General features: G+C 39.6%; 1 protein-coding gene across 1 annotated transcript; it reads right to left on the reverse strand.

The window, feature by feature from the left end:
• Positions 1-3,961: 3,961 nt before the first annotated feature.
• On the reverse strand, positions 3,962-120,495 carry RBM20 (RNA binding motif protein 20). Its single transcript, XM_033149704.1, is given in 15 exon segments — positions 3,962-4,783; positions 9,651-9,772; positions 11,425-11,544; positions 12,620-13,256; positions 16,130-16,225; positions 18,531-19,227; positions 20,624-20,703; positions 23,562-23,693; positions 25,826-25,969; positions 28,776-28,864; positions 31,438-31,529; positions 32,189-32,250; positions 34,613-35,750; positions 120,292-120,335; positions 120,338-120,495. Coding segments are annotated over 15 exon segments (3,669 nt in total). The 5' UTR covers positions 120,443-120,495; the 3' UTR covers positions 3,962-4,672.
• Between the last annotated feature and the right edge of the window lie 23,684 nt (positions 120,496-144,179).

Consider the following 144,179-nt stretch of genomic DNA (forward strand, 5'->3'; position numbering starts at 1 on the left):
ATACTGGGTCTGGGTCACCTTATCCGTTACTGAATCCGGATCAGTATGGTTTACCGATTGCGTGTCTTCTGCTTTCTGAAGGTCAGCTCTGTGGCTTAGTGGGAAAGCAGTAGAGTTGACCAGCCAAGTTTAATCAGATGTGCAATATTTGCCCTACAAACTAAGATGACTGGACAAAAAGCCACTTTGGCCTTCATGCCCACAAGGATAATTAATAAATGGAAGGGCAATGCAATGTAGACTGAAGTAGAACAATTATAGCATGCAGCCGTTTCTCCACCAGTTCCCTGTGTAGCAAGCAGGGATTTGGGCTTTATTCCACAGCAGATGGGAGCAGAGGATGAGAATAGTCTAATTGACGAACGATGTGGAAGCATGGCATCTGTATACTTTCCAATTGCCTTGCAAACTTATAGTAATTTACAGGGCTTCCACCTAGCAACCTCAACAAAAACATTCAAGGTTCAAAACTGCAGAAGTGAAATCATTCCAAAGAAGCTGTGGGTAGCAATCTGATTTTTAGAAACTTAAAAATCTTGCTATTATGGTTTGGGCTGCTGTAGAACACATGGTTTGCATTCCTCCGCAGTGCTGCTTCTGAAGTGATCCCAGTCTACACAGCAATGTAATTTCTGTCTTAAAAACACACACACAAGACTGCAATACAAAAAACAACAAACACCCTAAAATGCAAGAACGCATAAAACCTAAAAGTCTCTGCATCGCATCTGATACATAACTCCTAAACGCCACATTTGTGTATCAGTTTCAAAACCAGTGAAATGTAGCTAATAGACATTCATTCACAAATATGCATCAACTAGAATTATGAAATTCAAATTATTTATCCAAGAACTAATTGGATTGTAGAGCGGTTTGCCACTGGTATTTTGAATGTACTACAGTACTTCACACAGTGTTAGATTAAAAGCTGAATTACTGACTCATGCGATTGCTGCAATATTTAACTGTCCAGTAGGGGGAATACAATATACATATCAAATCTAAAAAAGGAAAAGCAATGTATTTTAATAAAATGGAAAAGGAAAAAAGACTTTAAAATGGAGACAAGAATGAATTTCACCTGGCTTATTTCTTTAGCACTACACCACAGGAAAGTTACAGTATTTGAGGTTCCTGTAAAACAAAGTGCATTTTAGTAAGCTTTCATCTATATCCTCTACCCCATAATGCCTGCTTAAGGCCTGTTTACACAGTTCTTTTCTTCTGACACATGAACAGTTAAATCTTCAGCCATACCCTGATGTGCCAGATTTATGATATGAACATGATTATCGTTAGGGTCAGGCTTTATTCTGGAACGACCTTCTGAATGCCTTGGCCTGGATGCAGACAAACAAAATGTTTGTCTGAGCAGTAGAGGAGCCTGTCCTGGGCTTTGGATTTGTCCATCTCAGTTGCAGAATCAGGATGAGAACACTGTGAAGTCTGGACCCTGCATGTTAACTTAAACAAATTAAGCTTAAATACTTTGGTTACATTGCGTGGAAAGGATCTGGGGGAACAGGATGTGATCTTGCAGCTTGCTCCTGACCTCCACACTGTAATTAAAAGGATCAGTAGCATTACGTCTACACAGAGGTACAGGTATGTGCCATTGAAAGAAAAGATCACCAGTTCTTGCATAGCCATTAAAATTCTCTTTATTACAATAATTTGTCCATTTTAATAAACACAGTTTGAAATCTCAGGTACACAGAGCAATTAAAACTTGTGATGCTTCCTAAATAACTTAAATTCTAATACATTCTAAATGTTTACAAGCCAATAATTAAACAAGATTGTGTGAACTCAATAAATAGTAACGTCTGGTCCAGTTCAAGTATATACCAACAAACACAGACTTAACAGAGACAGAAAAACCCTGAAAGCCTGATACTAAACTAGTGTGCAGGCCAGTAGCATAGTTGTCAAGTTTTTTTGGGGGGGGGGGCAATTCTTAGATTCTTTGGTTTTAGAATGAAAAATAATAATAATACATAGGATACTTAACACCCATTACAGTAGCAAGTAAATACAAATAAGAAAATATTACTAGTTCTATATACTTTTTAAAAAATTATCTAAGATACTTTGCAACACTTTATAAATAAGAAAGCTTTTTACATAGTAGTAAAAAATAGTCTGCATTGTGCTATACATACAACTTAATGTGTACAAATGACATTTGTGAAGAATTCAGTCAGGTATGAAAGTAGCATTTCTTAAGTTTCAGATTTTTGGTGCAAAAATTCCAAGCCAAGGTGGCCCATTGTTGCAAGAGAAGAGCTTCCCACCTCCACAGCTATGTGTGGTATCTCCCAGCAGGATATGCATCCTTCATTGAGAACTGCCCATGTCAGCATTTTCACTGATGGCAAAAGCAATATCTCCATGTTCACAGATTAATTATGTCTTTCCTGTAACAGTGTAAGAGTATTCATGTTTCTAAAAGCCAGCCGTAAACATTTATTTCTTTTATCGCTGGTTTTCATTTTTCTATTTAAGAGACTTAAAACTCTCTTATCCACCTTTGAAATTTTTATGCTGAAAGGTGGAATAAAATGTTTGAAAGAGGATGGATGCAAAGTTCAGTACACCTGATACGTGGGATTAGATGTTTGCTTGAAAGCCATGTCTGCCCCTGCCTCTTACTTACATTGCCTAGCCAAAGGTCAGGACTTCAAAGGCTCTAAAGTTTATGAATCTGAAATGTGCTGTTTGACCTCATCTCTGATGGTAATAAATGGAATGTTTCTGCCATTTAATGAAATGGAACCTAGCCTAGTGACAGCACACACTTACAAGATAACAAAGAAAGTTAACTGAAGATGCTGGTTCCCTTTCCTCCCACAAAAATACTATGAAACAGGTAATGTAAGGTTTTTATTGGGAGATCTTGGCAACTGGGCTATTTTTGTGTTAATTTACTCATAGATAAGAAAATTCTTAAAGGTGCCAATAGCAAGAAAATATAATATGGTAAAATTTATAAAGGCAGTGAATGATGGGAAGATACATTCTCCTATATTTTTCCTATAATTTCTCCAATTTTCTTTAAAAACATTAAAAAAGGAAATGCAGCAAATACACTTGCTCTGATTTTAGATATGGCTCAGCAACTCATATGGTACCTTGTGCATTTTTTAAAAGATCATCCTGTGATTAATGCTACTAACAGTTTTACAGAATCTCTGCATTTTACCACTCCAAGCCTTACTGAAACAACAAAAAAGTAAAGCAGTTTACTTTAGTGGAACTCTGGGTGATATAAACACACATATTGCTGAAACACAACTATAATAATACTATATTGGGCACCCATATCATCAACATAGAAATTAATGGAAGTGAAATTCAAAGTCTTCTCAGAGCATTAGCTGATCAATCATTAAAAACATTTTAATTAATTTAGACGGTGTGTCTGATCAACTGGGCAAATGCAGGGTATTTTTTCTTTAACTATATATCTGCCTTTCTTCCACCATGCAACTCAAAGCATACCAAATGCTCCTCAACCATTTCCCCATGCAGGCACAGACCACACCCAACCTGCTTAATTTCAGCAAGGCTGCTGCAACTTGTGTTTCCAACCATGCCCTGGGACCAAACCTCCCCACCATCATGTGCCATCACCTCCCTTCTGCATCCCTCATTGCACATTCTAAGATGGCGCAACAAGTATGTTCATCATCTGAGACAAAGAAAGATGTCCCTACTTTAGGACTTCTTTTATTCATGTGCAAATTTATGCAGACTTAATACACTTAATACACAGCGTTTCCGTGCGCTGCTCTGGTTCGCCAGAAGCGGCTTAGTCATGCTGGGCACATGACCCGGAAGCTGTCTGCGGACAAACGCCGGCTCCCTCAGCCTATAGAGCAAGATGAGCGCCGCAACCCCAGAGTCATCTGCGACTGGACCTAATGGTCAGGGGTACCTTTACCTTTACCTAATACACTTATACTGTCAGTTGACTAAGGTTTCTTAAATTGGGTGATGGCTCTGAGTGAAACAAAATTAAGTGCCTGGTTGATTTCTAAAATTAGGATGAATAAAACCTTAAGGAAAGAAGAGATGAGATAAGCAATCCTACCAGAGGCAAAACTTGGAACATATTTAGTCTTCTGAAATGTGTCAAGGCACTGAAGGGGGAAAGGGCTTCACTGCTTCTGCCCCCCACCCCAATGTGGATTGTAAGCCCTTTGAATATATGAACTGTGTGTATTTCATACAAGACATGGATATTGTTATCATCTGATTAAACCAATGTTATCAGCAGTAACACAACAATAACTTATAGATGTACTTACAAGACCTGTAGTTCACTGCTGGACTAGGTGATGTAAATAAAAGTATTTTATCCAAGGATTTTTCAGGTTATTTCTTCCTCACTCCCAGAATATTTTCACTAAACAATTTACTTGAACCAACACTGAGAGAATCCCTGAGAATTCTAGTTTAAAGAGAGCTGTTGTGCTTATTACAGGCTGAGAAAGTGGAGTTTTACTGCTATCAGATACGTCACTTTGCTTCACTGTATTTCAGGCATTGTTTTTAAATGGTGCTGTCAGTGTAAATGCATAGAACAAGCTTTTCATTATGCTTGCCTTTCAACGGTGCAAACAAAAGGTGCACAAGCAGGATCAGCAGAAAACCATTAGTGTTCACCTCATAGCTTTTTCTCCTCAAAGTGAGGGACAATCCCATTATCATCTTGTGGCAAACTGCTTTCTTTCTCATTCATCTTCAGATTCTCTTCTGCAAGCTGGGATAGGTACTTCTGTGGTGAATGAAATAATGAAAATATAAATAATTTGATTTTCAACCAGGTAACTTCATGCCTTCAAGCCACTGTCACAAATGCTTATGTCACTCTATAGGGGTGAAGATGCTTTGAGGGATAGGCTCATCTGATAGAGCATGGGACTCTTAATCTCAGAATCATGGATTTGAGCCCCATGTTGGGTGAATTCCTGAATTGCAGGGGGTTTGACTAGATGATCCTCATGGTCCCTTCCAACTCTACAATTCTATTATTCTAATGCTCACATAACTCCTAAGATGGAGGAAATACCAATAAGATATTTAGGCCCATAAACAGAAGTCAGCATAACCAGGCATTTACCAAGGCACACATGCCACCAAAGGACCCCACAGCTGAATGAAAGATCATTATTTTACACCACGTCTTATTATTGTTGATCTGCCTGCAACCTCCCCTCACCTCCTGCCCAACAGCAAGAAAACACTATTACCTTTTTTGTCACCCAAAGGAACAGGTGGGAGAACTAGCTAGGGATGAGAAGTACTGCCACAGCAGTGGCTGTGAGCTGTCCTCTTTTTCCTCACAACTAGATTGCTTTGTCAGCTTGTCCCTCTGGGCAGTGCAAGGAGGGGGAGCCACATCATTTGTGTTTAGCCAAACATTAATTCACTATTGGTTTGTTCTGTAACAATAGCTCTGTTCAGAGCTTGATTTGAACAAGGTCTAAACTTGGGAACATATGAAGTATTAAAGCAAAATACTTCTGAATACAGGTATGTGTAGAGAGCCTTCATCCGTCAAATTGAGTAATAATCCCCAGAATATACTGTCCAAATTATTTGCAGGACCAGGAAAGGAAGTGAAACACACCAGTCAATACAACATTTATAATGTTCATAACGTCCAGCCATTCTAGTGCTCAGCCATGAAGGAGAGTAGGATAGCCCATCCACGAGTTGCTTCACACAACATACATATACTCAGCAAGTGTATATGTACCAAGGAGTGTGGTGGAGTCTCCTTTGGAGGTCTTTAAGCAGAGGCTTGACAGCCATCTGTCAGGAATGCTTTGGTGGTGTTTCCTGCTTGGCAGGGGGTTGGACCAGATGGCCCTTGTGGTCTCTTCCAGCTCTATGATTCTATAAGTTTTAGATATATATTTGAGATGGAATTGTGTACACATAAATATGTTTTCCCACCACACATATCATTCATATAGAAATGCCAGGGAATTGGGATTGATGTGGTTTCATTCTGCCATGTACACCAAATAGTCAGTGTAGGGTTGTTGATATATAATGGCAGTGAGACCATTTAGAAATGGCATCCAGAATCTGGGCCAGTTTATCTATTGCGTTTGATATTAAGGGGAGGTGGTGGCTCTCCTATTAATTCCCTTACCCCTCCCCACTTTATGGCCCTGCTTTTGTATCAGGAAGGCTGCTTCACATCATTTCTGATCAGCCCCCAATTCCTACATGCCAAACTGCAACAGCAACTATGAACCACTTCTCTTCTGCTACTCATTGACATCACAGCCCTACACAGGGCAGTGCTCTTAGTATAGACCAGCTGTGCACCTAATGAGAAGCTGGATTTAGTATAAATGCACACAAGAGGTGTGGCGAAGCTGAGAACTGTCTAAGTGCTTCTTCTCCTGACTCCCTGCCAAGGAAATGCCAGTTATTTCACGCTCTTAAAAAGAGATTCATCTGTTGCTTAGGTTCACTAAAACCATTAATGTATATAGACTTTTAATGAGCAAATGCATATTTTTCCAGCTATTTAAAACTGCTTTGGTCTTGGATTAGTGGCTGCCCTAAAGGGAGAAAAAGAATCCTGAAGGCAAGCCTTTCACCTGTTGCCATCTCCCCTTTCACTTAGACTTGTGCGTGACTTGCTACCATGCTCTATACAGCATTCTGTATTAACTTGCAGCGTGCACTTCATTTTCTAGAGAAAGGCCAAGGCTGGGTGACAGTTAATCTTGTGATGTGTAACAATTTGATGCACAATTACTTTTGATACGAGCAACAAGGGAATTGAACCAAAGCTCTTTAGCTTCTAGTTGGTTTTGACAACTTGCAAGATTTAACAGAAGGCCTGAACTGTAATCGCACAAAATATAGAGGTCTGAAATGGCCAGCATTTATGATGAAAACAGCAATTGAAGTTCTTGAAAGTCAGGGCAGAGAGCTGTAGGCAAACACATATCCAAATAGAAAAGGCTTATTTATCCGAAACAGAAGTATGTAACATGGGGTTATAGTAAATCTTCAGATCTTGTTATCTATAGGTTGTTGTTCTGTACCAGAAAATCCAGTGACTTACTTTTTTATTCACTTCATTTGACACGTAAGATACTGTATATGTCTAAACCGCCCTGTGATCTTTGGATGAGGAGCGGTACAGCCATACCTCGGGTTACGTACGCTCTGGGTTACGTACTCTTCGGGTTACGAACTCCGGTAACCTGAAAGCGCAACCCGCGGATGCAGAAGCGTTCTGCGCAGTTCACACATGCACAGATGCGTTTGCGCATGCTCAAACCGCTACTTTGGGGGTTTTTGCGTGTTTGTTCACGTTGCGTACTTTTCGGGTTACGAAATGTAACCCGGAACCAATTACGTACGCAACCCGGGGTACCACTGTATATAAATTTAATACAGTGGTACCTTGGGTTACAGACGCTTCAGGTTACATACTCTGCTAACCCAGAAATAGTACCTCAGGTTAAGAACTTTGCTTCAGGATGAGAACAGAAACTGTGGCGGCCCCATTAGCTAAAGGGGTACCTCAGGTTAAGAACAGTTTCAGGTTAAGAACGGACCTCCAGAACGAATTAAGTTCTTAACCCGAAGTACCACTGTATAAATAAATACATTTTGAAAGAAGAAAGCAAAGAGAGAAAAGGTGCGCTTGAAAGTGAATTGGGTGTGCTTGCATTAAGACCTATGCTTTTTTAGTTATTAGAGATATAGGAGGAGTTCATTTGGTCTGTTTTGTTAGTAGATCAACAGAATTCTACATTCCTGAACTTGCTTGCAGATTGGAAGACAACTATTAATTGGATTATGCAATTCTCCAGATTTTGTGCTGCAGTTAGGGGAAATTAATCAAAATACATTTAAATGCATTGAAAAATGTGTACTTCACAGGCAGAGTGTACAAAATGTGTACAATTTACATTTAGGCTTAGAATGTTCACAGAATGAACGTAGACTCATACACTCATCTCTCCTCACTGCTGTCTTATACCAGGTGTTCAGTAATGAACTCAACAGCTAACAATAAATATCCCATTATTTGTACATGATATACAGCACGCATAGGGACACAGGTGGCGCTGTGGTCTAAACCACAGAGCCTAGGGCTTGCCGGTCAGACAGGGGCGTCGCTAGGGGGGGCGGTGGGGGCGCTACGCCCCGGGTGCCAGGGGAGGGGAGGGGTGACAAGCGGCGGCCCCTCCTGCCACTCCTCAATGGGAGCCCTGCTGCCTGGCACCCTGTCTGTGCAGCGCTGCTGCTCCCGGGGCGAAGGAGCGAGCGGCGGCGCATGGAGAGTGGCGGGAGTGGCCGCCGCTTGTCACCCCCACGCGCTGCTGCTCCGTTGCCCCGGGAGCAGCAGCGCATGGCCGAGAGAGCACCCCGTCCGTGCAGCGCTGCTGCTCCCGGGGTGACCAGCGGTGCGTGGGGAGTGGCAGGAGGGGCCGCCGCTTGTCACCCCCACACACCGCCGCTCCCTCAGTCATCCCGGGAGCAACAGCGCACGGCCCGACGGCGGAGTGCGCAGGCACACTCCGTTGTCGGACCGCCGCTTCCGCGGCCCCCTTTTGAGCCGCAGAACGAAAGGCGGCTCGTGGGGCTGCCGTGCGCAATCGGCGGGGAGCCGTTGATAGCACTCGGCAGCCCCACAAGCCGCCTTTTCGCTCTGCGGCCTAAAGGGGGCTGTGAAAGCGGCGGTGGCACTCCGTCGTGACGTCACAATGTGATGCCACGGCGCCCTGCCCCCAGGGCGTTTCCTTTCGCCGCCCCGGGTAGCGCGGAGGCTTCCTCCGCCACTGCTGTCAGAAGGTCGGCGGTTCGATCCCCGCAATGGGGTGCGCTCCCATTGCTCAGTCCCAGCTCCTGCCAACCTAGTAGTTCGAAAGCACGCCAAAGTGCAAGTAGATAAATAGGTACCACTGCGGCTTTCCATCCACTGCTCTGGTTCACCAGAAGTGGCTTAGTCATGCTGGCCACATGACCCGGAAGCTGTCTGCAGACAAACACCGGCTCCCTTGGCCAATAAAGCGAGATGAGCACCGCAACCCCAGAGTCGTTCGTGACTGGACTTAACTGTCAGGGGTCCCTTTACCTTTTATACAGCATGCATACTCATATACTCCCTGCTGAAAATGACTGCACTGCCTATGGATGTTCCACCAGGCACCCACCAAGCTGAGGATGTTCCAAAACACCTAGGTAACAGGTAGAAAGGAAGCCAGGCACCCCTGCAACATGCTTCTTCCCAGAGCATAGATGCCATGGCTTCAGCCACCCTTAGGAGGTGCTTTACTAGAAACAATTTCTAAGCTTTGCCATGGCTGCTATAACTCCCAAGTCTCCAGGAAAAGAAGATGAAGGGTTGATCCTAGAGGGCAAGACTGATCCATCCCCCTAATCTGTGTCATTTTTTGCCATAGTTGTATACTGCCCATAGACTATAAAATGCTGCAGTGAATGAGCAGTAGAACTGAAAAATGGGTTGAAAATAATCTAACATGGATTCACAAGTAGACAGTGTTAAGTGTTTCACATCACAAGGGTGGTGAACATGCTGGAGGTATGCAGTCCCAAGACTTGTTTCAGATACTAATTTGCATGTATAAATCAGTTGTTACCTGAAGATTTTTGTAGTGAACAGTACTTCTGCAATGACGAGTCTTTGCTGTCTCCTCATTTGTATAGAAAAGTCCACAGAGTTTGCAGTAAAAGCCAGTTCTGGGCACAACAAATTCCATGCCTATAAAACAATATTGACTTGCAATTATTACAGGGGTGGGGAGAGAATCAGATAGCATTAGAAATAAAATTCCTTTCGAAGGGGAGAAAAATGGTTTAACTTATTTTGGCGTCACCTGAATTTATAAAAGCATAGTGCTTTCACTGCTCAGGTATTTATAATTTCTCTATCAAAAATAACATAGAGTAATGTAGCATAGGAGGCTATCCTATATAGAGTCAAACCATAGGTCCATTGTTTCTCACTAGGTGGTCTTGGCTAAGTCACTTTTTCTTACCCTCTCTCCTACCTGACTGTGCCATCTGCCAGCCCTTCCTGTAACCTAGGGAATTGTGGTTTTCCTATTAGTCAGCCTTCAGGTCTGACCTGGTTGTAGATGAGGAGGCTGATCTGGTCTGTATTACCTGTGAACAGGGTGGTGTTGGTCTCACCCAGCTGTACCCACCTGGGTACTGGGTGGCACATCAGGGCAGACTTGAAGGAGAAGGAGGAGGAGGAGGAGGAGGAGGAGGAGGAGGAGGAGGAGGTTTGGATTTGATATCCCGCTTTATCACTACCCGAAGGAGTCTCAAAGCAGCTAACATTCTCCTTTCCCTTCCTCCCCCACAACAAACACTCTGTGAGGTGAGTGGGGCTGAGAGACTTCAAAGAACTGTGACTAGCCCAAGGAGCGGAGACACGAACCCGGTTCCCCCGATTACAGGTCTACCACTCTTAACCACTACACCACACTGGCTCTCTGAAGGTTGGGGAGCGGGAGTTGCTGTGGTCTATAGAAATTCTCTCTCTCCAGGCTCTCTGTCCAGTGGGGGCCTTTTAAACTCTCTCTCTCTCTCTCTCTGTGTGTGTGTTATTGTTTTTGTTTGTTATTATGGTATGTATTTTTGTGTCTCTATATAGTAAACAGCTCTGTGATCTGCAGATGAAGGGTGGTATAGAAATAATAAATAAATAAATAAATAAATAAATAAATAAATAAATAAATAGCAGACCTTGTGCTGCCAGAATGGTTGAAGGTAGCTTAAATAGATCAGGTGGCAGGTCTGATATACATTCAAGAGGTGAAGATAAGCTGTCATGAATTATTAAATAGATGGGCACCTTCTGTCAAATATTAGAAATGATGCTTATTGTAAGTATCTGCCTTTAGAGATGTACTTTTTTGTCTGGTAACAATGAGACTGATATTTATGTTAAGTTTATTTTTTATACTTGTCATGGATTATATTTTTGCAGTGTATTGTATATGCATTAATAATAAATACTGACCTACCTTGCAGGCTTCTTGTTAACAATTATATAACATAATTCATGAGAAGGGCTTTGAACACCAAGTTACTGACTAAATAGAGGCTCATCCCCTGTATTTGACATCTCTGTCCCAGTTTCAATGCTATTCAGTGCCTCTGGAGAAAATCAAAAGGTCGACTTGACTCTGTCTATTTTTAATTTATTCTTTCCCCTTATGTCACTAACCTGACTGAACACCACTATTAATATATTGCCTAATGCCAACTGAGTGAGAGCAACATAAACTTCTCTTTTCAGAAGCCAGTAACTCTTTTAAATAATCTGAAACAGATACCATGGTTTTCTTGCAAAACAAATGTATTGTAAAGAGATAAATGTGGGTCCCTTGTAATAAGACATACCTAGCGGAATGCTGAGCTCCGTAAACACATCTTCTTGTTCCCATGATGGTGAAAAGTAAGATCTTTTGGATTCCACCTCTGGGAAGTCAGTAGTTTTCATTTCCTGATACCTACAATTTGCTTTGAAAGCAAAAGGATACTGAGTAAAATCAGTTTTGTGCAATATTTATAACCCAAACCCAACATATTTTCTAGATCAATCCAGTGTTGCTTCTACACTAAATATCCCCCCAAATCAAGTTTTAAAGAGAATTCACATGACATGGTTGACATACATTGCATTCCAGTGTTTTCTGAGAGCTACAATAAATATACATATCTTCTCTTGATTCAGACCTCAATAAGGAATAGCTATAATTTTTAGGTTAACAGATGGCAACTCTAGGCTTTAGAAGTTGGCAAGCTATATGTGGATTGAAGATCTGTCAGAAGGACTCCTACAATCTGAGCCTCAGTCACTGAGAAAAGAAACATGCTGATAGTTTGCCAAGAATAACAGGTTGTTTTGTGCTGTGCCTGGATGGGTAACATTTGAATTCAAATTGTCACAAAGATCAGCTAGATAAAGATATTTAAAGTTAGCTGTGTCTTGAGGCTATACAACATCTGAACCACAATCCCACTGTCTGAATACCAGCTATAGCCATGGCCTTTGACTAGAACAACAAATTCTGAACTATTAACATAAGTCATGAACAATGAAACATATGGGTAACAAAAACAAATCAGAAAAAATAAATTACTATGCTCTGCCATGAAAAAAGAATGAAATATGGCAATCCCAAAAGCCATTTCATGCCAAATTAATCTTTTAAAGATATCTAAGGAATGTTTTTTTATTATCAACCAGACATAAATAATTTAGTTGTTGACCTGGTCTTCCCATTAACAATTCTAAGTAATTTAAGCTGGGTGCTCCAAAGGTTTAACTCAACTTGTATGAACCCAGAAGTGACCATAATGACAGATGTCTCTTCCAGAACACTTGCTTGATACATATCTAATTTCCTTGACACCAACTGAATAAGAACCTTAATTTTGACAGTCCTGTTCTTCAACTGAGTTTCTTCCTAGGAAAATCACAATACTTTGAACAATGTTTACTCTTAATGACAAAATAACTGAAAACACTGAGCAGAAAAAGGACAACAAAACTAATCTAACAAAGGGAGAAAAGGAAAAATATACTAGTTACCCGGTGCCTTTTGATGTTCCTGACTTCCACAGCTTGTTTCCTCCTGGGAGTTTTTTACCAGCATTTCCATAGCTTTTCTACTCTCACTTTCTAATGATTCCATCTCTTTATCATCATCTACGAGTGTGTCATTCTGCTGGAAGAGCTCTTCTTTTGGAGGATCAGAAGATACACACTGCTCTTCCAACCTTAAATGAATGTTAGTGCTTTCTTTTATTTTTCTTTGCTTATCATGGTAATCAGAATCCCTTAGAGGTCTGTCTTCTTGCAATTCATCTGGCTTCTGCTCAGTGTCCAGATTTAGATGTGGTGCTTTATCAGCTGCATTATCACCTTCAGAGCCAGGGAGATCCCCTGCGTTTTCCTCTTCTGACCCTAAGCTTGATTCCATTGCGTTTGATTTGTCTTTGCTTCCACTTAATAAACTGTGCTCATTCTTCACCTGTAATCCAGCAGCTAAAGAACTCACTAAAGGACATTCTTGATCTTTCTGACCTACTGTTACTATTTCTTCAAGTTCAGTTATATCCGGTTCCATTATAAGGTCATCTTCTCCCACCTCATCTACAGTTACTAGCTCTTCCATATTAGTTGGATACCAGGTCTCAGCTTCCATCTCACTTCCGCTCTCCCAATCCTGTAACAAAGATGTACATCACATTGTGAATATGTCAATAAAGAGGATATTATTGGAGGTCCAGTTCAGATGCAACAACACACCATGGTTCATTATTTTAATAATGAGTCACAGTAAGTCACAGGTTAACATGTTCCCTCTCTCCCTTATTATTATTATTATTATTATTATTATTATTATTATTATTATTCACATATGGAGATTGAAAACACCTGCTTCCCCCTTTTTAAAAATACTGTACTGTTTTTATTTATTTTCATGGTACAGAAGATAATTTTTGAGAAAACAATTGTTATAACAGTAAAGAACAAGTAATTTGTCCTGATAAAATTATGGACCTTTATCATGCCATGTGTTAAGGTATCATTTGATTACTCTAAGAGATCACACCACATTTTCCTGAGTGCTGGGAAATTTTATAGCTTGCCACTCCTGGTATATCACAACAATGAGGAATCCCTGGTGAGGCTATTCCATTAGGCCAAGTGGGGAACTGCCCCATTATTCACAGTCTGCCCCACCTGTTTGCTTATTTACAACCAGTTCAGGGGATGCACTGTGTTACCTTCTCCTTAGTGCCTCAGTGTTGCCCTTGTAGATGAAGATGGTCTGGAGAGTGGCCACACAAGAAAAGGCCTTTTCTGTGGTGACTCCCCATTTGTAGAATGCTCTCCCCAAGGAGACTCTCCTGGCATCTTCATTACATATCTTTAGGCACCAGGTGAAAACATTCTTCTTCATCTGGGCCTTTGGCTGATTAATCCATCTATGGCCTTTAAAATATGTTGGGGGTATTGTTTTTGTTTGTTTGTTTGTTTGGCTGGTTATTATGTTGTTATTATGTTATATATTTTGTGTTTTTATACTGCAAACCACTCTGTGATCTTACGTGGAAGGGTAAATTTAATAAATAACAACAAAGGGATTCAAAGTAGAATTAGTTGGCTCTGCAGCTCATTGGTTCCAGCTCTGCCCCTCATTGGCTTTGCCTACTCTCAGGCTCCCTGCTTTCTGCCCTACCAGTCCCAATGTGCATCAGCCACCACAGAAGAATAAAACGGCCAATAAAACCCAATAAAACGGCCTGGCAGAAATGCTAGGAATTTTTAGATGGACGATGATTCAAAGTTGAAAAAAGATTTTGATATCAGCCATAGGAACGTTTTGCCTAACAACCTTTGCTTCTGTTCAAAAGGCTGCATATGGCACACATCAGCTGTTAGAATCCTTATGTGTGCCCAATGCAGTGTGCCTATGGCTCTGCTGTTGTAGTCCCATTTGAACTTTTGATCTTACTATTTTTCATTGTTATGACAATTTTTGTCATATGCCCTAGGAGGAGAAATTGTAAAGGGTTGGGGGCAGGAAACTTCCAAAAATATAAAAGCTAAGCCTATTTGTTTCTCTCCTGTTTGCTCTATTAAACTTATCCTTCTAGTGTCCTAGAAAGGCACGGAGGGCAGATACTCTTGGGAGATCAGTTTCCTGCTGCTATAGATACTACTAGTTTTTGCATCTGATGATCAGCTCATGACCCTAAAGATATGATGTTGGAAAACATCCAAGGACATTGGCCTGTGTTTCTTCAGAGCTGGACTGGGGGACTAGCTTTTCACTTATGTATCATTTCAATAAGTTCTCACTTTAACTTTATTTAATTTGCTCCTGCTCAAAGTGACAAGTGGGCCTAATGCTTGGAATTAATTTTTAAAACTCTATAGCTTTTCAAAGATGCCAAATTTTTGAAAGCCAGTGCCAAGTATTCGAAGCAATCTAAGTGTGTGAAGAACAACTAAAAAAAGAGTCTGAGGATCTGTCCAAAGAAGCAAAGGTCATGATGACATAATTTGTAAAGCCTTTGGGTGAAATCCAGTAGTGTCCTTCTACAAGCAGAATACACACCATTGGAGCAATGGATCTTCACCCCTGCAGCATCCCACATACTCCCATAAAATGCTGCAGAGGTTTGGGGTACTTTCTGGAGCAGATTTGGATGTGGGGAGTTGTGGGAGGAAGAGATGAAAGGGAAGTCCTCCTCTCACAACAATGAGTGTCATCCCCACACCTAAATACTTTTGGAAGTGCCCTTCCAGACCCAATTCAAAGTGCTGCTTATTGCCTTTAAAATCCTAAACAGCTTGGGTTCTCTGTGCCATACAGAGAGCCTCCTTCTGCATTAACTTCTTTTCAGTAAAAGTTAGAATCTGCTCCCCAGACTGTAATTGCATTTCTGGCTTTTAGGGGGCACACAAAAACTTACCGGTAACTATTTACAAAAAATAATAATAATTAATTAATTAATCAATCAAATAAATCTGGTGGCTGTTTTTTAAAATTAATATAACTGTACTGGCTATTGCTATTATTAATAGACCACCCTTCCTCATGATGGAGCACAGGGCAGTCATCAACATAATAAAAAGCACAGCAATTGTACACAATAATTTAAAACATTTAAAAACAGCCTGATAAAATTATAACTTTATACAGCAGCAAAATAATGCAAGACCCATACAAAACATATGTCCCCAAAGTCTGGATGAACAAAAACATTTTCAGCTAAAATCTGAAATTTGACAGTATTAGATATGATCACACTTCCCTAGTGGGGGAAAATATCCTACTGTTGAGATGCTGCCACTGTGAAGATCCTGTTTTAAAGCAACACACCACAGGCCATGCTCATGAATGTGTTGCCTTCCTGAAGATTTGCACCTTCAATGTGCTATGTGTTTCTATCTGATTTTAGTGTTGTTTGTATTTTTCATGTTTTTGATTATATATTGAATATCTGGCAGCCAAGTGACACAAGAAATTTTCAAACAAACAAATTTTACATCAGATATCAAGGCCCATGAATGTATAAATCTCACCTTTTCTTTTCTTGAGTTTTCCATAGGTTCTTCTGCTTCTTTCATCTGCTTATTTGCAGGAAAGGGGATCTCCATATTAGAATATATATTTTTAACCTAAGACAGAGATTGTCTATGGGTGAAGACAGATGTAATATAAAAAGTGAACTTAAATTGCATCCCTTATTCATGATGTGAGCCCTCTTCCTCCCGCCTTCACAATTTGATGGATGGATGTACATACTGTACCAGAAAATCAAATGCTGATTTAGTGGAGGCCTCATCCACACTTCCACTTGTCCCGTGCCTAGAAAGCATGGGTCTTAGCAGTATTCTGCTTGACTCACGCTTTCTAGGCATGGGTCCAAGCAATTTCCCCCTTGTCCTACTGCTTTCGCAGGGAAAATCTGCTCTTGAGTTCTAAATAAGAACAAATGGGAATGTGCAGAAAACCCAATTGTCGCTTGCTCCAACTGAGTTCTAAAGAGCAGTTTACCCTGGGAGAAAGCAGTGGAACAAGAGGAAGTGTGGATAAGCTCTTATTGTTGCCCTTTCTCCCAGGTTATCAGATGGGTTACCTGGTTTAGTTTTGCTTTTTTAGAATTAGAGAGTTGCATGTGTATCTATCAATCCATTCATTGTGTTATTTGAACACAAATTATAAACTACTCTGGGGGTTTGGGAGCAGGAAGCTTTATTGATAAAATGATGAGGTGCCACTCAACCAGTGCTGGACACAGCCAGATTTTTCTGCAAGGGACCTCTGTTTTTTCAGAGCTAGACCCCTGGAGAAGATTACTATATTCAGATTTAACACAGTGAAGGTGCTTCCAAATTCAACTTGCTTGCTGCTCTAAAACTGTTTTGTCTGTCTTCGCCTATCACTGGGTGAGGGTCATAAATTTTAAAAAGCATTATCTTGTAAAGGCAGTCACATGTAAAAAACACTACCTCATTCCCCTATGCAGAAACACTTACTTTGGAACTATCAACTTCTGAATTTGAAAAAGTGGCCAGGATTCAAAGAATCCCCAAACCCACTCCTTGAACTTAAGCTAGCAGCTACCATGTTGCATAGCAAGCAATGTTGAAACTGAGGAGAATTTGAAAAGTGGTCTGTGATGCCTCATAGGAATTAATTATTCAAAGATTTCTTTATTTTTACTGCACTCTGCAAGCCTCCCCTCCCCGCCTCTTTGTGAACTTAAGCTGATCTAAGACTGAGTTTAACATCTGGAAGACATACTAGAATTAGATATTTAGATAGTATCAAACATTTGAAAAACACACATTGTAATTAGATATCAACAATCTGTTTTCAGATTTGTCAGGTTATAAGTCCTTGTGGCTCAGAACTTTGATGACTAATGTATGATAAAGAATGTATAATTGACTTGGAGATTATTGTGCGCCGCCAATGTGTTGCATATATTATACTGGATCTTTGGATCCCAGCTACAAAGAGCAAGGTAATAATGCTGAATACTGGAGTTATCAGAAGATCCAGACAATAAGTTACTAAAGTCCATTCACTGTAAAAATGTACTGTAGGGATGCACATTCTTAACTTGTACAACTTAAGGTAAGGATTTGCTATTTTGAAATGTCACAAAATCAGTGAATTACTGGGCCCTTCCACATTATGACAGTTATGAAATCAAAATGAATGTGATCCAGTTCTCAGGATAGTAATTATAACGGGAAATATTGTAAAAGTAATTAGATTATAATTAACAGTAAGTCACTTCTCAGCATAAGTAATGATACCCTGGGCAGGGATATACAGTTGTACTGAACATTACACTAAATAGCTTTATGCAAATTTTATCAAATGTGACTGCCGCTCCATAGCGATAATCTGCACCAGGAATGCATCTAAATCAAACTGTTGCAATATGTTTCTTGGGTATCTTTTTCTATTCTATTCCATTGGAAACTTAAGCTTGTATGTCCTTGTGATTTTTCTTAACAACATCATTTGCTCCTAATTTCAAATTCCTTAATTAACTAATAAACAACACACAAATTCTTAAACAGTCAGTTCCATTGAGGTTGTTCACTGGCAGAATGACAAAGTGGTGACTTATATAATCAACACAACAGTTACACATAATATAATATAATGTAATGTAATTAATATAATAATATATATAATATAATATAATATAATATAATATAATATAATATAATATAATATAATATAATATAATACAATACACGAGGGGGTGATGCCTGCAACATGGGGGGAAATTATTTAATCTGATTTGTAAAAATAAGCAAGGAGAGATAGTGTTGATGGGAGTCTAATTTACATCTGTGCATGTTCATTCTGTAAATTCACATTATATAGAAGAGGCACTTTTAATTACAAAGTGTCTCATAATTTTTTTAACTTCCAATAGTAATTTAAATCACTTATTACCTCATTTTCAGTTCCTGTCCCTGTCTTCACATTAACTCTTTCAGCCTCATCAGGTACCTCTCCCTCTGACTTTTTATCAGAATCCTTGAATTTTTCCTTATCACTTTGCTTTTGCTTGATACTGTCAGGGACCTTGTTGGGTTTCTGTTCTAATTTTTCTTCACTTGTTGGATCTTCACAGTGAGAATACTTGTGTTCTTTCAATCTTGCTTCTTCCTTCCTTTTACACTTTGGAGCGGTATCCACTGTCTGTTTTGAATACTTATCAGATTTTTGCTTTGTTGGTTTCCTATAATAGTCTTCTTCTCTGTTCTTATATCCAGGCAAACCATGAACCCCCTTTGCACTGGGTGACCCCCCTCTTAAATATTTTTCTCTGTAGCTTCTGGTTCCTTCAGAACGTTCTTCCGAGTCTATTTTATCCAAATGGCGCACATAATGTTTTCTCTCATGCACCCATGTGTCAGTCCTATCTCTTTTCTCTTCCCCATTCTCTCTCCAGGGCATTGATTCTCTTTCTTCCTCCCTTCGGGAATATGAAGACTGATCCCATGGCTCTCTTCCATTTCCCCAGTCTGTCCAGTTTGTGCTCAGCGGACTATGTGGGGAGCTGCAGGAAGTAAAGCTTGGAGTGTGTGATCTTGGGGAAAGAGAACGGCTTATAGGGCTGCGAGACCGAGGCCTTTCAGGTCCATATCTATAACACAAAGAAAAAGAAGGATGCTACTTATTATTCTTACCATTGTTTTATAATAGTTTTATAATATTTTATACAGTACCACTTTTCAATCACAAGACAGAAACACTAAAGCAGTTCATACCATCATAAAACACTATAATATCCAGTAACAATCAATAATAATCAGTAAAATACCAAAGACATTTAAGAAACCAGTACTAATGGCCATAAAACATCTGAGTAAAAGTTCTTCCGAAATAAAACAGGGATAGAACAATCCAAACCCCATCCTCTGCCTGTGGGGCTTTATGGAGTGGCAGAATCACTTCCACATCTGCAGACCAGCTTCTTACAGTGGCAGCAAAGAAACAGGGTGGGGAAGGAACAAGTGGTGTTCAGCCATATCAGGTCTTTGATGACCTTAGATGTTTCAGGGCCTTCTGTTAGAATCTGTTGGTGATGAAACTGCCAGAGGGCTTCATGCCTGATGTGAGAAGATAAGATACTTATCTCTGCTCAGTCCAACCCCTCAACCCCTCAGTCCAGCATAAGGTTCTCAGCCTTAGTCCCTAAAGTGCCACAACAACCTGCATGTCTTTCTATTTATCTCTAGAAGTATACTGTGTCTGTATAACAATATTAAGCATCTAAATTGCTTTAAAATGGTTAAAATTACACACAGCACTGCATTGTAAGTAAACATTTGTACAGTACATGTGCAAAAAAGGAGGATTTATTAATTTGTACTTCTGCTAGCGGGCGCCGAGGAGAATACTCCTATGTCTGTCTTAGATCAGGCAGTTAATTTGAACAGTATAACTATCGCATAGCAACAAGAACAAAAATAAAATTGCATGCAAACAGTAAGGATGATAATGAATACAGATTTGTTCACATAACCAAACAATTTGATGATTTTGAGCTGAATGCATATCCAGCCATCTACACATATATAATGACTAAAGTACCTTAACTACAAGTACCTTAACTACAAGCAAAAAGATCATTTATGAGTTAATCTACTAGTTTTTTGTCTTAACTTCAGACAACAATAAACAGGAAATAATAGAAAGTGAATTAATATTTTATTTAAAACTGGTATTTCACAGTGTCTGTGCATTTGGCATTTTCTTCTTGAAAATTTCAGAAACATGCTGTAGTTTGTGCTCAGCATATTTTACTGAGAATGTCAGTATTTCAGCATGCATTTTCTTAATATAGCAAACATTTTTTAAGTATCTTAACTTTTCAAAACAAACACATTTCAAATCAAAAAAGTAAAAGCTGTTGTTCCTAGCTTTAGACTTGCAGAAATGTGTCCTATCTGCCTATTTTTGTATTATCCAAAAGCATCTCTGTTCCATAAAGCAATCTCAGCCTCTTTCTGACATCAACTGTTAACACTGTGTAATACCTGTCTGTCTCCCGCAACATGTCCCGCTCCCTCTGAGAATGGATGTCTTGGATTATAGCTGCCACATTCTTACCTGGTTTCTAAGCCAAATATAAACATACAGATTAATAATTGTAAATAAGCTTCACACTTCAAGCTATTTAAAGAGAAGCACTGGTATGAATATTTTATTTATTTTATTATGCTTGCATTGCAGAATGCTATGACTTAGTTTCTTACTGTTAAATAAGAGAAAACTAATGAACTAAAAACAATTATTCAATTGGCAAGAAACCATTTGGTTAAAGAAGTTGCTAAAGACAGTACAAGACAGTACAAGTGAGAGCAGCAGCATAGTATCTGATATTCCGTCAGTCATGTTGCTGCTGCATACCAGGACTGTAACAATGAAAGGCAACACGTAGACCAATAAACAATCAAGGCACTAATTCATTAAACGTAACAAACAACCCATAATACAGGACCACATACTTTTGTAAATATGGTTCCTAACATAAAAGTCTCTGAAAGTAATATACCGGTAAGTCATATAAGTCTTTTAAGTGACCACTATGATTAATGTATGTCTGGCGATACAATGATCAGTCTCAGGATGCACGTAGATGCACGTGGAGTGGTGCCAAGGTGATCGTGAGGACAGTGATCCGGATAATCACACTGTTTCGAAATAATCTTCCTCAGCATGACTATAAAAAAGAATGATAGCAACGATGACCCGCATATGCATGAGTACTGGTAAACAAAGTCTATAGCAAAACATGTATCATAAAATTAACATAAGAATTAACAACAGAGTTAACAATAAAAGAATACATACCACAACAATAAAAGGAGTAGTCTTCTAAGGTACCACTCCACGTGCATCTACGTGCACCCTGAGATTGATCATTGTATCGCCAGACGTACATTAATCATAGTGGTCGCTTAAAGAGACTTATATAGAATCATAGAGTTGGAAGAGACCACAAGGGCCATCCAGTCCAACCCCCTGCCAAGCAGGAAACACCATCAAAGCATTCCTTACAGATGGCTGTCAAGCCTCTGCTTAAAGACCTCCAAAGAAGGAGACTCCACCACACTCCTTGGTAGCAAATTCCACTGCCGAACAGCTCTCACTGTCAGGAAGTTCTTCCTAATGTTTAGGTGGAATCTTCTTTCTTGTAGTTTGAATCCATTGCCCCGTGTCCGCTTCTCTGGAGCAGCAGAAAACAACCTTTCACCCTCCTCTATATGACATCCTTTTATATATTTGAACATGGCTATCATATCACCCCTTAACCTTCTCTTCTCCAGGCTAAACATACCCAGTTCCCTAAGCCGTTCCTCATAAGGCATTGTTTCCAGGCCTTTGACCATTTTGGTTGCCCTCTTCTGGACACGTTCCAGCTTGTCAGTATCCTTCTTGAACTGTGGTGCCCAGAACTGGACACAGTATTCCAGTATTCTTACCTGTTAGGAACCATATTTACAAATGTATGTGGTCCTGTATTATGGGTTGTTTGTTACGTTTAATGAATTAGTGCCTTGATTCTTTATTGGTCTACGTGTTGCCTTTCATTGTTACAGTCTAAGGGTTTGCAACACAGGGGTTAATTGGTTGTTGACTTGAGCTGCATACCAGGAGGCAGAGGAGAAGGAGCCAAGAGGGCACAGTGCATTTGCAGTACACCAACCTTACTCCTCCTGATAAGCAGGAATAACAGAGTTGCAGGTCAAGTGAGTCTGCTGCCCCACTATGGCATCCATTGCTGGCTAGTGACTTTACATTTCCACTCAAACTGCTGAGAAATTACAGCTATTAAGAGCCCTAATAGACACAGTATTTAGACAATATTTATATGGTATAGTATCTCATCCTGTGGTTAGTTCCAGACAAGGCTTTTTTTTCCTATAGAAAGAGGTGCTAGAACTTGTTGACTTTTTTAGGGGGAGCACCACCCCAAGTTGTTGACCTGAGTGCTGTGCCGACCTCTGCCTCTGTTGGCACTGCCACACTACAGAGGTTCTGGAACACACAGAAGAGGTGCCGGTATTCAATTCCACTGACCTCCGGCTAAAAAAAAGTCCTGGTTCAAGATTTACTATGGTCTTGAAACAGGGTGGATATGAGTAGCAGTGTGGTTGACCTAATTCCCAGATTTGTCTGTTCGCTGGAACAGATACATGGAGCCTACAGAACTGAAGCAGCCATGCAGCTGAAGCTACCATTCCACATTACAAGTACCCAACTGATCATCTTCACTTGGCAATTATTTTTACCCACCCAACATTCCATTCAGCCCACACTCACTCCTTTCACAGCAGGTTCATACTGAGCACGTGTGGGCGACATACTTATGAGAGTCACTGACTAACACTGGCTACAAAAAATGCCTTTTTAATAAAAACTACAAATATGTCACACAACTCATCAGCAATGGCACAAGCTACACGTTTCCGTTGATATATTGTTTACAGAAAAGCTCCATAGATAAAGTTTTGCTGAAATCGTCTCTACACAGGAGTTTATTACCTAGAGTGGTTAACTATCAATCCCAATTCCCAGGGAACACAAGGTCTGTGAGGGGAATAGTGGTCTTCTAACAACTCTCAGCACTCTTAAAAATCTACTGTTCCAAGGATTCTTTGCAGGAAACCATGACTGTTTAAAATACTATGATAGTGCTTTAAATGTTTAGATAGTGCAGATGGGGTCTATGGGAGAAATCAGGGGTCTTATTTGTCCAGTACTTTAGTCAAATATTCAGTCTAAGCAGAAAAGGCAGGCTTGCCCAATAAATGATACCACAGGTATATAAACAATGACATGGTGAAGGGGGAAACAGTGGGAAAGAATTTATGAAAGCTTATCTGAAAACAACATGCAGTACTAGCAATGAAAGCAGTTGAACAACTAACACCAAAATTCACAGAAAGACAGGATAATTAATTTATTTACCTTCAACTGAAGTTCTCTGTATCTTTTAGACATTCTAATGAGCAATTTGTCATCATTTATTATTGCAGGTTTTTCTTTGTAGTACTGCACCATAGCCTGAGCTGCTTCAGTGTAGGCCATTTCTAGAAAAGCCTGTTATAATACAGAAACTGTTTATAGTTCTCTTTGTATTTTAGATCATTTAGTAAAAAAAGAAGAACAACATGACAAAAACTGCATCTTCATAGTATATTAAAGTGAAGTTCATTAGAATAAATATTAAGATTATCCTAATATATTGTGATATTTATGTGTAGATAAGTAGACACACTTATATCTCTACTAATCTATACACACACAAACACAAACACACACACACACACACACACACACACAGGCATAATTTTAGTTACACAGAAAGACAGGACACCAGTATCTTCCACTGATATGTGAAAGAAAGTAGCTTGGTAGATGCATCTTGTAATCAAGGATGTTGAAAGGACAGTCTGCTAAGATTTCCATCTTGTGCAAAGCTACTAATGGTACAAGAGTCTTGCCCTCCTTTGCATCTAGCCACACAAGGAAAAATATATCCCGAGCCCTGTGAAAGATTTCAAGTAATTTTCATGGGACCGGGTACAAAAAAATTAGTAGTACAGAAACTCATAAATGTGGGTTTTAAAAAAATGATAATTGATTACTACAGTTTAACTACAAGCTATATGCAGAAGGAAAGGAACATTGGCCTCATTTACAAATCATGGTAATCCAAAAAGTGGTTTACTGAAGCTGTGCAAACTGATGCATTCTGGAGAGCAGCCTGTACCCACTTTGCTCTGCCCTGGTCCTTTGAGCACAGTGCAGCAGCTAAATCAAGCTGTGGCGTAGCATGTTATCTGAATGAACTGGGGATTGGGTTTAAAGTTTCTCTTCCTTAACCATGATAGGGGTTGGGCGAGAAATTTGGTTCACTTTGCATTTCAATATGAACCTACCTAATTGACATTCCTTAAAACAATATGCACGCTGAAACAGCCTTCCTTCAAATTTCACACTTCTGGATTTTACAATGCATTTTTCACCTGGGCATTGTTCCATCATTGCAAGTGCCAGCTTATTTAACATCTCTCTCTATTGCTAGCCACCACTTTGCTTTTATCAAAGCACGTTTTAATGTCTTCCCCTCAAACGTCCTTTTTCATAGATTTTCTAAGAGCCAAGTCTCGGATTTATGTGCCTGTGATAACCGTTTGATTGAAACCCTACATCACATAGTGTTTATCTGCCCTCTATATTGTGCTGCCCGAAAGAATTTATTGCTTCCACTAATTCAAAAACTGCCGGGGTATTTGGAAGAGTCTCATCTTGCTCTTTTGTTGCAAGATTCTGATACGATTGTAACTCTATAAATGGCAAAAAATTTAACCCCAGTAGTGACACTCAAGGGATGCAATGGATTGTTATACACAACTTGAAATTTTTAATTTCCATTATAATTTATTTAATTTGTATATCTTTTAACTTATTCTGTTCCTAGTAATTGTAAATCAGAATGTGCACATTTTCTCTGTTCTTGTTTGTTATGTCTATGGGCTTAAAGCCGAAATAAAGTAATCTGTAAACAATGCATTTTTCCAACCAAATAATGTGTGCAAAAATGTTTATATTAGGAGAAAGCATGCCTAGTGAAAACAGCATACAAAAATGAGTTATATAAGGAAAAACTGCTTTAAAAAATGCATATATATCTATATAAAGGCCAAAATTGCATCCAAAATGTGTATTATCAGGAGAAATGTGCATTACAGTTCTGATGAAAGTTACTGAATAAAATTGCAAACTAGTGTGAAAAAGTGGAGTTGCAAACTTAAGGTAGGAAAAATGAGAAATTGAGAGACACAAAATCGATAAGATTTATCCATCCTTAAGATTGGCTCTTAAGAGCGGACAGGAAAACCTAACCTATACAAGGATGTTCTCCTCCACTGAGAAACAGTCACTAAAGCCACTAATCTCCTACAATGCAGTCCTGTGTTTGCTTGACAAAGTTCCTGTAAAATATGCAGGCATCTGAAAATACAATGATCTAAACTGGGCATCTGAACTCAATTCACCTTATAAATAAAACAAGCAATTATTCTGGAAGAACTAAAGAGCTAACTACACACAGTCACTTTTGAAATAACTACTGCACTTTAAGAAAATGCAATTTATGTTAAAAACTCAAACAATACATTTACATATTTATGCTTTTATTATAGCATACAATAAAAAGAAGGACATACTTGATTGGTAGATTTCATAAGGATATAATTTGTGACTTTTCCAAAGGGAAGTCCAAGATTAATGACATCATTCTCTGTACAGCTTCCTTCAGGAAGATTACAGATGTGTACTACTCGACCTGGTGTACTTTTCCTTTGTGGCAGCTGAAATTATTAAAAATAAATCTAGATGCAGATATCTACAAGAGCATCCAACCAGACGCATACAGTGGTACCTTGACTTACGAATTTAATCCGTCTGAATGCACATTCGTAGGTCGAAAAATTTGTAAGTCGGAAAAAGCGATTTTCCCATAGGAATGCATTGGAAACGAAAAATTCAGAAAAATTTGTAAGTCGAGTAAACCGCATCTAAAATTTGTAAGTCAAGTAAACCCCATCTAAAACCGCCAACGGATGTCCTTCGGATGTCGAAAAATTCGTAGGCGTGCGGGCACTTTTTTCATTCGTAAGTCGAAAAATTCGTATGTCGAGGTACCACTGTACTTTAAAAAACCCTCTTTCTTAACTTGCACTGTATAGGAGTACAAGCCTTAAAGGCAAATCTATGTGTTGTCTTTCTCCTGTAATTCTATACATTCATTTCATATCTCAGATATTTCAGTTTTCCATACATTGCTCAAAATGTATTAAGATCAGATCTAGTAACAATAAACACCTTGATCAACAGTTAGGACAAAATGGGATTTAAATCTATCCTAGCCATAATTATTACTTTCCTGTCTCAGGGTGGCTAACAAAAAAAAAATGCAACATTAAAATGAAGTTGAAACCATAATACATTGGAGCCCCCATCCTGCCTCTGGCTTACATGAGCGATGAGGTGGGAGCTCCCTTACACTGAGGGGTGGGCAGCTGTGTCCACCTCAGTGGAGAAGTTTAAAGGAGCCCCCACCTAGCCTCTGGCTTGCACAGCTGGAGGTGGGGCGGGGGCTCCATTATACTTCTATATTAAGATGCACACAGCTGCCTTCCTCTCAGTGGAGAAGTGCCAAGCAGGATGAGCAAGCTGCCAAATCCCCGGCCCCACAAAGCACTGGGGTGAAACCGCCTTAGCTCCAAGCTGAGGTGGTTTCACCCTGGCGCCTTGCAGGGCTGGGGATGAGGCAGCTCGCTCCTCCCTTCTGACATCACAATTTAGCACCAGATTGCGATGTTTGGCTGGTGATACATTGCGATGCTGAAAACATGCAGGGTGCTTTTAAAGCCTTTTAATTTTATTTTCCACATATTGCTTAACCAGAGAGGAAGCATATACAAGTGAAACTCAAAAAATTAGAATATTGTGGAAAAATTCATTTATTTCAATAATTCAACTTAAAAGCGAGATATGTCAAGCCTTTATTGTTATAATTGTGATGATTATGGCATACAGCTGGTGAAAACCCCAAATTCACAATCTCAGAAAATTAGAATATTAAATGAAATCAACAAAACAAGGATTGCAAATAGAACAATATTGGACCTCTGAAAAGTAGAAGCATGCATATGTACTCAGTACTTGGTTTGGTCCCCTTTTGCATCAATTACTGCCTCAATGCAGCGTGGCATGGATGCTACCAGCCTGTGGCACTGCTGAGGTGTTATGGAAGACCAGGATGCTTCAATAGCGGCCTTCAGCTCTTCTGTATTGCTCGGTCTCATGTCTCTCATCTTTATCTTGGCAATGCCCCATAGATTCTCTATGGGATTCAGGTCAGGCGAGTTTGCTGGCCAATCAAGCACAGTAATCCCATGGGCACTGAACCAGGTTTGGGTACTTTTGGCAGTGTGGGCAAGTGCCAAGTCCTGCTGGAAAATGAAGTCAGCATCTCCATAAAGCTCGTCTGCAGGAGGCATGAAGTGCTCCAAAATCTCCTGGTAGATGGCTGCGTTGACCCTGGACTTAATGAAGCACAGTGGACCAACACCAGCAGATGACATGGCTCCCCAAATCAACACAGACTGTGGAAACTTCACACTGGACTTCAAGCATCTGGCATTGTGTGCCTCCCCATTCTTCCTCCAGACTCTGGGGCCTTGGTTTCCAAATCAGATGCAAAAGTTGCTCTCATCAGAGAAGAGGACTTGGGACCACTGGGCAACAGACCTGTTCTTTTTTTCTTTAGCCCAGGTAAGACGCTTCTGACATTGTTTCTTGATCAGGAGTGGCTTGACAAGAGGAATACGACATTTGAAGCCCATCTCCAGGATCCGTCTGTGTGTGGTAGCTCTTGATGCACTAACTCCAGCCTCAGTCCACTCCTTGTGAAAGTCCCCAACACGTTTGAATGGCCTTTTCCTGACAATCCTTTCCAGGCTGCAGTCATCCCTGCTGCTTGTGCACCTTTTTCTTCCACATTTTCCCCTTCCGCATAACGTTCCATTAATGTGCTTTGACTTTGGGAACATCCAACGTCTTCTGCAATTACCTTTTGAGGCTTTCCCTCCTTATGGAGGGTCTCAAAGATCGTTTTATGCAGAACTGTCAGGTCAGCAGCCTTTCCCATCATTGTGATTCCTACTGAACCAGACTGAGAGACCATTTAAAGGCTCACGAACCCTTTGCAGATGTTATGGATTGAGTACTGCACCTTTTCACAATATTCTAATTTTCTGAGATTGTGAAGTTGGGGTTTTCATCAACTGTACGCCATAATCATCACAATTATAACAAATAAAGGCTTGACATATCTCGCTTTGCATGTCATGAGTCTATCTCATATATTAGTTCCACCTTTTAAGTTAAATTACTGAAATAAATGAATTTTTCCACGATATTCTAATTTTTTGAGTTTCACCTGTACATGAATGTGGAAGGAGTATGGGCCCAGCCCTGGCTACATGCAGGCCAGCAATTAATTCACAATTAATTAGAAATACTGTGAAATCATTCAAGGATATTCAATTATATTGGTATATATAGAGCAAAATGCTGAACTATACATAGTATATTGTGTGAGATACGCACATTTACTCCGGATGGTACAGAAGAAAACGTAGAACCTGGCTGGCCAAATGAAGTTGTAGAGTTGTATGATGTCCCCACATTAGAGTAATCTAAACAAATGGAACATATTCAGTGACAACCCAGAAATGTGTATGATGTACAAAAAACAAAGAAGTGCTACTTCCTAAAATAACTACAGTAGTATCTTTCTAATACTGGGAAAGCATATCCTATCTGTCATAGCCTTTTAGGTTCATTGAGGTATAAGCCCATCCTACAAAGCCATCTTTCTCTAATGATAGGTTACCACTGTCCATGATTCTCTGGAGAAATTCTACAAATAGAGGTTGGGCTGGGGTGATTTCCTGAGCCCAGTGAGGCATCAAGTCAAAATGAAATATACATCATGGTCCTGTTTCTGCTGGGCAGAACCCTGCTAGATCTGACCAAGCACTTATCTAGTCAAGAATTCTGTTCCCATAATGGACAAAATGCCTATGGGAAGCCCACAAATATGAAATGAGCGCAGCATTCTCTTGTTCTCCAGAATTGGTATTCAGAGGCATAGTACTTCTAATCCAAAATATACTATGCAGCCGTTATGAGTAATGGCCCCTGATAGCCCTATCCTCTGTGATGAATTCCGTTTAAGCCCCTTTTAAAAGCATCTAGCTTGGTTGCCATCATCAGAACTTTTAATATCAAATTCCATTGGCTAAGAATGTGTTTAGTGTGCTCCATAGTTTAACTATGCATTGTGTGAATGAAGACGTACTTCCTTTGGTCTGTCCCGAATCTCCCACCATTCTGATTTATTCATTGTAGCACCATTTTCTGATATTGAGATGTGCTATTTGTTGTCTTTAGGATCTTTGTTGGAAAAGGCAAACAGCCAAGGGGGCATGGGGGTCTGATTCAGACTTTCCCCATGCCTGTCTTCAGGTTTTTATTTATTTTTTAAACAATTTTTCAACTTTAAAAGTTTTCAGAGTGACAAAACAAGTATTAAAAATAAATCTACATATAAGAAATCTAAATAAATTCAAATATATAAAAACTGAAGTAATATAAAATAGCAATAAAAAGTAGATAAACCAACTAACTCTATTGAAGTGAAGCAGTCTAAAATATACAAAAATAAACACATCGTCAGAGAGCAGTCAGAGGAATAAAACCAGACTTACTATTCATTAAAAAGGCTTAGTTTCATTTAATAGATTTATTAGAGTATGGCAACAATGACAGAGCTATGGGGTGTTCCCCTTTGGCTGTATGCATGATTTGGGTGATAGGTAGCCTCCTGGACAGATGATCTAGTTCAGGGGTGGCCAACTCCCAAGAGACTGCGATCTACTCACAGAGTTAAAAATTGGCAGTGATCTACCTCCTTTTGGGGGGAGGAGGAAGGCCCATTTTTTAGGGGTTCAGGTCACGATCTAACTGTTGGACATGCCTGATCTAGTTCATCTGCTATCAAAAATGTCTGGATGGGCTCAATAACAACCGTTATAAATATATCCAAATATACAGTTGATTTGTTCTTTATTTATATATCGTTGCATAATGCTATATTATTGCATAGGGACGCGGGTGGTGCTGTGGTGTAAACCACTGAGCCTTGGGCTTGCCGATTGGAAGGTTGGCGGTTCGAAGTTTGAAAGCACGTCAAAGTGCAAGTAGATAAATAGGTACCGCTCCGGCAGGAAGGTAAAGGGCGTTTCTGTGCGCTGCTCTGGTTTTGCCAGAAGTGACTTAGTCATCCTGGCCACATGACCCGGAAAAACTGTCTGCGGACAAACATCGGCTCCCTCAGCCAGTAAAGCGAGATGAGCGCCGCAACCCCAGAGTCATTCATGACTGGATTTAACTGGACTTAACTTTACCTTTTTACATTATTGCATAATGCTCTTTTTTGTTTAAACTTTGAACACAAATACATTAACATATAGCTAATATTATGTCATGTGCGAATAAACGTCCAATGAAACATAACCCTGCTTGCTGCAACTGTATGCCAATTAAAAAAAGGTTAAGGCTGCAATCCTATGTTCACTTACCAGGAAGAAAGTCTTGTTCAACTCAAAAGGTCTTACTTATGAGTAGTCATTGTGGAGAACTAGCCCAAAGCCAGGACTAAGCAAGGTAGGGGTTAAATTTTGTGTCAGTTAGAACCCAAAGGGGCGGGCTCAGCCTGGGTATAAAAAAACCCTCTCTGTGGTCAGTTAGAGAGTTGGTGGGAGAAGTAAGTTGAGCAGGGAGTGAGTCAGGAGTGAGAGCTGGGTCTAAGAGTCTGAGGTGTAGCATTGGTGGAAGTTAGCAGCGAGGATAAACAGTTATTGTGAAACGTGTTGTTATTGTTAATTAGTTGACTGTTAGAGGTAATAGGCCGGTATCATCTAGCGGTAATAGGCCGGTATAGGACCATCTTTATAAGCTTTATCAGAAACCACAAGCTTTTGTACACAATAAACAACTTCTTTATTCACATAATCCTCGTCTGTGGTAAATAAAGCAAGCAGGTTCCGGTTAGCAGTCTGGTGGGTTGCAGCTGGGGACCGTTTGTCATTGGTGCAGCACTCATAGACCGTGAAACGTCCGGGGGTGCTGTACAGGGTTGAAGTGCCCGCGACAGTCATATATAGGAGTGCACTGTTAATTATATATTTTTGATTTTGTAACTTACCTTCGGAACTAGAAAGATTAAATGCAGGTGTGTTATTTGGAGAAGAGTGCACCATTCCTTCTGCTGAACTTAGCACACACCGTATGTTGGAACTAAAAGGAAAAAAAGGTTGACATTCAGCAACACAGTAGGAAAACTGGAAACGATCTTGGCCTAAATACTCAAAGTTATCACAGTATCTTAAATTCCCCTGCTCACTACCAGAAATTATTCAGTTATTCCAGGGGCATTACATCACTGACATATTAGGATTGCTTTGTAGGGCATTTGCACTATTGGTTTTGCTGCAGCTTCCTCAAGAATGTCAACCCATAAGGATCAAGCATGTAAATGAAGTGGGATTGGCAAAATAATGGTTAGGATTGTCAAAAATAGCATAAGCCAGTGTGAAGCTACGGGTTTCAGATGTAAATTGTATTTGGAGATAGCATACATTCCTTCTGCTTCCAGTAAGAACAGCAGTATGTGTGCAAATACATCTGTCTTGCAATATAGTTGTCTTGCAAGACAAATAATTGGACCTCGGTACTCAAGTCTACAGCTTGATGTCATTTGTCATGCATGCATTGTCTGTAGAAGATTCGAACCACATACATTCATTTGCAAAAGGTTCCTGTGTTATTACTAGAATTTACATCCAGACAGTATTATGGTTAAGATCACAACTTTAATTCAAGAAGCATGTACAAGAAACTAAATAAAAGTTACGTAAGTCACATAGCAGGCACAAAATTGTTTATTTAACACTCACTTCTCTGAGAAAGCAATGCATTTTTGAATGTGAAGATTTCCTTTAATATGCTGATCCCAGTCCTACGTAAAAATAGTGAGAAATAGCATAAAATAGTGGAAAAATAGAAGAAAACACGTACAGCAGCATTTGTTATAATAGGTCGTATGAATGGCTGTATTAGAAGTTTCTGGGGATTTTTGTTTTTGTAGAAAATTCCATACTGTTCCAAAGTTTGACATGAAATTACTCGAGATGAAACAAATCTGACCCACTTAAACTCTGCAAACATACACTATGCAAGTACCTAGGCCCATAAATTCCTAGCCATAGCTGGAGTCCACAAACTACCAAGCCCTACTGCTGTGCTCCTTCCAGTGACTCTACTCTACAGCTGCTGGAACTGCTCATCCCATTCACAGCAGTATCACTGGAGGAACACTGAAACAGGACAGGACGTTTTCTGAACCCCTACTGCAGACGGGGTTTTTGTATGTGAAGGAGCCATATCTGCACAAAGGGATTAACTGATCCACCTAAATCCATCCCACTTTAGTCTTGCTGGTGCTCAGGTGTAGGTTCATTCTGTCCCATTTTCTTATTTATTTATTTCATTTGAAATCACAAGCTAGTGTACAACAAAAAATACATTAAAATCACATTATGAATTAAAGCAGCAGTCAATACCCCAGGTTAGACATACAATTACCAAATACAGCAACTAATGGACAGCAAGGTGCAAACATCATTCATTCACTCATTCATTCGTTCGTTTTATGCTTATTTTTTGAAATACACAAGAAGTCTGCATTTAAATGGTGTGTATTTTGTTCACACTTTCAACATAAACTGCACAATTTTCAATGCATTCATTTGTAAAATAAACATTTTGTATGTGTCACATAATATATTGCTTTCATGCATATTTCTGTGCAGTGAAACTGCATCTCAAATTCTGAAGAAGTGTATAGTCAGTCTGGGAGTTACATTCTTATCCACAAGCAAATTCAGAAGCACCAGATCAGGTTGAGCAACTGTAAAAGAGCAAACCAGACAAATTCCTCCTCCATGCCTATCTGCACAGTGCCCTACAATGCAGCAGAACTGGTATTCAGGCTTTTTAATGTATTTTTAATCTTTTGTTGGAAGCTGTCCAGAGTGGCTGGGAAACCCCAGCCAGATGGGTGGGGTATAAATAATAAATTATTATTATTGTTTTTAATTGCAAAATACAAGTACCAAAAAAGCCGTGTAACAAGAAATCTCCTGACTGCAATATTTCTGTTTTTTAAAAGGACATATAAGGGAGGTTGAGTAAAATTAATGTAGCCAAAATTTCTGAAGTGCTGATTATACTTTGAGTCCCCACAAATGTTTTAAAAAAATATCTATTTCAATGTATGTGACATTTAAAAACAAACCGAAAAATCTTTGTTCATTTACCAAAATTTCCAATAAGGAGAGTTATTGACAACAAAGATGAAAAATATCTCAACCCTGAGATATAATTCTTTTCTTAACATGTCAAATTATGTATTTATTGATGATAATAATATTAATTTCATACCTATCCTTCACCTGAAGGTTTCACGGAAGGTTACAACATTAAAAACAGTTTATTTCTCACCATACTGGGGAACCATCTGATATAAATCACATAGAAATATGAATCAGGCTCCAAATGCATATCACCTGATAAGGAACTGGTACCAGAAGCTGGTAGACTACTACAGTACTATGGCAAGATAAGAAGCTAGGTTGGGACAGATACATCTCTTATCAAGTTTTGTTCTGAAGGATACACTTTTCCTAGCACCAGAAATGTGACTCCATTATTATTATTATTTTCTTATAGAAGAAGTTCATCATTTTACAAAAACAGCCATCTTGTAAAATAAAATAACATGGCCTTGTGACAGCTGGATGAGAGCAGAACCTAGCTATTGCAGAATCATGATTAATTTATCTACTATTTTAATACCTGCACTTCGTGAAGTGGTCTGAAAAATCATTGAAATACTACAGCTCTTCTCCCCAAAGTGCTTCGGATATAAGGAAAGTTCTACATTTATAATTCATCTGTGTATATCAATTTCCTCAGTGTACAACTAACAGAATGTTTTAAAGCATATTTAGCTTGAAGCAAGCCCTACTGATTTTAATGGCTAAATCTTAAGATTGTGGCCTTTGGGTGATATTTAACAAAGTTTTACTCAGAGCAAACCTACTGAAATTAATGAACACAACATAGTAGTAGTCATTCATTTCAGTGGGTCTGCTCTTGAGTAAACTTGTAAGACCCATGCAACAAATCACAAATATACAGTGTAAAAAAATCTAATAGACTCAACAGTTACATAACTTATATCAGGAATGCCTTGGAGTTAATTTAATGAAACACACTTCCAAGTACTAGAAAGATGCCCAGTTCTCCCTAAGACTTACCTTTAGATCAAAGACCTTCTTATCGCATAAGGTGCAGATGTAAGGGAAGCAAACAGGTGCTATATTATGAAAGTCATTTAGCTCATGAGACTGAAGAGGTCTCACTGACAAATCTGCTTCCTGCTTCTGTCTCATTCGTGAGTTGCTGAAATTCTGTTTACTGCTTTTGGTTCTGCCGAAAGGAAGTGGAGCGCCAGCACTGAACTTTATGTCAGGCGTTGGTTCTTCAGGGTTGTAGAGATCGTTTCTTATTTCATATGGGGCATTTGTTGATGGCCACATGCTGGCATTGGGCATGGTGTCAGGCTTATTTTGGCTAGGAAAAGTAGAAGGATTTTCCCACTGCTTTGTTTCTGTTTCATGTATTACAGAACCCGCCTCGCCTTTTTGATTTATAATCTGATGAGAATTATGTGGATCACCAGCAAAAGTCAAAGTCTGTACACCAGCTGTATGCTGGCCTTTAGAACTCACTCCATAAAAGTCTTTCTGAAATCCTGGATGGTTGTCATGCTTACCAAAATGACCATCATAGGTTCCAACTCCAGAAGAAGTTGGGAGTGAATGAGACGCAGTGGTTACAAAGCCATGCTGGCCGCACTGTTCCGCATCAGAGGGAAATACTTGTTTACCATAGTCATAAAATCCACCTGTAGCAGAGGAGATGCCAGTCTTATTTAGTCCCATAACTACAGCCTGTTGTCCAGCTGTCTGAGATATTACACCTCCAAAAGGATTTATGACAACAGCATTTGGGTTTTGATTTTGAAGGTTATTTACAGGCCCCAAAGTTCCACTCGGTACTGCCAAAGTGGGGTTTTGTGCTGGAAAATGTATTCCACCAGGTGGGAATCTAGAGTTGGTAACTCCAGGCCCTCCAACATGTCCCTGAGGAGCGTTAAACATGGATGGATGTCTTAATTGGTTGAACAGTGGCTGAGACATGGCCACTTTGGAGAGAACTTGATTCAGGACAGTTGCAGCTGCTGTGTTGTTGGTGACTGCTGTCTGAGCCAATTTTAGCCTGTGCAGGGTAAGCTGGGCTTGCAGCTGAGCAAGCTGAAGACCTGCAGGAGAAGGAAGCAGAGGATTCGGGGTGCTGACAGAGAACAGATTCTTGTCCAGAAGCTTGGCAGCACTGCAAAACAACAGGCAATAGTTTTAGTTTAAATTAGTAATTTAACAGTAAACCCTTGTCACCATGACTAAGTGGTAAGATGCTACCCATGATATCTATCCTTGCTAAACCCTGGAAGGAAGGAAAGTGATTTATGACATACTATTAACCCAGCCCGTCCCCTAATGTGTCTGGAACTATATTCATTTCAGTTATGATGCTAAAGGCAGATCAGTGTTTCAAAGATTTAAAAAGAGGCTTATGTTCATTTGGGACCCAAGCCAAAAAACTATGTGAAGGTCAATGGAAGGACTTCATTGAATCCAGTGGGTTTTCTTATAAGCCCATTACTGAGCAATTAATAGAAGGGCACTTTCCTTGTAACAAATAAGCTAGTGAAAATTAAATTTGCCCAGTATAAGAAGCCGGTCAGTGCAGGTCAGCTTTCACCAACCTGGTGTCCTCCAGATGTTGTTGACTACAAGTCTTATCAGTCCCAGCAATATTAAGCTAAATGGGTCAATGGTACGACTCAGAAGGCAGCTTCCTAGTTTCTTAAGGTACCAGATACTCATTGCTACTCCAGGAGCAGAATTGTCACTGTTTCCAATGTATGCTCAGGCAGGAAGGGGAAAGACACATGACAAAAATTACAAAAATGGTGTTAAAACAACAGACAGCAAACATAGAGCTTTAGTTTTAGCACTGCTGGGTGTTGGACTAGATGATGTTCGGGGTCCCTCCCAACTCTACAATTCTATGATTCTATAATCCAGGGCTAGTGTAAAGTGTCACTGATTAAGGAATGGCTGTGGATTGAAGGGGCAAGCGTCCTTCCCTGTGCCAACCATGTGCAACTCACATGACTGTTCCCCTGTTTTAGGCAACCTGCCCAACAGCATATTCCAGTGGTGTATCTGAGATGTTCTGCCAGTATTATCTGCAATGGCAGTGATGTATCAGGTGCTCTGCCAGTCCAGTGAGGCTTCTGCCAAGTCCTTTAGCCCTTCAATTATAGGATATCATGTTTAGGATTATGCCTTAAGGCTTTGAAGGATCAGTATTTGCTTATTAGACTAATTCACACACCACTCTTACTTTTAAAAATCCCAGAGCAGTTTACAAATCACACCCAAATATGTTGCTGTTTAGTCATTTAGTCGTGTCCAACTCTTCGTGACCCCATGGACCAGAGCATGCCAGGCACTCCTGTCTTCCACTGCCTCCCACAGTTTGGTCAAACTCATGTTGGTATACAACAGAGTAAATTAAAACCATAAAATCATATTCATCCTTAAAACAGCTAGTAAACACGTCCATTGACCACTAGATTAGAAACATGATAATGTTTTTTCCAAGAATGTAACTACTGACCACTCTTCTCTAACCCTCCCCACCCAAGGACATTTCGGAGATGGGCTTCTGGTTTAGGATTATTGGTCAATTGGGGTTCAAGAGCCTGAGAATGTGTCCCTTGAAAATATAGACACAGCAAATTGTTTCATTGTTTGCTATTAATTACTATAAACATATAGAAGGAATGGCTTTCTGGCAAAAGTTATTTACAAACAAATAATGTTTATTTTAACAAACTATATTAGTTTAATTATTGTTCTCATGAAATTTGTAGGGAAAATTTAGTGCGTTTCACACTTACGTACTATGTAAGTTTCATGGAACTTTCACATTTTACTCAAAGTATACAAAGTATTCACAATATAACATTTATGTGTGTGTTTCATTTAAAATAGGAAGGTGATCTGACATAATTTGGAGGGGAAATTGATAGCAGTTGAGTGCCAACTGAGGAACTGATGGAACACAAATGACTATCCTTTGTCATTCCAACTAAGTTACATATCTCCAAATCCAAAATATCTAGTTTATACTATTATTGCAACTTACACTCTGTGAGCAATACATTCTATTGTTCAAATGAAGGCAGTTAGATACAGAGGAATGAGTGCAGCTGCTTTTCATATCTGCAACATTGTTTGTTGGATTTTACACTGTTAACTACCTCATTGACTTGTGCCATAAATAATCAGCATGCTTCAAATGGTTGTTCTCCATTTCCACGATTAGTTACACTACTCATAATGCTGAAATGAACAAGAATCATGAGCCAAAGAACCAAATGTGGATTTCGAAAGCAAATTTGATTGTAATTTTCCTGCCTTTCTTCATCTGCACTTCTTCTGCTATCATAATACTTGCAGATGAAAATTTAAACCATTTACTAAACAAGATTGCCAGATCTTCACTCAGATATGGCGTTTATCTCTTTCAGGGTTCTATAGTGAAGAGAGGATGTAGCCATTAGGCTTTCATCTTTGCTATCCCGCTATCCCTTTTGCCCCTTCACAGATGATGAAAAACTAGAAATCTGTTTCTACAGAAATAATTAAAAGGGCAACTTCAGGCATGGTAAGGAACCAGTTAAGAAATAAGATAATTAAAACAACAAAAAGAAAGCCGCTGCTTAAAAACGTATCGAACTATTGATGATTGAAAGTTGAAGTTTACCTCCTAATCACAATTTGTACTGAATGGGACTTACTTCTTATTCTCTTTTTACATTTTCTTGATTTACAAAAGTGTGGGCAATGTCTCTCTCGTATTTTTTCCATGTGAATTTTTTACAAATCAGTTTTGGTTGTTGAGACATTAGGGAGAGAAGGGGCAAGGAGGTGGGTGGGATGGGAGGGTGGGTGAGGTGGGGTGATGATGTTTCTATTTTCCTTAATATATGTAGGGTTTGGTGTCAGCGTTGATTGTGTAGGTTCTCTGTTGTTCACTTGTGTTTCTTTGGCAGTGAGAGAGGTCGGGATTGGCGTTGGGTGTGATTGTTCATTTGTGGTTGGCTGTGGTGATCTTTGGTTTCCTGTGTGAGTGGGGTTGGTGGGTGTTTTGGATCAGGTTAGCCATATTGATTTGTATGCTGTCGGTAGATTTTTGTCATTGTCTTGTTGGGCTGTGTGTGTGATGAAGAGGAACCATACTGGGGTGAAGGTGTCTTCTTCTGTTGCTCCCTGTGTCAGTTTCAGGTTACTGGTTAGTTTTTCTAGTAGGGCTGTTTCCCATACTACTTGGTATCATTGGTCCATGTTTACTCCTGACAGGTCTTTCCAGTGTCTGGTTATGATGTTTCTGGCTGCTGAGAGTAGATGGATTATGAGTTCCTTGTGTTGTAAGTGGGCATTATTGTCTTGGAAGATGTTTAGTAAAACCAATTCTGGGGTGGTTTCTAACACTTGCTTGGTTATTTTACAGATTTCTCGTGTGGTTGTTGTCCAGAATGTTTGGATTTTGGGGCACTCCCACCACATGTGGAAGTATGTGCCTGTGGAGGTGCACCCTCTCCAGCATTTTGATGAGGTTCCTGGGCGTACTAGCGCTAATTTTCTTGGCATTAGATACCACCTGTAGGTTAGTTTTAGGGTGAGTTCTCTTATTTTTGTTGATATGGATTTAAAGGGGGGTTTAGACCACATTCTGGTCCATTGGGTGGGGTTGATTTTGTATCCTATGTCATCCTCCCATTGTTTTTTGATTGTGTCTAGGGAGCTCGTGGGATTTTTGAGTAGTATTTTGTATATTGTGGATACCAATCCTCTGTTGCGTCCCTTTGTCATTAGGATGAGGTATTCAAAGGTTGTCAGGAATCTAGTTGCTGCTGATTTTACTGTTGGATTGTTTAAGAGGGCATGTAATTGGTGTTGTGTTAACCAGGGCATTTGGGCGTCTTCTAATTTGTCCTGTATTTCTTGTGTTGACAGATGTTTGTTATTTTTATAAAAGTCTATTAGGCGATACAGGCCTTTGGATTGCCAGGTTTTGGTTTGGAGGTTTTGTGCTGCATGGTGGAATAGTGGGTGGTAGGCCAGGGGAATTAGTGGGGATGGGGTTGGGGATACTTTGTCTGTTTCTGCTTTCCATGCTTTGAACATGGTTTGTGCGTACCTGTTAAGTGTTGTGGGGATTTTTCTTAGTTTGTTTGGAAGGAGTGGGTATGCTGTGGTGCAGATATTTTCAATTGTGTCCCTTTCTAGGTGTATGCATTGTTTTGTCTCGTCTTCTAGTATATGTGGGATTATATGATGTATTTGGTTGGCACTGTAGTATGCTTCTATGTTGGGGATTTCCCATCCTCCTCCTGAGGTAGGGAGGTGTAGGTATTTGGTGCTTATTCTTGGTTTTTTGTGTGATAAAAGAGTGTAGTTTTCTCTGCCATTTGTGGAGTTGGGTTGGGGGAATCCAGATTGGGAGGGTTTGGAACAGGTAGGTTAGTTTTGGAAGGGTGATCATTTTGATCATGGCTATTTTGTCTGAGAGAGTGGAATTCATGTTATTAAATGGGACTTACTTCTGAGAAAATATGAGCTGTCCTATGGGTAATACAGTACAATATGTCATATGGAACTGCAATTTCAATTCTGCTTTCAACTGATTGAAGAATACCAACTGGAAGAATAATGGCTCAACAATGGTAAAGGGAGCTGGTGTAGTAAGGAGCTTCACTGATGAGCAATAAACCAATTAAATAACACCACACTAGAAAATGACGTGATTATGGGGAAAGGAGTATTTCACATCCAACATACAAAATTTGTACTAGAAAGAGGGCATATTTATTACCAGAAAAATTAAAAAATTAAAACTCAAGTTGGTACAAATGATTTGTAATGCAGTTATGCAACTTCGTATCAGTTGAACATGCTCTAAATCAGTGTTCCCCAACCTTGGGCCTCCAGCTGTATTTGGACTACAGCTCCCATCATCCCTAACTAGCAATGCCAGTGGTCAGGGATAATGGGAGTTGTAGACCAAAAACAGCTGGAGGCCCAAGGTTGGGGAACACTGCTCTAAATAACTGGCTTCAATTTATTTATTTATTTATTTAATAATATTTTCCTTTCACAGACATCCCACCACTTGCATTTCAACTGATTTCATGACTTGCTTACGAAAGGTAGATACAAATAAGATACTACACATTCATAAACACCAACTTGTTTCTGCTTAGGCCAAGGCTTTCTCCCATAAACCCACCCAAGCTATAAAAACTAATCTCAAGATTTGAGAGTGCTCAGCTTTACAAGATTCAAGCCATTATGTACCAAACCTTAGCGTCCCAACATATGGGATCTGATCGGAAACTCCCATGCATGTCATTACTCCTACTAGAGAATTAGGCACACTCATGCCAAATTATATGCTATGAAAGATAGACTGTGTAGCTGGCATCTGGAATGCTACATTTTATACTTTGCTATGTGGGTATCACAACAATTACAACTATTGTTTTATTCCTTATCCATATTCTGCTTATCATACCAAATGTTTTTTAGGCAACTTGACTCAAATGTGTGTTAATGAACATGAAATAGTAATTTCAATTTTAAAAGTGGAGTTTGAATTACCTTTTAATTTCTTACTATTTTAGAAGAACAAATAATGTTTCTTTAATTTGACCAAACGAAAGTGCATGCATTAGCAGGCACAACTCAGACTAGTTCAACAGCTGCAGTGGCAGTCTAAAACGTTCTACTATCTGTGAGATTCATGGAATGGGCACCTGAGAGATACAGTAAAATCATTCATCCCTTCTGCATGCTGTCATAGTAAGTCTTGAATGCACCAGGGGCTTTCCACACCATAAATAAATAAACCAGTTAATCTGAGAAGGCTGATCTATCCCTAAGGACATTGTTTTAGAATACCAAAATTTCATTACAGGAGCAAAATGAACAACTCAGCGGGTAAGGATAGTGTGAAGATCAGCTTCAGTTGCTAAAGCAAATATGAGTCTGCTTAGTAGCAGAACAGAAGGTGAGGTTGTGTCCCTGTGGCAAAATGTTTGGGTTGTTTTGTGCAGCTGTTTTAGAGTACAAGTGACCTTTGCAGCACCCAGACTTTGGAATTCCCTAACTAGGAAGGGTTTGTTTTTGCTCGTTCCCTATGTAATGGCCTTGTGCCACAGCCTTTAGAGGCTGAATTTTATTTTATTTTGCTTTTTCGCTGTCCCTCCAAGTGTGGAAACTATTTTATGGAACCAGTCTTTATTCAAGATATAAAAGAAGTCCCCGGTTAAAACACAGACTGCACAGATTCTTTTTTTAAAAAAATGCATGAGGTGGGGAAATACATTTTAGTCTGTAACAGGTACAAAGTTTAAGGTTAGACTTAGACTACTTAGCAAAAGTCCTAGATCAGACTATTGAGAGATGGGTAGCAGCAGGACAGGAGGGGATTTCCTTGGGGTGTTTGTTTTATCTCCTTGTAGCTCACATTAGTTGTTGAAAAAATGAGCAATATGTCATGCAAAAAACTGCAAGAGGGCAGTGGACAGGAATCTAGAGAGATGAGAAAGGCTTGATTTAAAATAAGCCTGCTGAAATGAACATTTTGTGATTATTATTATATTTCAGGCATATATTTGTCTATTGCCATTTTCATTCTGTCATCATCATGATTAATATTGATGCAACCATTTTTCAAAATACTAAAAATATGAAAAATCAATATGCCTTGGGCCCAACCGCCTGAAAGACTGTATCTCCCTATACAAACCTGCTAAGATCCTTGGGTGAGCAACTTCTCTTGCATGCATCAATCATAGAAGCACAGAGTGACATAAGAGACAGCCTTTTCTGTGGCTGCTCCCATATTGTGGCATTTCCTCCCAGGTTAGACTGCTGTTAGGGGGAACTGTTTTTAATTGCTGGTTTTAAAGTGTTTTGGATATGTTTTAATAATTGCTTTTAGCTAGTTTTTATTATTTTGTATTTTATAATGTTGTTTTATTATTTTATATTTTACAATGTTTTATAATGTTGTAAGCCACTTTGAATCCCAATTTAAGAGAAAGGTGGGATATAAATTTATTAAATAAACAAACTAATAGCATTTTGGAAAATTGTGGGTGTATTTCTTTTGATACATACCACACAACCAGTGCAGCTGAGTCACTCTGCCACTTCTGTTGCCATTAACATTCAAGAACCTATAGTTGTTTATGGTAAATTATCTGGATCTCTGGATTAGTAAAGTAATCCCTTCTGTGAAAGTGATGAAAAGCTAAGCAGAAACTATGCCCCTTCAAACATTCAAATAATCTGATGATTGCTTATTCAAGGCCAAAATAAATAGCAAATTAAGTAGTTGTGCATGTGCTTTAAAAAACTATATTTCTATTTTTAGAAACAAAACATCTTTGAATAACATTTGTAGAATGATTGACTTCAACTGGTGGGCAGAATATTAAATTAGTCTGCAACCTAGTTGTCTTGCAAACCACACTGTAACTAAGATAGTAGGCATTGCATTTAATTATTTATCCCTTTAAACCAGAGCTTTCCAAACTGTGTGTCACAACACGCTAGTGTGTAGGTATATTGTGCGTCCTGGGGCTGGAAAGGGGGTAGTTTAACCTCCAGTTTGCTAGTAAAACTGAATTACTGTGTTGCGAAATGATGCAAAACTGAATTACAGTCATACCTCGTGTTACGAATGCTGTGTGTTGTGTTTGTCATGGGTTACGAACGTGCTGAACCAGGAAGTACCAGAACGGGTTACTTCCAAGTTTGGCAGTTCGCGCATGCGCAAACGTGCAAAATGACATAACGCGCATGCGCAAAAACGCCGAATCGCCTCGGGCACATGCGCAGATGCAGCACTTTAGGTTGCGGACCTTTCAGGTTACGAACTAGGCTCCAGAACGGATCCCGTTCGTAACCAGAGGTACCACTGTACTGTGTCATGAAATGATGCATGTCTAAAAAGTGTGTCACCAACATGAAAAGCTCTGCTTTAAACAAATAAACAAATATTAAGAAGAGACCAGAGCAATCAGGCCTTTGGCTGATTTATATTCTACAGCCTTTTAAATGTGTTTGTGGGAAGGGGAGGGGTTATAGTTTTAACTATTTACTTGTGTTTTTACCTTGTATTTTATGATGTGAACCTCCCAGAGATTTGTGATGAAGGGCAGTATATAAAATGAATGAATGAGAATCAAGCCGTACATCCAATAAGTCACTATCAGCAGGTGTGTTTGGAATTTTCACAGGGAGTCTAATCAGATTCCCAAACCAGTGACAGCCTATAATGCTAAACTTGTACGTATTTCTGCAAGGGAGGGTCTGAAAGGTAAACTCAAAACTAGTTCCACAATAAGGATTAGGAGGTGATGGCAGTTAACACTGTACAAAGTACTTGTACATAAATCCGCTGGCTAACGCAGATGGTCATGTTTAACTATCATGGACATAGCACTAATTTTAACAACATGCTATCTATTCAACACACCACTTCAAAAATTGGCAGCATCTCATTTTTTCCTCTCTCTGAGCAAAGTCTACTTCCTAGCCAGTGAATGATGCTGATATGGTGCCAACTGTGGAAATACTACACTTAATCCAGACCATCCTATTCTTATCATTATTAGGGTGCTGTTGTTTTAAGTTAACACAGATCTTAGTATTTTGGATATGTGGGGTGCCTCATTTATTCAAAATGATAGATGATAAGTCACTGGCTTCCCTACCCATTCTCCTTACTACCTGACTGTGGTTATTGCTATAAGGAATTTTACCCACAGTTGTGATTGGCTCTGCATTGTGGGCTGTGGGCTTTTTTCCCCTCCTCTTTGCATGACTATGATTTTTTCTTTAACAATAATAGAGTAAATTGCTCTATGATTTTGGTCCCATTATACAGTTTTAACTTTATTCCTTACAAAGAAGGTATTGGGACAAACATATATTAGGGTTATGTGGGGGTGGAAACCCTGGTCCCCAATGGAGATCCTCTTAAGGGTTCCTGCCATTTTGCTTCTTAGTCCCGGTCCAGCTCAGGGTCTGGCATGCCAGCTATATCTCCAGGTTCACAGGTTGCTTAAGAGGAGTGGACCCAATATGCCTGACATTCTTATCAGCATTGTGCTAGTAAGGGGGTTGCATTTGCCAGCAGGTAGGCTGCCTGATGGCAGAATCTTTTGCTGCCAAACTCAATGAGCTGCAATAACTTTAACTGTTTATCCTATGTGTAGTCTTTGCTTCTGGAAAATGAACTCTACGATGCTGGCACAATAAAATACCAACAGCAGTACTATTAACAAAGTTTTTAAAAGTTGACTGGATTTCAATTGTTGTTAAAAGTTCTGGTAAGCAGAACAGTCTGAGCCTGGTGTCTCGGGTAAAACAAAACAAATGAGCAAAGTGAATTTGGGTAAAGAGGGAATTTCACATAAAACATACTTTCACTGGTGGCCACACACATGACCTCTGAAGCCAGAGGCACTCAGAGAAGGCTCTCAAATGAAAAACAGGTTTATATGGAAGAAAGCACTTCTTTAGAAACCCTGGCCCCAGAACATTAAGGGCTTTCTGGTAAAAACCAACACCTTCTATTGTGCCTGGATACAAACTGGAATCCATTATCAATCATAAACTACTGGGGAAATATGTTATTCATGGCAATTCCTGATTAACAACTACCAATTAACCATTTCTAATTCTTTTTACATGGCTATCCATTAGCAATATTGTAGCTCAGGGGTAGGCAACCTAAGGCCCATGGGCCACAAGTGGCCCACAGGGGTCATTTAACCAGCCCACAAGCTGCCCCCAAACCGAGCCGCCCGCTCAGCGAGTCCCCACATGCTATGCTAAACAGGCGCAGTGCAGGGGCTCGTTTCTGCGGTGCTGGAAATCGCATCTGCACATGCTCAGATGCTGAAAATCGTGTCTGCGCAGACACAGATGCTGGAAATCGCAGCCGTGTGCGCGATCCGACCCACAGAGGGATCTCCGCTGGAGTGAACCGGCCCAGGCGAGGTAAACCTTGCCGACCCCGTTGTAGGTGTTGCAATAGTGTTTGGTGTTTTATGAAATTGCTCATTTGCCACTGCCCAAAACAGCCACCTCTGCACCTGGACTTATTGAAGCAGCTGAAATACTTAGACCCCTAATCTTTCTTTTCCCACTCTCTAGACTGTTAAGTATACTTTTTGTACAGCTTAAGTACAGGGAAAAATCAGGCTCTAGTTAAAATATTGTACAGTATAGAAAATTTGGCCCCTTATTAAGTCCTAACCAGAACTACATGCTTCCAAGAAACTGAGAAACATGCAGATTCTGAAGCAATTACAGATAATGGAAAATACGTTTAAGCTGTCATTCTATGGGCCCTCTAGTTCATCTTCACATCCTCTCCTCTTGATCCCCGGCCAGAGGCCCAAACACTTAGTTTTCTTTTGTTTTTTTTAAAGTCAATAGGACATCCATAAAAAAGTTAGAAAGCAAAATGTGGAGGCAACAGTATAAAGCTTATTAGGTAAATACAGAGGCCCAGCTGTTGTTAGGGACACTTAGTCACCTAAGTTTTACTTAGAGTAGACAAATTGAAATTAACATAACTAAATTAGGTTCATTTATTTCAATAGGTCTACTCTTGAGTAAAACTTATTTGAATTCCACCTTAATTACAGCTGTGAAGGAATGCGAGACATTTCCTGTATCTTTCCTGCTGAAGAGATTCACTCCTTTCCAACAGGAGCAGCTTGCAGCAACACATACACAAGTCCAGGAACATACTGAATGAAACTGTGTGCCTTTAACAGCTGTGCAGCTGGCACAAATTAAAGACAGAAAGGCTTTTCTGGTCTGGAAATACAATTATAGGAAAAGCTTCACCAGTTGACATTCTGTCTGTCAGGCATCTTATTATTTGTGACCCATGATATTTCATCACAACAGCTTGCAACATTCTGAATGCTAGGGGAGAAATTGCTGAGGAAGAACTTTTTATGAACTAAAAAGTTCATTTGGATAAACTTGAGCTGAACCAGTTCGTTTTATAAAAGGAAAAAGTGGAACTAGTTCCTTGTGGACAGGCTGAACTTGAAATAGAACAAGCTACTTTTCAGAAATGAACTTTTAAAGCATGGCTCAGATGTGTATTTACCTTTACAATTTACTATGGGTTCAGTTCTATAGGTGGAGAAGCTTGAATGCTGGGGGCCAAACTACATGGTGCATTAGTTATTAACTGAGAATAGGATACCTACAAGAAGCATTGGGAGCTGTATAAAATGAGGCTGAGTGCATGTGATTCCCAAGCCACATGTTTCCTACCTGTTTGTTAGTGGGTGTTTAAATATCATGCTTTTGACTCTTTCCTAACAAAAACCAGCCAAGTGATGTTCCAAATCAGGGCTGCAGAGAAGAAGGGGGGTTTAAATCTTTCCTGCCAAAAATACTCCCTAAGTCTGCTATTTACACATATTTGCTCTTCAGGAGCAAATAGCAGATTTAGCAGGAAAACAATGTATTCTGTTCAGTGGCTGCTTTTTAACACAGAAGAGGCTAGTCCAGTCACAAACAAGCTATTTAAATATGCTTTTGTTGTTCAGTCGTTCAGTCGTGTCCGACTCTTCATGACCCCATGGACCAGAGCACGCCAGGCATGCCTATCCTTCACTACCTCCCGCAGTTTGGCCAACCTCATGTTAGTAGCTTCGAGAACACTGTCCAACCATCTCATCCTCTGTCGTCCCCTTCTCCTTGTGCCCTCCATCTTTCCCAACATCAGGGTCTTTTCCAGGGAGTCTTCTCTTCTCATGAGGTGGCCAAAGTACTGGAGCCTCAACTTCAGGATCTGTCCTTCTAGTGAGCACTCAGGGCCGATTTCCTTGAGAATGGATAGGTTTGATCTTCTTGCAGTCCATGGGACTCTCAAGAGTCTCCTCCAGCACCATAATTCAAAAGCATCAATTCTTCAGCGATCAGCCTTCTTGATGGTCCAGCTCTCACTTCCGTACATTACTACTGGGAAAACCATAGCTTTAACTATACGGACCTTTGTCGGCAAGGTGATGTCTTTGTTTTTAAAGATGTTGTCTAGGTTTGTCATTGCTTTTCTCCCAAGAAGCAGGCGTCTTCTAATTTCGTGACTGCTGTCACCATCTGCAGTGATCATGGAACCCAAGAAAGTGAAATCTCTCACTGCCTCCATTTCTTCCCCATTTCCCAGGAGGTGATGGGACCAGTGGCCATGATCTTAGTTTTTTTTATGTTGAGTTTCAGACCATATTTTGCACTTTCCTCTTTCACCCTCATTAAAAGGTTCTTCAATTCCTCCTCACTTTCTGCCATCAAGGTTGTATCATCAGCATATCTGAGGTTGTTGATATTTTTTCCGGCAATCTTAATTCCGGTTTGGGATTCATCCAGCCCAGCCTTTCGCATGATGAATTCTGTATATAAGTTAAATAAGCAGGGAGACAATATACAGCCTTCTCATACTCCTTTCCCAATTTTGAACCAATCAGTTGTTCCATATCCAGTTCTAACTGTAGCTTCTTGTCCCACATACAGATTTCTCAGGAGACGGATGCGGTGATCAGGCACTCCCATTTCTTTAAGAACTTGCCATAGTTTGCTGTGGTCGACACAGTCAAATGCTTTTGCGTAGTCAATGAAGCAGAAGTAGATGTTTTTCTGGAACTCTCTAGCTTTCTCCATAATCCAGCGCATGTTCGCAATTTGGTCTCTGGTTCCTCTGCCCCTTCGAAATCCAGCTTGCAGTTCTGGGAGTTCTCGGTCCACATACTGCTTAAGCCTGCCTTGTAGAATTTTAAGCATAACCTTGCTAGCGTGTGAAATGAGTGCAATTGTGCGGTAGTTAGAGCATTCTTTGGCACTGCTCTTCTTTGGGATTGGGATGTAGACTTATCTTCTCCAATCCTCTGGCCACTGCTGAGTTTTCCAAACTTGCTGGCATATTGAGTGTAGCACCTTAACAGCATCATCTTTTAGGATTTTAAATAGGCTTTCTAAGGCCCATTTGACTTCACTCTCCAGGATGTCTGGCTCAAGGTCAGCAACCACACTACCTGGGGTGTATGAGACTGTCAGTATTGTAATGTCTCATTCTCACATTGCATAATGTTGCGGGTTGCCTTTAATTACTTAATTGATGCATGAGTATGGGAACTATTTAAATGTCTCCTCCCTCTCTCCCTTTCTCCCCTCTGCTGAAGAAGATGGATGTGAGAGTTGTTTTGTTATTTGCTTTATAAATAAAACCTTAGATGTTACTTTCCAACCACAGTTGCTTCTGCTGCACTTTGCTGTAAGAGACTGAGTTTGCTATATGCATATGGGCTTTTAATGCTCACAGAGACCTCCATATCTTTCTGGTATAGTTCCTCTGTGTATTCTTGCCACCTCTTCTTGATGTCTTCTGCTTCTGTTAGGTCCTTTCCACTTTTGTCCTTAACTGTGGTAATCTTTGTACGAAATATTCCTTTCATATCTCCAATTTTCTTGAACAGATCTCTGGTTTTTCCCATTCTGTTATTTTCCTCTATTTCTTTGCATTGCTCGTTTAGAAAGGCCCTCTTGTCTCTCCTTGCTATTCTTTGGAAATCTGCATTCAATTTCCTGTATCTTTCACTATCTCCCTTGCATTTTGCTTGCCTTCTCTCCCCCGCTATTTGTGAGGCCTCATTGGACAGCCACTTTGCTTTCTTGCATTTCTTTTTCATTGGGATGGTTTTCGTTGGTGCCTCCTGTATAATGTTACGAGCCTCCATCCACAGTTCTTCAGGCACTCTATCCACCAAATCTAATTCCTTAAACCTGTTCTTCACTTCAACTGTGTATTCATAAATAATTTGATTTAGATTGTATCTTACTGGCCCAGTGGTTTTTCCTACTTTCTTCAGTTTAAGCTGGAATTTTGCTATAAGAAGCTGATGATCAGAGCCACAGTTAGCTCCAGGTCTTGTTTTTGCTGAGTGTATAGAGCTTCTCCATCTTTGGCTGCAGAGAATATAATCAATCTGATTTCAATGTTGCCCATCTGGTGATGTCCATGTGTAGAGTCGTCTCTTGTGTTGTTGGAAAAGAGTGTTTGTGATTACCAGCTTGTTCTCCTGACAGAACTCTATTAGCCTTTGCCCTGCTTCGTTTTGAACTCCAAGGCCAAACTTGCCAGTTGTTCCTTTTATCTCTTGACTCCCTACTTTAGCATTCGAATCCCCTATAATGAGAAGAACATCCTTCTTTGGTGTCATTTCTATAAGGTGTTGTAAGTCTTCATAGAATTGGTCAATTTCAGTTTCTTCAGCACTGGTAGTTGGTGCATAAACTTAGATTACTGTGATGTTAAAAGGTCTGCCTTGGATTCGTACTGAGATCATTCTATCATTTTTGAAATTGTATCCCAGTACATCTTTCGCCACTCTTTTGTTGACTATGAGGGCCACTCCATTTCTTTTACGGGATTCCTGCCCACAGTAATAGATATGATAGTCATCCGAACTGAATTCGCCCATTCCCGTCCATTTTAGTTCACTGATGCCTAGGATGTCAATGTTTATTCTTGCCATCTCATTTTTGACCACATCCACCTTACCAAGGTTCATGGTTCTTACATTCCAGGTTCCTATGCAATACTTTTCTTTACAGCATTGGACTTTCCTTTCGCTTCCAGGCATATCCACAACTGAGCGTCCTTTTGGCTTTGGCCCAGCCGCTTCATCAGCTCTGAATCTACTTGTACTTGTCCTCCGCTCTTCCCCAGTAGCATGTTGGACGCCTTCCGACCTGAGGGGCTCATCTTCCAGCGTCATAACTTTTATATGCCTGTTGTCTTTGTCCATGGAGTTTTCTTGGCAGGGATACTGGAGTGGGTTGCCAGTTCCTCCTCCAGGTGGATCACGTTTGGTCCAAACTCTCCACTATGACCTGTCCATCTTGACCTGTCCATAGCTTCCCTGAGTAATTCAAGCCCCTTCGCCACAAGGCAGTGATCCATGAAGGGGTTAAATATGCTACTAACATATATAATACATTACAACGTTAAATTAAAAATTGGCTACTGCTTGGCAGACTGCTATCTTGCTTGGTCTGTGGCTTCATATAGCTGGTGAGCAGCTAGTGGCAGCCATGAACTCAGGATGTAGCTGGTGCCTAGCAGAGACTTTTCCTGCCCAATGACTTTGTAGGGACACTAACAAGAGGACCAGTGCTAGCTGAGACTAAGAGAGCTAGTGGAGTACACAACTTTTCAGCACAACTTTCAGCTCTTGGGACCTGTGGTTTAGTTAGCAATGTCAGATAATTCTGTTGGATATGGAAATGGGAGCAAAAATTGCCCTCAATTTGCATGTTCATCCAAAGCCATGAATGGAAATCACACAAGTCATTATGAGCGATATTCACTATTACTGTTTCTGTGGTCCACAATTGATACATAAATAAATACACTATTATCTGCATTGTTTTTGACATTTCCCTTCCCTAGAAATTAATTATAGAATAAATAGCAATAGTTTTGGCCATCACAGATACCGTGTTTCCCTGAAAATAAGACATACCCATAAAATAAGCCGTAGCAGGATTTCTAAGCGTTTGCGCGATATAAGCCATACCCCGAAAATAAGACATATTGATGGGCGTGGCTATGCAGCGTACCGACACGGAGAGGTTAAGAAGACGGGCAACAACTTACGTAATAAAAATAAGACATCCCCTGAAAATAAACCATAGTGTGTCTTCTTGAGGAAAAATAAATATAAGACAGTGTCTTATTTTCGGGAAAACATGGTAGTGAGATGAATAATGAGGGTTTTAATTGGAGCCAAATTGGAGAGGAAGGGAAACAGTGTTGACTGTGACAAACAAAGGATGGGATAGAAATCCCTGCCTCCTTACATCCCTAGGTTTGGGGTGGGGGTTAAAAACTAGCTTTCCTGCATATGCCAAAGATCTCTCTCTCATATAAGGGAAACCCCTTCAGATCAGTACATGCAAACCTTACTAGTGACTGAAACTGTGTTAGTGACTGTGTTTTTTGATTAAGCACATTTTTTATAAAATGTTCAAATCTGCCTGTTGCGAGTATAGAAACAAAGCAAATACAGGACTTTTACAGCTAAATAAAAAATAGCACCTATTCCAGTGCTGTCCCGGTACAAATTACATAAATATAATTCACTGCAACTAACCATAAAATAAAGATTAGCCATTACTTTCTGAAACAACATTTTTGAATTACTCCTGAATTTGTAAACATATGCTAGCAATACTAAAAAAAAATGAACCCATCAATTTCATATGAAATTGGTATCATAAATTTTAAAACATTTATTACCGGTATATTGATATGTTCTCCCATTCCAGCTTTCATTATTAACTACATGTAGATGAGATTCTGAAATATTACCATTTTGTGTTGTTTATAAATTCATGTTATTTTGTGCTGTTGTTGTTGTTGTTGTTGTTTCCTTGAGATATAAATGTGGAAGGTGATTAATGACTACTACTACTAATAAAAATGTTTGCAGTTGTTGCTAGCAAAAATGATTAACTGAATATAATATGTAGAAAAGTAGACCTGACTTTTGGTCAAAATATCAAATTCCATAGAGTTGCGTGGGAAAGCAGCAGAAAGAGAAAGTAGCAAAAGGTTATTACCCCAAAACTCTATCTCTCCAAAGAATTTTAGGTGAATATTGGTATTCCTTTATATTATGAAAATGCTGAAAAAAGTTTGGAAACGTATCAGTATTCCTATTAATCTAACATTAGATTAAATGCATTTATTTCTGCTGTAGTATTATTCCAAAACTGTGATGCAGTATACTTTCAGTTATGAGCAGTTGTCCCATGGAAATAAAGGAATTTTACATATAACTGTATTTAAGTTTACACTGTTTGTTTTAAGAAATGCTGTTCACAAATATATAAGATTCAAATATAAATAAAAAGAAATATACTTGTTTATAATTTTATAAGATTTCATAACTCTTATTTTCCAGAAATGAAACATGAAAATCTTTATGTTCAGATAACTTAGGCTCATGTTTTGTGATTCAGTTTCACTTTTCTCAAATAGTTTGATACCCAGTGCCTAAATATCAACAAGTAAAATGTACACATAAAGACGCAATCCCTTGGTAATGTAACACATTTTTAAAATGTGAAAAAACAATTTAACAGAACATTCAATTGTTAACTTCTGTTGTAACACAAAGTTTTGTTTCAATTTAAATTATACACCAATCAGACAATTTTATACTATAGTCACTACTCTACAGGGTGAAAGAACAACATTATGGAGATGATAGAAACCTGTTTCATTTCCATAACAGCAGACTGGATGACATAAGAGAATCTTACCTTTTGGAGCATACCAAAATGCAAATAATATATCGTTCTGATCATGAAAAAGGATAGTAAAGTAGTCATTTCTGGTGTTATACACAGTCTTGTAAAATTTCATTTACACGTTTTCCCTGCTTAAAAACACACACACACACACACACACACAGAGAGAGAGAGAGAGAGAGAGAGAGAGAGAGAGATACATCCAAGACTGGAAGATAGGTCACATGGCTCTGGGTGCCATTCTTACTGCATTACACATACTGAGTGTAAATGGCAAACAATATCAGTTGATGTTTATGCCATATGTTCCGTCTCCTCACATTATTACCACCACAGCAGAGACATAATTCAAAGAATCCTGAAGAGGAGAGTATATTCTAGTTTAATAGATTCTGCATAGCAAAAAGGAATCAGTTTGCTTTTGAATAGGAAAAAGACACTGAAATGAATAAACCTATAAAGCTTAAAAGCAAGCACTGGAACATTTACACTGTACTCGATCGGCCAAATTGTCACCCGAACGCAGTGTTACCAAATTTCATATTTTAATACCTTCATTTATATTTATACCTCATACAATATACTTGTACACCATACATTATTGAACATGTTTTATATTATATTCCTAATACATTCAGAAAGTGGCAGGTGATTCCCCCACACTCAATAAATATTATAGAAAAAATGAATACACTTCTGCTACTATCAGAATAAATATATATAACCAGTAAGCATATATATTACTGAAGCTCTAACTGGAATTACATAATTACTAACATTAAAAAACTTTAGTGTGAAATTTAGTATTATAATTCAAGCCTGAAAGAACAGGGATGATTGTTTCAATAGATAGGCTTGAAAAATTAGCTTATTAAATTGTCCAGCTATTAAGATTTATTATAAAATAAATATTTTTAAAGAGTTATACTTTACCTTATATTTACATAACAGATGAGTTCACATATTCAGTTAACTACAATTTTCAGGCAGTGTATTAAAAAAACCTTATATGCATACTTAAAAAAACAACCCTTAGACCACACTAAGGGTTGTTGTTTTAAGTATGCATATGAGGTTTTTTTAATAATGCATATGGTTGCACCAATCAGATAATTTCTTTTACAATTAATTTTTTTGCAGTTCATCTGATTCATCTTTTAAAAATCCTAAGAAAAACATCTCTTTTCCAAATATCATTTAGTAAGCGTTGTTAATCTAAAAATCCTTTGAACCATAGAGGGCATTTATTTTTAGCTTACTAGGTTTTTGTACCTTAGATCAGTGTTTTTCAACCACTGTTCCGCGGCACACTAGTGTGCCGCGAGATGTTGCCTGGTGTGCCGTGGGAAAAATTGAAAAATTCAAGAGAATTACTTTATATATAGTCATTATAGGCTCAGAGTTAATTTTTTTAACATTTTCTAATGGTGGTGTGCCTCGTGATTTTTTTCATGAAACAAGTGTGCCTTTGCCCAAAAAAGGTTGAAAAACACTGCCTTAGATAACCAAACTAAAAATATATTTGGAAGAAAACTCAATTTGCTAAAAATGTTTTCGTAACTTTATAGATTTGCTCAAAGACTGACTTTTTGCTCTGTTTTATTTGTAACATCTCAAAAATATTTTCTTTAAAGAACTTAATGGCATGATTTAGGGCCGTCGTATCTATACAGAAGCTCGCTTGGAGTTTAACTAAAATGGAGAGCACTCAACAGATGGTCTTGGACATTTCTTCTGTTGCACGAAACTTCAACAGTAGAAAATAGCTGAAAAGTCCAGAAAAAGCTATAGAAACCCCCGTAACGCGTGTGTCAAAAAAAAAAAAAAAAATCTGAACATGCTTGGCATATCCTATTAACAGTACTAAAAACACATTACATACTATTGCTAACAAACCTACACAATGAATCTGTTTCATGTAAAGTTTCCTGGAAGCGTGCCGAAGTACATATGCTATGACTAGCCTAATAATCACAGTCGATATCTAAATCCAACAACAAAACCAATCCTCACCAAAGTCTTGAGTATAACTAGCACCTGGATTCTGGGGGTCCTTTCAGTTCCAGCGACTCAGCCATCCTACAGCATGGGTCAATCTTGAGACCCGTTCTTTGCACAGACTAAATGTCCGTCTCCTACAAGTCAAGACGGACTGACGACAGAGTAAAGCAACCCAAATTAGTAAGATTCCTTCTACCTACCGTACAGCCTGCTCCCAGTATTTTAAGTCTAGGGCAATCAATATTCCAATTGCTTGGTCTTACATTGTCCCCTATTACAGTCTAAAATTTAGTTTGTCATCCAACATTTTTATTTCACTCAGCACCTTGGGGAGAAATTACCCCAAATAACAGCATTTCAATGAACCATGGCAAGCCTCACTCTTGTGGAATGTAATTTCCCTCCCACCCCAATACTGAATTTCAATTTAACCACCAAATATGGATTTCTTCCTTTCAAGAAAGCATTGCTCCCCATAAAATATAAAGAAGTATAATGCACCTTTCTCTTTGCTCATAGCTACAATTAAATGTCCAAAATAAAGTCTTTTAAGGGTTCTTGCCTTATTTGACATCTGAAAATTAATCCAGTGGAGAGATGGATTTGTGAAGGTACAGCCTTTCTGTACTTGATATGTAACATCAGGACTAGGAGCCATTTTACTGTTTTCAGATGGGAATTCTAGTCTAATCTCTAACCCACACTTGATCCATATAGATGGTGAACCATCTGTCTACATGCATGCCCAGCTGTTTGTGTAATAGGGTGTCTGAACAATCTGTAGCTCAAGGGAATTCATAGACACATCTTAAATTGCACGGGTGTAAGAGAAAATCATTAAAACCATCTGTAGTGTGAAAAAATGCTAGAGAGAAACAAAACATTAAATGGCAATGACTCCAGCAAAAATGATCAAGACAATAAAGTCCCCCTCTTTATTATAGTGTGTGGTAGGAAAGGTAACGGACTGCTGGACAGTTAAGTCCAGAAGGCGACTATGAGGTTGTGGCGCTCATCTCGCTTTTCAGGCCGAGAGAGCTGGCGGTTGTCCAAAGACAGCTCTCTGGGTCATGTGGCCAGCATGACTAAACTGCTTCTGGTGCAAAGCGACACCGTGATGAGTGCACGAAAATACCATTTACTTTCCCACCGCAGCGGTACCTATTTATCTACTTGCAACCATAGCTGTCAAGTTTCGGATTTGAAAATAAGGGATCAGCAGCCTCACCTATCCCGGGGACAGTCACATGGCAGTGGTGGGCGGAGCCAGATGCAAAAGTGGGCGGCACTGGTGTGAAGGCGCTCAGTAGGCTCAGTGGGCTACGATGCCTGTAAGCGCAGGAAATGGCTCCTGCTTGCTTTGAGGCTGCAAGGAGGTGAGGTCTTCCCAGTCCCTGGCCAGCAGGGGGAGGGAGAAGAGCTGCTTCCTTTGAAAAAACGGGAAATTAAAGGGATATAAAAAATAAGGGATAGCAGCGGGAAACTGCTTGAAATAAGGGAGATTCCCGGGGGAAACGGGATACTTGACAGCACTGACTTGCAACTGGTAGGCTTTCAAACTGCTAGGTTGGCAGCATCTGAGACAGAGCAACGGGATTCAAACCGCTGACCTTCTGATCGGCAAGCCCAAGAGGCTCAGTGGTTTAGACCACAGTGCCACCTGCATCCAGTATGTGGTATATGCTTATTATATTCTTCTCTTGAAGGAAAAGATAAAAGACTATTGTTCTTGATCATTCCCACCTATTCTGTATTTTTTGTGGAAGAATGAGGCAAGGAAAATGTCAAGGATAAATGTCAGAACTCAGGCTGTTAGGTAAAAGGCTTTTTGGGCCTACATGGTAGCATTTTCAAATATACTTACACATTCATGTTTGGGTGAGTCGATAGAGCTATATGTTTAATAAGGTTATAGTGATTTCAGATCCACCATATAGGAGTAGTTTTGAAGCTACAAACATCTTGGAGATGGAACAGAATCTATTCCTTTCCAAGTAGCTTAATCAGACTTGTGATATTCACCACTGTTTTCCACTATTTTGATATAAACTTCCTGTTTCTGACTAAGACTTTGTTCAAAGTTTAAACTATGGAATTTACTCCCAAAAGATCACCACTAACTTGAATGGCTTGAAATGATTAGACAATGTTTCATGCAGGATAAGGCTACCCACGGTTCTCTGCCACAATGGCTATGTTCTACCTCCACTGTCGTGGCACAATGTCCCTGAATACTAATTTTGAGAGTCACATGTGGGGAGACTGCTGCCACACTTATGTCCTGTTTGTGGGCTTTACATAGGCATCTATATGGCCACTGTGAGAAAAGGATGCTGGACTAGATGGAATTTTTGTCTTATTTAGCAAAGCTCTTCTGTTCCTATGATAGATTATTGTAGATGCAGCCTGACTGGTGGAGACTGGAGTGGAACTATTACTTCTTGTGAGCTAAACACTAGACTTCTGTTTTTAGCAGCCACTATGCAGTGCTGGCTCATGTTTAGCTTGTGATCAACTAAAACTAGATCTGTTTCACATGTACTACTGCCAAGCCACGTCTCCTCCACCCTATACTTGTGCCTTTGATGCTTTGTACCTAAATGCAGAACTTTACAATTATATTCATTTTATCATGCTTGGTTTAGCCCAGCATTCCTGCCTGTCAAGATCATTTTGAAACTTGATTCTGTATTTTATGGTGTCAGCTACCCCTCCCAGCTTTGGATCATCTGCAAATTTGAAAAGCATCCCTCTTACACATCTATACACTCTTCAACATTCAAGTAATTTATAAAACTGTCAAAGAGCATGGAGTCTAGCACAGACTGCTGGGATGATCCACTCTGTTTGGCACACTCTCCAAGGAAGACCTGGCCTGAAGGCAAGTCCAGCTGCAGCAACTTCTTGACTTCCTACACAACTGAACTACTCCAACAATGGATTCTTCCTAGAATTGTTTTTTGCATGTAAAATTTCTTGGGTGAGACCACCTCGTCAAAAATGCAAAAAAGGAGTCGTTTTTTTTGTGGTGATCCTTTGGGAGCTTCTATTTGTGTAGGGGTGGTAAGTTAAGGGACAGTAGATTCTGTTATTAGATTTTATTAGTTTAATCTTGTTGTACCTAAATGAGAATTTTATCTCCTGGTATGATAAAACCCAGATAAGGCTACAACAAATTTAAGATTTTATTCCTTTATGAAACTAGCTTGCTTGTTCTCAGCTAGCCAATTTAGTGTTCAGAGAAGGCCCAGATTTTCCACTGACAGAGGCAAATAAGGGACAGAAAACTTTTACGTACTTAATTAATTTGTGTCTGCCTATTGGTTAAGATCCAGAAGGCCAGTTGGTCTTTCCTAAACCTGCCATCTTAAATGCCTGCTGCGGGAGGGGGCGGGAGGGGGTGCCAATACAACTGCCTGCCGAAGGACATCTAGGTACTCCTCTGCATAGAATCAGAGAACTGTAGAGTTAGAAGGGACCATGAGGGTCATCTAGTCCAAACCCCTACAATGCAGGAATCTTTTGCCCAATGTGGGGCAGAATGCACAAAAAAATATACATTTCCTACTAAAGCTTTCTAATATTAGAAGTGCTGGGTAAGGCAGCTTTACCAACTGTACTATCCCAGGCTTTCCAGTCAAATACAGTTCAGGCTACTTTGACTACTATGGGTATTCATTGTTACAGAAAACCCCAACACATGATATAGGATATAAACTTGACCTAGTGCCTGTCAATAAGGGACGCGGGTGGTGCTGTGGGTTAAACCACAGAGCCTAGGGCTTGCTGATCAGAAGGTTGGCGGTTCGAATCCCCGCGATGGGGTGAACTCCCGTTGCTCAGTCCCAGCTCCTGCCCACCTAGCAATTCAAAAGCACATCAAAAGTACAAGTAGATAAATAGGTACCGCTCCGGCGGGAAAGTAAACGCCATTTCCGTGTGCTGCTCTAGTTCGCCAGAAGCGGCTTTGTCATGCTGGCCACATGACCCGGAAGCTGTACGCCAGCTCCTTCGGCCAGTAACGCGAGATGAGCGCCGCAACCCCAGAGTCAGACACGACTGGACCTAATGGTCAGGGGTCCCTTTACCTTTACCTAGTGCCTGTCAATAGCTAGGAATCCAGTAATCTGATGGTTGGAGATGTTTTTTCAATACCCCTCTCATGACAGATCAGCATCTGATGAAGGTTTAGATCAGGGCTAGGTCCGTGGGCCGGATGTGGCCCAATCGCCTTCTCAATCCGGCCCGCAGACAGTCTGGGAATCACCGTGTTTTTACATGAGTAGAATGTGTCCTTTTAATTAAAATGCATCTCTGGGTTATTTGTGGGGTATAGGAATTCGTTCTCCCCCCAAAAAAAATATTGTCCGGCCCACCACATGGTTTGAGGGATGGTGGACCGGCCCATGGCTGAAAAACGTTGCTGACCCCTGGTTTAGATGGTATATTTCTCTGCAGAAGCAATGGTCTCTACAGTTATGATCCATTTCTAGACTTACATATTCAATAGGTTTTGAGAGGTCTGTCTAGAAACACATGGGCATGACTGGGTCTCTCATCACTCACTTGACTGATCTCTGGAAAGAGAGTTATCATGGGCGATAGACACAACTGCACCTTTCTCAATAAAAAACCAGTCTCCCAATATTTTATGCAGGCCAGTGGGAAGTGCAGTGGTCACAGAATATGTACAACTATAGATTATAATTAGCACTTAGAAACTTTTTGGGAGTCAATTCAACTGATGAAATATTGAGGTGACTGGAAGCAAATGGAGCTAAGCAAATATGGGGCTAATATGTTCTCTGAGCTTAATGTTTATCAGGAGGTAGCAGAATTCTGAAACTTTTTTATCTATAACCCCATATAGAGTGCATTTCAGCAATAAGGCAAAGAGGTACAAGAGCATGTAGACCTGAATAAATTATATTTATAATGATTTCACTTCCACAGATTAAAGAGCAGTGGTCCTGATACTAAAAGGATACTGAGGAAAAAGCTACTCTTGAGGATCAATGGATCCTCTAGAACACTATGAGATGTGCAGTAGGGTGCAGAAATGGGGGGGGGGGATTTCTTGTACAAGTGCTTTATTAGTAGTGGTAGTAGTAGTAGTAGTAGTAGTAGTAGTATACCACCCTTCTTCCAAAGATCACTGGGCAGCTGACAAAATAAAAATGCAAAATGAGAACACAAAATCCACAATAAAACAAAAACAAACCAATAACAACTCTCCCACAAACACATTAAAAAAGCCATAGAATGTTAATCAGTCAAAAGCCTGATCTAAAGAAATGTGTTTGCTTGGTGTCAAAGATAAGTAATTATGGCAGCAGATGAGCCTCCCTGGGGACAGCATTCCATGGACGGAGAATCACTACAGAAAAGGCTCATTCTCATGTTACCACCTTCTGGACCTCCTCATGGAGGAGGCACACAAAAATGGGCCTCAGGTGATGATCACAGGTTCTGGGGCAGTTCATATAGGAAGATGTGGTCCTTGAGGCATTGTGGTCCTGAGTTGTTTAAGGCTTTATAAGTCAAACCAGCACTTTTCTTGAATATCTCACTAAGTTTCTGCATTTTTTTAAAGAACCTTTAAAACTCCTTGTTTAATTTAAGACTGCTGATCTTCCAACCGTATCATAGTGCTTTCCCATTGTTTAATACTAAAGAACAACCATGTGGGGTGAGTGGGTGGGAGACATGTTTAACCTGTGTCCTCCAGAGAATGTTTCAATAAGTGCAGGTAGTGTCTCAGATTCAAAACTGAGTTACAAAGACACAAGCTTGGAAAATATTATATAAAGACACATATGCAAATAACTCTGAAGGACACCTACACAAATTAGAAGATAGGAAATTTGTATCCTAGTAAAAGCTGCAGGTTCGATCCCCATATGGGACAGCTGCATATTCCTGAATTGCAGGGGCTTGTACTAGATGATCCTCAGGGTGCCTTCCAACTCTACAATTCTGTGATCTATGCTCTATGCTGATGATGCAGTTATTTCATCTTCCTCTAGACTTGGGTTAAAATATTTGTTATCCAAGTTTCCAATATACTGCAAGCACAATTGTCTAAAGATTAATTATGGGAAATCATTTTTTTTTAGGTTTTGAAAAGAACTTTTCCCAATAGGTGGGTTCCGGATGACCAAATTATGGAACAAGCTAAAAGCTCTCAATATTTTGGTGGGTATTGTATTCCATCATTGTGGGCCACTCACAAATCAACCTGCCATACTACCACTTCTTTTATACCAAAGATTATCAGTAGATCCCTACAACTTTTTTTTTGCTAGAATGATTTCCCAATTTCTTCATGGACATGCTATTTGGATTAGGGGAGTGTCAGCAGTATCAAATGAAATCCACGTTAAATCCTTCTACCAATTCCATGATGTACAGGCAACTCCCCATTTATGCATGTTCAAGGTGCACATGCACATTGCAGTGAACCCGGAAATGACTTTTAAAATGGCAAAACAGCCCTAAGAGAGAGAGAGAAAGTAAAAAAAAAAAAAAAGTGTGAAAGCAGTGCCAAGCAATGCCATGAACCTTTGCAAGTACAATCCCAACAGTCCTTGCACTGACTGTTGAGGCCAGTGGGAGCTGGAGTTTGAGCAAGGAGGTTTGGAGAGAGCGACTATGGCAGAGTTTTTGGAGGAGGATTTTTTTTAGGGTTTTAAAGCCTTCCTTTAAGATGGCACCTAAACACACGGAATCAGCATCTTCATTGGGTGATGACAAACCCAAAGCCAGTGCATGTTGCCCATGCTGAAGGAGAAATGGGAAGTTCTGGACTGTTTACGGAATAGTATGAGTGTGTGTGCTGTGGCACACAAATTTGGCAAGAATGAATCCAGCATACATGCCATTAAGATGTTATGGATTCTTATTGTTTGTTTACAGATAGTTGCCTTGGTGATATAATCTTGTGTCAATTACTTTAGGAATCTGTACATTGTCAAACACTGCAGAGCTTTATGCTGGCCAGATCTAATGTCCTTCCTCCTCAAGTGCTTTGGGGCAGGTATGCTCTGTAATAATCAGAAGGTAATATCTATAGAACATGCTTGTGTAATTTCTAGGCTGACTTTTGGCAACATGCAACTTGCCCATTGATGATAAGACTACTGGGAAGGCAAGCTCAATTTTATGTTAAATAAATCTTAGTGCTTAAATTTCAATCAGAAGCAGTGGAAACAATATGTCAGGGACTTGCTGGGTGACAAAGAGTGGTGGGAGGCACCAGTCAGGGAACCCCAAAGGGAAACACCAGAGGAGGAATGCTCAGAGGCAGGAGATTGGTGGTGGGACACAAAGGAGAGGTCAGAGGGAGAAGAATGTTGGGAGTTGTTAGATGCTGAAGAGGCAACAGAATTTAATAAACAAGGAGAGCTGGTGACAGGGAGCAGTTCAGTTCAGAGGCTGATGCAGAGGAGGTGGGGCAAGAGGCTGCAGAAGAATTCCAGGAGTTTGCCTCTCCTACTGCGATTAGCTCCCCTTCACCCTTGTCTCCAAGGACATGCAGGATGATGCGTAAAGCAGAACAGAGATTAAAGGTGCCCAGACGCAGCTGGAGGTTGCTTGGGAAACACCCAGCAGGGGAGGAGTCTTGGTAGAAGCTGGGCACCGTCAGTCCTGGCAACTGCTATATAGGGACAAGACCTGCTGGGAAGTGTTGCTGAGAAGTATGACATTTTTGTGAATAAAGGATTAACTGAACTGACAGACTCTGCCTCTTGTGTGCTGATCTGCATCTGAACCCAGCCTTGACACAAGAGAACAACTCACCACCTGAAGGACTACCTTCAGCGACCAACTTGATATGATAGTAAAGTATAACATGAGAAAAATCTCTTTTGCTCTGAGATTCTTTTGTACTGTATGATTTTTATTTTTGGTCCACTAATCGTAACAAATTGATTGATTGATTGATTGACTGACTTACATGCAGAACAGGATTAAAATTTCATTGGTAAAGAAAGGGAAAACAAAAAGGAAATGATAGCAAGCTCATCAACCCTGCAGACAAAACTGTTGCAATGCATTATTTTAAAAAATTAAGCATGGTCTCTTCAACACTTTTCAAACCTCATTCAGCAGTAGACCTTTAAAGCTAGAATGTGCAACTTACCAAACACAGAAACCCAAGATACTTCACCAGTTATAGTTCTGCTCTATTACTATGATACGACAAATTTCAATAATGGCGTTTGTAGCCATGTCGGTTCCACATTACAACAGTGAAATGATACCATTTAACTGTGCAATTTTGTGGTGAGAGTTGAAAAGGTGAAAGCTTGTGATAGACTTGTAAGCTTACAGCAGTTTTAGGCTCCAATCCTATAAAGCTAAGAGTAAAACCAACTGAGTTCAATGGGTCTTACTTCTAAGTAGACATAAATGGGATCATACTATCAATCAACTATTCAGTTAAAAGGTCCGTCATTTTATTATTCTGCATCAGGACAATCACATACAGTAGCTCTTCCATTTCCTGATTTGATAAGTGGCTCTTCAATTAAAAGAAAACAGACAATTCTGATAAGCTGAGAATCTGAAGATTCTTGTTTCTTAACTAGTTAAAAAAATTGTGTATCTTTAAAAAAAAACTAATTAGGATTTTTCATTTTGTAGACATGTCCACATTTTATAATAATTTACAATATTGCACTGTTTGCTGAGGCATTTTAACATTTTATTTTGAATCAAAATCCAAAACGGATGTATCTGTATAGTCAATATGCCAGTTGCTTCAATACAAAACTGCATTCTTAATAAAAAGGTAAGTGGTGATCTTTTTTGGGGGGTGAGAATTAATAATAATAATAATAATAATAATATGAAACACACTACTGGGGCATTCCACCGTGACGTGTGTGACATTCAGACAACGTTTTCAGTACATTTGTAATTATTTTGACCCTAAAACAACTGCTGGTTCAAAAGCAATTAATTGACATCTGTCATTTATGTCTTAAGATATAATTAATTTGATTTGGAATATTTTTTATGTTGCCTGAATAGAGATACAAATTTTTAATTTTGCGTGACGTGTGTGACCATTTTGCAAATGTTTTTCCCTCTCTTCTCAAGTTCTTTGAATATTTCTGTGAGTTCTTGTAACATTCATGGAAATAAAAATTATTAGAATTAAGCCATATATGTGTAAATCCAAAAGAGGGGTTTTAGGAATATGAAGTAGCAATACTTAGGCTAAAAAACAATAAATAGTACTGTGACGTGTGTGACATTTAACGTGACGTGTGTGTCCGCATATGAATTTTTTTTCTAATGAAACCCTTAAAAATATCATTTGTGTGGATAATTGTTATCTTTTTACAGATTGAGGTTAACAAATTAATAAACATTAACATAAAAGTGGAATTGGACACAAAGCAATCATCTTTAATGTTTGCACAACTTGTAAAGGTAAAGGTACTCCTTACCATCAGGTCCAGTCGTGTCTGACTCTGGGGTTGTGGCACTCATCTTGCTCTATAGGCCGAGGGAGCCGGCGTTTGTCCGCAGACAGCTTCCAGGTCATGTGGCCAGCATGACAAAGCCACTTCTGGCGAACCAGAGCAGTGCATGTAAACGCTGTTTACCTTCCTGCCGGAGTGGTCCCTATTTATCTACTTGCACTTTGACGTGCTTTTGAACTGCTAGGTGGGCAGGAGCTGGGACAGAGCAACGGGAGCTCACCCCGTGGCAGGGATTCGAACCTCCAACCTTCTGATCAGCAAGCCCCAGACTCTGTGGTTTAACCCACAGCACCACCTGGGTCCCTGCACAACTTGTAGAACAGCCTTATTTTATTGACAGTTACTGAACCAAAAATAGCATTGCATTGGTTCATTCGAACACATTCACTTTACTTTCAAATATATTCAGTTCTCTGGCAAAGTGAATTAATTTTGGACAATTTTCTCTAGCTCTTTGTTCATCTGAAATCCAAGCCACATCTCCCCTCACAGTTCTTCTTTCAGGAACAGCTCCCTTATGAAGAGTCCCAGAGCCAGGGGGTGGGGCAAGGCAGGTGGAAGGAGGCCTTCCACATTTAACATTATTTATTTATTTTTAAGCATACTACTCTTACCTTGACTTGCAAATTCAACTTCAAATTTGTGAATTGTTACTCAATAGAAAAAAATATTTGGTCAGCAAATGAATATTGATGGAGCATAAATTTTTTGTGATGTTTTGAAGATGGCACAGTCACAGTTAGCCCTTTGATGCCAAATTATGGAGCAAAATACTGCAAAGCTTAATCATAATCTAATAATTTTTTCTGTCAAATATTTGTTTGCCATAACAGATGTACTTGTTATGATCTATGTTAATATTTTATTATTTACATGTATTTGTATTTTTAATTTTAAAAAATGCTCCTGTCACACACGTCACAGTCACACACGTCACAAATGGTGACGTGTGTGACTAAATTTAAAAAGCCCAAATTTTTTTATATATTTTTCCAAAAAAAATCCAACTTTTTTTTACTGTTTTTAAGTTTAATAGGCTTATAAAAAAAAATTCAGCATGGTGAAGTTCATGGCTACGTTATTAGATAAAAAATATTAACTTATTGTGACGTGTGTGACACTGGAAGCCAGAACCAGTCACTTTAACATGGACAAAATTTAATCAAAATCAAAAATACTTTCCTGCCAAATATTTTTTGGCAGAACAGATATACTTGTTATGATATATGTTAATATTTTATTAATTATTATGTTTATTGCATTTTAAAAAAATGAACTCATCATTAAGATTTCATTTTAAAAAGTGACTTTCTGAACCTGTACAGTTATTTCCAATTTTCACTCCCCCAATTTTCTTTATATCAAATTATATTGTCATTTTAACAAAATATACACTTTCAACTACATAAAATAATTTTTTGGGAATTTTATCTTTAATTTTAATATTTTAGACCACAGGACCACTTTTCATGGAATGCCCCTACTGCTGATGAGAAAATTCTATAAAGGGTGACATCTGATATTTAGTCATACTCAGAACAGGCCCCCAAAATTAATGGTCTTTAAGCCAAAGTAAGGAAGAGAAGACTCCCTGGAAAAGACCCTGATGTTGGGAAAGATGGAAGGCACAAGGAGAAGGGGACGACAAAGGATGAGATGGTTGGACAGTATTCTTGAAGCTACTGACATGAGTTTGGCCAAACTGCGGGAGGCAGTGAATGATAGGCGTGCCTGGCGTGCTCTGGTCCATGGGGTCACGAAGAGTCGGACACGACTGAACGACTGAACAACAACAAGCCAAAGTATGATTACTTAGTCAGATATGAGCCCCAGAGCATTTTTCCTCTTTTCTAACCAAACACAAGAAGTATTTGGTTATAAAAAAGAGAAATGCAAACAAATATATTAGGACCCAATTTACACCAGTTCGTGAAACACCTAGGTCAGCAATTCAGGAAATATCACCTCAGGAGAAAGGACCAAACTTGCAGAAAGGTGGTGTGTAGATGGAGGCACTATTTGTATGAATGAATGGTTCCACTTCAGGGATGTAAACACAGCCATCACAATTCACATTAAGCAGTCACCTAGTATTTTTTAAGGTTCAAGTACAGTAGCCTCTTCATACTGTCCTGTCCTGCCATTTCATTATTTTTTACTCCACCCCCAACCCAATTTTATCTAGTTCTTTTCAGGTTTCAGCAATGAAACCGATCTGTGGCCAGGGACTATTGGGAAAGAAGGAATTGACAAAAGCAACCAGAACAGAATTTTACTTTTGACTATATGTGCAGCACACAAAAAATAAAGTCGAACCACTGGCACCTCTTAGACTATGTAATTGTCTGAACCAAAGATTGCCATATTGTTCTCCTTAGCAGAGCTATGACGAGTGATGAAGACTGCTGGACAGATCACTGATTAATGTTTTCCATGGTGGCTATCAAAATGATATATCAATGCAGGCCTCAAGGAAGGAAACCAAGGTGCAAAATGAACACTCAAACCCTTCAAGATCCTATTAAGTGGGACTGCTTCCAAACGACTCTTAAGGACCATCTGCTTTCAGAGTTCCCTGATAACATTGAGGAACACTGGGCCAAGCTGTGAACAAACTATTGGATACCAAAGCAAGAAACACCAGGACTGGTTTGATGAGAATGACACTGAGATTGAATGCATTATCTACAATAAAAGGAAGGCCTTTCAGATCTGGCAAAGAGATAGAAACTGTGCCACTAAGGAAAAAAAAAAACACTATCCCAATGCTAAGGTTAAGATTCAAAGAAAAACCAGAGAACTAAAGAACACCTGGTGGATAAAAAAAGCTCAAGAGATCCAGCACTTAGCGGGTACTCATGATGCATAGGACTTCTTTAAAGCCATAAAGACCATCTGTGGACCAATGGTATAAACTCCCTAGGCTCAACAGATGGTACCAACATCTAAAAGATAAAGAAGCTATTGCATTGTACTGGAAAGAACATTACTAGCATCTCCTTAACTGCAACTTCCCCATAGCTGCTGAGGTCCTCTCACAAATCTTCAAAGTAGGCAGAACTGAACTTATACAACCATTTTACAAGCTCATCGAAAAACTCTGGGGGAGAGAGGAGATCCCAGCAGAATTTAGCGATGCCAAGATCATATTTTTTTTTTTTTAAGGTGATAGAACAGACTGTGGAAATTATTGAGGCATCTCTTTATTAGCTGCAGCCAGCAAAATTCTTGCAAGGAATTTAGCAAACCATATCCTAACTATATCCGAGGATATCCTTCGTGAATCCCAAAATGGTTTTCGACTTTCTAGGGGGACAGTGGATATGATTTTCGCGGCTTGATAGCTTCGAGAAAAATGCAGAGAGCAAAACCAACCCCCCGTATATGGTATTTATTGACTAAGGCCTTCGACACTGTAAATCACACTGCCATGTGAACTGTCCTTCTGAAAATCAGCTGCCCAGATAAATTTGTGAACATCCTTCAGCTCCTTCAAGATAATATGATGGCAACATATCCTTCAGAAATAGACTGGAAAGAGAAGTTGCTGAATTGCAACTTATTACCAAACGTAAAACCATGGAGAGACCTGGTCTGAATAGAAACATTGGATTCTTATCTCATTATATATGATAAAGCTATTTTTAGCCATCTCACCCCTTGCTTTTTCCTGTATGACCAATTGCAGTGTTAACAGTCGTCAACAGGTTTACCACACCTATCAGCCAATCACCCATTCTCACCACCCTTCTGAGCAATACCCCTCCCCACCCTCTCACTATATATAAGGGTCTGGTGACTTCTGTTTCAGTGTATCTGAAGAAGTGTGCATGCACACGGAAGCTCATACCAAGAACAAACTTAGTTGGTCTCTAAGGTGCTACTGGAAGGAATTTTTTTATTTTGTTTCAGTGATGGCAACAATTGCAGATAACAATGGCTCCCAAAGTAAACCATTCACAGTGGAGTCGGGCATTAAACAGGGATTTGTTATCACCCCAACTCTATTTATTATCTTCATCACCATGATCCTACATATTGTCAAAGGGCAATTCCCCACTGGGGTAGAAATCATGTATCAAACAGATGGAAAGCTCTTTAATCTGAGTAGGCTAAAAGCAAAGAGTAAGTTACTGTAACTTCCGTCATAGAGCTTTAGTATGCTGATGACAACGTAGTGTGTGCGCACTCAGAGGATGATCTCCAAACCATCCTAAATATCTTCGCAGCACCACAAATCCAACTTAATGGTGTAATGTTGGAAAATGTCAACCACTTTTCCCACCTGGGCAGTGCTAAATGAGAGATCAGTGGACACAAGCTGTGAATTTAAAAACAAATCACCACTAGATGGAGATGTCTGACTAAAACAATATTAAATAGGTTGCTTGGGTTGTATGCATCTATACTGAAGGAAAGATAAATCTAGGAACTGGAGCGAATTTATCTCCCTAAAATTATCTCAATAAAAACATAGAAGAAAAACTACATTTACCTAAGACCTATTATATGTTTCAGAAACATAGTTAAGTCTTTTAGGACCCAACAAAATTTTTTCCCAAGTATTGTTTTGGGAAAACGCAATATTTCTCTCTCTTTCTTGTACTTTCAACAAGTTTTCTCTATTTCATTTATAATTTGCTTATAATGCAAATGAGACTTGCCATGCAAATTTAAAAACCTATTCTTTCCAGAGACATAAAGAGCTATATGCTTATGGTTATCCAGAGCAAGTATATCCCTAAGACTGAGGTTTAAAACCAAACAAATAAAGCCCTTGAATTGATCTCTGAATATTTCCCACATAAATGGGGTTATAGTTACGTTTTTGCCACCAGTGGATTTTAAGACATACTGTACATTTCAAGGGAAATAAATGGACAAATGCTGATTAAGAGAAGTTAACTAAAAGACTAAATTCCTTTGCATAACTCACAAAGGAAACTATTCAAAATAGAACGCTACTGCATTCCATTGTAATTGATGGGGCAGTGGGAAGGGAGAGATTGTAAAATTTGTCTGAAATAAATAAATGCATTGTCTATCAGGAAAAAAAATTCTAATTAGGTATTCTCAGGACATATGGATAGGCAAGAGAAGAGAACAGCAGTAACTCTCAGTCCATCTCCATAATACAAGCAACATACGAATATTAAACAGTTCATTAGCAGCTTATCAAGTTTTGGTTTTTTGGGGAATCAGGTATATGACCCATTCAAAACATAATTTTGTAGCATAACACTTCAAGTCCTGGTTCAAAGGTCTGATTCCCATACAACAGATCTGGGTTCCCCAGTGTGATGCCTATTGGGTACCATGGTGACCATGAAGTCCTACCAAGGAACACTTTTCATCCCCCTCTGTGATGGATTCTAAGGATAAAGTTGATGAAGCAGTCCCAATTCCTCCTTGCTAGTTTCCCATGTTGTCTGCTAAGGCCCCCAGCTGCTGTGTTGACTGGAGGAGAGACACTAGCAGTATTTTCACTGGATGCCAGCATACAAAGAGGAGGAGAGGCTAATAGGGAGAAACAAAGGAAGAAGTGGGTTTGCCTGTGTAGAGAAGGGGGTAAGAGAAGAGGACCAAGCAAACCAAAAGAGAGCTGAACCAGCAGTGTTAACATGGGCTGCTGGAATAAAGAGAAGCACTGGTGGCTTCACAGTTTTTCCTACATTGTGATTTTTGCATAGCGCACACACACATGATTCACGATATATTTCCAGGTCAAGAATTTTGAAACTGCTATCACAGTATGGACTTCAGACTGGTTTTAGATGACACATTGATATATTGTTCAGCCCTACTACCTGCCTACCACTAAGTAGTCATAAAGCGAGGAGGATGGTTCTAAAAAATTAAGCAAACATACTGTAAAGGGGAGACACCCTTCCTTAAGTAGCCTTGAGGAAGAGGACAGAAGCAAAAAAACAGCAATCATGGGCAGAGGGGAATGGAAATTTGTAAGGGGAGAAATGGGAGGGAAATGGAACAGCCATAAGGGAAGAGGGGGCCATGTGTGTTTGGGCAATGGTCCTCGAAAGCAAACGATAGCACAATTGTGTCCAAGTGACAAAAGAGAAAGGATGTACATGCATGTAGAGGGAGAGGGGGTGAGGAGGAGGATAGGTTATCTGGCAGGAAGAAAATAGTTTGCCTTCTCTGGAAGTATATATTGTTGGAACAGAAAGCAAGAGTTCAAATGAGGTGGCCTATGTTTTGTGGCTCAGACCTTACCTCTGCCTTGTACTCAAGTCTCTTGTGCAAATTACTCATATTTCAGCTTCACCAGTTGTTATTGTTATTAATTATCATTATCATTATCATTTATTTTATTTCTATACCACCCTATACCTGAAGGTCTCAGGGCGGTTCACATTAAAAATCACTTACATAAAATCCAGCATTTTAAAAAGGTCAGGCAAAGGCCTGGTTGAAGAGGAATGTTTTTGCCTGGCAGAGAGGGCCCGTTCTCGTTTTGCCACCCTCTTCACCTCCCGAGGAGGCACACGAAGAAGGGCCTCATAAGATGATCTCAGGGTCTGGGTAGGTTCATATGGGAAGAGGCGGTCCTTAAGGTATTGCGATCCTGAGCCGTTTAAGGCTTTATAGGTCAAAACCAGCACTTTGAATTGGGCCCGGAAACTAATCGGTAGCCAGTGCAGTTGGACCAGGATCGGTGAAATATGCTCAAAGAATCTTGTTCTGGTGAGCAACCTGGCTGCTGAGTTCTGCACCAGCTGAAGTTTCCAAACTGTCTTCAGAGGCAGCCCTACATATAACACATTGCAGTAATCTAACCTTGAGGTTACCAGAGCATAGACAACAGTAGTTAGGTGATCCCTGTCCGGATAGGGGCATAGCTGGGCCACCAGCTGAAGCTGATGGAAGGCACTCCGGGCCACTGAGGCCACCTGGGCCTCAAGCGACAGCAAATAATCCAGGAGTACCCCCAAGCTATGAACCTGCTCCTTCAGGGGCAGCGTAACCCCATCAAGAGCAGGCAACCTCCCAACCATCCGGTCTGAGGAACCACCCACTAACAGTGCCTCAGTCTTATCTGGATTGAGCTTCTGTTTGTTGGCTCTCATCAAGTCCATTACTGAGGCAAGTTTACCTACTGTGGCTAATAACTATGGATACCAAGCCTTTGGCTGGTTAAACAATCTAAGGCTTTTTAAACATGTTTGTGGGAAGGGGGCTATTGGTTTGTTTGGGGGTTTTTTAATATGTATTTTGCGTCCTTGTTTTGTATTTCTGTGTTGTGAACCACCCTGTGATCTTTGGATGAAGGGTGGTATACAAAAATTTAGTATATTATATTATTATTATTATTATTATTATTATTATTTCATTGGGTGACTGTAAGCCCCAGTGTTATAACTCCCATGACAAAATTAGCATTAGAAATAAACTCCATTTGTACTGTTCTCTTTTCTAGTGCTATGATATTTGTTTGCCCAGGCAGGCGCATTATGTGATCCATGAGAGCAGTAAAATAACCAGACTGTACAACAACAACAGGATAAAATCAAGCCAAATATTTATTGACAGAAGCAGGCACGGCCAGGGTTGGCATGGCATGGCATTGGGTCACAGGATCAGTTCATCATTCCACAAGCCCCATGGAATGGATCTGCTGGGTTTGGATCGTTCCAAACCTGAACGATGGGAGTCAGCCAGTGTTAAACCTTGCTGTGGTAAAAGCCAAACAGGCAAGGTCTCACTGGGACCATAGGGTGCAGATTCCAACCAGGCAGATACTGAACCTATTTGTTTAAATTGGAGCAACAGAACATGCATTTGCAGAAGAGATGCATAATTCTATCTCAAGTAGCTGCTGATACAGATACACTATTAACTTTTTCTCTTCCTATTAGGGAAAACATCATTTTATATTTGGCCCTATATTTATCACACACAGCACTGTTTCCCTTCCACTGCAGTTTATCTTCTGCCAAAAACTATGTTATTCATCTTGTTGTGGTGAAATGATGCAACTTATGTAAATTATGACACCTCATTCATTCCAGTGCAAAGGAGATGCAATGCAAATGGGAAAAATACCACAACCAATTACGTATCATTTGCAGACTGAGCAAGAGCAACTATTATTACTGATCATATTCACTGGATTGATTTCCATTTTGGACATGGGATAGTAAGTGAGCATCAGCAATTTCCTCTTCTGTTTCCATTTTCAATGAAATTCCCTGACATCCCCATAGATACTTGGTGATGAAAATGCTGAAGTACATGCAATTTTCAGGTCTTCATTATAATCACTGACTTCTAAATTCCTCTCAAGAAGTGAGTCACAGAGAGTTAGGTCATGGAGGGACTTGAGGAAATGGTTCAAAGGCATCAGAAATCTCAAGTAGGATGAGATCAGGGAAAAGTCCTTTAGATATGGTGCTCTAGTAGGACTAAAGGAGATGGCTGGCTGTATCAAAGACAGGAGAGATCTCAAGTACGATGAGATCAGAGAATTATTTAGATATGGTGCTGAGATCATGGCAGCTTTAGTGTAGAGGCAGAAAGTGAGAATGTAGAAGGTCAAAAGAAAAACTGGAAGAAAGTCAAGGCAGTAATATTATGTTCCAGATGTTCAGAAATAAAGTGTAAAAGGGAGGTCAGTAGGTAGGTATAGAGAGAATTGAAATTTGGGCATAGCACCTGTTTCAATTTCTTTAAGGTGTCAGGTAAAACAATTTTATTTAAAGCATTTGATGTGATTTAATTTTAGGCAGCAACTGCTTTTTCATCTGTTTAGTTCCACTGCTTTGAATTTATATCTCCATTTTAATTTGTCCTTATTTTTAGTTTGTAATGTTTCATTCATTTTTATTAAAGAAAACGATCAAACCTATCCATTCTTAAGGAAATCAGCCCTGAGTGCTCACTGAAAGGACAGATCCTGAAGCTGAGGCTCCAATACTTTGGCCACCTCATGAGAAGAGAAGACTCCCTGGAAAAGACCCTGATGTTGGGAAAGATTGAGGGCACAAGGAGAAGGGGACGACAGAGGATGACATGGTTGGGCAGGAGTGCCTGGCGTGCTCTGGTCCATGGGGTCACGAAGAGTCGAACATGACTAAACGACTAAAGAACAACAACATAACTTATTATTTTTTTAAAAAAATGTGTTAAAAGATAGAAAAAAGAGAAGGAAATAAATAAATTATTATTTATGTTCCAACATATTATATTCAGTTTTCCATGAATCTTCTATGTGTATAATAAGTGCAAAGTAAAATAAACTTAAAATAAAAGAATAAACACAGAAGGTTTGAGGACAGTAGATTCTATCACATATTAGCAAAAGACATATTACAGTTCCTCTTTTTATATTTACCTAGGAAAAATGTCACGATATGTTTTGGCAGCAGGAAGGGGAGAAACTCCTCATAGTTTCTTAATAATTTGTTACTCAGGGCCAAACATAACATCATATCAAATGTGGCTTTGAATATAAAATGCATTTTTAAAAAATCTAAGTAGCAACTGCTGGAGGTGGTGTGGTAATTATTTTATTGATTGATTGATTGATTGCATTTATATCCCATCTTTCCTCCAGGAACTCAAGGTAGTGTACATGCTTCTCCCTCTCCTTATCTTATCAGGATGATCAGAATCACATGCATGGACAAAATATCCCTTTTCTACCCTTGCTGCAGGTCTAAAATCTACCAGCCGCCACAACCACCACCACAACAACTGGCCTGTATCTATCTATCTATCTATCTATCTATCTATCTATCTATCTATCTTGTGTGCATATTACATGCAGAGACACATTTAACATTATTTACAATTTGCTGCTGTTACACCTGTTCTTTGATTCTTCCTGGTTTGATAATGGGGGACATGCTTTATTGTGCAGAACATCATAAAACACTAGATTAAAACCAGCTTTTACTTAATGCCATAAAAATAGAGTGTTAAATAAAAAACAGAAGAGTCTTAATCACAGCTGTAAAAGTGTTGACACTATTCAAAGACTGCAGGGATGAGGGAGGGTTTACTTCACATTGGTGGCAGCCTATCTTCGAGAGCAATACATGAAGCAGAAGGCTAGTTATGTTTGAAATCCTATCCAGATTATTGGACAAGTCAAACAGCCTTGATGTTTCACCCACAAAAATATGTGCCTCCCACACCTTCCAAGCTCTTGGGAAGTTATGAATTTCACATACTTCAACATACAGTATGTTGTTTTTCATTTGCTGCCAAAAGATTGAATTTCTTTCCAAGCATACAGAACTAGAGTTTTTGCATAATACTATGACACATACTATTTGTCTTATCGGTTATTTAAAAACAAACAAACTGGGAACCCACATTTTAGCCTATTTGTTTGAAGATATGCCCTGTTTTTTCAAAATATGGCATACTTTTATGACACAGGACACCTTTAGAGTGAATCAGCTTTTCCAAGCTTAAAGCAGGCACAACCAACACAGTGTTACCCAAATGTTGCTGAACTACAATTCCCATCACCCTGATAAGAGTTGTAGACCTCAGCATCTGGAGAACATTACGCTGAGTATCCCAGACTTAAAGCAAAAAAAAACAAAACCTTAAATCTCCTTGATTGCTTAAAGCACCAGTAAGTCAATCATGGTATATGATAGTGTAGTCTTTAATTTTATATTACTGCGTGTTAAGTGCTCTCAAACACACTAGGGGCTTGCTTTGCAACTGAATTCACTGTAGCAGGCTGCTCAGAAAAGGCAGACCCAAATGCTGGCATTAAATTTGATGTACCAAGATTAGAAGATATAATATTTCAATATTTCAATATTTCAATATGAGAAAATGAACTAGATAAGCATATCTTCATGCTCCGTAAAGTTACAGACGTGGTTGCCAGACATCAAAGACAGCACACAGCCAATTCAAAGATTTGCTTGCTTAATGCAAATAACCTAAAATAATTAAAATATTTTCAGTGTGATATGAAACTAATATAGGTCACCAGTGAAAAAAATTCTCCCAATCCACAGACATACACACAGACTTCTTGACCTTTACAATTATGCCCAACACTGGGATGCAAGCTAGTGTGGGGGCACTTCTATTTACAGTAACAATAAATCATTTTATGTTAGCTACTGTCTATGAGTCTGAGAGATCAGATACCATGGTCTCTGACAGATATCTGAACATTTCTAGTATAAGGTTTGTCTAATTAAAAGGCAAAGTCACAGTGTTGTAAAATGAATATCCAACTCTATAATTATGAGAACACACACACACAAACACAGAGGCATTAAGTATATTTCTGTTCATAACCTTAAGAGTTAAGCCAAGAATAATATTTTGTTTTCTCAAAGTCAGCCTCACTGATTTGTTATTTTTCAATACTATCTTCTGATATCACCATATTAGAATTTCTACTCATAAATTCGAAGCTTTTTTAAAAAAAACTTTTGAGTCACATTTGAAACACTGTACTTATTCTTAAGCACTTAGAAAATGTTAGGAAGAACAAACAATTGCATGTGGGTCAACGCCCCCTCCCCAAAGATTTCATAGTGCAAGGAAAACTCATCAGCAAATAATCCAACAAAGTATGTCTCCTAGCACAAGCATTTCCACTAGTGCAACTGGAGTGCCCTCTCGTAATCTCCTCCAGAGGATTGGGAAAGCCCCTGAACAGATTTTGGGGGGTGCGTAGTGAGAGGGAGGGGAAATTCCACGCAGCATCCAGAATACCTTCTGCTAACAGAAGTACTTCATTGGATACTGCCCACGTCTTCTATCGGTTTATGGCTGAAAATAACATCCAATTGCTATTGTCTACAGGACACCAGGTTTGATATTTTGGGTAAGAGTTGGCTGAGCTCCCACATTAGCACTCCAGGGCATCTCCATATAGATCAGGGGTAGGCAACCTAAGTTATTTGTGGGGCATAAGAATTCATTATTCCCCCCCCCCCAAAAAAAATATAGTCCGGCCCACCACATGGTCTGAGGGACGGTGGACCGGCCCACGGCTTAAAAAGGTTGCTGACCCCTGATATAGATGCTGCTCCGGTTGTCATGGAAAGCTTGAACAGATGGAAGGTTTACAACAGGAAAACCCACTAATATGCAGTTGGCAGAAAATTATTTGGACAAGAGACTTCCACTTGCTGGACTCTCTGGACTTTTCCTTTCCCTGGACTTTTCCTTTCCTTTTCAACCTATGTGAGAGTACAGCTTTATATGCAGCACTCACAAAGATCCTTGTCATCTGACTGGACAACAGAAGGAATGTACACTTAAGTTAACATTATATACTTTTTAATGTGATACTCACTGGGGCACAAAGTCCTGACTTCACATATACATTGACGGGGCAGTGACTGATGGGAGAAAAAGATATTGGGGTCATGGTGGTTAACACAACGAAAATGCCAAACCAGTATATGGCAGCTGTGAAAAAGGCAAATTTCATGCTATGGATTACTACCGAAGGGATTGAAAAGAAAACTGACAATATCACAAGTCACAGCAGTGTAGTACAACTACACTTCTTCCATTCTCATAATACTAAAATATGTGATCATCCAATGAAGTGGAATAGTAGAAGATTGAGGACAAACAAAAAAAGGTACGGTACTTATCCAAGAGTGAAATTGACAATGACGAGCTTCAACTGCTTTAAAAGGGGATTCAATCAATTAATGGAGGATAAGGCTGTCAATGACTATTAGCCATGATTACTATATCCTACCTCCATGATGAAGGGGACAATTTTGGGAAAGGGCTATTACCTTCATGCCCTGCTCTGGGGAAATAGCTTGGCCTTGGGGCTCACCCAGGCGGGCTCTTCTTATAGTTCTACAATATGTTCTTTTGTTTCCTATTGCTTATTTTTCTGTGCTCTGCTGATTTCTATGATTTTGAAAAATTCATTTGTTTTATTAATATATGTTATTTCCCCTAGGAGTTTTTTAAACAGAATGGTAATATATGTGTTTTCTCCATTCAAATAAATAAAATTAATAAATTCAAATAAATAAAAAAGTGGATCCAAGTTATATTTTTAATGATAAGCTATTAACAAACACTGTAACACAGCATAGCAGCACACAGAACCTTAAGAAAAATGAAAATATTTCCCCTGGAAAATGGAATTAAGCCAATGACCACAGGAAACTGGTACTGATATGGAAGGGATTACTAACCATGTGTCCAGGCAGAATTAAGGAAGAAAATTAAGTAATTCCTGCATAAGAAAATCATGCCCAAAGAACAGAAAGCAAAAGAAATACAGGTACACCCCACGAAAACTCCAGAAACAAACTAATTTAAATGATCATCTGTCTTATGGGATAACTTTGCACGCCTATCATTATTAAGAGTACTAATTTCTCTGAATTTTAACTGATCCAGGGACTGAAGACTTGGCTTTGCTCTCCAAACGATTTTCACAGTGCTATAGCCTTAAAATCTGTTGGGTGTGATCGCTTGCAGACACAGCAGATTTCCATCTGTCATCATTATCAAGCTGTGGCTGTCAATCCCAGAGGTTTCACGGGAAGCCCTGGTGTTACCAATCAGCCTGACCTACTGTGCACACGCCACATAGCAATAAACCATAACATTACTGTTTTTATAACAGCATTGTGTTTAAAGCTGCTCTTCTGTATTCAAACCACAGGACTTTTAGACTCCCCAAAATGCATGACTGTGACACGTGGTGTATCTGGCCAAGCACTTTTGGCAGGTTTGGGTTGCTAAAATCAAGATACATTGGGTATTTCTAATATCTATCTATCTATCCTGGTAAAGTATTCTAGATATCTGACTATTGGATGGCGCAGATAAATGGGTACAAAAGGAGGAAAATTGGACAGGAATGGATAGTTTTAAAGATGTGTAAAGTCTGTATTTCATTCATGCTATTTCTGAAGCACAAGACCACTGGCAACTAATCATGATACTACACGTTAGGAAATTACATCATATATTTGGCAAATATTACAGGATATAAATAACCTGGAACAGCAAACTGTTCACAGAAAACAGATGCAAAAGGGAACTAATTTACATCTGAACAGCTGGCACTGTATAAAACTTACAGGTCTGTCACTTTGAAAAATAAGTGAGCGTCCTCTACTTTAAAAAAAGACATGTATTAGCAGGGAGACTTCCAATCCAGCAAAGAACAAGGAATAACCCTGTGCTTTTGAGATGCTTAGGTACTGTGGAGGTTAATCTGATACTTTATGCAAGGCTATCAATGTGCAAACATAAATAACATGTTCCCATTCCCAACATTACAATCTTTAATGTGAGCAAAGGAATAGAAAACATGCTTGTTAATCCATAGCACTTCACTTGTTAAGACCTTTAATGGCTTCCAATGAAAAACTATCCACTTCCTACCTAAGAAAAAAGTTTCCCACAACATCCCCTTTTAGTTACGCCTGACCTGTTCACACCCAGATTTGTAAAGTATGGTTGTGACAAACATATGTCTAGAGATACACACAGGTACACTCATCATGGTACACTCATTCAGGTACACTCATCATGGAGCTGTAATTGGCTCCAGTTCTTTATTTGGTATACATTTGACTGGAGAATCCAGTTATGCCTCCCCATCACAAGTGAAATGGCCCTTAGTCTACACCTACATCAGTAATCTTCACATTTCCCGTTTAATTTTTTTATCCCTCCTGCACTCCCCTGTACAATCTTGCAGTGTACTGCACATGTAAAGCAGCATCCTCGCTTTCACTGAGATAAGCTGTCTCTCTAGAAAATAATCAGTACAGTTTTTACTCTAGATAGTGTTACTCATATGTGCTATCATCTTCAGGACTGAACAATGACCAATAATCCAAATAATTTCCACACAAAGAAACATTTGTCAAGCCTCATTCTTTATAATCAAGTGATCTGAGAACAGCAGACGCAATCCTGTGGAGACTGCTGTGATATCCAGCCAGGGCACTGGCCCACATATCTGTCAACAGCAGCTACTGACCTCATCTGCATCACATGATCTTTCACTCCAAGATATGGTGTAGCTGGGAGTGCTGGAATGAGCCTGGTATGAATCTATCAACAAGAGAACCTTTAGGGTAATAAAACTCTAAGTGCAAAGCTTATTTTGTGCTATGTGCTACATTAGGGAAGGCACAAAAGGATGGATCCGCTCTCTCCTCCACTGCACACACACACACACACATGTGTATGTGCATGCATACACACATGCTCTCACATTCATGTGCACACAAATGTACAAATGGGCATACCTACACATTATACAATACACACAGGCACACAGGGTAAGTGAATCAAAAAGGACAGAGGGAGTGTCCTTTAATGCTTTCTCTTCCATGCACACATGACCATGCCCACCTGCTCCTTCCCCACACTATTTTTCTCCAGTTCCCCTTTTCTCCCAGAACTCCAAATGCCCTCCTTACCCCTTATCCTTCCAACAGATGAGGCAGTGGCAAGAAAAGACAAAGAAGGGAGGCAGTTATCCTAATCAAGTAGAGTTGCTGGGACTGCCTTGGGGCAAAACTCAGCTTATGTGCTAAGCCATATCAAATCTCCCAGATATGAATGCTTAGCAAGCATTTCATTGCTAATGGGGCATTATGCTTTTCGAAGTGTAGAGAGTCTCTTTCATGGCTAGAGGTCTTCAACTGCCCTGCCTGACTTTCTAATTTTTGATTTTGGTCATACAGATGCAGATTAACTGAGTTGAGAAGCAGGATATAGATTAACAGTATCTTTTCAGGATCACTGCCTTGTCGTGGCGAAGGGGCTTGAATTACTCAGGGAAGCTATGAGCTATGCTGTGCAGGGCCACCCAAGATGGACAGGTCATAGTGGAGAGTTTGGACCAAACGTGATCCACCTGGAGGAGGAACTGGCAACCCACTCCAGTATCCCTGCCAAGAAAACTCCATGGACAAAGACAACAGGCATATAAAAGATATGACGCTGGAAGATGAGCCCCTCAGGTCGGAAGGCGTCCAACATGCTACTGGGGAAGAGCGGAGGACAAGTACAAGTAGATCCAAAGCTGATGAAGCGGCTGGGCCAAAGCCGAAAGGACACTCAGTTGCGGATATGCCTGGAAGCGAAAGGAAAGTCCAATGCTGTAAAGAAAAGTATTGCATAGGAACCTGGAATGTAAGAACCATGAACCTTGGTAAGCTGGATGTGGTCAAAAATGAGATGGCAAGAATAAACATTGACATCCTAGGCATCAGTGAACTAAAATGGACGGGAATGGGCGAATTCAGTTCAGATGACTATCATATCTACTACTGCGGGCAGGAATCCCGTAAAAGAAATGGAGTGGCCCTCATAGTCAACAAAAGAGTGGCGAAAGCTGTACTGGGATGCAATTTCAAAAATGATAGATTGATCTCGATACGAATCCAAGGCAGTCCTTTTAACATCACAGTAATCCAAGTTTATGCACCAACTTCCAGTGCTGAAGAAACTGAAATTGACCAATTCTATGAAGACTTACAACACCTTATAGAAATGACACCAAAGAAGGATGTTCTTCTCATTATAGGGGATTGGAATGCTAAAGTAGGGAGTCAAGAGATAAAAGGAACAACTGGCAAGTTTGGCCTTGGAGTTCAAAATGAAGCAGGGCAAAGGCTAATAGAGTTCTGTCAGGAGAACAAGCTGGTCATCACAAACACTCTTTTCCAACAACACAAGAGACGACTCTACACATGGACATCACCAGATGGGCGACATCGAAATCAGATTGATTATATTCTCTGCAGCCAAAGATGGAGAAGCTCTATACACTCAGCAAAAACAAGACCTGGAGCTGACTGTGGCTCTGATCATCAGCTTCTTATAGCAAAATTCCAGCTTAAACTGAAGAAAGTAGGAAAAACCACTGGGCCAGTAAGATACAATCTAAATAAAATTCCTTATGCATACACAGTTGAAGTGAAAAACAGGTTTAAGGACTTAGATTTGGTGGATAGAGTGCCTGAAGAACTGTGGATGGAGGCTCGTAACATTATACAGGAGGCAGCAACGAAAACCATCCCAATGAAAAAGAAATGCAAGAAAGCAAAGTGGCTGTCCAATGAGGCCTTAAAAATAGCGGGGGAGAGAAGGCAAGCAAAATGCGAGGGAGATAGTGAAAGATACAGGAAATTAAATGCAGACTTCCAAAGAATAGCAAGGAGAGACAAGAGGGCCTTTCTAAACGAGCAATGCAAAGAAATAGAGGAAAATAACAGAATGGGAAAAACCAGAGATCTGTTCAAGAAAATTGGAGATATGAAAGGAACATTTCGTACAAAGATTACCACAATTAAGGACAAAAGTGGAAAGGACCTAACAGAAGCAGAAGACATCAAGAAGAGGTGGCAAGAATACACAGAGGAACTATACCAGAAAGATATGGAGGTCTCATGCACCCCAGGTAGTGTGGTTGCTGACCTTGAGCCAGACATCCTGGAGAGTGAAGTCAAATGGGCCTTAGAAAGCCTTGCTAACAACAAGGCCAGTGGAAGTGATGATATTCCAGCTGAACTATTTAAAATCCTAAAAGATGATGCTGTTAAGGTGCTACACTCAATATGCCAACAAGTTTGGAAAACTCAGCAGTGGCCAGAGGATTGGAGAAGATCAGTTTACATCCCAATCCCAAAGAAGGGCAGTGCCAAAGAATGCTCTAACTACCGCACAATTGCACTCATTTCACACTCTAGCAAGGTTATGCTTAAAATTCTACAAGGCCGGCTTAAGCAGTACGTGGACCGAGAACTCCCAGAAGTGCAAGCTGGATTTCGAAGGGGCAGAGGAACCAGAGACCAAATTGCAAACATACGCTGGATTATGGAGAAAGCTAGAGAGTTCCAGAAAAACATCTACTTCTGCTTCATTGACTACGCAAAAGCATTTGACTGTGTCGACCACAGCAAACTATGGCAAGTTCTTAAAGAAATGGGAGTGCCGGATCACCTCATTTGCCTCCTGAGAAATCTCTATGTGGGACAAGAAGCTACAGTTAGAACTGGATATGGAACAACTGATTGGTTCAAAATTGGGAAAGGAGTACGACAAGGCTGTATATTGTCTCCCTGCTTATTTAACTTATATGCAGAATTCATCATGCGAAAGGCTGGGCTGGATGAATCCCAAACCGGAATTAAGATTGCCGGAAAAAATATCAACAACCTCAGATATGCTGATGATACAACCTTGATGGCAGAAAGTGAGGAGGAATTGAAGAACCTTTTAATGAGGGTGAAAGAGGAAAGCGCAAAATATGGTCTGAAGCTCAACATCAAAAAAACTAAGATCATGGCCACTGGTCCCATCACCTCCTGGCAAATAGAAGGGGAAGAAATGGAGGCAGTGAGAGATTTCACTTTCTTGGGTTCCATGATCACTGCAGATGGTGACAGCAGTCACGAAATTAGAAGACGCCTGCTTCTTGGGAGAAAAGCAATGACAAACCTAGACAGCATCTTAAAAAGCAAAGACATCACCTTGCCAACAAAGGTCCGTATAGTTAAAGCTATGGTTTTCCCAGTAGTAATGTACGGAAGTGAGAGCTGGACCATCAAGAAGGCTGATCGCCGAAGAATTGATGCTTTTGAATTATGGTGCTGGAGGAGACTCTTGAGAGTCCCATGGACTGCAAGAAGATCAAACCTATCCATTCTCAAGGAAATCGGCCCTGAGTGCTCACTAGAAGGACAGATCCTGAAGTTGAGGCTCCAGTACTTTGGCCACCTCATGAGAAGAGAAGACTCCCTGGAAAAGACCCTGATGTTGGGAAAGATGGAGGGCACAAGGAGAAGGGGACGACAAAGGATGAGATGGTTGGACAGTATTCTCGAAGCTACTAACATGAGTTTGGCCAAACTGCGGGAGGCAGTGAATGATAGGCGTGCCTGGCGTGCTCTGGTCCATGGGGTCACGAAGAGTCGGACACGACTGAACGACTGAACAACAAAAACAACATCTTTTCAGTATAGAATCTGGGACAGTTGCTCTTTCCCTTTCTCTTACACAGGGGTCAGCAAACTTTTTTAGCAGGGGGCCACTCCACTGTCCCTCAGTCACTGTGGGGGGCTGGACTATATTTTGAAGAAAAAAGAACAAATTCCTATGAGCCACAAATAACCCAGAGATGCATTTTAAATAAAAGCACACATTCTACCCATTTAAAAACACCAGGCAGGCCCCACCAATAACCCAGAGATGCATTTTAAATAAAAGGACATATTCTACTCATGTAAAAACACACTGATTCTCAGACCATCCGTGGGTCGGATTTAGAAGGCGATTGGGCCGGATGCGGCCCCGGGCCTTAGTTTGCCTACCCATGCTCTTACATATCTAGTTGGGATTGTGCTCCACAGTATGAGTGGGCCACAGTGGGAAAGCAAGAACAACACTGAAATGATAGGTGGGTAAAAACTAATCACAGTATTTATGTTGGCCCCTTTACCCAATCTAGGGAAATGTTAAGGAGTGGAAGGCAAATTGAAGACAACCAATACTGTGGCCATTCATGCCAACTTGGGATGAAACAGTCGTGCCGGCACCTGACCAGAGCTAGAGCTTGAATGGACACTCCCAGGACTACTTAAAGTGATTTCTCAGTGGAATCTGGAGAGCCGACTCCACTTACGCTCTGCTATGAATCCTGCCCAATGTTTTGAACACCAACCTGAACAGTTGTGACAAAAACAGGTAACACCAAAATAGAACCAATAACTAAATACATTTTATATTGAGAAGGCAAAACTGCTTACTAGGCCAAATGCGATTGCGGGTAAAATTCCTTCCCAGACCCATCAACTGACAGCTAGCATGTGTCCATAGCAAGGTAACTGATAAACAGTGTAAGATGAGAGAAGGCGCACAGGACAGTGAAACTTGCACTAGCAGAGGTCTAATTGGTCATCTAAATTTATTGCTCAGAAGTAGACTAGGTGGGATAGGTTCTCCATCTAGTACATGCCACAGTCTCGCCTTGGGGAAATCAGAGGGTGCACCTGTTTGTTCCCCTGGTGGAGGCTAAGCTGCAGCACAGCCAAGCAGCGGCTAGACTGTGTCACTGCGGGGCTACACAAATCTACTACACAACTCTCTGGCTGTCCACTGTCCACCCCCAGCAATACTGGAACAAAAAGGGGCCCTTGGTAAGCAGGTTGTTTATACTGTACCAGGATCCCTGATGAAAGCTACATATTATTCTTTATACTTTTAATAAAAGCACAGAATTTAATCTGTAAGGGATTTATCAATTAGGTTAAAAATAAATGCATGAATATTTCAGAATCATAAATTACATGAATGTTTTCTTGCATAGCAAGGAATGCCACAAACATTTAGCTTTTAGCTTCATTTTGCATTTTCTGTGCAGTCTGGTTTATGTTACTACAATGGGATCTAGTCACATGGGCGTAGCCAAAAGGGGGTGGGAGAAGGTCTCCACCGAATCAAGTAAATAAATACAAATTCTTAACTAACAGCTCGTTCTGCCCCCGTAACGAAAATCCTGGCTATGCCCATGTCTAATCACATAAACTCCTGGAAGGACTTAACATTTCAAGTATACCATGCGTAGCATAACTACTGCCAGAATAGTGATACTGATATAAGGCTACAGTGTTAGACACACAGAAATGGCTAGAGATCCCCAGAAACCCATGTATTATTTGGTAACTATCTGTGGCATTTTCCTATAGAACACAGATAATATTATTATTGTTACTAATTTTTTTAACCGCCCTTCACTCTAAGGTCCCAGGGTGGGTTACAAAATTAAAACATAGTATTTTAAAAAGTTGAAAACAACTTGCAACTTGATTATACCTGCATATATTTTAACATAATACCTTAGCGCTGAATTCCCAACAAAACAAAAAAATACTCATCCAGTTAGTTAACATTAAATATTACAAGTTGTATTTTGTACTAACTGCAGTTTCCAAAGGTCGTTCCCCTCATACGGTATAACATATTTCAGTAGTCTAATCCAGAGGTTACCGTGGCATTGATCATTGCCGCCAGGCTACCACTGTCAAGGTAAAGATGCAGGTAGCATACCAACCAAAGCTGGTAGAAAGCACAGCATATCATGGAGGCAGGTGGGAGGGCAGATGGTATGGAAATCCTGTCTTCACACAGATAACTTCAGTTACAGGTAGGTAGCCGTGTTGGTCTGCCATAGTCAAAACAAAATAAAATAAAAAATTCCTTCCAGTAGCACCTTAGAGACCAACTACTGGAAGGATTTTTTATTTTATTTTATTGTGTTTTGACTATGGCAGACCAACACGGCTACCTACCTGTAACTGGAACTATGGAAGGCACCACATTGAGCCGCATGAAATGGAAGTCCATTAACCTCACCAAGAAACTTGCACATGTATAGACCAACATCTTCTTTCTGACTAAATGCAAGAACCTGGACATGATACCTAAGGGTCTTAGAATTAAGAACCCTCTACAATCCACTTATCCTACTGAATATGCAAGGAAACTATGCCACACTCTCTCCAAGAAGCTGCTCAAACATCTCGTGTATCTGAAGAAGTGTGCATGCACACGAAAGCTCATACCAAGAACAAACATAGTTGCTCTCTAAGGTGCTACTGGAAGGAATTTTTTATTTTATTTTGTTTTGACAGATAACTTCAGTCATTCATACTATTGTCATGCTTTCCGGGGGGGGGGTGAGTTTTCAGAGCATGGAGTTTTAACATTTGAATTCGTATAATGATAAGAAACATGGAGCTCTTCAGCTCCAAAGAGTACAAAGAAACATACTCATAATCCTCACACAGAGCACTGCCTTGCAAAACTGTTTTCCAGTGGCATCCATATTGATTTGTATGTGTGTCTAAGATTTTATTCTGTTTTGTCATCCTTCATTTGTGTGTGTGTGTGTGTGTGTGTGTGTGTGTAGTATTCCTACATTTATATTCTTCCCAGGATAAATATATTCCAGTTATTTTTATTTATTTTAATCACAAAATTAAAAATGTAAAACAGAATTTAGAAAAGTATAATCTTGACTATACAGTATAGTAATGAAATAACTAAAGTGTTTATTGGCTGTTAAATCGAGCATAGTAAAAGTGGCAAAATAAACATTTTAACAATATGGCTTATCACTTGTATGTTGCATTATTTATTTCAAGTGAGGGTTGTTTATTACAGAGTGTTATAAAAATCACATATAACTTTTTCTGGCCAACTGAAAAACTTCCCAACATTTATTGCATCTATTTGCTACAGAAATGTACAGATGGACTGCTCTTTTTGAGATTTATAGTTTTGTACAGCTGCTGTGTTTACAATACACAAAAAAACACCACAGGGCATTACTAAAACAGTAGACAAATTATTTGGGAAATTAAACACCACCATCTGTACAAGGGAAGCAAAAAGAAAGAGCACAGATCCAAATTTGAGAATAGATGTCTGATAGAAAAGTTTAATATGAAAGATTAATCTTTTAAAATCAGGAATGTGTGGCAATTAGACAGTCACACTTCAGAATTCCTCCTGCTCATGCTATAATTAATGTAATACTGCATTATGTATTATGGGTGACTGTTTACTATAATTTCTGAATCAATTCCATGACTTCTCTTACACAAACAGGTCTAAATATACAGTATTATATATTTCTGTCACATTCAAAATTCAGAATTGCTCTACAGTGGTACCACAGGTTAAGAACTTAATTTGTTCTGGAGGTCCATTCTTAACATGAAACTGTTCTTAACTCAAGGTACCACTTTAGCTAATGGGGCCTCCCGCTGCTGCTGCCGCCGCGCGATTTCTGTTCTCATCCTGAAGCAAAGCGTCTGTAACCCGAGGTACCACTGTATTTTCAATGGTTTCTTTAATCATATAATTATTTCCTTGATTATTCTTGTTCACTACCCTTTTGCTTCCCTTAGCCTAACCTTAGATTCAACTTCAATCTCCTTTTATAACTCGATAAAAGATATCACAATGCTGAAGACCACTGCACAGTCATTTTTCCTGAAGTAAACAACATTAAGCAGGGCCCTGATCTCTGATATTTCTTTTTTTTTTTTTAACACACACACATATCTCTAGCCCTCTTAGAAAATTATGAAGCAAAATGTGCAGGTACCTCCTAAGCAAGATCTGAGTTGCTTCTGCCTTCAGTGTTTTTAGTCAATGAGTCAATTGGCAGATGTGTATGGTCCTAAAGAGCTGCTGTTTTCCCCTTTCTTTTTAGCATACTTTTCCTGCTTCTGTCATGTTTTCTACTCCTTGGAATCTCCATAGTTTGCCCCTCCTTTTACCCCCTAGCAACTTTGATGCATCTTTCCTGTGTGAGGTTCATCTGGTGGCCAGGTAATCCCTAACAGTTATTTTTATCAATAAAACTACACAGTATGTGCAGGTGTATGTTAAAAAGGATCAACTCTCACCCACAAACACTAAGTGCAAAATGTGAAAACTTTGCAAAGACGCTTAGGCAAGCCTCTTGCTGCCCAGGAGCTAAACGGCAGGCAAGCATTAAGAATTCCCTACATAGTTAACTTACAGTGCAATGGAATACATGTCTACTTAGTAGTAAATATATGTGTTTAATTGCACTTACTCCCTGGGATTGCAGCCTAGGCTTTAGTTTGGGGTTGGCACTGGAAGAAAGCAAGGTTCTTGTGCCTTTAGCAGCTGTGTGGCAGGCAGAAATTCAGTAGGGTTAGCCTTTTCTAGTATGGAAATACAATTATGGGGAAAGTTTCACACATTCACATTCTTTCTGTCTCGTTTTCTGTAGCCTCTGGTTTATTTTTGGGCCACCTTCAAACGACACAAATTTGGATATGACACAAAACAAATGCAATTTTAATACAAGTCTGTGTCCTCCTCTGGAGATTAGTCAAAGGAAGCAAACCACATACTGGGTCCAGAGAATTCTGTTGGCACTCTGCAAAGAACACTTCAGGCCAAGAGGTATACCCAAAAAACTTAAGGTCAAGAGGCCAGAAGGAAACATCAACATTGTCTCTTCCCCAGACACAGCAGTCTTTGAAAAAGACCCATGGGCCTGTTCACATTTTGAACTTACCTGCCTCAAACAACTCAAAAAACATATGGTGTCTCTATATTGCCCTTTCCCCTCACCACATCATTGGGATAGCTTAATCACCTTGTCAGAAAGGGTGCTATCAAAATTTCCAAGTAGAAAACACATAAATGGTGTTGGGGAGAAAATTTTCAGACTCCAGTTCCTCTTCTATATCTAGTTCCTCCTTCCATTTCAAATGACAGGACAGAGGATGAAGATTTAGAACCCTCATCCACACCACTTTCACTATCATGAGCAACAGAGATGGGGAACTCTCCCATTTCCTTGGATCTGGATGATAAACTCTCATTTTAACTGTTCCACATCCTGGGAACATCCAATGGCACAAAGGCTGTTTGACATACTCTATCACACAAGGGAATGGTGCAATTAAACCATCATAGCCAGAGGTTTTGCCCTACTCATGAGACATTCTGCAAAAAAATGCACAGGCAGTATAAAGAATAAAGCAGATTAGTGACATTATGACAGTGATAGGAGAATGTTTTCATATATGCATTCTGCTAAAAAAAAAAGTGTGTATCACCATTTTCTCCTATTTTATAATCTGAGAAAAAGCAGAAGAACTTTTTGTAAAATATTACCTGCTGCTTCTAATCATATCTCTTGGAAATATAACCAGTGAATGTATAGTTTTCTGAACTACTGGGGTGGCCATGAAACTTAGCAGTTTCAACCCATCAAAGCTCATAATGCAAGGGCCAGCATACCAGCAAATGAAACACAGTGTTGGTTTGACATTCCAAAGAGAGAGGCCTGGGGTAAAACTAGCATAGTAGATTTTCAGATTATCAGAAAGGAATAACAGAAGTGTCAAAGCCTGGGTTATTCCACAGAGAGACATTTATCAAACAAGACAGCTGTTCTGAATCCACCATCTCCCTTCCTGATGGAAGGGTTGCAATTATTACTACAACAGAACATGATAGGAATGGCCAGTCATGCAGACATAGCACACATGGGAATTCCGCTCTGGACAAAATTTCAAGTAGGAGATTCACTTTGATTTGCTTTGAGAAAACTCCACATTCCCAAGAAAGTGAGAAAAGTGGGGAGGTACTTTCCATAATAAAACTTTTTCTTCTTGTCCCTGAGATTTTTGAAGACTACAACCTTGTATATTCTTCACACTTCATAAAAATTATCAACAAAGCCACAAACCTTTTGTTGAAGTTGGGAAAAAAATATGTACCCGTCACTTGGACTTTTCAATGGGATTAAAACCACTAGAATATTAATACATTTGACCGTTTACATTTTGTTATATGGTGGTAATAGAAGGCTAACCAAAAAAATAATATGCAATCCAAAGCATAGGTTGAGATAAGTCACATACAACAAAAAAATCCAACTTCAACACTTGCTTATTGCTTCCACTGTGCGTGACTTGGCAAACATATGCATAATGCCAGCTTATGTCCAGACGATGTATCATACTCCTGGAATAAAAATGGAGCGACTCCTAGGAGCATATGAAATTACTGGCACAGCTGAGCAACAGCAAACTCTTTCTGTCATATACCTTCAGAGAGCAGTCTTTCCCTAGTGTACACCTTAGTTCTCATATATATCAGACAAGCATACAATTAACACCAAATTTATAATATTATTAGATCTTTAATTACAGCATATTTTATATTAACTATATTTATCTCTGCATTTACAGAGCTTTTTTCTTATCATATTCCTTGTGATAGTTAACTGCTACTATATGCTAGAGATTGTATCTGATTATATATCTCAAATATTGGTTAAGGATTCAGTTTTCTTATTAAAGAATACAAAGTACTGTAGTTTATATTTTAAAACCACTGGAATTTTTTGAACATTTTGTGATTATAAAAATTCAAGCTGAAAACTCTAAAATATAAATGGCATTTTGCCTAGAAAAATAAGAAACATTGTTAGTGGATTATTTTTTTTTTAATTCTCAAGGTACCATGTTTAGCAATAAATATTTCCAAAGCTGACCCAGTTTAAGGAATCTGCATTTTCAAAAATTTCCCATACTGATCAAATTAGATGTATAGAACAATCCAAAGAAGGGGGTCAGGGAAGAGGGGGAGTGGGTGAATTCAACATAGGATGCAATTTGGTAGCTCTTTGGTTAATTATTATTTTTTTGAAAAGCTAATATTGTTTCCATTTACAAATTGCTCTTGTATTTCATTAATATGTTAATTTTATTGTAATATTTCAGTTATAGCTCAGTCTGTATACTTTCATCATTTCTGTGCTCTAATTTTAATTAAAAAATTCCAATTTACTTTATTTTTGGTTTGACTCTGGCCTCTTTCTGATTACCACCACTAGCTTACTGGAGCAAGATCAATGGAGAGAAACTTAAGAACCTAATCTCACCAGGGAAATAGCAGCCTAAATGGGATTAAAAACAAGAGTATGGCACTCTGTTTCCTCTTTCATACATTTTCACTTAAGCTACTGTAGAGATGCAGAACATGTGGTCCTCCAGATGATGCTGGACTACACTCTCATCATCCCTGACCACTGATCAGTGGCTAGGGATGGTGGTACTTTGGAGTTGATCAGCATCTTGGGTGTTGATCACAGGTTACTCATCCCTGGATTACTGCATCCTTCCTCAAAGCCAGTGAGAGTGTGAACCTGGTTCACATAAACTATATCAAGACAATGTTCAAGCTGCTGACTACTATTAGGAGTCCCCCGAAGAATGTGGGAGCAAAGGCAAAATGCCAAGTAAAGGTAAAGGGACCCCTGACCACTAGGTCCAGTCGTATCCGACCCTGGGGTTGTGGCACTCATCTCACGTTACTGGCTGAGGGAGCCGGCATACAGCTTCCAGATCATGTGGCCAGCATGACAAAGCCGCTTCTGGTGAACCAGAGCAGCGCACGGAAACGCCGTTTACATTCCCACTGGAGCGGTACCTATTTATCTACTTGCACTTTGATGTGCTTTTGAACTGCTAGGTGGGCAGGAGCTGGGACCGAGCAACGGGAGCTCACCCCATCGCGGGGATTCGAACCGCTGACTTTCTGATCAGCAAGCCCTAGGTTCTGTGGTTTAACCCACAGCGCCACCCGCGTCCCAAAATGCCAAGTGGCCCCCCCACAAAGTCTACATCTTAAATTTTGTTTATTGAAAGTGGGGTAAGTAATAACATTCTGGTATGTATTTTCACCTCCCAGCAAAAGTGCTTCAGGGTTCTTAGCCAGCCAGTCTTGCTGCCCTTCAAGAAAATCCATTCCACCATAGTCACATTTTCAGAGTTTACCGGTAGTTTAGTTTTGGTTTTTTTGGTCCAACTAGCACTCATTATAAAGCTACTGAGCATGCTCATTCCTCATTCAGCATTTTTTGGGGAGGAAGGATTCTCCCATAGGTCTTATTTTTTGAAGTTTTTTTGTTTGTTTGTTTTTTACTTTTGCAAAGCCTCAAAGTAAATCCATCATGTTTCACAATGGCTTCAGTCCTGTTAGTACTCACTAACTTAATTCACCATTAGAAAGGCAAATGTGTAATACATTTTTTAAAATGAAAAAACAACCACAAATGACCAGAATTGAAAACAAAAAGCAATTTTCTATGAAGAAACAAACCACTCTAATATCAATTTATAGTGTCTATGATAAAAATCATTAATTCAACACACATTTTCTCATGTGGGCAACTTACTGAAAAATATATTGCTGCTTCAATTTCTTGGAAGCAAGCCTACCATACTATTTAAGGATATAAATCCACCTTTCACTGCCACATCCTAAGAACATGTATTTGTTTCATAAAAACATAAAAAGAATGCTGATGGATCAGACCAAAGCTTTTTTTTAAGTTTTTCCCAAAGTTGAGCTATTTGGGCAAAATTGCAAAGAAAAAAAGAAGCCATTTTTGAGTTATTTTTATGGGAAAACGGGACTACCGACATGGGCTAATATACATTTGATTTTTTCCAGACATTTGTCCTATTCCTACCCAGACACTGCTGCCGACTGCAGTTTTTCGGATATGTCGAGGAAAATCCAGACGTATGGCAACCCTGTACCTGTCCCCCAGTAGCTACTATTCAGAGACACGGATGGCACTGCAGTCTAAACCACTGAGCCTCTTGGGCTTGCCAATCGGAAGGTTGGTGGTTCGAATCCGCACAACAGGATGAGCTCCTGTTGCTCTGCCCCAGCTCCTGCCAACGTAGCAGTATGAAAGCACGCCAGTGCAAGTAGATAAATAGGTACCCCTACGGCGGGAAGATAAATGGTGTTTCTGTGCGCTCTGGTTTCCATCACGGTGTCTGTTGTGCCAGAAGAGGTTTAGTCATGCTGACCACATAACCTGGGAAGCTGTCTGTGAACAAACACCGGCTCCCTCGGCTTGAAAGCGAGATGAGCCCCGCAACCCCATAGTTGCCTTTGACTGGACTTAACTGCCCAGGGGTCATTTACCTTTTACCTTTATTCAGAGGCACATCACTTCCAGGACTACAGACATAGACATTGACTAGTAGCCACTGACAGCCTTATCCTCCATTATATATCTGTTCTATTTTCCAAACGGAATGTCTTAATCCCCTCTTTAAGCCATCTAAGTTGGTGGTCAACACCACAACTTGTGGTAGAGAATTCCATAGTTTAACTAGGTACTTTCTGGTTTCTGAGTGTGCTGAGCTGTATGATAGTGGTAAGCAGAAAACAATTTTAAGTATGAAACAATCCTGGTAAGCACAAAGCAATGCAATAACTGAGCTACAGGATGCACACCCTGAAGTCCTTCTCTTGCTCTTCTGTACAAGAATATGACTCACATAATTGTTACAGAAGAGGGATGCTCAAGGCACACATTGCTCATGATACCGGATAGAAAAGCTGGCAAAACTATGCACCTAGCCACCAATGCCTTTATTGAGCACACAGGACTCTGCATTTGGTAATTTCACTGAGGATCTAATCATCAACGTCAGTTATATCTTATATTAAAATATATATTTTGTATTTAAATTTTAATATTAAACATGTCACAAGTTATTATTTCTGTCTCCCTGAAGTAAATATCTATTCTCTACATTTGTTACAGTATTTTGACAAAATGATAAATGAAATATATTCCAATTTGCAGAATGGTATTCTAAGACAACTGTACATAGTTCCAAAATCTGAACATTTGTGAGTGTTGGAAATAAAAAACTTTGAGTTGTCAAAAGTTCCAAAGCTGTTTTAACTACAAAACAAAAATAGCAAAAACTTTAACTGTTACCGGTAAGTATTCCAGTTACGTATTCCTCCCTCCCTTTCCAATTTATGAAGAACTGTCTATTAAGAACAGAAGTTAATTCATTTCCCACCATTAGTCTTTATGATTAGCTATGGCATCAATTTTGACTGATACTGACACCTCTCAATACTCCAAAAAATTGGAAATCCATCACCCATATTGATGTGAACTCAACTTTCTAATGTGAACACAGAAACTTATGTTTTCTATCATAAATGTATTCCCTAGTCAGATGTATTTACTTTACTATTAATGCTTTGAAAACAATGATATCCATTATTCTTAAAATCAAATATATATTTTAATGACATAAAACATGATTAAAGCACTATTTCAAATCAAGATCAAAAGAGATGCCAGTTTACATTCAAGTGAAAACTGAACCTTAGCTGTCATTGAGCTACCAAAGATGCTGCGGCTTTGGTCAGACACAAAACTAAGGAAGCAGGTTTTGAGGAAGAGTCAGATAGGCGATACAGTAAACTCATCAAGAAATCTCATATGAAATATCACTCATTGCTATCCATAAACATGAGCCTGGTTTAGATATATTCAGTTACAACTACAGAAGTGTATAATTAACTAGCTCATTACATGGAATGACTAGCACATGTGCAATCTTATTTATGATCTCTGCACCTGTGTTTTCTTTGGTTTAAGTTATAGTAGTGATCTTTGAAAGTACATGAGTGAAGTATCTTAACTTAAACAGCTGACACACATTAATGTATTCTAACAAGTGAACAGGAAGGCATAGAATCATTGTATTTTATCAGTAAACTAATAATAATTCATCAATGTACTTGTTCAGATTTCAAGCCTCCAAACCATATAAGAGTAATTCCAGCTATTCAACACAATCACATATTTGGTCATCAGCCGCATTCACATGTGCTGCCGCTTGTCCCAGTTTGAAGAACCAGAGTGATCTTGTGGTTAGAACATTTAACAAGCACTGGGGGGGGGGGAACAGCTTTAAATCTCTGCTCATCCATTTAGCTCACTTGGTGAGCTTGAGCCATACTTTACCTCTTAGCCTCCCATGATGATTATTCCAATAGAGGTCAACTGAAACTATCAGTATTTTATTGGAACAGGACTGAGGATGTGGTTTGTAATACAAATCCAAAGGGGAAAGCATGTCTATTTTAAAAACTGTTTCCACTTATATTTTTCAAATTGTTTGCTATTCTCCCCCTTTTAGTTGTTTACAAAATCAAAAAATCAGGGCAACGCTAACCCATATAATTGCAGCAAGAAATTCCACTGTTATACAAATATTTCTTGCAGCAAATGAGTAAAGTGCCTAAAATAAAATATAGACACACAACTTTAAGCACCCACATTATATACATATTGGAAACCTGTTTGGCACAGCTCTCAGCGATGGAAGAAACAGCAGAGACAGAATAAATCCGAGGAATCCAAACTGCCTAGCTCCAATGTAGCGAAGTGTAACAAATTTGATTTATCAGCTTTCAAAAAGTAATGTATTTGTTGGTCTGTTTCTTTACAACAATTAACTTGTACACACATTTCCCTTTTATAAGTACAGCTTTCTCCCATATTCATTGTACACAGTATATCTAATTGTCTTCAGTGGAACTTTAATATTTATATATAAGCTTGTAAACATAGGATTGTGCTGTAGCTATGCATGCTTTGAAAGTAAATGTATGCATAGTGTTGCAGCCTTACTGGACACCGAGTCTTCTTGAAATCAGCAACACTTACATGCAAGTAACTGTGGTTAGGATTAGGCTATAAAAGAAAAAAAGTTTTGGAGAGTCCTGGTTAAAATATTTTAAAAAAAAAAATCTAATACAAAAGGAACTTCACTCACTTATCACAAGAGTCTGATTTAAACACAGATAACTTGTTTCTCCTGAATCCAGAGACTATGAGCCAACTGCTTCCAGAAACTCTTTAGAAGCATATTTAAGGCCTGATTCTATGAATTATTAGGCCAGCATGTATATCAGGTTATTAAAAACTCTAATCCATCTCTCTTCACTACAACCTCATCTCAGAACCAAAAGCAATAATATCCTTTCTGTTTAGGATTTCTGCAACTTGATAAAATATATAAAGTCAACTGCTAAAATTTATTTAAAATAAATGTATTAATTTGGCATTATTTTCTTTCCTTTCTCGGTACATTTCATGCAATTAATTTTGGCAGGGAGAGTTAAAGTTGATCACTTTCTAAAATATATAAAATACAGCTTTCTACACATCACTAACTAGTTTTCAAAGCTTTACATACCCAGTGCCTTTGTATTTTTCAAAAAGCTTGTTAGTAAGTAACCAAAATATACCTTTTTGTGACCTTTCAAACCTTCTAATGGTTTTTTCAAATACGTCCCCAGCCCATTTCTTTACTTGGGTCTCGATAGCCATGACTGAGTAAAATTAAAAATAGAAATCTAAAAGCTATGGCACTATCTAGGTATTTAAATACCACAACTATCTATGTATCCCCCTATGACCTACCATGGATAATGATATGCTGTCAACAAAGAAAAGGTGATAAGGTTCTCTGTTTCTGCCACTTGACCTGACAAAAGCCAGGTCTTGTTAATCACTTCAATGTCAAAAATAGATACTCTTAACTGAGAAAGCAGCTGCACACATTTCCATAGTTAATGTCAGATAAAGTCAATTCTATGCAATCTATTAAGCACTTGATATAAAGGAATCTTTTACTGCTATTACCTCTTTAAAAATATCCCTTTCTCCCAAAAGTCTTGAAAAAGCAGCACGATCATGAGCATTAATATGCAGTTTTTCAAGAGAAATCATTATAATAATGGGGACTCAGTAGCTGGTCCAAAGCCATATTCCTATCCTTTAGTCCAAAATACAAATGCATAGGATCAGGTAAATAAACACATCAAGTGCCTTGAAGCCACAACTGTCACAATTATGGCATTACTACCACTTCCTGGGACAATGCAGGGTGGCAAAGATGTTGGGTCTGTGTCAACACATTGACAAGCACATGGAATTGGTTGCATCCTGGTAAGCAGTAGTGACACCACTGTCAGAAGGACAGCTCTGTGCCCCCACCCAATCTGATTATGAGTACAGCTGAATATGCATCTAGCACTCTCACAGCTCTTCAGAATGTGATCATAAGCACTAGGTTAGATTGAAATAAATTCAACTAAAAATAAAGAACTACTAACCACAGCTGGACAGTACCTTTATTAAGACAATCCAAAAAGTCACAAAGTAGTAGCAAGCTTTAGTTTAGAGCAGGGATGTACAACTTCCAAGAGACTGCGATCTACTCCCACTAAAAATAAAAAATAAAAACTGGCAGTGCTCTATTCATTGTACAGTATTGACCAAAATTGTTGAGCTTTTTGAGAGCATTGATCAGAGTTGTTGAGCTTTGTTTGGGAAGGAAGACACAAAGTTATTGAGCTTCTTTGGGAAAGGAAGACCCAAAGTTGTTGTTGAGCTTTTTTTGGGGGGGGGGACACGCTCCGTGATCGACCATTAGATCGCGTTCGACCTGTTGGACATCCCTGGTTTAGCGTACTCCAGAACCCTTCATTAGGTAAGATGCTACCAAAGAGTAAGGCTGTATATTTAAAGCACATGGCTTCCTCCAAAGAATCTTGGGAACTGTAACTTACCCTCACAGAGCTACAATTCCTAGTACCCTACATTTCCAATGATTCTTTAGGGAAAATAATAAGCTTTACATGTATGGTGAGTACACAGGCTGAATAAATCTTTGCTAAATGTTGTTAGCTATAAGGCTACACACCTAAAATGATGTGATAAAGCAATGTGTGGCTTTCCTATTTTTGAAATCATCCTAAAGGTAAACAAATTTGTGAATGTTTAGTCTTGGACAAAACCAACTGTGTGTCTAGCAATAGCTTTTCAAAGTTTCAAGAATTCAGGAGTTGTACATTGTTTCTTTCCAGAAATGAGCTACAACTGATTGAATAAAAGCAACATGTGTCCAGCTACTGCATTATTCCCCTTCAACTGGTTAAAGGGCAAGCCCCAGAATACTAAATTTCTACCAATAAATCTGAAATAAAGCCTTGACAAGTGGACCTAACAAAAACAGGCATTTTATTTGACACTTTAACAAGACACAGAGGAGAGAAGAAATTTGTGAAACCTTTATTTCTGAGTCTAAGCTATGAGGTAAGGCTGATTATTGCATTGTTTCTTTTCACCATCTGTTTATGTAGCCAATAAAGCTAAAGACTTTGAAACTGAAAGTGTTCTTCAAGATTTCATGCCACTACACCTGAGACAACTGTTAGAAAACTTTCAGCTTGCAATGTGGAGAGAGCAAAGGGTCCCCTGAAACTGAAACTCCAAGCTCACATTTCTTTTCTTCACTTCTCCAGGTTGTTGAATAAAGCTAGCGGCACTTCTTGTAGCAGCTAGCAGCAACTACAAACAAACAAACAATCTTGGAAGTCCTCTCATCACTTTGAGGGAATGCTTGGGGATTTTAAAAAGGCAGTTGCCAGCCACTGAGAGGACCATTTCCACATATGGTCAAATTGAGGCAGAGAAATTGGAGGGGTTGTTCCAGTTTAGAACACGTTGAAAGGTACAGACCTCCGCCACTGACTCTAACTGCTTTGTGCACCCTACCAGATGAGTGTGGGGCTATAACTGCCACAGTACTTGCCAAGAGCACTTAAAACGACAAACAGATAAGTGAAAATATGTGAGTAATGCAAGATGGAGAACATATATAACAATCTTTTTTGTCTTATGTACTGTGCTTATTATGCAGAAACATATACACCAGCCTATGTCTATTTGATGTCATCCACAAGCTGCACCTCTCAACATTCCAAAAATCTAGCTCAGACATTTTTTTAAAAGTCTGAAATGGTTTTTAAAATACAAATACAATTCTAATCCTTCTACTCAACTACACCAAATCCTAAAAATACACTGCATTTGATATTAAATTACCTAAGAAATTCTTGCAAAACTTAAAACTCTACTCCCAAGAATAGATATAGCTAAATACATGCTGAAAATAGAATAGGGAATAAACCATATGCCCTGAAAAACACAAGAGGTACACAAACAAACAGAAAAATGCAAACTCTTAAGATAAGCAACAAAATATTATGCACATTCTAAACTATAAAAACTTTGATAAACTTAAAATATAGACTATTATAATACCCACAAAGAAGTCCCCCCAAAAAGTCCTTATAGTGAGAAGGCACTGCATGTGGTTGATTGAGAATTTATTAGAATGCAATTTATCAACTAGTGAACAGTTTGTGTTACTTAATACACAAGATTTCTTGTTATACGAGAGATTTAAGAGGTAATCCATCTTCTGGTATTCACTGCCTGCTGACTTGTTAATCTACGTTATTCATAACGCAGTAACGGCGAGTTTGAATTAAACAAGTTACAGTTGTATTAGGCTCTTGAGCTTCCAGGGGATGTTTTTAATCTTGCTGAATGAATCAGCATAGTAAAGTTACATCATTTTGGATAGTATTGCAAGAAAACAATCAATACTATCAAAATATCAAGCGCATCAGAATCAATTTGAGTTTCATAACAAATTTCTGCAGACTGATTGTTATGTGAATGATGCCACTGACCCCTTGGGTGGGTTATGTCGATCCTCTAGGGTCCACAGACCACCAACTGGGAACCACTGGTCTAATCATTTGCAGTAAAACTTTCCAGATTTATTCAAAACAAGCACAAAACAATCTTTTAATGTATAATATGTGTATATGTATTTTTGTATATTATTTTATGTTTATTATCTAAATATAATACTTTTGTAGGGCTGCAAAAGCAATCATAAAATGATGAGTTTGTTCTGAAATCAATCTTAATTGATAGTAACATATTTAGGACTGTAAAAGCAATTATAAAATGACAAGGCTGCTTTGAAATCAACCTGACTTGATTTATCAAGCCCAACAGCTGTTTGAATATGCAATGAATCGTGAAAGAGTATCACTCACCATGGGGCTCAAATATATTCCCTGCTCCACCAAGACTACTGGTCAGAAAGTGAATGACAGGCAGTTCACATAAAAAAAAGGTTGGGACCTGGAAATCGTGTTTCTAACATCTTACATACAGAAGATGTTATGCATGACCAAACTTGGTCCTCCAGATGTTTTGGGACTACAATTCCCATCACCCCTAACCACTGGTCCTGTTAGCTAGGGATGATGGGAGTTGTAGTCCCAAAACATCTGGAGAGCCAAGTTTGGTCATGCCTGTTTACAGAAACCTGCATTCAAGGGATCATGGGGAGGGGGAGAGAGGGTGCATCTACTCTTTGTTGAATGGAACAGTGTGGGTAGGAAATTCATTAGCTCAGAGGTTTTGAACCCTGAGCTAGAACAGGGAATTAATACAGTTGCCCCTAGGCATCCTCTCTGCAATGCAGTGCCCATCTGGTTCTCTCGTTTACCACAGACTTGGTAAAGTCAAAACAAAATAAAAAAATTCTTTCCAGTAGCACCTTAGAGACCAACTGAGTTTGTTCTTGGTATGAGCTTTCGTGTGCATGCAGTGAAGTCAGTGAAGCCAGTTGAAGATTCAAGTTGTGGTTTTTTCATGACATCCAAATGTGGCAAAGAGATCAGGAAGTGTTCCATGAGAAAGGCTTCTAAAAATAGTTGACTAATGTGGAATCAATACAAAACAAAACAAACAAAACAAAGGACAAAGGATAGTCGGGCCTGAATGCAGTGCTATTTTCACAAAAATATGGTTTTGAGACAGACAATATCAGTCATGGCAGCCAGAACACATTAGAAATTAATATAACAAATATATTATGCTTCATTCTTTTACAATATTTTTGTGTTTAAAATGTTATTCCTAGAAATGTCACCAAACGTATTTCACTAATTCATTATACATGCAATAAAAGAAAATTGGGAGAAAATTCATGTTACAGTCTACTCCCATGTACAACTAAATTATGTATAACCAATGCATGGTATGCCATTTAGGAATCATTGATAAAAGGAATCTGTGCCCCCTTCCAAAATATACCAACTGTTTCAAATAATCTTAAGAGTAAAACCATCACACACACAAAAATCATACAATTTGGAATGTTACATTAATGAAATACTTTGGAATAACTAAGCACAATTATTTGAAATAACTTCACATTACGGAATAATATATTTTAATGGCAGGACTGGATGAACAGATCTCCTATTTGTTTTCTTGAAAATCAAAATAGAACACCACGGCTAATTAAGAAGATCAAACCTATCCATTCTTAAAGAAATCAGCCCTGAGTGCTCACTAGAAGGAAAGATCCTGAAGTTGAGGCTCCAGTACTTTGGCCACCTCATGAGAAGAGAAGACTCCACTACATGTCTTACAAGTTTTACTGCTTTTTCTTACAAGACTGAAACCAGTAAGATTTTTAAACATATGACTGTGGTTTCTAAACAGATCATTATTCTTCATGTGGCTATCCCAACAAGTTCCCTTAAATGACTGACTTTGTTGTTGTTGTTGTTGTTGTTGTTCAGTCGTGTCCGACTCTTCGTGACCCCATGGACCAGAGCACGCCAGGCACTCCTGTCTTCCACTGCCTCCCGCAGTTTGGTCAGACTCATGTTGGTAGCTTCGAGAACACTATCCAACCATCTTGTCCTCTGTCGTCCCCTTCTCCTTGTGCCCTCAATCTTTCCCAACATCAGGGTCTTATCCAGGAAGTCTTCTCTTCTCATGAGATGGCCAAAGTATTGGAGCCTCAGCTTCAGGATCTGTCCTTCCAGTGAGCATTCAGGGCTGATTTCCTTAAGAATGGATAGGTTTGATCTTCTTGCAGTCCATGGGACTCTCAAAAGTCTCCTCCAGCACCATAATTCAAAAGCATCAATTCTTCGGCGATCAGCCTTCTTTATGGTCCAGTTCTCACTTCCATACATCACTACTGGGAAAACCATTTCTTGCAGGGGTTCCATTCCCAGCCACTGCACACTTCAGCGGAGTATGCCTAAACATGTCCTGTCCCGCCTCTTCCCTGTTCCAGGTCCAAAAGGACCCACACATCAGCAATCGTACGTCATTTGGGTGTGCCTAAAATGGTCACCACCTGTAGTTTGATACTTGAGGCCACAGGTACTAGAACACATATTAATGCTAACCTGTATCTTACCAGGATCATACATTGAGCCCATGTGGCAGATTATGTACTCCTGTTTCATTCCCAGCTACTTATGTTTGGTTATGTGTTCAGTTTTGAGAGTTTGGCATCTTAAAGATGACAAAAATATTATTATTATTATTATTATTATTATCCACTTCAACAGATGCATGTTATTCTGAGTTTCAAGTAGATATATAGGTTGGGGGGCAGGGAATCGTAAACAGTTATATCATAAGGAAAGGAAATGCAGGGGGGGTGGAAGCTCAGAGATTCACAATTATCTCACAAACAGGAGCCATTCACAACATATAGCGATTGATAACACAGGATTTTCTAGCACTGGTAAGCAAATTAGCATATATAGTTTGCTAAAAATCCATTTTTTCTCATGTGACATACAGTGGTACCTCAGGTTACATACGCTTCAGGTTACATACTCCAGAAATAATGTTTCAGGTTAAGAACTTTGCTTCAGGATTAGAACATAAATCGTGCTCTGGTGGCGCAGCAGCAGTGGGAGGTCCCATTAGCTAAAGTGGCGCTTCAGGTTAAGAACAGTTTCAGGTTAAGAACGGACCTCCGGAACGAATTAAGTACGTAACCAGAGGTACCACTGTATAGATTTTCTCTCATTATATGTATTGATTGGTTTACAAATGTCAGGAAGTTTATGTATAGCTACTGGTGAATGCATATCTATACCTGCAACTCAGGATAGTCCAAGAAAACCTACCGGTATGTCATTATAAATAAAGATACCTATTGCCATAGTAATTATATATTATTGGGAAATCGTTAAGTAAGAGAAACAGTAAATTTTCCTGACCCAGATTGGGCTTCATGTAGCAGATAGCAGAAAAGCAACATTTTGTATAAGACAGAAGAATAGGGAATTTACAAACTTTGCTTAAAGATACCAGTCTTTATTTGGTATCTAATACCTATAATTAGATACCTGTTGCCATAGTAATTAGGGGCAGGTGTTCTGACCAATGAAATTAGTTTTTGGAGTGCACAAGCTGTCCATGCGTTCTGCTATCCAATCATATTACTGAAAAGATCGCACATGAGGCGATCATGCATGTAATTGTTATAAAAGTGTCTTGAATTTTGTATTTGGGGTCCAGAATTTGGAGAATTCCTCTGGAACATTTATTCTTGCTGCAGCCTGAAATAAATATGAACTCTTTCCATGACGCTGCTGTCTTTATTTGGCTAAAGAGGACCAGCATATTTCCAAACCCCCTCCGTAGGGTAACATGCATACATGGGCATGGTGACATGGACAACCATCATTATGCATCAGAATTAAGTGGCATCTATTTCCATTAAAAGACTCTGAAATCTTTTAGCAAAATTGCTATAAAATTATCTCATTCCAAAACTCATAGAATGGGCTTTAGATAGATAAGTATCGTTCACTAGCCACTGCAATCTGTCGACAGAGTACAAGCATATATAAACACTATGAAGCAGATAAAATTATCAAATTAAAATTATGAAAACTTATCTCTTGGAGTCCCCTACCCTACTCTTTACACACACATCCCTAACTTTTCTACCTCCCCCAACCCCAGTTGCTTTTCTGCCTTCCTTCCTATCGCCCAAGTTTAGAAGGACATTCTCCTTTCTTACATTTTACCCTGGCAGCCAGGTATACTATAAAGCGAAGTACCAGGCAAGGCTCCAGCTACACACCACCATTTCTTCAAAATGCCTTTGGGCCCATGTGGCATCCAGGGGCTATTTTAGAAATGAAGATGGCAGGCAACTGCAACCTTGTCTGGTACCGGTACTTTGCTCTGGAGCACACCCAGCTACTCAGCAAAAATGTGTTGTTTTTTAGTTTTGGAAGGCTTCGTGATCTCATGGGTGTCATGGAAGGTCTCAGCAGACACTGCATTAAGAAAAACATTGAGAAGCAGAAATGTACCTCAGGCTGCCATGATCATGTAGCAACTCAAAGGAGGGAAGGCCTGATTCTTGTCTGTCAAAGTATTGCATGGAGCAAAAAGGTAGGGAACTTAACATGTGTGGACATAATGCAATAGGCCTTTGGCACACAAAGACACATATGTGGGAATATACACTGACTGCACTGCACATATAAACACAGAGGCTGCAAGTTTGCATGGTTAGTACTATATAGAAAATAAGCAGATTACTGAGCTGTCTCTTGTTCCTCAACCACAAAGCACACAAAGCACAATAAAAATATTACTGGCAGGGTTACAAAAGATAATAAAAGGCCCATTTAAATGCAAACTTTTTTAGTATGTCCAGCATATAAGTTTACAGTGCTACAGTACAGTAACATGAGAAGAGAATGTTTTGAATAAGTAGGTAATTGAATTAACAGAATCCTAAAGAAAGATTTCACATGCACATGCTTAAATGGATTAAAAATAGAATACTAGAACTGTCTGACTTCACTTTTTAATTTTAGCTTGGTGATGAACTGGCCCTAAATACTGAAAGGCACAGCAGTTTTTTTTTTCTTCAGCAAAGTGCTCATCATATGTTTATATGAAGGAAATGTAGCATGTTCTATTAATAACTCCTGCAGCCACGGTTAAATCTGTATACCCTGTGCATCAGGAGAATGATTGACCTATAGTAGCTAGCAAAAGCAATCTCAAAATGCAATTGTAGAACCTTATGGAAACACAAAGCATTTAAGAGTTTAGTTATTCATTCCCCTAAGAAAATATGTTTATCAACATTTTAATTAATAAACAATAATAATGTGCAAAAGTGTCAGAAAAATAATGTGCAGCACTGTGTAAAGATTTCATTTATTTTAGAGAAGAAACATTGTATCTTAAATATATCATTGTGGACAATTGGCCAATTTCCAGTTCATGTCACTTTCGGATATGTTTATCCATAAAAATGTTTCATCCTGTTTCTGCATTTTTAATGGGGGGGAAATGATGAAAAAGAATTTCTAAATGCATTTGTATTCTTTTTTCAGCCATGAACTACAATTGGAACATTCAGGAGGTGCAAAAGCTAATTCCAACCCCTTGTTCCACACAACTAAACACACGGAGAGGAACCAAGATTGCACTGGCTAACCCTGTGCTTGACATCTAAGATATTAGCCAAAGGTGGGAATAGCAATACCAATAGGTGTACAGTTATACAGACATGGGACAACTTCCACTCTTTGATTGAAACGTGGAAATTAGAGCCAGAAGACATGCAGAAGTGAGGCGCTGGTTCAGCCAGTATGATCGCTCTCCAAGCGTTCAGCCTTGGAAGAGAAAGTAGGAACAGGACTACAGGGTGATTTTATTTCCTGCTTTGGAAGCAGCTGATATTCTAAATCTGTTCATCTTTGAATTTTCAAGTGTGTATGCACGTGTATTAATGGAAGGCACTCTATATCTTCCTGTATAGTACAATAATCTCAGTAATCCTAACAGCCCATGATTACCCAAATCTAAACTATTCAGATAATCATACGTGTATAGGTTTTTTAAATGTAATGTAGATATATGGGGTCAAGCTTTTGAAATGGAAGGGCATTTGAAAAGCAGTTTGTAGCATGGGGGTCATTTATTCAAAAGGGAGGGGCTCCACCAAGCTAGCAGAAGTACTCTAAGAAACACTTTTGATCCCAACTCAAAATGGAAAAATGTTGCTACTCCTCTATTCTGACATTAAACTAATTACCTATATACTTGAGTATAAGCCTAGTTTTTCAGCACACTTTTTGTGCTTTAAAAGCTGCCCTCGGCTTATACTCAAGTCAACCATTCCTTAAGAAGTGTACAAGAACGGTGGTTCTTTACTCTCCCCAGGCAGCTTGTTCCATTCCTGAACTGCTCACATAAATGCAAACTTTAGACCCCAGAAGGCAGAAAGCCTATCAGTTAAGGAAGTATTAAAACGCCACAGGTGCTCACTTTCCCTGGCTCCTGCTTAAACAGGACTGGATCCCAGCCTTCTCTGTATAACACAAGGGAACATTGCACTGTGAGTTAAACCACAGAGCCCTAGGGCTTGCTGATCAGAAGAATGGCGGTTCGAAACCCTGCGACGGGGTGAGCTCCACAGCAGCAAAGGAGGAAGAGGAAGGAGCAGCCCAAAGGGCTGCTTTGGGCTGCTCGTTCCTCCTCTACCACAGTGGCAAAGGTGAACCGGCTTATACTTGAGTCAATAAGCTTTCCCACATTTTTGTAGGGAAATTAGGTGCCTCGGCTTATATTTGGGTCGACTTATACTCGAGTATATACGGTATGTCATGCTGGCATTACAGTGGCAATACCAACTGAAATGCAAACATACAATAATCTTTCTCATTCTAATGCAATTGCAGTTTTATCTCAGATTTGTTTGTATCCCTATTTCTTTACTATTCTGATTTCATTTTTACAACTCTGCCTTGCTACATAATTTTGAAAATGCCTCAAATGTTTCTGAAATATTTTCTCATGCTCAATGTTCAGTGACACTCAATCATCCAGGCCTGACTTCTTGTTTAACATGCAGAGATTGTTATATTCTATTTCCCTTCAAACTCTTCATCTAACACTGATTTAGGCACAGCTCCCTCTTCTTCCCTGGCTCAGGCATCAGTACAGTAACATCATATTTCTGCTATGAGAGTGATGACCTCTGCTTAAGATACTCTTGCAACAAATGAAGTGCAAGACCCACTTAAAAGCTGGATCGATGACAGTAAGTGATCCTTTTTATTTTACATTGGATGTCTTTCTTAAATCAAATATGCTGTCTTATTGCCAGGCATTTTAAAATGTCTTTATAATCTTAGTCAGAAGACATTTTGTTTTTCAAAGGTTATTTTGATTCTTTTTCTTTTCTATCTGCATCAGTAAAATAGCTGGTAAACTTTTCAGTGAAAGAGCAATCATTTAAATTAGCTTTTGAAATACAATTTGGTCAATATGTGCTTAATGAACTATTGCTGGGTGACAGAAATTTTCCTGAGGTAGAGGACAACTAAAAGCCTGAATATAAAGGAGAGTGACAAGCAGTTTTTCTTCTTTCTACTACTTGATATATAGTTTAAGATATCTTCTTTCACTTTGCCTTCATGTGTTATTAAATACAGGCATTATTTTTAACTGATTTATGGAAGAGCTTCAGTTTTACCTTGTGAAGAAAAGGCTGAAGGGATTTTAATTCAGACACAGCCAATAAAAGTTATTTCTCTTTGTCTACACTGAAAGAAAAGACAGGCAGTTATGTTTTTGCAAAGTTCCTTGCCCATGCTCTGATGTAAATTGATTACACTGAGAAAATCCCAAGAGCAAAGATTTCAGTTTATCACAATTCAAACAAGAAAATTCCACAAACCAGAAAGTTAAAATTGTTTAATTCAGTGGCTGCAGAATAATTATATCAAGTAAGCAGCATATGCAAAAAAAAGTATTATCTAATCTAAAACTTCAGTCAAATTTAATTGGGTAAACTGTGCATTGCTAAGCAGCATAACAATTTCCAACAGTGCTGACTTAAAAATAGACCAATACTGTAAAGAAGAAAGAAGAATGATAGTTCTGGTATATTGGATGACTTCAGGTAAGGGACACATGAATTTCTGCTATGATCCATAAGTTAAGCATGATGTATTGAAGTTTTTTAGCTCAAAGGTGAAATTCCCTTCTGGGCAACTTTCAGGAGGGGGACAGTCACATGCCAGTGAGTGTCAGGGCCAGAGGCAAAAACAGGCAGAGCAATTGATGTAAAATTTGCCTTTGTACAAGAGAATACACTCCCACACCTCTATCTTCCATCCAGCAAGCGTCATTCTCAGAGTTCAAGGACACATTCCAACCAGGCGAAACACTCAATGTAGGTAGGTGTGAAGCAGGGCCAGTAATGGGTGTGGCATAGAGAGAATGGATATGGCTAGGAAGTGGTTGAGGTCTGGAGAGAGTCCCAAAGACCAGACAGACATGGAGAGCAGCATTGGCACATGGACATGACGTTCCTCAACCTGACCTACTGGATGATTCTCCCCAAATGCTCTCTCCTTAGAAGCATAAGCAACCACTGTGTATGACCCAATGGCTCTTCACTCATTTGTGTGAAAGGAAATACTCCATGTACCTAATAATTTGTCAATACGCATGCTAAGTATTTGGTTTGTTCATAGAAAGACTACCTGTGCACATGGTCTTCTGTGTATAAAAAATGCTGCACCACAGGTAATGCATTCAATTGACATGGCAAAAGTAGATCATCACTCCCAAGCTCTACTATCCTTTTATGTTCTCTCTCCCCTTTAATCAATATGTTGCCCATTAGGAACAGCAGGAGGGAAATTACACTATTCAGGCTCAATAGCTAGCATACTTAATTCCCCTGTTGGGGGCTTTTGGGGGAACTGGACAGGTATTTGATCATTTGAATCTGCCCTTGGTCCACATCCAGCACAACTCCCTTTCAGTCCTACCAACAGTGAAAATCTGAGATCAGTAGGGGCAGGGTTTCTGTGGTGGCAAGTTTCTATGATGGCAAGGAGGAGGAATCTGACATTGGTTCTACCTCTCTGAAATCACAGCTTGCTTGCTTGCTTGCTTGCTTGCTTGCTTGCTTGCTTGCTTGCTGTTACACTCAGAAAGGAGTATCTGGTGCTTTATGTGTCCCTTGGGGTAACACTTATCCTCGCTGCAATCCTAACCCCATTTATCTGGGACTAAGCCCCACTGAATTCAATAGGAATTTCTTCTGAAGAGGCATGGTTAAGACTGTGCTGTAAAACTTAATTCTTCAAGCTTTTCTTAGTTCTTCAATGTTGAATTGCGCTTTCCCAATTCAAAGGTTTCCTGATGGCATATAACTTACCTAATCATCATAACTGAATAAAAATGGGGGAGAATTATAACCAAGCACTCTTATTTTTTCTAGATAATTAAATGCACATTCTACTAATTGCACATCACATGTAACATTTCCCAGCACATCAATAAGCAATGCTTTTCTATTTTGCTGGAGTCTACAGATTGAATGCTCCTGGATTTAAAATTTAAAAGTCCTGAACATATTTCACCACATCCCCATTTCTCTATTCTACTCCCAAATCCTTCTCCCAGTTTCATCTTCGACCTTCAATCAGTAGCAGACAGTGTAGTGGAGATGCACCACTCACCTTAACTCCCTCTGTCTGCATCAAATGCTGCATACAGGGATGGAGAGATGGAGGAGCATAGACACAGTATAGAAACACATCAGCAGGAATGTCAGATTGGTTCTGCTACTGTGTTTGTACCATTCTGATCTCACCTCTCACTATTCCAGACTGCAGCAGCAGCAAAGCTGGAAAGAGCTCAGTTGTGTGGCTTACCAATGCATGCTGAATGCTTCTGACTTCAGTACTGGAAGGTATCACTTGCACCAAATGCTGAGATATAACCAAGGAGCTCTTGTGATTTTAGAACCTAGAATGATCTATCGTTTAGGAGATGGTTGCAATGAATCAATACGACATATGCAAACAAATATTTTTCTTCTAGTCTACATTTCTTGAACAGTATGAATCCTTGCTCTGGATCATGACAATTCTTAGGTGTACTTGTACACGTAACTTAACATAACCGCAAAAGACATAGCTGTCAACTTTTCCCTTTTCTTGCGAGGAATCCTATTCGGAATAAGGGAATTTCCCTTTTTTAAAAAAGGGAATAAGAACAGCCTACTGGATCAGGTCAGTGGCCCATATACTACAGCATACCGTTCTTACAGTGACCAACATGATGCCTATGGGAAGCCTTTCTCACCTCACCTTTTCTTCCTTCCACTAGTCAACCTTTCCACTGCACCAGTTGACTATGGTTGTTACTGGTCTAGTTCATTTTTCTTATGTTACAGCTGGTTGTGAGCAGCAGGAGCGGGGGGCAAATTCTGGTTTAGTGGAGGGGATTTTTTTATGTACTGTACAAAAATTCATTATCCTTTAAATCATAGAAATCATAGAACTGTAGAATTGGAAGGGCCCCTGAGGATCATCTAGTCCAAACCCTGCAATACAGGAAAATGTAGCTGACACATACAGGAATCAAACTTGCAACCTTGACATTATCAGCACCATGCTCTAACCAACTGAGATTATCACAAAAGCAGAGAAGAATTATTGAAAAATTATTACTTAATTCTGATAGCATATTCTGGTACTTAATGCATGCATATCTAATATCAGAATTATTTCTCCTTCCTCCAACTTATTACTTCATGTGCTACGCTCATGCGATTCAGTGGGAGGCAACCCAAGTCTGGCTTTTCCATGGTGCAAAGGAAAGCAGCAGCAAGTAGGAAGTGGATAAATAGCATTGCATAAGCAGAACTTGGTTCATGGTTCTCTTGAGTCATACTCACTCTTATTTTGCTCTTTGAAGATTCTGCTATCTCTTGCTCTCTTCACTCCTTTCACTCTCTCAGAGTATTTGAAAGCATTGTCTTAAACTCCCTACATCTTAATACCCTTTTTAAAGGCCCCTTGCTGTTTGTCCCACATTTTTAGCATGTGAAATGTTTGATTGAGCATGGAAGATCATTCTCTATACTAGCATCAAAATTGTGGTATAGTGTTTCCAAAGAGGCCTCTCACGCATCTCAGACTACATATTTTTCCCTACCCAATTTTTCAAACTTGCCAAAGTTTGTCCTAGCTTCTGATTCATTTTGTAGCACCAGCTTTTACATTTGATCTGTTATCACAGTGATGGGAGTTCGTGTACTCAGTTGCAGTCCGGCCAATCACAAAGAGATGAGCTGCCTAGAATGTAGAGCTAATTTTAGAAAGGTAAAGGGACCCTTGACCATTAGGTCCAGTTGCAGACGACTCTGGGGTTGCGGCACTCATCTCACTCTTAAGGCCGAGGGAGCCGGCGTACAGCTTCCAGGTCATGTGGCCAGCATGACTAAGCCGCTTCTGGCAAACCAGAGCAGCGCACAGAAACGCCATTTACCTTCCCGCCGGAGCGGTACCTACTTTATCCACTTGCACTTTGACGTGCTTTCGAACTGCTAGATGGCAGGAGCAGGGACCCCGAGCAACGGGAGCTCACCCCGTCACGGGGATTCAAAACCGCCGACCTTCTGATCGGCAAGCCCTAGGCTCTGTGGTTTAACCCACAGCGCCACCCGCACCCCTAGAGCTAATTTTAATTTGTTTTATATATATATTTATTTAAGAATTCTCTTCACATAGGGAAAAAAATCTTCTTAAAAAAGGAAAGGAAGGGAAAAAAAAATATCCAATAATTAAGAGGATAAAGCTACAATTATTTCTGGATAGCTCATTTACATGCCGTCACAACTCCCCAATCAGGGTCAGACTTCTCACAGAAGATAGGAAGGAAAGCTTCTGTATGTGTAGTGACCTTGAATAAAGCTGTAAAGTGAAGGAAGAGCAGTGATGCATAAGTGGGAGGAGGGTGGTGACCGGCAAAGAATGTGCCAAGTGCCCAGGTGGCGAAAGAGTAGAGTACAAATAGGGGCTTGGCGAATATGGATACTCATGAATGTTAAGAAGTGCTAATAGGAAGCATTTAAAGAAGATAAATAGGGATAAGAGTAGAGAATTATACTGGTTAACCAATACAATTTTTTATTCTGTATAAAAGAAACTAAACCCAAATCGCTAGCACTCTTTTGACATGTGAATTCTTTTACAACGGCCTCATTTTATTTGACCCAAAGTATAACTGGTTCTGGCACTGCATGAAATATTATAACCATTAGCTTGAAATAGCTATAAAAAGACAACCAATCTTTTTTGAATAATAGAAACAGTTTATAGATGGTTTAAGCTGTCAGCACATAATTTTATTTACAGGGGATGCATTTGGGCATGACCTTTTATTAAAAAATGAAATGCTAAATACTAAATTTGTTATCAAGTACACATGGAGTTTATAAAGCAATCTCCTTTACTTTTTTACACTCTGATGAATATAAATTACTTATTTTTTATCTTTAAATACCCTTTAGCATTGTAATCATAATGAATGAATACCATCCACCATGTTATTTTTATTTATTTTTGGCTAGGTGGGAGAAAGCAGTGAGTTACAGAAAATATATCTAATAAGGGATAGTGTGGGAAAAGTTTTGTCCATGACATATACACAAAGTCCCAAAAGCAGGAAAAATCCTAAACTCCTAAACATGTCATATGAGAGTAAATGCCTCTGAAATAATTATGGCTACTTTAGTCATTTATTTCATAAAATTTATATACCACTGAATTGTAAGAAAAAACCTCAAAGCAGTTTTACTTGACGCTGACGAACATACAGTGGTACTTTGGTTACGTACTTAATTCGTTCTTGAGGTCTGTTCTTAACCTGAAACTGTTCTTAACCTGAAGCACCACTTTAGCTAATGGGATCTCCCGCTGCCGCCGCGCCGCCAGAGCACGATTTCTGTTCTTATCCTGAAGCAAAGTTCTTAACCTGAAGCGTTATTTCTGGGTTAGCGGAGTATGTAACCTGAAGCGTATGTACCGGTAACATGAAGTGTATGTAACCCGAGGTACCACTGTACACAGAACAGTCACAGACAGGTATGAACAGAATCACAGAAAAGCAACTCACAAGTTGTTTTAGGAGGTGTTAATAATCCACTGTATTAAAGCTGCAACTTACACTGAGTATGCTGACACCTCTTCCCTTGAGAGTGAGTTATGCAGTCTTAGTTGCATAGGCAGTGGCACTGAGAGAACTGAAGAGTGTGTGTGTGTGTGTGTGTGTGTGTGCACGCACACACACACACACACACACACACAAAATGTTCAACATGGTGTGCTTTTGTTCAGGGTTCCAGCTATTCCATTGCATTCACCCTCCCCTGCAGTTTTCTGCCCTCCCAACACCCTCCCCCTTCAATGCATTCAATGCTTACTGAGCATGCCTGAGCCTAACAAGGATTACGGTAGGTTGGTCCTTCTGTGCCTAAATCCAAATCCAACATGCATTAAAATATTGGATTTCTCAGTGGGTAGCTCTTGATTTATGGGCAGCTCTCGCTTCTTCTCCTTATATACATTTAAATATAGCTTTTCAGTGTGAACCTGGAAATAAACTACAGGTAACCAGTTTTGTCTAACTTTTCTACAATTATATGATTCTATGATCATATGTGGCTCTTCCTCCATCCTCTTTTCCCGCTACTCTACTGTACTCCATCTACCATATGTTTGTTTTCCTCAAAACAATTCCAATGGCACTGAGCACACTTGGTCTTCATTGGACTCTTTTTTTCGAGTTACCCTCTCAGAGTTCTTTTTTCCTTATGTGTATACTTCTGCAAATCTTCGTGTTTTTCCAAGTCTAATATCTCCCTGTTGTTCATTTTGGTTTCATAAGCAACAGTGCTCAAAGGGCTCAATCAAACTAGAATGTAGGATTGACATATAAAAGCAGCATAAAATCACTTAGCCAAGAAAAAACTGTTCAGATTGAATTAAAATTGTGAATAAATTAAAATACCTCGAGAAACAAAAACAACAGAAGTTTCATCATCACCTGTGGCCCCCCCCCCCTGGAAACCATGGGGAGTACAGGCATTGCAACTTCATGAGAATTCTTATGTTAAATCTCTCGGCAAAATCTTTTCAAATTTAATGAATACCTGATGGGAGGAAAAAAACTAGTTATCCTGTAAGTAAGCAATGCTTTCCATCTCCAAACAACCAAAATAAAATAATAATAAATCCAGGGTTATAATCCTATAATAAGATATATCAGCAGGGAGCTTTAGAATATGGCATATTTTCATATAAAGCGCAGCTAGTGTAGATCTGATAGCACAGCTCCTTAGATACACCATGCTCCACATTACCTGGTGCAAATCCACTAATAGAAAGCCCAAAACTGGCTAGGGAAAAGGGTGTGACAGGCTAAAGAGTGGAGATATGCCACTCAGATCCTGATGATCCCACCTACAATATTAATGTAATGCTACACTGACTATAAATCTAATGCAAGCAAAAACTTACCTGTTGAAACAATGGAGAGCAAAAAAAAAATCCTCCCCTCATCCTGCCTTGCCCACCTCATTACAAGAGTACAGAATTCAGCCCATCATAGTACATAAAGAGCAGTGTATGAACCCTAGACAAGGAGACCACATTTCAGGGGCACACAGCTATATCTTGCAGACACTGACCTCACATCATGCACACTTAGAACACAAAGAGGAACTATGGGAAAAGAGCACTCATATAAAAACAAAGTACCTCATGCAAACAGCCTTGTCTCAGAACATACAGGTATATTAGAAAGAGACTATTAGGAAAGCTCCCTACAACACATACACACCCTGTCATCATGTAAGCACAACCGTTGTCCATTGCATCCCATCAACAGCTATGAACAACATGAAACAGCTATTACAGTAATTATGAATGAGTTGCCAAAACAATGAAGGCATTAACATTTCTACAATGCAAGTGGAGCTTTGCTAGATCTTATTAAGGATTTAAAACAACAGCTTGCAATTGACAGTTAATAAACTTAAAGGGGCATAGGACAACAGATTGATCACATCTTTATAAATAAGAACTTGCCACAAAGCCCATAAAGGGAATAATTAAAGTAATAAAAGAAAAAATTCATAACTGAAATCACCATGTTTTGCTGCAAACAGTTAGTCAGAATAAAATGCTGTCACAAACATTTTTAAAACTACAATTTAAAGTGATGACTGTAAAGAATTCAAAAATTAGTCTCTATTATGTACAATTGTAGAGCATTTGCTCCCTTAAAATCCTAATGTATAATTTTTATGAATTTAAAGAAAAAAGATATTAACTGAAATGTTTTTCCTGTGGTTTTTTCTCTTTAGAGAAACTTCATAAGAAGTATTTTAAAAATTGATCATAATGTGCTAATTTCATAGGCAGTTTCAGCATTTGAATGAACAAATTTTTTTAAGAGTAGACTGATTTAATAAAATAAACATTTCCTAGTGTCTCCACTCATGGGAACACCAATATTAAATTCCCAGTTTCTAAAAACTCTGGGTAATTTTGTTACGGTTAACAGGAATTCACTGTCATGTGTTTGCTTAATTTACCCTTCCCGTTAGATAAATTCTCATTATGCTATTGAGAATAATACACATCATGGAATTTACAGGCATTGTTGCAATTCCAATCCATGTTCTGTGGAAATCAATGATCCTTTCCCCTTTACAGCCTACAAAATCACCATGTTCTACAGGACCATTCCAAATTGGCTAATGACTGGAACTAACAATGAAACCAGATAAGAAGGGAAATCTCTATTCATAAGGGGATTCCGCAATCTTTGAAAGGAAACCATTTCCACTATATTACACTTCTTCTACCTCAGAACTTTCTCTAAAAGGCTTCAAAAGCTTTTTCCCATGCTGCATAAATCTCACAACAAAAGTTCCTCCAAATGTTACATTTCATATTCACATATTTTTAGGGAAACTAAAAAATTTATATACTTATGAGATATTAAACAGCAACATCTGTTTCTATATTCCATTTTGTGCATCAAACAGCAGCTGATATACACATAGTCCATTTCCCCAAGTACACAAAACAGCAACAGGTGAAATAAATTATGAAAGAACCATAAAATTATGGTGGACCTTCAGTTCCCCCTGAATCTTCTATTTCTCTTAAACGCCAACATCTTTCAGTTTGGATTACCATGCTTACCACTGGGTTTTAAGAACTCTTAGTTCTGGTTGACTGTCTTATTAATCACTGTCAAATAAGTAGTTCATTAGGTATACAATGTCTTGTGTGATATGTTTAAGACAAAACTAACATATTTAGACACAACATGTGGTAAAAGTAATTTGATGTGGAACTTACCATAAAGAAAAATGCAGCTTAGTAAGCTTCTGATTAGTTCTTTTTGCTGCTTCTTAATATGTGTGAACAGCAATTTACTTCCTGTTTATTTTTACAAAAGTGGCAAGACAGGAAGGGGGGGAGTTTATCTGAAGTGTCCTCCATGTGGACTGAGGGGTGGTGCTAAGGCAGTGGAAGTCAAAATCCCAAAACGGAGAAACTTACTTGTTATTTACATGAAACTTTCAAATACATATAAAACACCCACAAAGGAATGATAATAGGAAACACATTTGGATAGTCAAACCACTAGAAATATACTGGTAATTATAAGCAAACTATATCAAAAGCTTTTTTCGTTACAAAGACTAATCCTACATCTTGATCCCGCACACCAGCCAACAGAAAACAAACTAAATCAGTTTTAAATAACTAAACTGAAACTCAATAAGCAAATCTTACACTACTATGTCTTAAATACTGTGTAAAAAAGAGCAACTAAATTAGATTATTTCAAGAGTTTCTTTTCTTAACTGGAAACCAAACCTGTTTTGGGACATAAGGTGTGAAAGGCCACATCTATTCTTAGTATTTCATTAAGTGAGCTTCCCCACAACTCTTGCAGTACTTACTTTCCCCCCAAGTGTTTTTTTTAGGGAATTGTTGATAGGAAATCTTAATATCAACATTTGTAAAACAAAAACACTAACAGCATGTGGTCCTAAGCATGCTCATTTGGAACAAATGGGATTATATAACTTGTATCATCATTGTTCATATATTACAGTACAACTCTATACAGGTCTTCTCAGAAGTACGTCACACTGTGTACAAGGGGCAGGGAGGCACATTAATAAAGTATAGAACTCATGTTAAAATCTGCAATCCATGAAAAGGCCCAGACTAAATCCTGACATTCCCTTGAAGGATTTATTCACACAATTTTGTCATTTTTTTTTTCAATTTGTAGTGGCTAGAAATTGGGAAAAAGCCAGATATGCTTAAATCATGTTGATGGCAGGATTATAAAGGACAATCCAGTCTCTTGCTGCAGTCTTCCTTTCTTCCTCCCACTGGTTTGAGAACAGAATTCTCCAGAACTAACCTCTACACAGGACTGTGGATGTCATCAAGGATGTCCGCGCATATTCCTCAATCATACTTTTAAGTCTGGAATCCCATACACATTTACTTGGGTGCAATTCCCACTGTACTCAATATGGCTTACTTCTGAGTAGGCACATAGAGGATTTCAATTTAAATCTGATTAAATTTGAAGTGGATTGCTGCCTCTAAAATTTGTTTCATCCAGTCTCTTCTGATGCTATTTGTTTCCCATCAGTGTTATTTCAATAATTTTTTTCCAATCATGTACCACCACGGTAAATGCACCATAGATATCCAAGATCTATTGGTTTTGATTGCAAGCTCTCAAACATCACCTTCTGCTCTGTCTTCAGAACTCCGCTCTCCCAGCCAGAATACAGCCAAATCCTTTTCATGTCTGTAATACCATTGCCTAAACATGCCCATATAATTTCATCCAGAATCCACATTCTTAAGGAGCGGCTGCTTTCCCCATCTGAGACCTAGGCTCTGCACTAATCCTCCACCCCCTAGGAAGTCAGATGTCCCAGTTTAAAAATCCTAAATCAGGTGGCATTTATGCATTCCCACTCAAACAAAGAACAGGTGAAATAAGGTAATCAGTATATTGCAGGTGCCTTTCCTAACCAAAACTTATATTATATTTGAAACACTGGAATACAAATCTACAAAGTGTTTTTATGTGAACTGCAGGACATGGGGGATAAAGAGTTAACATTATTCAGCCTACCATAGTTCAGACCTTAATAAGATTTCCATGTACCGGTAGTTTGTCTTTGCAACAACCACATGAAGTCCGCAGAAAGATGCCTTGCCCAAGGCCACCCAGTGAGCTTCACAAATTCAATATCTGAGTGGAGATTTGAAGAGTCTCCCATAAACACAGCACTCAGTATTTCTCATCATGTTTTAAATTACTTTTAATATGTAATAATTTGATTTGTTAGTAGATTTAAACTTCTATATGAATTTAGGATACAGGATGCTGCATTCGTACTCCTTCTCTTCCTTGCAATTTCCCCACCACACAAAACTGTATTTTTCCAGACTAAAAACCACACCCCACAGCAAAAATTACTATATTCCATCTGAAATTGTACCCTTTCCATAAACGTAAATGTAAAGCAATTAGCTAAAACTTATGATTCTGAATTTAGTCAATGGTTGTATTATAAATGAATATGTAACTTTCAATGTATAATGCTTATAATTACACCTGTGAAAAATATTTCTGTCCAGAAAGCACAGAAGACTTCCTTACCAGTATACTGGACTGAATTGCTCAGAGTTTAATCAAGTTCTTTCCTATAAAGTTAAGACTGCCATTTAATTTGTTTTACTATAAAATAAAAACATTTTACCTGCCATTTTACATATTTTTACAATAATATCTATTTTTAACCATTTTATGAGTAGGAATATTAGAATACTGGTGAATCTTGTAAAACAGTTCAGTTCTGCTTCAGCAATATGAAAATAATACAGCAAAACAAAATGTATGAGATGACAATTAAGTACCTACGAGCAAATCAATTTTCGGAACTTTTCTACATGTGTAAAAGTAATAGAAAATAATTAACAGACAAAGTAATTTGAAGGCCTACTCTCTGAGTTGTTCTTCTAATAGCTGTTTTAATTTAACTTAATTTAATAACGTGTTCAGTTCGCAAAACATTTTCAAAATTCTTATGCCAATCACTGTCTATATTATTTTCCAACTATTTCAAATAAGTAGTTCAGAAAATGAACCCAATCTAATCATTTTCTGTTTACTACAGTTAATATTGAAGCATATTAATTATGTCAACATGCAAGAAGAGATTAAATTATGCAACGCAGTTACAAATACCGCGATCAAGTTCCACTACCATAGATGGGAGTTTGACATTTGCAATTTTACGCCATGCTGCCATGATAAAGAATGGACTACTATCTTCTTTAATTCCATTTTTTAAGACACATAATGATAGCAGGTTGTGTATTTCAGCATTAACCAACAAAAATGTTTCTGAAAAATTATTGTTTTAGACCACTATATTTTCTCATAATGTTATCATGCTTAGGCTGCAATCAAAAACACGAAGAAATAAGCCCCACTGAACTCAATGGTTCAGTGAGAAAATAGTTCTGAGAAAATATGCAAAGGATTGCATGGATATAAGATCAATCAGAAAATAAGACTGAAATATGCTTCCATCAAACTTTGTGGTTGTGGAACCCCCGAAAATAATGTATAAGTAAGGTCTACAGCACCATACCATATTTTGAAGGCCTATATCATCTTTCTCAATGGGAGGCAGCTTTAAAAGTGCGCAGATATTAAGAAAGCTAGGATTACTCCACAAAACACCACAAGCCTTTCTTCTTCATACAGCAAATTTGATGAATCAACAGAAACTACTTTCTCTGGGACCACTAGGGAATGATATTAAAAGCTGACTTTTTACCACATGCAAAATTGTCACTCCACCATGTCTTTTTTAGTCATCTAGGCAAACTATGACTTATAGCAACGTCTACTATTGTAATAACCACTTTCCGATTTATTTAAAATTTAGCCAGGATTTAATTTATAATACTGTTCTAGCCAGATTGGGGAGGGAACCTCTGAATACAATACATATAACCATTTTCCTTCAGGCCAATGGCATCTGTTACACAGTGTTATTTTAATTTCAGCTAATCTTCAGGCGTTTCATTTAATTAAGAAGAAAATACATAGAGCCCATGGGCAGATTAACATACCAATTTTCCTCCACGATGGATATATGTAGAAATTGAAATAGATCAGTCTGCTGTAATTATGCAAACTTTCTTATCAGTGTTTTTACCACCGCTAAGATTGTAAAAAGCAAGCCCATTTCACCCACTGGTGTTGTTGCTGTTTGCGTACAGCAGCAACTTGTACTGGATTTGCATCCCCGCACATCTAATTCCCATCGAGGCCTTAGCAAGGAGCCTTTAAAAAGTGGGCAAGAAATGGGAAAGCTGCAACATTAATATGTGAACAGGAAGAATGTAGAAGAAGCACCCTTATGCTTGTAAACATAGGATGAGCGAGACTTTCTGCCTAAAAGAAAACGCAGCGGGCGCCCAAAGCAGAGGAACAAAATTGAGCCACATCCATAGGATTTTATATGTCAAAGGAATTCTCACGGCTGCAGCGGAAGGTCAGAAAGATTTTTTTTTTTAAATCCCTGGAGAATAAAATGGGGATCCCTTTTTTTTGTATATGCCCCCACGCGGAGATAGCCTACTCCAGGGAAAGGAGGGGGAAAGACCGCTGAAGTTATTAAACAATCCCTGAGGGAAGCTTATGTGCAAACAAACCTCGCTGACCCTGCGCTGAAGAGGGAGGAGAGAAAGCGCCACCGAGCCGAAAGGGAAGCCCGGAGACCCCCCCCTCTCCGCCGTCTCTCCCCCCCCCCCCGCCACCCTCCGCCCTCCTCGCCCCAACCAACGTCCCGGCGCGGCTCTTACTTCTGGATGAGTTGGGGCAGGTTCGGCGCCGGCGGCATCCCCCTGGAGGGGCCGCCGCTCCGGCTCCGGCTCCGGCTTGGAGAGGAGCCGAAGCGCGGGCATCTCTGCTCTCAGGCTGCTCGGGGCCATTGGGGTCCGGGGCCTGGTTCATGGCAGCCGCGGGACCATTCAGGCAGCTGGCGGCGGGTCAGCCAGCACCCCCGACCCGCCGGGCGCGTGGCAACAGGAACTCGGCGCAGGCGGCCGGCGGCGGCAGTGCCCCCTCGCGCCGCTCGCCCTTCTGGAAGGTGTCTGCGCTGAGGGGGCAGCGGGAGGCTGCGGGAGGCATTTATGGCGATGCCTGGTGCAGCGGAGCCAATGGAGGGAGGAGGGGCCCCCTCCTACGCCAGGACGGAGGCTTCTGGAGCCCCGGCCACGGCGGGGATTTTGCTGACGGGGAAGGGGCGCTGCAGTGAGGCGACGACGGGGCGCCCATGACCTAGGATAGTCGTAATAAGTCTCCCATAACGGGCAGGGGAGGCTTCCATCATTTCCTCCTGCTGGGACGCGCGGACCGAGAAATCCCCCGCATCCGCCAACAGCGTCTCGGCCCCCCCCTGCGCGGCCTTCGGGGGGCGCAGCGACATGTTGTTTTCCTTCTCCTCTCAGGCCGTTTTGGCGCCATTCACCGCCTCGCGCCTACACCCGCCAGAGGTTTTTTTGGCGTGCGCAGCCTCTCTCGCGCACGTGGCGCCTGGCCCACTTGCGTCGCCCTCCTGTCGTTTGCGAGAGGTTCGCTTGCGTGGCCGCCTGCGCGCCTCTATTCGTCTGTGGGAATAAGGTGGTCTTTACTCGCGCCTCAAGCAGCGTTGCTTTCGCCTCCTCAAGACTACGTGTGTTTCAGCCCTTCACAGGACCCCTAAAACCCCACATTGCAACCAAATTGATTCAGGAGACTTTTCACCCCGTTTGTTTCTTTGGGTGGCTTCAAACGACCTGTTTGTTGATCGTTCATTCCGCTCTGTTCCCTGGGAGCTTGTGGGCCTTGCCGCAAGCAAATCGTTCCCGTACTCTTTCCCCTTTCTTCGGATTGTCCTAATTTTAGGGTGGAATTCAATCAAATACCAGCAAACTCGGGTTGCACAAATAAAGTTTATGTGCTGCTTTTGCACAGCAAAACTGCTCCACTTCCCCACTCCATGGTTTTTTTCCACAAGGAAAGGAGAACAAACCTTAATAATTGCTCGACAGATTACCATGAGTGTTAAATAAGAAGCATATAAACTCCTCACAAACTTAGTGTGAACAAATCAAGACAAATGCTCAGTAAACTTTTGAAGCAACCGTTGCTGTGAAAAGTCAAGAGAGTGCATTTCCCTGCCACTTTCCTTATCTTATTGTAAAAGATTTGTGTTTTTCTGAAGAAGCAGGTTTGTTGAGCAAGAGCGCCAGATCAAATTCCATTGTGCAACCTGATTTTGCCAATATGTGATCGTCACTATTTTCACATAGGATTCAATCTGGAAGGACGCTTAGACAAAAAAAAATCTCTTCCATATACAGTAGTTAACTGAAACCTGCAAGTAGATTGCCACATTGGATGATTGCACATCCATGCATTTCTTAAAAAGATTCACTTGAGAAAATTCCCAGTTAACAGTCATGCCACAAAGTGTATTTGACTGTCACATGGTCGGCCCAGGTAGGTCATTTTTCTGGAATTTCCTCAGCAACATGGCCTTGGCGGGTCTCATCCTCCTTTGCTTCTCTGCCTCACTCCTGTAGGAGGCCCATCACCACCACTCAGAGGGCGATTGAGAGTAGCAAGAAGCAGGAGGAAGCAGCCGGTTGCAGCTTCCACTGCTTGCTCACCTAAGCAGGCACCTGCAAGGAGCAGTTACTGCTGCTTTCATTCTTTCTGGGTGGTGCAGTGGGAGCAGTTGGACCCAGAAGACATACTGTGCCACTCAGAGGGATAAAATATGGGAGGAGGCAGCATCTGCTGCTTGCCATAGCAGTTGCTATCACCTGTGCTCATTATCTCTGGGCAGTGCTCGCTGCATTATCCAGAGGGAATGTGAGTCTGTGGAGAGTGTGGCATCTGAGCTTCTGCACTGTGGAAGTGGTGGTTGCCCCTTGCCACCATCACTCATCTGCTCATTTTACCGACCTGAGTGTCAGTGCTGGGCCTAATCCACAGTGCCAATGCAGCAGGAACAGGTAGGCAACCAAGTGGAGGTGGCCGTTCTTGAACTGTCGCTCAGTTACTTGCTTGGGATGGGATGGAAGGAGGGGCTGCTACAGGATGTACCGTTTTAGCACAGAGAGAGGATCACCCAAGTAGAACTAAGTCTCCCATGGGACCCTCTTAACAGCAGTGTCTGTTTTTCCTCAATGGCAGCTAGTCAGATTGGTGTGACCCATATGAGGCGGTGCTCTTGAGGCTAAGCAGCTGCTTACCTGATTCAGCCTCTGAAGCTAATTGATTTTTCATAAAGCATAAAGATTCGAAAATTAAGTTGGCCTTACAGAAGGTTAATCTTTGATTTGTTCACATTGTGCTTTATGCTTACACTTTTTCTATGTGCCATACGTCTGTAATTTCCTGAACAGGCAGTGTTTTCTACGCAAATTTCTTGTTAGAGAAGAAAGGAAAATAATACCTACAATAATGGAGTTTTTTGAAAATTCTTTCCAGTAGCACCTTAGAGACCAACTGAGTTTGTTCTTGGTATGAGCTTTCGTGTGCATGCACACTTCTTCAGATAATTCTTCAGGAGTTTAATTTTGTAACACTATTACAAATTTAAACCCTGGTATCTGAAAATGGAAGACATGAGGGTAAAGTGTATATGGGACACCATTTTATATCAAGGAATAATATATCTGAAAGTGAAACAAGATAAAGGATCTTTAAAATGTCAGTCATATTCAGTAGTTAAAACTAAACACTGGGAAAATAATATTTATGTGAAAACTGTTTAGGTGGCATTAAACAAAAAAAGCAGTTCAGTTGGCGGGATTGTTTTTAAATTATAGTTTTGTTCATATTCAGGCTATGTGGTGATTTAGTGTCTGTTACACAAAATGAATGGAGGAAACTAGGAAGAACAATTTCACAACAATAAAATGAGAGAAGTCAAACTGCAATGTGTAATCCCAAACTATGCCTGATTTACTATTGCATTTACTGCAGGTGCGCTTTTCCTTCTTCTAATTTCACTAGCCTTACTACTACAGTAAGGATTTACACCTCTTTCATCACTTTTACATCTGCTTGTGCTTTTCGTCTCCTCTTGAACTCAGAAATGTTTTTACAGTTCCGAACTCAGGTACGTAGTATTCCCTTTCATCAACTTCCATTTTGCTTTACAAGTTTTCTTTATACTTTTGGCCCATTCCGTGAAACTATGCTTCCTTCTCATCAAGACCACATACGGTATATACTACAGACTTATAAATACTAATTGTACTGCCATTGCTTCCCATTAAAAATATTGGGAATTTTAGTTTGATGAGACTTCTGAGAATTAGAGATAGGGTTAGAATGTCTCAGAAGGAAGTGTCTGTAGTTTCATGGTATTGTTTTTTTATTTGTTGCTTTTTGCCATGGCAACTCAAAGTGACTTAAAATATTTTAAGCAAAACAAGCAAGCACACACATACATACATTAAAACCAGCAGTAAAAAACCAACAATCTAAACAATCTAGAAGACAATTTTATTTTTTTAAACTAGTTTAAACATTCTATCCACACAAAAAGGCCATAGATAATTAAAAGTCAACGGCTTTATGAAAATGTAACAATTTCAAGGTTAAGGAGCAAAAACAAGGTAGCAAAATAGTGTCCTGTCCCAGACTATTCCCGGTTCTAAAGTTTCAAATCAATTGCTCTTTTTTCCTGTATGTTTTTCCAGCCTTAGGATATTTTTCCCTGTTTCTGAGGGAACAAGAGGTAAATTACCTGCACTGGAAATCAGTTAGGAAAACCTTGGGATCTTCTATTTATAAAAAATGGTGCAAGATTATGCATACACACACACAACGTCTAACTTTGTGCTCCCACACTTTGCCCTCTGAGAACTATATAGTTAGAGAACCATAGGCTCCACCCATATAGCACACTATAGAAAACCTATCATTCCAAGGGTTTCAGGAAACAGAAAATGTCCAGTTTAAGTTTGTGCTGTAGATGTGCCCCCCTTCTCCTACCATGTTTTTAAGCAGGTGAAATCATTTCTTAATTTTTGCTTTTGAACCTGGCAATCCATATTGGGCTTTGAGATGAAAAGGAAAGGTCTGAATTATTCAAATGCTTTTGATTCCTTAAATGCCAGCTGTGTTGCAAGGCTATGAAAAATGGGAGGTTGTTAGGATCTAAACAAGAGTCTGGAAGAGACGGAGCAACAAAGAACCAAGGCTGGACAACCCAATCCTATATGATTGCCTTGTGTCATAGTAAGTTAAAATGTATTTTAGACTTCAATTTATTCTCAGATTTTAAAATGTCTACTCTTTTGTGAAATATGATTCTCCAACTGCCCTCTTTCCTGTAGACATTCACACCTGTACAAGAAGTGTGTACAGCGGCTGTAAAAATACAATAACCACTCTGAATAAGTGCAAAATTTAAATTACACAGAGTTTACATCCACTTGGCTGAAGTGAAAATGATTTTGCCACATGCAAAAACGGTGGAAGAAAAGAACAGTTGCTCAAAGAACCTTTACCACTAACTCTTCTAAAGAATTACTTTAATTCAAAGTTTTCCTTCAATTGTGTTTTTGGGCAATTTTCAAATTAATTTTAAAGGTTTCAAACTATTCAGGTTATGCTTTCTCAATAATCATCTTATACTATAATAGAGCTTGCATGTCAATTTGTTAATATGTTAAACTGCTATTAAAGTTAAGGGGCCAGTACAACCGTCTAAGACAGGCCCCCTCCATCACACATACCACGGTCCCATGCTATTAATACAATATCACAACTCACGCAATAAAAGTTTACGTTCTAATTCTGAAATTGCTTTTACCATATGTTTGAAATTACACTCTGATCCACACTGGGATTTTTCTACCATGCCCCCCAAACACGCACATCCTTTCTGCTACTTTTGTTTAACGTAACAACCAGCTTGAAGAAGCATTCTGCTATTTAGTAACTTTTTGACTGGTATTTATAAAATTAACATCCTTTCACTGTTTTTATTTTTTTTATTCTAGTTTACTAACACAGCACCAAACATTCCATAAACAGATCAAATCATTTTAAAGTTTATTTTTAATTACAAAAACATCATCTCCCAAAATCGATTTCTTGCACGTTCACACTCAATAGACAAAATAGTTAGGATGTTTAACCATTCTTGCCCCCTGGGGCTATGCAAACTTCAGTGAAAGGTAGTTGTTGCTGCTGTATTTTGTAACTTACTGTAAATGAGGGTAGTTCATGCTCCTTTCCAAAAGTAGTTTCCTGCCCTCCAGATGCAACAATTCTCAAAGAAAATTCTGAGATACTTGTGAATAGATATTTACTCACTTTTTCATTTACTTATATTTTGAGCAGGCAAATGTTATAAGCAGCACTGACTCCCACTGTTCCTGGGATTAATGGCCCTGATTATTATAGGGCTTTGCTCCTCCCTCCTGTCTCTGTGGCTGAAACTTCTTGAGTGAGCATGTCGCAGATGAAAAATGCAAATATTTCTGGGTGGTATTTAACTAAGTTTTATGCAGAATAGGCCCATTTAAATCAATGGACCTAACTTAGTAATGTTCATTAATTTCAGTGGGCCTACCCTGAGTAAACTTCATTGACTTCAAGGTTCTGCTTATAGACGTGGGCTTGGGTGAGCAACTAGCACACTGATCTGAATGTTGCTTGTTCTGCTATAACATTCCTGTTTGGCCCCGCAAATCTCTTAAGATTTGTGCACAGTAAAGCCATATTCTGAGAAGAAAGGGGAGGAGTGGACTTCCTTCAAAGGCTTGCTGGGACATGTACCTATTTATTTTGGCTAGCAATGGTTATGACACATTTCCTTTAGCAGTTCGCCCTCATTAAAAGCTTTGTGAATGAACAAGAAACATGATTGATATTCTGACCCCGCTCTTTGCTTGATTTTTATTATTTGTTTATTGAATACCCTTTAATGAGGCCTTGATCACAGTTTATGGTTATATTTTATGACATTTGAATGAAGTGCATATTTTGTGTTCTATATTGATAATTGCAACGTATAGAAAACCCAATAAAAATAATTTTAAAATAATTGTGAATTAGGGGCTATATATTTTACTCGGTTTCTTTTCTTTTAGCTTTAGTGGTGAACAGTTGCTGTTTCAGAATTAAGAAGGGAACAGAAAATAGTCACTCATTACATGGGGCAGTATTTTGGGATCCAAGAGCATGTGTAAACAGCAAAGGTATAATCAGTTGCACACTCCAGTCTTTTCTAAACTTTCAGAATGTAGATCAAGGATTATGCTGTCACCAGCTTTAGGTGGTGGGTAAGGCAGTAATATCCCTTCACTATATGTGCAAAAGACAATATTACTTTGCAAATGCTTTCTTGAATCAGGAGGAGACAGTTACAGTGTGTGGCTTTCATCAGCTGACTAAGCCTCTCTGTTGGAAAGTTTCAGCTATCACATGATAACCTGGACAAATGTGGAATCTGTGGAAGTTTGTGTGATAGCCTTGTCTCTATAAAATATCATTTTACTCCACTGTAAATCTTCATCTGCTTGAGTCTTGACGCATAACCACAATTTTAGGGTTTCAATCCAACTTTGAATTCTTGCTGTTGTAACTTTGATTGGGATGGTATAATCTTTTCAAGTGCTTGTTTTATTATATTTGGAGAGAGGAGTTTTTTTTACCGGTAATAACCTGCTGACACTGGTATTAACCATGTTTAAATATAATGTGTATACAGCATTACACACACTGGCTTTATTTCTGTGACTCTCAGCCTAGAAAACACTTTTTTCTCATATTTTTATATTCCTTCGCATCTGAATTGTATGTTTGTGCTTACATAACCAGTTTATGCTTCTCCATGCAATTATGAAGAAATTAATAGAACTTAATTATCACCAGTCCTGGGCAGGTCCTACCATTAGACAGAGTGAGATAACTGCTGCAGGCAGCTGATTTGGGGTGCCATGAAAGAGCAATACATTATTTGTATTTTTACTGCCAGGGAGGGAGAGAGGTGCATGTGTGGGGTTTCTGCCCCAGGCACCAAGATAACTTGACTGACCTTTGATGCTATGTATCTTGTAGGTGCCACTTGCTGCTTTCCTACAGGCAGAAAAAAACTAACCCAAATGTTAGTTTCACCTTTAAAAGGAAAAGGTAAAGGTACCCCTGACCATTAGGTCCAGTCGCGGATGACTCTGGGGTTGTGCACTCATCTCGCTGTATAGGTCGAGGGAGCTGGCGTTTTTCCGCAGACAGCTTCCGGGTCATGTGTCCAGCATGACAAAGCCACTTCTGGCGAACCAGAGCAGTGCACAGAAACGCTGTTTACCTTCCCGCCGGAGCAGTACCTATTTATCGGTATCTACTTGCACTTTGACATGCTTTAGAACTGCAAGGTGGGCAGGAGCTGGACGAACAACAGGAGCTCACCCCATCGCGGGGATTCGAACCGCCAACCTGATTGGCAAGCCCTAGGCTCTGTGGTTTAGACCACAGCGCCACCCATGTCCCAGTTTCACCTTTATGTATTCTAAAAACATGAACTGCATTTACACACTACCATTATACAGTAGCACTCTGAGATATAAACTAAGTTTCATTTCTCTTTGTGCTGTAAGATAGCCATGTTTTTATTTACTACTCATATAGCAGCATCAATGTGCATGGTGCCATTCATGGTTCAAGAGGGTCTAGCCCTAAGAAATACAAAATCTAAAAATTAACACGGGGACACAACAGAGGAAGTGGGGAAAGTACTATACAGGGCAGATCACTTCAAAGCAGACTTTGGCGAGGGAATGAGGAGATAATCTTTTGCTTGTTACACCAGCTCTAGGGAACAGATCAGCCTTGGAACCAGCAGATCTATAGCTGGCTCTGCTCCACTCCCAGTTCATAACAATCTGCTTTTAGTACCTTTGTTTGCTACCACCAGCAGTCCTATCGACTGCAATTTATGTGATGACAGAAGGAGCCTCCACAGCATTAAAGCCCCCCTTCTGGCAGAGGGCATTGGATAGGCACATCTCCTGTACCCTAAGCCCCTTCAGCAGCAAAGATGAGGCAGGTAGAATCACTCTTATACTAACTAGGCTGTAACATAATAATAAAAAGTATTGAACTTATTATAGAAATGTTTAATATTTATTGTAAAGCATTTTCATGCTCATATGGGATTCCTAGAATGGGTTTTGCACATTAGCCTTTCTAGCTGTTTAAACAATGAAATGAGAGGTTATGTGGCATCCGTTGTGATTTATTTTTACCGGATGATCAGTGGAGAAACAAGATATGCATGACATGCATTGCCTTGGCCTTCACTTTCCTTTGATGATTAGGACAGAATTTTAATTATGGTGCATGCGGATTTGTGTAAGTCACTTGAAATAACAAGCGCTGCGTATCAAAACAAAAATGTTGCTTTCAAATTCTGCAGCTCGTGGATGCAAAATTACAATTAAAACAGCAACAACTGATTATAAAGATTACACACCAGTAGCAGCCTTCACCAAAATGTAGTAAAGTATGCATATTGTCAATAAAGAAATAAGCTCAAACCATCAGGTAAGTCAGCTTTCTTGCATGTATAAGTGCAGTAGAGTATTTAATTGCAAAATAACTAGCAGGTTCAGTTCAAGACTCATGGATGCTGTGGTATATCTTTCCTAAATCTTGCACTGCCACCATAAAGGTCTAAATATTTAAGTAGAAGAAGCATATTGGAACATATTTACCTCCGTTTTAGCTTGGGTATGTCCTCTATTTTTCAGGAAATAAGAAGAGAAGAATAGCCCTGTTAGATCGTACTAAAAATAAAGGCTGCAATCCTATGCACACTTACCGGTACTTTAGCTTCAACCTCATTGGCTTCATGCATAAGGCTTTACCGCTAGTCCAGAATCCTCATTCCCATAGTGGTCAACAGTTGTCTCCAGAAGCCCACAAGCAAGGTATGAAGGGGTCATCCCAGTTATAATTGTAAGAAAGTTTCTCATTGTTGCTTACAAGCTTGGGATTTGCACTCTGCCCACACTCTGGAGCTAACTTACTTTAAACCTTTAAACTTACTTCTAAACATTGTTTTGGTGAGGTAATCCCAGTCTAGAATGCAGACTGGTAACCTTTTCAGGTGCTTTGCCCATTATCATTTCATGGGCTACTGGGCTGGAAACATGTAACCAATGCCTACCTCCAGCCAGAAGCATCTGAGAAAGAAATTATTTTATTTATTTATTTACTTATTTATTTATTTACTTATTTTATTTATTTATTTATTTATTTAGTTGTTGCTGTTGTTGTTGTTGTTGTTGTTGTTATATAGTTATTTATACTTCACCTTTTTTCCTGACAAAACTCAAAGCAGTTTACAGATAAAACCCACTAAAAATATAAAAATCATTCATTAAAATACAAGTAAACATTTATAGAATTAAAACTATGTACATATATGAAATGTGTTTTTAAAATATGAATAATTACATAAAAACAGCACAGCACCAGTCCTTTCATTAAAGCAGTCAGTTCCCAAAGGCCTTTTGGAAAAGAAAGTCTTCACCTGCCAGTTGAAGGACAGCTAGGAGGGAGCCAATCTAACTTCTCCAGAGAGGCAGTTCCAGAGTTTGGTAGCAGCCACTGAGAAGACCCTCTTCCATGTCCGCACCAAGCAGGTCTGTGAGGGTAGTGGGACTGAGAAGGGCATCCTCAAAGATCTCAAAACCTGGGCAGGTTCATATGCAGGAATATGGTGTTTCAGATAGCTTGGACCTACGTCATGTAGGGTGTTATAGGTGATAACCAGCACTTTGAATTGTGCCCAGAAACAGGTGAAATATGTCTATGTTATTACTACTTATTATTTAACATTTTTAGTACTGTTATGTTTGAAACCATCCGTGCTGTAGACAAGTGCATATATAAAATAAATAAATAATCATATGAGGCCAAGGTTTTTATGCATTATATATGCTAAATCTGCAATCCACAGATCTCTAGGAATTTCGACAAATATTGTAGCTGACTGCTATTAATTCATCAGTTATTATTGAAGGGGGGCAGCAGCGGAGGGTATGCCCGCGCTGCCTGGGATGGGCACGTGGGGCATGCCCCCAAGGGGGTGGGGTGCAGAGGGTGACCTCTGTGGGGCATAGTTCAGGGTTAGGAGAGGGGCGGGGAAGCTGCTGCCCACTCTCCTCCTGCTCCAGTCTGACCTGGCAGCCGACTTTCATGCTCTCTGCCGCCAGGTCAGAAGTGACTTGGTGGCAGAGCTGCTGCAGAGGCGAGGAGGGTGGGCAGCAGCGCTGCCACCCACTCACCTGCTCCTTCCCCAGGTCAGGCCTGACCCAGGCCCCACGGAGCTGTGCCAGGCACATGCGCTGCAGCCAAAGCACAGCTCCTTCTGGCGTGGAGTCAGGCTCCGATGGAGGAGCCTGCTGTGGGGGCGCCTATTTGCACCCCCTCTCAAAATTGGGCCCGAGACCACGGCACCCACAGCACTCCTCTGCTTGCTGCCCATTCCAAATTGGCCAGCTGAAGCCTTCTTAGAGGGGTACCGTATCTTCCGGCATATAAGACGACTGGGCGTATAAGATGACCCCCAACTTTTCCAGTTAAAATACAGAGTTTGAGATATACTCACCCACAGATTCTCCACCCGCGTATAAGACGACCCCAAACTTTTGGGAAGATTTTCCTGAATTAAAAAGTAGTCTTATACGCCAGAATATACAGTAGTTGGTTGCAGACCTGTTTGCTATGCTTTGCTCCTGTTGTTTGAAATCTGTAGCTGGTCCCCCCCCCACATGCAGCGGCGTAGCTCAGGCCCCCGGTACGTCACGTGTGCCCTCCGCCCAGGGGCTAGGCAAGCCACCCACTGTGCAGGGCGAGCTGGGGCAGGGCGCACTGCATCGAGCCTCGCCACTGCCCCCCCAGCTGTAGGGTGGCTGAGGGAGAGGCGGCGGGCAGGTGCAAGCCCCACACTGCCATTTTGGGCAGTGTGGAGCCTGCAGGTGCCCGAGCCACCATGTCACATAGCCCATAGCCATTTTGTCACCCCCTTCAGGGATGACACCCAGGCGGTCCGCACCCACTACACCCCCTTCCTACGCCACTGGGGGGGCATGCATTGGAAATATTTTACCGCAGGAAAATCTAGCTATTTGAAAATCTAGATGCAAAGTTAAGCAGTGAATCTAACCTTCCCTGAAGTCCATGCACATTTGCTTCTGAGCTAGGCTTTGGGTGATTTTGCTTCTGCAGATCCATCTGCTTTTATTTTTGTAAGAACCATATATGGGATTGAAGACATAAACACACAAAAGGTATCACTGAACAGTCATTGGCACACTGCATGGCCATGATGTTGAAATGTTTCTTATTTTCATTCCCTAGTACTAAGCGCTAATGCTTCAAAAACTTTGCAACAAGAGCCTCAGACTATTAGTGTGCCAACAGGAGCCTGGAACTGCTTTAGGTTAACAAAACATGAGTCTGATGATAATCCTCACACCGAATTTCAACAGTGGAGTATTTCATGTCATAATTCCCAGTGCACAGGGATAAACCCCTTCTGAAAAGGTTAATGCAGACAACAATCTTTCCAATGTTGTGTGTTGCTGTTTGTAGTCCCCCCACACCTAATAGGCCAAGCAGCACAAAGTGTGTGTGTGTGTGTGTGTGTGTGTGTGTGTGTACATACATTCACACATCATGCAGGCAAGCTTATAGTACCAAAGCATGATTCTAGAGAAGATAAAAGTAAATGAAAGATACCTTGACATTTCATTTTCATATGAAACAATGGTATGGAAGAAAGTTTGCATGCTAGTTTTACAAAACTAAAAGCAGTTGACTCCTGTCACATGCATTATTATCAGACTCTGCTAGTGATAACAGTCATCTTATTTTAAGCATAAAATCTCATTATCGAGATGTTTGGGGATTAGTGTTCTAAATCAGTTCAGAAGATGTCAGACTTTTCTTTTTGAGTAAAGGTGAAGCTGTTGCCATATCCAGATTAATTTAAGATTCAGCTCAGCATTTATAACTGCTATTATTCATTTTAAACTCCAGGGGAACATCAATACACATTACGGGCTTGATCTAAGAAAGTTCAACTTAGATCCTATTGAAATCAAAGGGATGAGTTAGTCATTACCTAAATTCCATGGATTTCTATGAGAGCTAAATTCAATCAATTTAGGTTGCAAAGCTATACACATCTGGGAGTAAGTCCCATTGAACTCAACGAGGCTTACGTCTGAGTACAGATTAACAGACTTGCACACTTAGTCTGTCTCCAACTCTATGCATATAGCTTAGGTATGGTTTCAAAACAGAGTGGATATTGGTTTCATCCGAAGACACTTAGAATAATTTTAGCATGTTTTCTGATATGCAAACAGTGTTAGTCATAAAACTAGAATGCTGTATTTGGGGAAGTCAGCAAGTAGTGGTTTTGAAAGTAGTGGTATTCCTGTGGTATTCCAGGACATCATCAAGATGTTAACTAATACACACAGCACAGCCTTGTGAATATTTTTACATAGGGTGTGGCTGCCAAAGCAACTGCAGAGACTTAATTAAGGCACTTCCTTAGAAGGGATGAAAGGTGAAAATGCATGCCAACAAATACAGCTCTGTCATGGACACATCGGTCAAAATGATTTGTGGATTGCTTGGCTTGTAAAAGTTTTATTGCAATGTGCTGTCCGGAAAGTCTCATGTGACTTATTTTTAAAAGTTGATTTAAGAAATGAAACCTATTTTATAGTTGTAAGAGCAAGCCACACTTCCTAACTGAATACTGATAATCCCCATTAAGTGAGGCAGCACACTTGTTTTAACCCATCACTCTCTTTAATTATTGTTGCTTCAGAGCCTTCAATAAGATGGTACAAACCAGTCAAAGCATTTCTGGTGGATTATTGCATTTGCAGGGGGTTGAAAGTACTTGGCCTTCAGCCTCATGTCTTACAACATGTCTGAGGCCTCAGATAATCCTCCAGAAATACACTATCCATTGAGTTACTACTTCATTAGAGACATACTTCATCTCTGTCTGCTTTCCAAATAGCTTTCAAACATCTACTAGCTGAATGGTAAAACCACAGAAACACAGGTGTTACTGAGCACCTGTTAGAGTAAAATAATTATAGTAAAAACAAACTGAGGAGGCCCATGAGTCTGTGGTAGTGCTAACAGCAGACAACCATGTCTGCAAAAAGGAACCCACATTTAATGTCTGGCTTTTTCATTAGCTTATAAAAAGGGAAACACCAGAAACAGAATTCCTGTTTGTGCCTGAAGGTAAAGTTCCTATAGCAACTGTTACTTTTGATTGAGTATATTTGATTAAGTTGTGATTTCCACAGTGTGGGGAAAATACTACCAACTGGTAATAAATAATGATTGTTCATTTATACATAAAAATCACATCCTGATAGGCTGATTTGTCCAATCCTAATTGCATGCCTACACAGACAGGCACAGATAATTATGTAGATTCACAGACTCAGAAGTAAGTCCTAGTGAATTGCATGGGGCTTACTCCCAGGTAAATGGAGTTAGGACTGTAGTGTTGCATGAAGTGCAAGCTCTTATCATAGAGTCTGCATTGCATGTGTATTTGATGTACATTAACTTGTATGTATTCTTTACCACCATCATGTATTGCCTGATGTTAAAAAGACCAGGCTATTATCCTGTACAGCAAACAGGCAGGGTGGGTGGGTATTGTTTTTGTTTTTATTATATTATGTTTTTTGTGTTTTTATATTGTAAACTGCCCTGTGATCCTCGGATGAAGGGCAGTATAGACATTTATTAAAATATCAGTAGTGTGTGGATAGGGACTTTCAGTTCTTAGAATGAACTAGTTCAGTTGAATGAAGTTCACTGAACTAGTTCAAAACTCTATGAAACTGCACCTGAAAGTAGTTCCCATAACTGCCAGATGAATGAAAGGTGAATTAAGTTCATTCGGGGGTAGAACTCTGAATATTTTCTAGTTCATCTTCATGACCATCCAACCCTGCTACCCCCATAAAAAGAAAGAAAAGTCATGGAGCTAGTGTTCTGAGGCTCATTAGGGTAGATATGGAAGTTCTGTTGTTGTTAATAATGCAGCACTGTTGTTAAGCAATTGGAGGAAGGCATGTGAGGCATTTCTTGTAATTTCCCTTCTGAAGAGTTTTATTCTCTTCCAACAGGAAGAGCTCTCAGCAAGAAGTCTAGGTCCAGGAAAAAAGAATGTTGCCTTGTGCCAGCTGTGGACTAGCACAAATTAAACAGGGTAAGCCTTTTTCTAGCATGGGAATACAATTATGGGGAAAGCTTTACGTGTTGACATTTTATCTATCAGACATATTATTATTTGAATGTGGCCCCTGATTTAGTTTTGAATGGTTGTGTAAAGGAAATTTTGTAACATTTATGTAAGAGACTGGGATCTACTGGTAGAACACTGGTTTTTGCACTACATAAACAACAGTGTAAGATTCCCATTTATTTCACAAGAGCAACAACAAAATGTTTAATTAGGCTGTTGTACAAAGAAAGCTTGTTGGAAGGAAAAGAGCAGATTTTTGTGTAAAAAGACTGAGCTCAGTTGTGATAATAAAACAGTTCTGGGGCTGTGCATGTGCTCAATAGTTCCTGTCTTTCTTAATTTTGTGTATCTTTTGCCCTTAGCTTCCATTACTGGACCTTGAGGGCTAGTAAAATTAAAGTAGATTATGCAAGATGGAGTCTGCCTACTCTGAGAGTACTGTAATACTTGCACGAGTCATAAGTTCAATATCTATGTTCAGTCATGCAGCTCACTGTGCAACTGTGGCCAGTCATGCACTCTCAGCTTACCCTACTTCGCAGGTTTGTTGAGATGATAAAATAAGACATTCCATGTATGCCGCCTGAGCTCTTGAAAAAAAGAGAGGATACAAATAGTTGGAAGTGCAACAGCAGGGATCATTCACTTAGTAACCAAAGGGTTAACTCTGTTGATAGTTAGCCACTCTGGGTGGGTGAAGTTGAAGGTTGCCTGCAACAATGAGTCAGAACAGCATGACCCTTACTGAGCTAATTCGTGCTCTGAATGACTGCGCAGTTCTGTAAGAGTTTCAGCCCCATATGTTTAGCTGCTGAATGTCTTCCTGATGCGAACAAGGCCTGACATAAAAAGACAAAAGCCCTCTGTTTATTGCTCTTCAAGTTATACAGTGTTCTTGTTCAATTTATCCAGTAAAGCATTGTTTCCCAATCAGGGGCCATATGCCCCCCAGGAGACCCCATGATATACCTAAGGGAACTACAGGTGAAAATCATGTAAACAGGGGCCACAGCACAAGGCTAGGGGACCACAGAGGGAAGTGAGAAGTTTGTTTGTTTGTTTTTAAATCCTGATTAACTGGCCATCCGATTGGCCAATCACAAGTGGCTTGACATAAGAAAGGGGCAGGCCACCAGGGCCTAGTGCTCCTTTTGCCATACACTTTTTTGGCGTAGTCTTGGCTTGTTTCTGGTGGGAGAGGGTGATTGCTGTGGCCCCCATTTTGGCCAGTAGAGCCCACAACCCATAACCCGCTTGTCAGGTATGTGCAGTTGTGGGTGGCAATGAGTGGGCTGAGTGAGCTAGAGCTGCTTGTTGCTGCCACCGGTGTTGGGCCCATTGGCAGCCTGGGCTAATAACTCTGCAAGGCACAGGGTGCAATCCACCAGCACCTAGCGGATTGGTGCCTTCAGATGTTGCCAAGGGGTGCAGGGCTTGTCAGCAGGCAGCCCGGCTCTGCAAGGTGCAGGATGAAATTACCCCAGCGCCTAGCCGAGCGGGGTCGTCTGGTGTTGCTGACGTGCATCTAGTAAATAACTAAGTGCTCAGAAGAAAGCCTCACTGCATTCAGTGGGCCTTACTCCCAGGTAAGGGTGTGTGGGGCTATAGTGTTTTATCTAGGCAGCTAGGGCTCCTCCGGATGACAGTATCTTTTTGCACCAGGTCAGTGAGGACCTTAAAAATTCTCCCATATATATAGAACTCCCTTTGCCTTTTGGACTGTATCTGTAGGTTTCCCCTTGTGTGTCAAATAACTGGGGTCAAATAAGTGTTGTTTACTTTTTATAATACCTCGGGAGATTCTGGACTCTCCTTCCTTGGAGGTTTCTAAGCAGAGGTTGGATGGCCATCTGTCATGGGTGCTTAGCTGAGATTCCTACGCTGCAGGGGGTTGCACTAGAAAAATGACCCTTAGGGTCCCTTCCAGCACTATGATTCTATGTTTTTCTGCTTCAACAGTATTTCATTGTGTTCCTGTCATTTTATATAATTACTTTTTATATAAATTATAAAAATTATAAATAAAACATGTTCTATTTATAAAGAAAACATTAAAATAGCTATGTTTCTACCGGTAGGACATGGGCATAGCCAGGATTTTTGTTAGGGGGGCAGGCTTTTGTGGGGGGGGGCAGAACCTGTATTGATTTTTACTTCTTGTAAAGGGGGCAAGGAAGGGGGCACAGGAAGGAATCAAGGTCGGAAGAGGGCCATGGTCAGAAAAATATTGGGAAACACTGCAGTAAAGTATTATCAGTTTCTTTTCTCTCTGGACTTCATCTGTGTTGAAGTGCTGAATGTGAAAGTTCAGTCATCAATAATGAACTCCTATGCCTGCCTACTCAAAAGTCTTATTCAGTTCACTGAGACTTACTCCCTTGTTAAGTCTGCAGCCTTATCCTGACAGTTAAAGTTAGCTTCTGACTGTGATGTTTAATTTTTTTCTGGACAGAAAAATAGACCTACTTGCATACGTTGTGCTAGTGTAAATCAGATTCATTGAAGTACTTCTTTAGGAAGGTGCGCATCACACTCTTCCACCTCCTGTCTTTCTTAGGCTCACTTTGCGCCAGCCATTCTATCCTTTGTGTTTATAATTGTTTGGCAGGCTTCCATATTTGTGGACTGTGCAGTCATCACTGCACTAGCAATGCTTGAAGCTGCTTTTATTTATTCCTAGTGTATGATGAATTGGGCCATCTGTCTTTTATGTCCGCCCCCAACACTCCCCTGCTGGCATGTTGTCGGCGCCGCTGGGCTGTCAGCTAAGGTCAAGGGCTCACACCAAGGTCCCTGTCCTTTTCTGTCTGTTGGGGAAATAATGACAAGAGTCCTGAGGTCACCTCTTGAAACTTCACTGTGGAGCTGTTAAATAATCTGAAGAATTGACAAATCATGAAAGAGATCAGAGACTGACATGTACCATAATAAAGGCAAACAGGACAATCTGTTTCCTACACACAACTAAATGTTTAAAGAGGCACAGGGTTTTCACATAACAGAAACAGGTTGGGTGGAGAAGAGGCTATCGTTTATTTGGAAATTTCACAGAAGATTGATTTAATTGTGTTTTTAAAACAGCTGCAATTTTATGTTAGCTCAGTAATTCCCAATAATCGTCTATGGGGAATTGATAAAAACATTTTGCTCTTGTTAATTTTACCAGACACAGGATCCATCTGTATCATCCCTAACATTAGAAAGAGAGACTTTGGAATTGTGAGTTGTTCACTTGGACAGAACTTCTGTGCTTGGGAGCCTCATGATGAAATTGACAAATCTGGGCTTGACTCATTCACAGACCATTTGAAGCTGTGGCAGTGATGAGTGGGGTTTTTTTTTTTTAGTTAGGCTGCAGAGGTTTTCACCAGCACTGCCAGGAGTTAAACCAGTCACATGAAAGTTGCTGGTGCTGTATCCACTATACATTGAGCTGAGCCTGGATTCAAGGTCTTCCGCATATGAAAAACTAAATGTGATGGTATGTAAGAAGCAGAAACAGCTCCAGCTAGCGCTGGCAAGCAATGTGGCTATAATTGGATTTTTTAAAATTAGTATTGTCTACTCAGACTCTCCAGACTCACCTATCCATGTGAATGGGCCCTCGCTGTAGCTCTTGAGGAAATAGCTGTTTCCCAGTAAGCATTAGGAACCAGAACCACCCTGTTGCCAATACTTAACACAATCCAGTAATCAACGTTTGTGCAGTGTGTGTGTGTAACCACTATTCTTTCTGCATAGATCTGCAGATCATGATACACAAACATAAAAAACTGTTAAAACTAATGCAATATGTTTCTGCTTGCAAATGGTGAGTGTGCACCAGAGGATTGAATTGTGTGTCTGTTCCCAGTTGTTAACCACTATCTGCCCTTGGATCCAGATGCCATACTGGATGGGGCTGATGGGAGTCGGAGCCAAAACATCTGGAGGGCACTCAGTTGGAGAATGCTGCTATGGACCCTCGTCCCACCCATTTCCTGAATTCCTCCCTTTGCTAGTTGCAGCGTTTGTATTTCAAGAGTTTGTGTTGTAATCAATCTGTTATATCAAAAATAATACAGTTACTCACACTACATACTCTTCCACTGGCAGAGAACAAGTTATTATGTTGCCTGAAGCAAAGACCAACACTGTTGATGGGTCAGCATCCTCCATCATGCCTGAGGCCAGCAAAGAGGTTAGGATGTACAGCACAGGCCATACAACTCCCAGACCTCTGTCCTTCAGCACCTTAACGTTGTCCCCTAGTATCTGTTACCTGAGGCAGCTACTTCAGTCTGTCGAACGGCTGGGGCAGTCAATGTTTGGGCTTATCTCAAGTGGGAAAACAGAATCAGTTTCAAGATAGAAGAAGGTTAACAACTGGAAATTGGATCAATATGTTTGGATCATCACTGCACTAACAAGTGCTTGAAAGACATTTAAGGCATTAAAGTATAGAGGGATTTACAATAGAGTTGAGGATTCATATCTATATGTTGGCAGAAGATCAAAGACATAAAAATTTGAAGCATGCACAGTATGGCATTTCTGTATGTAGAAATTCTCAGTTTTCTTTGAAGCAGCATGGGAGATAATTAGGGAGCTTCATCTTATGATTCCATATGTTGCAAATTACTAATTGAAAAGATTATATGTGATCTCTGCAGTATGATATAATTCGTTTCATCAGTTTGAACTTTCCATTATTTTCTGAACCCTCTATCCACTTGTATGTTGTAATTCTGTACATGTCTATCATATTTCATTTTGCAAGAAGTGCTTTGTAATACTCAATCTGTTTTACACTGGGTCAGTTTGTTTGTCTATAATGCCCAGTATTTTCTACCAGTCTCAGGAACAGGCCTTTCCTATCACCTGTTACCCATTATTTTTTAACAGGAGATGCAGGAATTGATGTCCGTAACTATCCTCCTTGCCACTGTCCATGGTCCTTCCCCTAATTCTACTTTGCTCAGAAAGGACGGACATCTCCCCTGTCCATGTTTTTTCTTCATGGGATGTTGAGCAAGTACTGGCAAGAAAGGGAAGAGAAAATGATTTGTCTATTATTTGCTGAAAATACATTTAGTTTAAGAACTTTAGACCATATTAGTATATGGATATCCCTTTTCAGTGGAACACATGTGCCTTCCATACCCAATTGCATATGTAGCAAATGCACACATTGTTTTGTTGTGTGTACATAAGTTGAGCTGCTTCTCATTGCATTACATGCAGCAGAACAGACATATGTCACAGTCATCACTTGTGACAGTGTAAACCTAGGAACATGCAACAGATTATATAGAAATTATTCCCGTCTAGGAAATTAATTTTGTGTTAAGTCTTCATAAGGGCAGTCAATTACTCCATAATTTTCATGCTATTTTTAATCTTAGTTCCAGGAATGTATTCCCCAAACAGAAATATTTATTTACACCATAGCAGATTTACTTTAGCAGTGCTGTGCTCTTTAAAAACTATTTATCTCTAAACTTCACATTTAACTATCTTCAGTAATAAATAAGAGCAATCCATCTGTACTATGATTTTACAGAAGTTGCTACATTTTCATTTTGTTGATACAGTACTTTGATCATTCTAGTCTGCAGCTTGCGAAAGGATGACCACCACATTAAAGGAGGGATTATTTAACTTTGAAATTTTGTAGGGGATACTTGCAAGGCACAGAAATGGCAATTTCTTGCAAATTATAGTTGGATTTTTTTCCCCTTGTACAACTAGATTACAGTTATCAACGCCTGCCAAGTCAGTGATCTGGGTGGAGGTTAAGGATACTGCTAGTGCCAGTCTTGTTCACTTGCTACTATTTTAGAAATTCAGATTTTAGGTTGGTTTTTTTTTTTCCTGCAAAGTTATTAACACTTGATTGACAAATGTAGTCTACAAAAATAAGGCCCTGGTTTTATTTCATTAATCAAAAATAAAAAAACAGAAGTGGTGGATTCCCACAGTGTCCAGTTCCTAATTACTTACAGAGTCCAATCTTTCAAATCCCCTGAAAGATATTATTTGACAAGAAGGTTGCCAGAGGTAGCTGATTTTAAACAGCCCATTTGTTCTGAGTGGAAAGGGAGAGGCATTTATGCCTGCAGCCTTTGATAAGAGGTGTGTGTGTGTGTTTGCCCTCAGTGTTTGTGGAATGGTAAAATTGCATTTCATATTTCCATGCGTCCATTTAACATCATTGTTTTTGGAAGGATTTCTAGGCAGTTTAAAGACTCAGGGCACAGGCCCATAATACAATTCTGTATTAAATGTATATACGTGCCTCGACACTGCACTTGGCAATGTGCCCAGCTGCCCTGTAACCAAACATCAGTAGTAATGGCCCTGGTAGCTAACAGTGCATTTTACCATCTTCAGCTGGTTTGCCAACTGTGACCCTGTCTTGAGAAGGTAGGCCTGCCTCAGTTATTATGCACTGAATACTATGGTGCTGCCAAACCTCTGTATTAAATGAATAGTGAAGCATGTGTAGCTGTTGCTTTTGTAGGAGCAAGAATATTACGTGCAGACTGTTGAGACACTGAGACAAGCTCTATTACAGATTTGAACTCTGTTGCTGTTGCGCAGCAGAACATTCTAAATACTGGTCTGATGCATATTTTTTGGGAAAGAATTCACAGCACAATGGGACTTAACTCACAGTTAAGGTGCACAGGATTGCAGCCTTAATCAGTTTAATTCCAACATTCAGTCTTATTTCTGGAGGAGCCTGCTTGTATTACAAACAGCATGAATGGAGTAGAAAGGCATTCCCGCAATGACTACATTGTTGGCATGGAATTCTAGCCTTCTGCTGCAGCTTTTCTGGAATTTTATCACAATAAACAAAGGACTTTTTAAACTAATATGCCTGGAAATGTTGCAAACATCTTAATGCCATGGCTCAAACTGACTTAACTTTTGTTCTTCCTAGACATTGGGGGTGTGGATCTTACCTGAACTGGTAGAGAGATGGAACTTTTGCCATATTGCTAAAGTGGACTGCAGATAACAGATTTCATAAATAAATGAGGTAAGCTTTTAGACTGCTACAAACATTCCTGTGTAAGGAGCTGGTACTGTTTTTACTACTGCTGGATGAGATATGCTTCTCCAATTGCTTCTCAAATAAGCATGCACACTTGCAGCCTCTAAGGCTACAATCCTAACATGTGATGTTGAATAAATCAATTAGATCAAAAGTAGGAACATCAGTCCACAAAACAGAGGGCTCGTCCACACTTCTGCTTGTCCCATGCCTAGAAAGCACTCGTCCAGAGGAAACCTGAATTGTTGTTTGGTCTGTTTGAGTGCTAAAGAGTGCCCTTCCCCAGGAGAAAGCAGCAGGGCGAGAGTAAGTGTGGATAAGCCTGAATCTAAGGAAGCAGTGATGTATGATGTATGGCAGGCATAGGCAACCTTCGGCCCTCCAGATGTTTTGGAGTACAATTCCCATCATCCCTGACCACTGGTCCTGTTAGCTAGGGATCATGGGAGTTGTAGGCCAAAACATGTGGAGGGCCGAAGGTTGCCTATGCCTAATGTATGGCATGTTGGATGGAAAATAAACAATTGCTCACATACATCCTCTGATACAGTTCTGTTTAAATTCCTGCTGCTTAGATGACAGCACTAAAGTACCAAACTTCCCATTTACAGTGGTATAGTTCAGGGGTGGGGTGGATTATTTTTGCATGCTGCTATGTGACATCGTCAATATTCAGGTAGCATTTTGGAATAATGTACTAGAAAAACACATTTTCTCCTACCATAAAAAATCCAACTTTTGTGAAAGATCCAGAACAGATCAATATTTTCATTTGTATGGCATATATACAAGCATCACCTGTGTTTCTTTGTGGAGGGGTCGGTGGGCAAGGTTTGGGAGACATCTGTTTCAAGCCATTTCCTACTGATTGGTGTGAGCTGTCAGTTTACAAGCTCAGTTTAGAGGAGAGATGTGGCAAATAAAGATGATGATGCTGAGTCAAGTACTGCCCATGACAGCACTCATTAGCTACAGGCAAAATGTTATCACAATAAACCAGCTGAATAATAGCTATGGGAGGACCCATAGTTTCTCTCTGAATCTCCTATTCCTGGGCAAGGTTAGAATTCTGGAATACTAGACATTTAATACAAATACCGGCCTGCAAAGCACAAAAGGGCTATCCCAAGGCACATGCCTCATAGCTCAGACATTCACAGACTGAAGGAACATTGATAGTAAGTTAGAGGTGTGATCACATCCATCAAACTTCTCTGTTCAGGCGCAACCCTCCATTAGTGTGGAAAGGAAAACCCTCCACTCACTCTAATAAGAAACAACATGTGACCAAAGGTACACAATGGATCAAACAGCAACTATACAACTAGAAATGTAAGTGCAGAAGAAGTCAAAATTTTGTTTGTTAATAATCTAATTGGGTGCAGATGTACCAATAGTGAAGAGCTTTGGCATTGTGACTTTGTGTATGCAATTTTTGCCTGAGAGTAAGGCCCATTTAATGCAGTATGACTCACTTTTAAGGTGATCTACATAGGATTGCAGTCAATGTTCATAATCGTTAATTGAACAAACTCATTAAATAATTAATTGGCACAAAGGAAGGTCCATAAATCACAAAGATGTGAAATATATAGAGTTCTTATTTCCTTTCTGATGATTAAGAACACACTCCTCTCACTTTTTTGCACACAATAATGAAGTTATAAGTTTTTTAATAAAAAAACTGTTAAAGAACAGTTGAATGTGTTTTATATAGTTACTTATTGGTGATCAGCTTTGAATAGAACATTATTTTTAAAAGCAGGATAAAAATCTGTGAAATACCTTAAAAACATTATTTTAAGGTTTGAACACAAATTGAACACTGAGGTTCATATACTTATGTAACAGTAATACCCGGATTCCTGATGGCGATGCTTCCTGAGCTAAAATGATCACAGTCTATTAAGCAAGGAATGGTTGGGCGTCTCAGTGTCTCAAGTATCGAGACTCACTTTGCAATTTATTCCATCATATTTCCATCAGGCTGCCCCCCCCAAAGGATATACTAATATTGCCATGTACTACTGGAGTAAATTAGTTTAAAAAATTGAGTCAAAGGAAGGAAGGAAGGAATGCAGCAATTTTTGGAACAAACAAAGCAGATAATTGCCAGTGCATGAAATGTAATTTGAAACAGCTGCGTCAAGCTTCCAGTAGCACTGAAATTGATGCTCACCCGCTGTGCTTATAAGTAGGCACGCTAGAAGCAACTGCTTGCTTCAAGAAACATAAACTACTTCACACTTTGTCCATTAACCTTATGAAGAATGGAACCTGAAGGCAGCAACACTTTGAAGCTGCACATTGCTATTTGACTAATATGAAACAGC

The sequence above is a fragment of the Lacerta agilis genome, chromosome 5 (assembly GCF_009819535.1).
Source record: "Lacerta agilis isolate rLacAgi1 chromosome 5, rLacAgi1.pri, whole genome shotgun sequence".
NCBI classification, from domain to species: Eukaryota; Metazoa; Chordata; class Lepidosauria; order Squamata; family Lacertidae; genus Lacerta; species Lacerta agilis.